Source organism: Bos grunniens, chromosome 24 (assembly GCF_055505025.1).
Source record: "Bos grunniens cultivar Pamir isolate PY7600 chromosome 24, Bosgru_T2T1.0, whole genome shotgun sequence".
Taxonomy (NCBI): Eukaryota; Metazoa; Chordata; class Mammalia; order Artiodactyla; family Bovidae; genus Bos; species Bos grunniens.
The window spans coordinates 29,421,192-29,565,370 of record NC_141188.1 but is presented as its reverse complement, the minus strand read 5'-3'; positions in this window follow the sequence as shown (position 1 = coordinate 29,565,370).

Sequence of the window (144,179 nt, the reverse complement as noted above, 5' to 3'; positions counted from 1 at the left end):
CTCTAGCTCATAAGATTAGCAAATAGATAGTAAAAAGGAGTGGGAACAATCTGCTTAGATATTCAGGTCTACATGTCAGCGCTGAAGGAAGGAGGGCCAAGGAAACATGGTGTATCCTGCTGAAAAGCATGTGGCTTGTCCACTTCTTTAGGAATCTTTGATCATTGTAGACCTGTTAAACACAATTTAAATCTGTATTTACCTTCATTATTACATCCCCAAAGGCCTCAATATTCCACTAAACTTTCACCATCCATTAACAGATCTTCACTTTATTGTGGAGAAGAACCAACATTAGTCTAATATTATTCATGCCCTATGTCTTAATTTTTTCACTTCATGACCCTTGAACATTACATTAAAATGGAGCAAAATAGCACTAATTCCTTAAATTTAAAGCTAGAACTCTTGCCAAGCAAAGTGGCATCTACATCAGTTTATTACAAGACCATTTCTATAAAGTTCAAAGAATCTAGCATAATATATACACCTAACAGGCATTTAATATTTTCATTTGCATTGAATGGTGAATGTGGCAGAATGCCAGAGGCTGTCTAATGTTCATGCTTCCACTCTTTCACTTTAATGACTAAACCACGTTAGCGAAGGCAACTTTGGAAAAAAAAAAAAAAAGCTATATATTTCAGTGTCTTTTGTACTTGGTGTATACAGTACAAGTTTTACCAATTTTATTAATGGTATATGAGAAGTTACGTATGACACTCAAGTTTAATCCTCTAAAAAACAAAAACAAACAAACTGGCCACATACTGCCCTGGTCTCTTTTTCCATTTCTATGGCTGAGATAGAAGAAACTGGAACCGGAGACTGAGACTTCCTGTTGAGGAAGGCAGATCTGTTCTTAGAGCCTTGGATTATGCACCTCTAACTGTTAAACGAGAGAGAAATAAACTACATTAAGTCATTGTATTTTGGGATTTGGGGCTTCACAGGTAGCTCAGACAGTAAAGAATCTGACTACAATGCTGGAGACCCAGGTTTGATACCTGGGTCAGGAAGATCCCATGGAGAAGGGAATGGCTACCCACTCTAGTATTCTTACCTGATAAGTACCATGGACTGAGGAGTCTGGTGGGCTACAGTCCACAGGGTCACAAAAAGTTGGACATGACAGTGACTAACACATGTTCACAGCCTGACATATAGTGAATTGCATGGAAATTATTCAGAAAAGAAGATAGACACGGGTCATTCCTCCAAGTGCAGTATCTGTGATAGCAGGAGGAACAATAAATTATTATTTAAAGCAAGACTTCCAACTATCCTATCATTTTGTGGTTTAAGAAGCGTATAAGTGCTTTAATATTTAGTGTCAAGAAGTACTTCCTATCTGTGTGACTGTGCATTCCATTTAAATATTCGGTGCCTAAATTTCTACAATTTCTTAAATGAGTACAACTTCCGTGCAATGTTACTTTGAGGAATAAATAAATATCTGATAGGTTGCATTAGTTAGACATTAATAGTCCCACTTTACATAGAAGGAAGTTGAGGTTCAGAGTTATTCTGGGATACTTCACGAATAATTAGCATTGCTAGGCTAGAACTCTAGTCTTTTCTAATGTACTGCATTGCCTGTATATGGTAGAGGGTTTGAGTTTCTCTCAATCTAGGGTATCTGGCAACCTGGGGATCCATGGACATATTTTCAGAAACATGTGATTTTAAAAGAGATTTAGTTATTATCAAAAAGTGAAAACATGGTTTATTAAATAAATTTACCAGTTAAGAGATTATGGTTTATCATCACATTTATCATTGTATCTAATGTTATAGTATTTTGTTGTCCCATCGTTAAGTCTCCTCCGACTCTTTGTGACCCCATGGACTGCAGCACACCAGGCTTCCTTGTCCTTCACCATCTCCCAGAGTTTGCTCAAGCTCAAGTCCATTGAGTCCATGATGCAATCCAACCATCTGATCCTCTGTGGTCCGCTTCTCCTTTTGCCTTTTGTTATGGCATGCATATAGTTAAATTAATGCCTTTAATTATATATTGTGTTAAATACATCGTCTTTAAAAACTATGACAACTAGTACATTGAATTATTTTACCCTGTGGGCACTTTATAGTGTTTTTTCAGAAGGGATTTAATTTTTACTTAAAAATATGATTTTAGTGTTACTGTCTCATAGGCAACTAATTGAGGCAAATAGTCTGGATGAATTAGATCAACGAGTTCCATCATCAGTAGTTTTTTTGTTTTTGTTTTTAATTCTGATTTTGTTATTTTATCTTGACATGTGGATAAATCACTCCGTGACTCAAAGATTCTTGAAGTAACTATTCTGTCTGAAGCATATGGAGTTCAGTTTCAAGCTATAGGGCAGAGGATAAAAAGAATACTGTTTTAAAATTTATTGTGATTATATTGAATTTTAATAGTTCATTTAACTCAGGATAATTTGCTTCTTAGATTACTAGATAATGGTTTTGAGTATGAAGCAGTATTTTATTCTTTTCTGCATCCCATCATTTGCATAATGCCTGTAAATGGAAGACTGAGTAAATGAATGAATGGATAAGAGAGTGATACCTCATTAAAATACTCTTGCCTTGGGTTATTAGGTGCTGCTTCAAAAGCAGGCTGTGTATGTAGAGCACACTCCTTTCTTTTTCTTACCCTATGGCTTTTTAGGAATTTTTAGATGGAGAGCCTACTGCTATGTTTCTGACAAAGCAGTCTTAACTATGCTATGACTGTTTGCTATGTTCCAGAGTCAGAGACTGCTATAGATTAAATGTCTGTCCCTGCACCAATTTATATGTTTAAACCTAACCCTCAGAATGATGGTATTTGGAGGGGGCTGCCAACTGCCAAGTCACTTCAGTCGTGTCCGACTCTGTGTGACCCCATAGACGGCAGCCCACCAGGCTCCCCTGTCCCTGGGATTCTCCAGGCAAGAACACTGGAGTAGATTGCCATTTCCTTCTCCAATGCATGAAAGTGAAAAGTGAAAGTGAAGTTGCTCAGTTGTATCCGACTCCTAGCAACCCCATGGACCACAGCCCACCGGGCTCCTCCATCCATGGGATTCTCCGGGCTCCTCCATCCATGGGATTCTCCAGGCAAGAGTACTGGAGTGGGGCGCCAATGCCTTCTCCAGGAGGGGGCTACTGGGAGGTGATTAGATCATGAGGGTAGAGCCCTCATGTATGGGATTAGTGTCCTTACATTAGAGACTAGATTAGAGATCCCAGAGAGCATCTGCACTCGTTCTTCCATGTAAGGTTATGGTAAGAAGACTATTATCCGTGAACCAGGAAGCAAGCCCTCACCTAATGCTACATCCGCTGGAGGCTTTCTTTTGGATTTGCCCATCTCCAGAACTGTGAGAGGTAAACTTCTGCTGTGGGCATCCCTCCTGGCTCAGCAGTAAAGAATCCGCCTGCCAATTCAGAAGACTCAAGTTCAGTCCCTGGGTTAGGAAGATCCCCTGGAGAAGTAAATGGCAACCCAATCCAGGATTATTGCTTGGGAAATCCCATAGACAGAGGAGGCTGGTGACTACAGTTCGTGGGGTCACAAGAGTCACGACTTGGTGACTAAACAACAAACTTCTGACTTCTGTTTATAAAACATCCAGTCTGTGGTATTCTGCTAGAGCAGCCTGAACTAAGACAGAGTCCTACCTCCTCCTACCACTGAGGGGAATATATTCCTTTCCCTCATATGTAACACTTGGGCCCTTCCCTCTCTATAATAATTGGATGTTAATATGAACCTTTGTTCACTAAAAACTGATGAACTATCTGTAGTGAAACAAGAAATCTAACAGTTTTGCTCTACTTTCCTTACTCACAGAGTGACAGGAAAACAAAATAAAAATTTTTCTAAATCAAATATCTAAAACAATTAAAAATAACATAAAGGATATAGAAATGCATGTATACATTAGCCTACACTTTTTATATTAAAATATGGTTTTGCTTTTTTAATATTAGTAGGCAACACCTCAGATAGGTAAGAGAATTCCTGTTTTTCCTGAAAAGTTCTAAAATTTGCTGTTTAAATGCATTTTAATCAAAAGTTTCAAAACCTCTGGAAGCCAAATAAAATATTTCAAGCCTATTTGAGGAAATTAATTAAAATGTACATTTTCACAAACTAATTGGATACAAAAGATAACCATGAAGTCCTCAGGTATTTATCCAGAGATGGTTCTCATTTTCTTTTTCTAAATGAGGTCCCCTCCTTTGAAGCAGAATACTATGCAAGACACTAAGCAATTCAACATTCAGAAAACGAAGATCATGGCATCTGGTCCCATCACTTCATGGGAAATAGATGGGGAAACAGTGGAAACAGTGTCAGACTTTATTTTTCTGGGCTCCAAAATCACTGCAGATGGTGATTGCAGCCATGAAATTAAAAGACGCTTACTCCTTGGAAGGAAAGTTATGACCAACCTAGATAGCATATTGAAAAGCAGAGACATTACTTTGTCAACAAAGGTCCATCTAGTCAAGGCTATGGTTTTTCCAGTGGTCATGTATGGATGTGAGAGTTGGACCGTGAAGAAGGCTGAGCACTGAAGAATTGACGCTTTTGAACTGTGGTGTTGGAGAAGACTCTTGAGAGTCCTTTGGACTGCAAGGAGATCCAACCAGTCCATTCTGAAGGAGATCAGCCCCGGGATTTCTTTGGAAGGAATGATGCCAAAGCTGAAACTCCAGTACTTTGGCCACCTCATGCGAAGAGTTGACTCATTGGAAAAGACTGTGATGCTGGGAGGGATTGGGGGCAGGAGGAGAAGGGGATGACAGAGGATGAGATGGCTGGATGGCATCACTGACTCGATGGACGTGAGTCTGAGTGAGCTCTGGGAGTTGGTGATGGACAGGGAGGCCTGGCGTGCTGTGATTCATGGGGTCACAAAGAGTCAGACACGACTGAGCGACTGAACTGAACTGAAGCAATTTCTCCTACTATAAAGGATGTGCCAGATAAACAAAAGAAGTTGATATGTTCAGAAAACTAACCAGGACCTTATATCTGATAAGCTATCAGGATTCAATGGCTAGATGAACTATTTGAGTTTAAAGATACATTGAAGCTACTGCTTAAGAACTTTTGGCCCAAAGCTATTATAAATCACAGAAGTGCCAAAGTTTACCTAGAAGCTTACATGTTTTCCTCTCAATTTCATGAAAAGTTTTCTACTTAGATCACAGAGAATATAATGATTAGAAAAATCTTTAAAACTCATTGAAATGTAGTCAGAATTGTATGTGTTTGCTCTTAGGTATCTATTGCTTATATTTTTAAAGCCATGCTCTTTTAAAAACAATTTTTTTTCTAGCTTGAGATTCAATTGACAAACAACACTGTGTAGAATGATGATTTAATATGCTTTGTCAAATGTTTAATGTGATAGGTTAGTTAACATAGCCTTCACCTCACAAAATTAACATTTTATTTTTATGGAAAGAACTTTTAATATTTACTCTTTAGAAACTTTCAAGTGTACAATATGGTGTTTTTTAACTATAGTTACCATGATGTATATGAGATCCACAGAATTATTAATTATAATTGGAAGTGTGTACATTTTAAGCATCTAAACCCCTTTTTCCTATTTCACCCCACCCTGTCCCCCCCATTACCAATCTGCTCTGTTAATACAAGTTCAGTTTTGTTAGATTTCACAGATAAGGGGGAAGATAGGGTGTTTGTCTTTCTATGTCTGACTTATTTCAGTCAGCATAAAGCCCTCGAGATTTAACCATGTTGTTGTAAATGTCTCAATTTTGTGGCTGAAGAAAATTCTATTGCGTGTAATATATATTTATATAATTTACTTATTTATTTATTTACTTTTGGCTGTGCTGGGTCTTCGTTGCTGCATAGGTTTTGCTCTGATTGCAGCCAGTGGGAACCACTCTCTAGTTTTAGTGAGCAGGCTTCTCATGGCAGTGGCTTCTCTTCACTCAGGCTTCAGCAGTTGCAGCATGAGAGTCAGTAAACTCGGGCTCCTGGACTCTGGAGCACAGGCTCAGTAGTTGTGGCTTATTTGCTCTTCTACATGTGGGATCTTCCCAGATCAGGGATCGAACTTGTGTCTCCTGCTTTGGCAAACAGATTCTTTACCACTGAGCTGCCAGGGAAGTCCCATATTTTTGTCTGTTTACTTGTTGGTATGACTTAGGTTGTTTTCATGTCCTGCCTGCTGTAAATAACATGACAGTGAAAATGGGGGATCAAATATCTCTTTGAGATCCCGATTTTCTTCCCTTGAATATATACTCAGAAATGTAATTGCTGGATCACATGGTTGCTTTATTTTTAATGTTTTGCAGAATCTCTATTCTGTTTTCCATAATTGCTCTACCAATTTACATTCCCACAACAATGTACAAGGGTTTCTTTTTCTCCACATCCTAGTTAGCATTTGCCTCTTGTCTTTTTGATAACAACCATTTTAGCAGGTATGAGTTTTTATTTCACTGTGGATTTGATTTACATTTCCCTGATGATTAGTGATGATGAATCATTGTTTCAGGTACTTTTCAACCATTTGTATATTTTCTCTGGAAAAAGATGTATTCAGATCCTCTGCTCACTGTTATATCAAATTATTATTATTATTTTTTGCTATTTATTTCTTTGAGTTTCTTATAGTATACATTTTGAATATTAATCTCTAATTGGATATATGGCTTGCAAATATTTTATCCCATTCCATAGGCTGCCTCTTTAGTTTGCTGATTGTTTCTTTTGGTTTGCAAAAGCTTTTAACTTTTATGTAGTCTCATTTCTTTATTTTTGCTTTTGAAGTATGCCCTTCTGGTGTCGTGTGCAAAAAATCATTGGCAAGATCAATATGAAGGAGATTTTCCCCTATGTTTTCTTCTAGTTTTATGGTTTCAGAATGGGGTTGGAGACTATGCCCCCTAGTTTTGCAGGACTACCAATTTGACTTCTCTTCCCAACCATGAACATAGAACTAATAGGAAATTAGATGAGAGCAACAAGAGGCAGCCCCTTCAGCTAACCAACCAACAGCTGCCTAATCCCACTAAGCACTTTACCAGCCCCTATTATACCCCCATCAGTACTCCAAAAATAGTCAGGGGGCCATAAAGACCCCACTGCCCTGACTAGTGGGACTTTCCTTATTCTAGCACATGTGCATACCTCACACTGTCCTGTACTAAAGTAACCATTGGTGGCCACTGGACTCATGAATTATTCATAAAGACTCCATGAATACACAGATCTAATTGTAACAGACTGAATTATGAGAAGGACATTTGGGGTAGAGAATCTTGCTATATAACCTGCAGCTGCCAATCAAGGACCCCTCTGGATTATGCAAATGACTCTGCCTTAAAACATCTGTACCCCAGCCCTCCATGGGCACTTGCCTCCCTTGGCATGGCCCACCTCTCTCTTAAGGTGTTCTCTTTACTCTTTCTTTGTGTGTGCTCAGTTGCTCAGTAGTGTCTGACTCCGTGTGACCTGTTCTTTCTTTCCTTATTGTTTCTATTGTTAATAAACTTTCTCATAATGGATAAGACCTAGATTTTTCCTTGTGTCCTAACCAAGAACCGGGACCCACAGGAGGAAGGGTTTCCAGACTCTCCCCCCGCTAACAGAACAGGCCCCATGGCCAGTATGGTCCATTTACTGGGGGCCCAAATGGCCATTGCAACTCCGTGGCCAGACAAGGCCATGAGCTTTGTTCTGCACAAGGACAGAGACACTGACTTGTATCTCTGCTCAGGCTGACAAAAAGAACTGTGTCTGCCCAGATCTGAGCTCTAGTTGCTGTAAGCCCTACCCTCATATCTGTTTCTATCTGATCCCTGGTTATTAAGTCCCACGGATTCCCCCACTGACCCCAGTGAGGGGAGACCAAAGTGGTGTCTGGCAATTCTGGAAAGCTGGATGTTTACCTTGGGGTCTCTTTTCCCCAGTGGAGAAACCATAGGCCCAGGAAACCCCTCTCAGCATAGGGCCATGCTGGTCTAGGGGAGAAGAAATTCATTCAGAACCAACCTGTACCTCTTAACATTTTAATAATTCCTTCTGGATCTCTGGAGTCCATGGAGGGGTTTCAGCCTCATTCCTGGGGTTCTGGGAGTCTCACAATAATGTCTTGTCTGCGGATAGTTACTAGTTGGTCTTCTTGTGAGGGACAAGGAAGTCAGAAATGACCTATGTTGCCATTTTGATGATATCAGTTCAAGAACTGCAATTTGGAAGGTTTGTATCGATCCTATTAGCTGTGGAGGCTGAAAGTCCAAGATTCAGGTGCCAGTCAGGTTGACTCCCAATGGGGGTCCATCGGGCCCTGATGAGAGTTCACAGAGGAAAGCTTGCTGTGTCCTCACAGAGGAAAGCTTGCTGTGTCCTCACAGAGGAAGAGGACTGACATCTTGGTCTTAATTGTAAAGATTTTTAAAACTATTAAATGATGGCCCTAATCTCTGCTTTTTTGACAGTAAAACTATTTTTATAAAAGACCACATTGTTTAGATTGAGTAATGTATTTATAATGACCTCATTTTGAGCCTTTTTTTGGATGGATGCTAATTTAAAAAATAGATTGTAATTTAGGATTCAAAAGTATGGCTAGAAAAATGAATATTACTTCTCTCTTTTAATTATCTCATTTGAAAAAAACCTAGTAGGATAATCTGGGATGACAACATCATCTCTCACTTTTCCTTTGTAGTGGAAGATATAAAAATTGTAAGTGTTCTTCCCAGAAGGAATTAGAAAGTTTCCCATGGAAAACTGTCCTTATAATTTGACAGCCCAAATAACAAGCAGATGTCACAAGCACTCAACAAATAAAAATCCCCTGAATATTTTGTTTTCCTGCTTGTAATTTAACTTGTCACTGAAAATGTGACAATTATTTATTTATTTTTGTATAAAAATGTGATAATTATGCTTAATAACAGAACAAATGCTTATCAGTGGTAGATAAGAACATTATCAGCGTGGTTTTCAATCATATCTGTAAATGATTCAATGTAATTGGGTCCCAGGGCATGTCTAACAAAGCCTAACATCCAGAGAACACACAGGAGTTGTAAAAAGATTAGATCTTCTATTTTCTCTGTCATTTTAATTTTGTGTTGATACTCCATGACTCTTGGTATACATATGAGAAAATTAATACCAGATATATTTTGTAAGTATGTGTGTGTGTTCTCAGATAAATTGTTTTGATGAACTCTATTGGGTTGCTGTAGTCTTGTTTATGGTTAAGTTTTACAGATCACCTCACCCTATAGCTGGACTAATATAACTTTGATAGCTCCATTGATTTAGTTACTACACAAAGTTTTACAAGATAGGAAAGCACTTTAATATTCTTCAAAAATAGTTACAAAAAAAGCATAAAAAAAAGATCCTCCAACCTAAAAATACAGATCTTATTTAGAAAAAAAGAAAAAGAATCAACTCTCTCTTATCAACCACCAACCATGCACTATAATTTTAAACAACTTTTCAGCAGAGTATTTCTTTTTCTGCCCAGTGACTGGTGTTTAAAGTGTTGCTCAGCCTGTGGACCAAAGACTCTTCATTAGCTAGCCGTGTTGGATGAGTCCTCTTAAAAACACTGTACAGCTGTACCTCAGTGCTTCCATTTTGATGTATCTTGTTAAGAGTTACCCAAAGTCATCTGAAGAGGTTAACAATTAAGGAGGAGGAGAGAAAAAAGGTTTTGCAAGAAGTCAAAAAATGTAACAAAGAAATGGTAGCTTAATGTGGTGGGTCTGATTATTCAACTGGGGATGATGGTGATGACATTGGACAAAATTTACGTAAATTTGGTTGTTATTTTTAATGTACTAAATATCAGTTGTAGTGAATTTAGTGGCTGGATAAGAGATTCTGCTTATATATTTCCTACAGTGAGTTACGGGTGAAATATATATTATTCTATTACATATGTACATCAAGGGCTTTGTAAATACATAGGGACATTAAATCAAGGATTAATCGTACTAAAGAACAACTGTTTGTGAAGCCTCTTTTGATATCCTACTCATTGCACCAAAAGACTGCAGTTTCCACTTTCCAAATGAATATTCATTCCTACCTCAGCTATGCCCAATAAGTTTTTATTCTACAATTTCTAATTTTTCTCATCCTTTTTTTATGTTGAGGGATCACATCACCATTTTCTTCATCTTTAATTATAAAACCTATTTTGATTTTCTTCTGTTATATCCTTTCTCCCGTACTTCTTATCCTCTGTCTATATTCCTTTTCATGTCGTTCCTCTTTCTTCTACTTTTCATATTCATTTTTCTTTTTCTTTCTTCTTTTGTATAAAATTGATTATATAAAAAAGATGACTACTTTTAGGTACTTAGCATGGTTCTTGTGACTGTAATTTTTATTTGAATACTTCATAGATATTTCCAACTGCAAACAAGATAATATGCTTTCATTTGCAATGTAGCTACATTGTTGTTTTTCAGTCATTTACCTAACTCTTTGCAACCCCATGGACTACACAACTTGTCAGGATTCCCTGTCCTTCACCATCTCTCGGATCATGCTCAAACTCAAGTCCATTGAGTGGGTGACGCCCTCAAACCGTCTCATCCTCTGTCACCCCCTTCTCCTGCCTTCTATCTTTCCCAGCATCAGGGTTAATTCCAGTTGAGTTGGCTCTTTGCATCAGGTAGCCAAGGTATTGGAGCTTCAGCTTCAGCATCAGTCCTTCCAATGAATATTCAGAGTTAATTTCCTTTAGGATAAACTGGTTTGATCTCCTTGCAGTACAAGGGACTCTGAAGAGTCTTGTCCAGCACCACAGTTCAAAAGCATCAATTCTTTGGTGTTCAGACTTCATTACAGTCCAACTCCCACATCTACACATGACTACTGGAAAAACTATAGCTTTGAGTATAGGGACCTTTCTCAGCAAAGTAATGTCTTTTTCATACATTGTCTAGGTTTGTTAGAGCTTTTCTTCCAAGGAGCAAGCATCTTTTAATTTCATGGCTGCAGTCACCATCTGCAGTGATTTGGGAGCCCAAGAAAATAAAGTCTCTCATTGTTTCCATTGTTTCCCCATTTATTTGCCATGAAGTGATGGGATCAGATGCCATGATATTTGTTTTTTGAATGTTGAGTTTTAAGCCAGCTTTTTCACTGCTCTTTCACCTTCATCAAGAGGCTCTTTAGTTCCTCTTCGCTCTCGGCTATAAGGGTGGTGTCATCTGCATATCTGAGGTTATTGATATTTCTCCTAGCAATTTTGATTCCAGCTTGTGCTTCTTCCAACACAGCATTTCCCTTGACGTGCTCTGCATATAAATGAAATAAGCCAGATGGCAATATACAGCCTTGACGTACTCCTTTCCCAATATGGAACCAGCCTGTTGTTCCACGTGCAGTTCTAACTATTGCTTCTTGACCTTCATACAGGTTTCTCAAGGTAAGGTGGTCTGGTATTCCCATCACTTTAAGAATTTTCCACAGTTTATTGTGATCTACACAGTCAAAGGATTTAGAGTACTCAGTGAAACAGAAGTAGGTGTTTTTCTGGAATTCTCTTGCTTTTTCCATGATCCAATGGACATTGGCAATTTTATCTCTGATTCCTCTGCCTTTTCTAGATACAGCTTGTATATATGGAAGTTCTTGGTTCACATACTGTTGAAGCCTAACTCAGAGGATTTTGAGCATGACCTTGCTGGCATGTGAAATGAGTGCCATTTTGTGGTAGTTTGAACTGTCTGAGCCACCAGGGAAGCTGTTCTAATTAGTACCTATATTTAATAATGGCAATGGCTCTCCCATATACTCTGATCTGGAACCACATTATTCATTTTCCAGAACATCAAACCAGGTTCTTTCAGGATACCATTCCACTTTTGACATTGGTATTTTCTCCTACCCAATTTTCTTCCTGGGAAACTTCTATTCATTCATAAGACTCAGTTAAAGGGAAAATCATCCTTTCCCACCCAGAAAGAATAACTTCTATCTGAGCCGTGGAAGATGTTCAGTGTGTGGGCTTCCCTGGTGGCTCAGACTGTAAAGCGTCTGCATGCAATTCAGGAGACTTGGATTTGATCCCTGGGTCAGGAAGTTCCCCTGGAGAAGGAAATGGCAACCCACTCTAGCACTCTTACCTGGAAAATTTCCATGGACTGAGGAGCCTGGTGGGCTACAGTCCATGGGGTCGCAAAGAGTTGGACACGACTGAGTGACTTCTCTTCACTTCTTCACTTCATTGGCCTATATTCTAGCAGTTTTTACTGCACAGCTTATATACACAAAACTCTCGGAGGGCATGCACTTGCTTGTTCTTAAGATTTGAATACTACGGTGACTCGCATCTGGAAAGGGGTTATTAAAGTAAATGTGGAGTAACTCAAGTAATAAATATTTTATAATCAGTTCAGTTAGGTTCAGTCACTCAGTCCTGTCCGACTCTTTGTGACCCCATGGACTGCAGCATGCCAGGCCTCCCTCTCCATAACCAATTCCCGGAGCTTACTCAAATTCATGTCCATCAAGTTGGTGATGCCATCCAACCATCACATCCTCTGTCGTCCCCTTCTCCTATACATTTTATAGTAACAAAAATTATATAAAAAAGTTATGACCAACCTAGATAGCATATTGAAAAGCAGAGACATTACTTTGCCAACAAAGCTCCATCTAGTCAAGGCTATGGTTTTTCCAGTGGTCATGTATGGATGTGAGAGTTGGACTGTGAAGAAAGCTGAGCACCAAAGAATTGATGCTTTTGAACTGTGGTGTTGGAGAAGACTCTTGAGAGTCCCTTGGACTGCAAGGAGATCCAACCAGTCCATTCTAAAGGAGATCAGCCCTGGGTGTTCTTTGGAAGTACTGATGCTAAAGTTGAAACTCCAGTACTTTGGCTACCTCATGCGAAGAGTTGACTCATTGGAAAAGACTCTGATACTGGGAGGGATTGAGGGCAGGAGGAAAAGGGAACGACAGAGGATGAGATGGCTGGATGGCATCACTGACTCAATGGACATGAGTTTGAGTGAACTCTGGGAGTTGGTGATAGACAGAGAGGTCTGGCATGCTGCAATTCATGGGGTCGCAGAGTTTGACATGACTGAGTGACTGAACTGAACTGAACTGATATACCAGGATACTAAAAAGCAGAGACATTACTTTGCCAACAAAGGTCTGTCTAGTCAAAGCTTTGGTTTTTCCAGTAGTCATGTATGGATGTAAAAGTTGGACTATAAAGAAAACTGAGAGCTGAAGAATCGATGCTTTTGAACTGAGGTGTTGGAGAACACCCTTAAGAATCCCTTGGACTGCAAAGGAGATCCAACCAGTCCATCTTAAAGGAAATCAGTTCTGAATATTCATTGGAAGGACTGATGCTGAAGCTGAAACTCCAATACTTTGGCCACCTGATGCAAAGAACTGACTCATTTGAAAAGACCCTGATTCTGGGAATCATTGAAGACAGAAGGAGAAGGAGACAACAGAAGATGAGATGGTTGGATGGCATCACCGACTCAGTAGACATGAGTTTGAGTAAGCTTGGGGAGTTCATGATGGACAGGGAAGCCTGGTGTACTGCAGTCCATGGAGTTGCAAAGAATGGGACACGACTGAGCCACTGAACTGAACTGATATACCAGGAGGGCTTCCCTGGTGGCTCAGTTGGTAAAGAATCTGCCTGCAATGTGAGAGACCTGGGTTTGATCCCTGGGTTGGAAAAATCTCCTGTAGAAGGGAATGGTTACCCACTCTAGTATTCATGTCTGGGAAATCCAATGGATAGAAGAGTCTGGTGGGTTACAGTCCATGAGGTCACAAAGAGTCAGACATGACTGAGCAACTAACACTTTCTCTTTTCAGTTTTATTCCTATTATTAGTACAGTGTGATAATGAAATAATTATACAACTCATCATCATGCAGAATCAGATGATCATGCATTACAGTCTCATGAGGAGTGTGCAATCTAGATCCCTCATGTATGCAGTTTATAGTAGGGTTGGTGTTCTTTGGAAGGATTGATGCTAAAGCTGAAACTCCAGTACTTTGGCCACCTTATGCAAAGAGTTGATTCATTGGAAAAGACTCTGATGCTGGGAGGGATTGGGGACAGGAGGAAAATGGGATGACAGAGGATGAGATGGCTGGATGGCATCACCGACTCAATGGACGTGCGTTTGAGTGAACTCCAGGTTTGGTGATGGACAGGGAGGCCTGGCGTGCTGCAATTCATGGGGTCACAAACAGTCGGACATGACTGAGCAACTGATCTGATCTGATCTGACACTCCTATGAGAATCTAATGCTGCCGCTGATGTGACAGAAAGTGGCACTCAGGTGGTAACGTGAACTATGGGGAGCAGCTGTAAATACAGATGGAGGTTAGCTTTCTGGCCCATTGCTCAACTCCTTCTGTGTGGCCCAGTTACTAACAGGCCACAAACTGACCTGTCCATGGCTTGGGGTTTGGAGAGCCCTGTTTTACAAGATGGATTCCACTCCTCTTAGCAGAGCAAAAAATGTCCAGTTTCTTTTATGGTCCTTGCATAGATTTTCAGATATTTATCTTTCAGATCCCCAAAGCTGCTTTCACGTTGAAATACTTGTCATTCTGTCAGCACACACTGTTTCATCAAGCCATGATGTGTATGATCTTTCTCTACAAGAAAGCTGTCCACTCCAACCCCTGTATCCATCTGACTGAAAAAAGCATTGCCACCTTAGGGATAATGCTCAACCATCACTGTTTCCTTGATGACCTTCTAGACAATTCCTCCCTGAGATTTTCATTCCTGAGTGCCAAAGCATATGTAGAAATGTTGGTTCCACAGAGGCAAATTTTAAGAGCTGCAAGTCTTCATTGCTACATGCATAGATGAAAATATTAGACTTTGAATTGGGAGAGACAAAGCTGGTACTGAGATGCAATAAACCAAAAGAACAAAACAGTCTTGTTTTGTGCAAAATTGCAGGTTCCAGTTGATTTCCTTTGTTACTTTTGGGTTAATTTATTGAAAATACAAATTTTTACAATGGGCCTGATATAGTAGCAATAAAGATCAAGATGTCTGCATATGGTTTCCTACCTAGATAGTTTGTGAGATTAATGTTGTTACCTATGGGTTATGCATTGCCAATTCCAGCTCCATAGAAATAAACTGTCATGAGCAGCAATGTTACTTTATTACTTAATTTGTGGTCTATCTTCAGCTGGGACAGAGAATCAATGTCCTTCTATTAGTTTCCATATTTTGTTTTATGCATTCCATTCTCAAACAGTCTGATCACTGATAAGTACTTCAAGTTAAATAGCCAGTCATCTGATGAAGAAAGCTGGACACTAGGGATTAGAAAACTAATGTCACTGACAGGGTAATTAAAGGTTATATCCAGATATTTTGTAGCCCACATAGAGAGGAAAGTAAGACTGGATTCTCATTTTTAAGGGTAGAGAAAAGGCCAAATGAACTACAAATAAAATAAAAAATAAAACAGAAAAGTCAACTTACTTTAACAAGAAGCTACAATTTAAGATCTCACTTGGGAAAACAACCTATATTCAGCCATGTATGTCTCTTCATTTTCAGCTTTTATACAATACGATTCTTTTAGGAATAGAAATTGACAGCTTGAATTATAGTATGTCTAGCTAACTGGAACTCCCCTATCCCTAGATTAGGGGGAAAGAAAGAATGATGCTGGTCATGATGAATGTAAAGAAATTTTCTGGTGCATTTAAGGGTCCTGGCATAAACTGTTTCAATTTCCTTTTAGTCTCTGTGGAATTCAAAGTGGAATTTCCCAAATGGCAAGAGAATGTTATGCCACCGTGGTGTCCTGGATGGCTAATGGCACTCTGCTTTGGAGTATACTTTCTTCTGTAAATGTGGTACATAAGACAGTAGTCAAAAGAGTGTGAATTTTGGAGTCAGACTGTTTCAATTCTGAAACTGTTACTACCTAGTTTTATGAATTTGTAGTCAGTCACTTTGAAGAACAGCTTTCTTACCTATAAAATAGAAATTCACAAAGGGTTGATTTTCTGATTAAACAAAATAAGTAAAAACCTGGCTTATACTATACAAAATATTTCATAAATATTTTACTAATGCAAATTAAAAAGCAGAATCTGTTACTGGTTACTTTAGAAACCAAAGATATTTGATGAAACTTTCTTGCATCATGAGGTCAGCAACCTAAACTATTAGATTAAAAGAAAAAACTAATATTGTTTATAATGCTAATCTAAAATGAACAAATTTACAAAGCACAATTTATTAAGAAAAGAAAAAATGAGTAAATTTTATCCCAAAGTTATTATTCTATGAAGAGTTATGTAGTCAAATATTAATAATTTTTATACAATTAAAGTGAAAAAAATTTTCTTTAAGTACTAATGCTACTCTGTTTTATTATATATCAGCTATTGTAACAGGGAATCAGCTAATTCTATAAATTAGGAGTAAACTAATTATAAAAGTTTTCCCTTCTGCTGTAAATTTGTAATTTGGTGCTTTCCACCCCAACCACCCCCCAACTTTAGATAACCCTGTTTCTTGTTTGATATTTTTTATTTTAACTTTTTTAAATTTAATATTGTTGTAGAATGAGTGTTAGTTGCTCAATCATGTCTGACTCTTTGCAACCCCATGGACTGTAACACACCAGGCTCCTCTGTCCATGGAATTCTCCAGACCAGAATACTGGAGTAGGTTGCTGATCCCTTCTCTAGGGGATCTTCCCAACCCAGGTATAGCGCTTGGGTCTCCTGCATTGCAGGCAGATTCTTTACCATCTGAGCCACCAGAGAAGCCCCTTTAATTTATACCATGAGGCAATGCTGGGCCACAGCGAAGGAGAATTTTGTAGAGACTATTGCTAGTTGAACAAAGGTAAGTCTACCACTTCTGAAAAGGGTTCCAAAGTTCAGGCTCTGGTCTTGTCCTCATTCTTTGATTCTGTAGTGGAAGCATAGAAACTTTGGTTCCCTCTGCTTTTCAAGGTCAAAATTTCCTCTTCTGAGAGTGCTTCAGCTTCATGACTTGTGGTTGTGTTCAGGTATCTCTGACTCAGTATCCTCTTAGAAACAGGATGGGGCCACTTTGGGGTTCTGTGGTTGCTTCTGGGCTATCAGTTCCACTTGGCCTCTCTCTGTGCTCACCATATATGTGTGTTCCATTGCTCAGTCATGTCTGACTCTTAGTGATCCCATGGATTGTAGCCCACCAAGGTTCTCTGTCGTTGATATTTCCCAGGCAAGAATAGTGGAGTGGGTTGCCATTTCCTTCTCTAGGGGATCTTCCAACCCAGAGATTGAAACTGTGTCTCCTGCGTTAGCAGGCGGATTTTTTTTTTTTAAACCACTGAGCTACCTGGGAAGCCACCATAAATATCTTATTTCAAAAACAACACTTTTTTTGTTCTCCTTATATGGCCCATTTTAGAGAAATTAACAGTGAAAGTATATTTACTTAGAATAGAATTCTGCCAAATTAGGAGCAATAAATTAGTTTCCAATTAAAAGCACAAGAGAGAAAAAATGAACCTAGTGTTAGTTTCTTGACTGTCCTGTACTAAAAAATAATAATCAATATATGCAACTGCTAATTAAAAAAAGATATAGACTAATTGTAAATCAATACATGTACATGGATGGTATAATAATTAAAATATTTTAATGAATTATTCACATATAAAGGGAAAGTATGGAAAAGGAAAAAAACACCTTTGAAAGTGATTGTTTTTAAAAGTAATGCCTTTGCATTTATTTTTATACATCAAAAAGGGGAAATTAGTGATTTTAAGTATCCTGTTTTGGGAATTACATTAGTTCAGTGAAACAAGATTTCTTTCTCACAAAAGAATGAAAGAAAAAGTCCAAACATATTTAATTCATAGCCAAAATGCATAACTGGGAAATGGGAAAAAGTGCTTGCAAAGAGCTCATTAAATTATGACATTCTGTTAGATATAAGATGAAGATATATCTGTTAGATATAAATGCTGGGCTCATTGTATTTTTGGAGGTGATGGAATTCCAGTTGAGCTATGAAAGTGCTGCACTCAATATGCCAGCAAATTTGGAAAACTCAGCAGTGGCCACAGGACTGGAAAAGGTCAGTTTTCATTCCAATCCCAAAGAAAGGCAATGCCAAAGAATGCTCAAACTACCGCACAATTGCACTCATCTCACATGCTAGTAAAGTAATGCTCAAAATTCTCCAAGCCAGGCTTCAGCAATACGTGAACCATGAACTTCCAGATGTTCAAGCTGGTTTTAGAAAAGGCAGAGGAAGCAGAGATCAAACTGCCAACATCTGCTGGATCATCAAAAAAGCAAGAGAGTTCCAGAAAAACATCTATTTCTGCTTTATTGACTATGCCAAAGCCTTTGACTGTGTGGATCACAATAAACTGTGGAAAATTCTTCAAGAGATGGGAATACCAGACCACCGGACCTGCCTCTTGAAAAACCTATATGCAGATCAGGAAGCAACAGTTAGAACTGGACATGGAACAACAGACTGGCTCCAAATAGGAAAAGGAGTACGCCAAGGCTGTATATTGTCACCCTGCTTATTTAACTTATATGTGGAGTACATCATGAGAAACGCTGGGCTGGAAGAAGCACAAGCTGGAATCAAGAATGCTGGGAGAAATATCAATAACCTCAGATATGCAGATGACACCACCCTTATGGCAGAAAGTGAAGAGGAACTCAAAAGCCTCTTGATAAAAGTGAAAGAGGAGAGTGAAAAAGTTGGCTTAAAGCTCAACATTCAGAAAACGAAGATCATGGCATCTGGTCCCATCACTTCATGGCAAATAGATGGGGAAACAGTGGAAACAGTGTCAGACTTTAATTTTGGGGGCTCCAAAATCACTGCAGATAGTGATTGCAGCCATAAAATTAAAAGACACTTACTCCTTGGAAGGAAAGTTATGACCAACTTAGCATACTGAAAAGCAGAGGCATTACTTTGCCAGCAAAGGTCCGTCTAGTCAAGGCTATGGTTTTTCCAGTGGTCATGTATAGATGTTAGACTTGGACTGTGAAGAAAGCTGAGCGCCAAAGAATTGATGCTTTTAAACTGTGGTGTTGGAGAAGACTCTTGAGAGTCCCTTGGACTACAAGGAGATCCAACCAATCCATCCTAAAGGAGACCAGCCCTGGGTGTTCATTGGAAGGACTGATGCTGAGGCTGAAACTCCAATACTTTGGCCACCTCATGCGAAGAGTTGACTCATTGGAAAAGACCCTGATACTGGGAGGGATTAGAGGCAGGAGGAGAAGGGGACGACAGAGGGTAAGATGGCTGGATGGCATCACTGACTCGATACACATGAGTTTGGGTGAACCCTGGGAGCTGGTAATGGACAGGGAGGCCTGGCGTGCTGCAGTTCATGGAGTTGCAAAGAGTCAGACACGACTGAGTGAGTAAACTGAACTGAACTGAATCCTCTAATATTTTATTTAAATATTTCTATTGTCAATTTGGGTTCATTTTTCTGTGAAGTTCCTATTTTTCTCTCCATTCCTACTGATTAGTTCTGCATTTTTGCTTATTGATGTGGACATTTAGCCTGGATTCTAATTTTAATTTGCTACATATTATGTGAATGTGTATGTCAAAGAAGTATCTACATGTGAAGATAGAGTGGAAACCATGCAAGAAATTACGAGACCTTGATTTTAAGACAATGAGTAGTCTTGGAAAAGGAAGAAGGCAATGAGTTGAGCATAGGTATGTATCAACTCTTTAATATTTTATTTGTTAAAAATCTGTGTAAAATAGATAGCTAGTCAGAAGCTGATATATAACATAGGGACCCAACCTGGCAATCTACAGGGCTGGGATCAGAGAGGATAGGGAGGCTCACAGGGAGGTGATGTATACACATATATAATTATGGTTGATTCGCATTGCTGTATGTATGGCAGAACCAACACAACACTGTAAAGCAATTATCTGCCAATTAAAAATTTTTTTAAAAATTGAAGTAAATATGGCAAAATGATAAGAATTATGAACACCACCTAAGAATGACACTGTACAAAGGCTCAGATTCCTCAAAGTTGAGGGTCTTAGTGGCCCTGAGGTAAGCTCAGATGGACATAGTTTCTAGTCAAGCATGGGGGAGTCTGGAATGGGATGTACAAGAAGGAGGAAATGAAAACCACTTCCAAACTGGAGACCAGCTACAGTCACACAAGCTATGGCTCATTGCACAGATCTTCCTCTTTTTAGTTTTCCCTGGATAAGAAGCCAATCAAAATTCTGGAGGAGCTGCTCCCAGAAGAGGTGAACTGACTGTGAAACAGATGGATGCAAGCATCACAAGTGGTAGATTGTAGCGGATGTTGTGGTTCATCTTCCAGATTGAAGACCTCCATCCCTTAACTGCTGGGAAGCTTGGCTGCAGAGAGCTCACAGCTGCATGCCACTATGAAACTTGCTCTCTATCCAAGGAGGCTTCCTCACCCATTATGCCCCCTTCCTTCAATAGTTGGCAATCAGTGACCACAGAGTGTAGGGAGACACAAGCCCAGGTCCTCTTGTCTATTTGAGATCTTCAGAAGGGCCTCTCCAGTTTCAGAGCACCTTGTGGGAAAAACTGAAGCCATTATTTCCACTGCAACACAATTTGACCACACCTGTGCTCACTTCTGCTTCTCTTGTTCTCTCAAAATTAGTGTGTATGAGAGAGCAGTCTTCAGTCAACCAAATCTCAGAGCCTCAGATTCTGTTCCTAGGGAGTCCTATCGATGGTAAAGCTCTAAAGTTTTAGAGAGAAGGACAGAAGGAAGGACTTCCTTGATGTTCCAGTGGTTAAGAGCCCTCATGCCAATGCAGGGGACATGGGTCCGATCCTTGATTCCACGTGCTTAGTTGAGGATTCCCCTGGAGATTAAGCCAGTACACTGCAACTACTGAGGCCACCTGCTCTAGAGCCTGTGCTCCACAATGAGAAGCCACCACAATGAGAAGCGCTTGCACCATAACTAGAGTAGCCCCTGCTCACTGCAACTAGAGAAAGTCTGCACATAGCAACCGAGACCCAGCACAACCAAAAGTAAATAAATAATTTTTTTTAAGAGGGCAATTCTTTTTCACGTACATTTCGATAGTCAGTCTAACTCTGTAGGTGAGACAAGAGAGCAGAATTTAGGGTAGAATCTTTTCATCAGTAAGTCATGTTTTGGAACACAGTATGTTGATATTTGTCTGGAAGATAGTGTCTTGATGGTTCTGATGAATCTGGGCAAAATAGGACAAAGAAGGACTCAGAAATCTTGAGACTGATCTCCATTTATGAAATGCATGAAGGAAGATTGGCCTATTTTCATACACTCTGAGATTTAAGCAATATACTAGTCTCTCCCCACCCCCTGCATTTTTTAACTTATTCAACGTCTATTAAACTTTTCTTGTATGACAGTTACTGTGCTAAGTACAGAGCATTCAGATAAGGTCTAGTCCCTGAATGCAAGGAGCTAGTGACAATACAGATAATAAACCAAAAGTTATCAACAATGCAATAGTTGCTATAGTAGCCATTTACACAGGCTATTCTACAAGTAGATGGGAAAAAATAAATGTGATGGGGCAGAGGGCAATTGAAAGCTCCTTGGAACAAATAAAGATAGAGTTCACCTTTGAAGGACAAGAAGAAATTATACAGGAGATCTGAAAAGACGAATGTGAAAGTATTTTATGTGGGAATTATATGTTCTGAGACACTTAAGGGAGTTCAATATAACTAATATAAACATATTGCAAAATAAGCCTAGAGTGGTATGAAGTTGGCATCCTCTTTGTGATTCCTGGTTAAAGGAAATAGGTTTGAATTTAATCCTGCCAGAGAGGGGATGGACACTTTGAAGGAGTTAAAATAGAGAAATCCCCTGATCAGACTTCTATTTTACATAGATTTTTACAAAGATTACTCTGAAGGTAGGACTCTCTACCTTCCTTCCTAATTTAAAGCTCACAAATAAAATCTTTGGGTCCTGGATTTGCATTCAGTGATATTCAGAGTAGTTCTAACCCTTTTCTAAGACTTCATAGCATGATACCAATAACCTAGGTCTGTGTCAGTCAGGATGATGTCTAATGATGTGGGGATGTGTGTACAAACTGACAAGGGATAGTGAGGCATCATGGGCTGAAATAAGGCAGTGTCCATCACCACAGCTGGGATTGAATGGTTGCTGAAATCCAGCTTCTTCCAACTGGAACTGAGACCCTAGACAAAATTAAATTCCAATTCAAATCACATGGTGTGGGGTGGTGAGGGTGTGATTAGAAAAAAAAAGTCTATAAGGCTGAATGGGGAAAGGCAAAGATTATGAAAAATAAAAGTTGATTGATAGGCACAGATTTACCGGAACCTCTAGTGGCTCTGCCTAAAGGGAAAGCCAGAACACCATGGAGCCCAGCTGATGTCAACCGCAGACGTCAACCCAGATTGCAGATGAGTTCGGCTGGTGGCTCCCACAGAGGTCAAGCTCTAGGGCAGAGAGTAGAATGGAGGTTGCAATGGATGAGTCATAAAAATGGAAGTTACACCACAAGAGCCAAACTATAGGAGAGAAGATAATTCTCCCTCTCTGCTTCTGAGTTCTTAGCTTCATGAGAGCTCAGTCACTGAGTCGTGTCAGACTCTTGGTGACTGTAGCCTACCAGGCTCCTCTGTCCACGGGATTCTCCAGGCAAGAATACTGGAGTGGGTTGCCATTTCCTCCTCCAGGGGATCTCTCCAACCCAAGGATTAAACCTGCATCTCCTGCATTGGCAAGTGGGTTCTCTACAGCTGAGCCATCTGGGAAGCCCTGAGTTCTTAGCTGAGACCTTTGTAATAAAAGATAGATTAAAAGAAAGAAAGCAAACAGAATTTTAACATGTATACCTCATGTTCACATGAGAAATATCCAAGCTAAAAGGTGAAACACTTCCCCTAAGTCTCCTTCTGTCTACCCTGTTTGTAGGGCATGGCCCTTCCAGGCTATTTGTCTTCTGAAACTTAAAATTATGCCAGGACACTTAATCTGCTTCTTGAGAGATTTCCAGCTCACCTCTCCAGCATCTTGTCCTTGGTAGCTTCAAAATTTCTGAAGTTTTTTTGTGAGGGTGGCCAAGTACATATGGAAGTACATACTTCCTCCCTTTACTGTGTTTTCTTTCCTCATCCATGAAACACCAGAGGGATTTCACTGTCATTATGGACAGTTCAGCTGAACTCTGTATCGGCACAGTACACAAGAATTCTGCAACCATCCATGTCTTTGAGTTTGTCCAAGTATCACTTCCAGTACTGCCTAGGCTAACACTGACCCTTAGTCCACACAGAGAATTGGCAAATGCCCCCAGAGCTAACACCACCTGTGATCATCAGCTCACTTGGAGTGATTCTTCTTTCTCCATGCTCATTATAATTCACCTAGGCTTCATTGTTTTCATAACTCTGCGTGTGTGTGTGTGCCTGTGTGCTCAGTCGTGTTTGACTTTTTGGGACCCCCATGGACTGTAGCCCATCAGGCTCCTCAGTCTATAGAATTTTCCAGGCAAGAATACTGCAGCAGGTTGTCATTTCCTCCTCTAGGATATCTTCCACACCTAGGGATTGAACATACATCTCTTGCATCTCCTGCATTGGCAAGTGGAATCTTTACGATTGCGCTACTTGGGCTTGTTGTCTTTAGTACTGAATTTTATTTGTAATTTTGTAGCTTTTCTCAAGTCAGTGCAGTAGAAGCATTGGCCTTCCTGGTTTACTTTATTACCATTTTTCTTTGGCTACATGGCTTGTGCATCTTAGTTTCCTGACCAGGGATTGAATCCTCACTCTCAGCAGTGAAACCACAGAGTTTTAACCACTGGACCACCAGGGAATTTCCTAGCAATTTTAAAATAAGAAAAATTCTATAGGGGTAGTAGATTAAGAGGAACGAACTATTAGGTATAAAATAAGCTATAAGGATGTATTTTACAAAATGGGGATTATAACCAATAATTTATAACTATAAATGGAGCTTAGCTTTTAAAACTAGAAAAACCTTCATATTGTACACCTGTAACATATAATGTTATGCAGCAACTATACTTCAATTAAAAATTAAAAATGAATAAATAAAATATTCTAGACAATGTTTCCTCCCAACATGATAGCAATTTTAGTTTCATCATTCATTAATTTTAAAAGTGCATAATTAAGTAAGCTAGCATGCATTTACTAGTACTTTAAATAAACCTGAAATTTACTAATCATAACAGAATTAATAAACACTTTAAAAATATAACTACAAGTAGGTTATAATGTATTATCAGACTATAGACCGAATACTATGGTATGTTAATTCAGAAGACATTGCATGGTCACGAGTTAAAGATTGGCAGCCACAGAATTAGTGTTTTAATGAAACAGTCAAATTCAATAGCCACTGTCAAATAGCAGTGTTAAAAGATAAATTGAGGCATATTAAAGTTTTAAGAGTGTATTTGAGCAAAAATCTATTTGAATCAGGCAGTGCCAAAGTTAAGTGGTTAAGAATACTCGATTGCTGGGAGCCAGGGGAGAAACTTTGATAGAAAAATATGTTAAAACTAAGTAAGGAAATTATTTAGTTGGCTATAACTTAAGCATTTGCCTTACTTGGAAAAGCCTAGCTGTGCTTGGTTGCTTTAGGTTTTGGTTTCTCAACCTTGAGGCATGTATAGGCTTAGGTTTTGATTTGTTACATAGGTTGCTAAGGCATTAGAACTGCCTCATCTAATGGCCTTATTTAATTAATTTAACAGCAGGAATTAATTAAATTCTGCCATTCTAAAGCCAGATCTCAAAACCCTGCAACCTCTTCCAAAAAAGGTGAACTTGTGAGCAAATTAAATTATAGTAAAGGTCTTCTGTGAAAATTTTTACATTTGGGAAATTTTGGTCTAGTAACTGGATCATATAGTATTAACTGCTTGTGGCATTATCATTACTATTAAGAAATCTAAACTTTTTTTTTTTCTGTTAAAGGGAATAATGAAATAGAAATATTCTGGAGATAATAGTGTGTTTATTTCACCTGGATGAGATGATTAGATAGCATCGCCAACTCAGTGGACATGAACATGGGCAAACTCTGGGACACAGTAAGGGCAGGGAGGCCTGGTGTGCTGCAGTCCATGGGGTTACAAAGAGTCTGAGATGACTTAGGGACTGAACAACAACAAGCATATAAATGATGTCATATCCTATTTCAAAACTTATATTTTACAAAGTGAGGTGGCAGTTCCTGAAGAGTTAATATTTTAAAAGAATGGACAGAATGAGAGTAAAGGCAGTTTCTAATAGAATTTTTTTGCAAAAATAAGTCCTATTGTAAAATGTAAGGATTAATGTATTAATCAGAGCTTTGTGAACTCTCATATTAAGCAGCTTTGTTATGCTAATTCACTTGTAAATGAAGAATGGAATGATTCTCACATCATTGAATATCATTTTAAAGGCCTGATTTAGAATAATAAAGATGTCCTTTATGCTTGTAAATGATGCTAAGTTTTAGACCAGAAGTCTATTTTAGTGAAAAGTCACCTTATTTTTTTTCAAGTTACTACATAATCTCAAGTTTATATTTAGCTTTATCCAGCCCATGAAATTTACAAAAGAAATAGCTCCTCGGGAAGGAAATAATGAAAGACAACCTTGGGGATTTATTTCCATATATTCCTCCTCTAGCCCAAGGTGCATGAGCAGAGCCCTGAGTCACTCGGAGGTCGTCGCTGGCCCAGCTCCTAGCCTTGGAGCCCACCGAATTCCATCCCTGGCCTTGGCAGAGAGAGCAAGAGCGATACGCTCCTAATTCTCAGAGCAAGACCCACTCATTTTGCTGCTTTCAAGAATGCGCTTCTCTAAAAAGGAAGAATTTAACTGATCACTAGCGCAGTGCTGGAGCAGCAAGCAGCCAAGAGGAGATACTCTACCTCCAAGGTCAGTAGCAGCGACCCTGAGGAGATACCCCACCTGCAAGGTGAGGAGCAGCGACTGCACTTTGTTGGAGCAGACATGAAGAGTTACTCCATGTCCAAGGTAAGAGAAGTGCCAGTTAGACAGTAGGCACTGAGAGAGGGAATCAGAGGGCAGACAGACTGAAAAAGAGCAGCGACTGCACTTTGTCGGAGCAGACATGAAGAGTTACTCCATGTCCAAGGTAAGAGAAGCGCCAGTTAGACAGTAGGCACTGAGAGAGGGAATCAGAGGGCAGACAGACTGAAATCACAGAAAATAACCAATCTAATCACATGGACCACAGGCTTGTCTAACTCAATGAAACTAAGCCATGCCCTGTAGGACCACCCAAGACGAACAGGAGAGTTCTGACAAAATGTGGTCCACTGGAGAAGAAAATGGCAAACCACTTCAGTATTTTTTCCTTGAGAATGCCATATTTGCCCAAAATGTTACTGGAAATCAGTGGAGAAATAACTCCAGAAAGAAAGAAGAGATGGAGCCAAAGCAAAAACAACACCCAGTTGTGGATGTGACTGGTGATGAAAGCCAGGTCCTCTGCTGTGAAGAGCAATATTGCGTAGGAACCTGGAATATTAGGTCCGTGAATCATGGCAAATTGGAAGTGGGCAAAAGGAGATGGCAAGAGTGAACATTGACATTCTAGGAATCAGTGAACTAAAATGGACTGGAATGGGTGAATTTAACTCAGAAGACCATTATATCTACTATTGTGGGAAAGAATACCTTAGAAGAAATGGAGTAGCCCTCATAGTCAACAAAGAGTCTGAAATGCAGTACTTAGATGCAATCTCAAAAATGACAGAATGATCTCTATTTGTTGATATTGAAACCATTCCATATCATGGTAATCCAAGTCTATGCCCCGACCAGTAATGCTGAAGAAGCTGAAGTTGAATGGTTCTATGAAGACCTACAAGACCTTTTAGAACTAATACCCCAAAAGGATGTCCTTTTCATTATAGGGGACTGGAATGCAAAAGTAGAAAGTCAAGAAACACCTGGAGTAATAGGCAAATTTGGCCTTGGAGTACGGAATGAAGCAGGGCAAAGTCTAATAGAGTTTTGCCAAGAGAACACACTGGTCATAGCAAATACCCTCTTCCAACAACACAAGAGAAGACTCTATGCATGGACATCACCAGATGGCCAATACCAAAATCAGATTGATTATATTCTTTGCAGCCAAAGATGGAGAAGCTCTATACAGTCAGCAAGAACAAGACTGGGAGCTGACTGTGGCTCAGATCATGAACTCATTATTGCCAAATTCAGACTGAAACTGAAGAAAGTAGGGAAAAGCATTAGACCATTTAGGTATGACCTAAATCAAATCCCTTATGATTATACAGTGGAAGTGAGAAATAGATTTAAGGGACTAGATCTGATAGACAGAGTGCCTGAGGAATGATGGACGGAGGTTCATTTCATTGTATAGGAGACAGAGAGCAAGACCATCCCAAAGAAAAAGAAATGCAAAAAAGCAAAATGGCTGTCTGAGGAGGCCTTACAAATAGCTGTGAAAAGAAGAGAAGCAAAAGCAAAGGAGAAAAGGAAAGATATAAGCATCTGAATGCAGAGTTCCAAAGAATAGCAAGGAGAGATAAGAAAGCCTTCCTCAGTGATCAATGCAAAGAAATAGAGGAAAACAATAGAATGGGAAAGACTAGAGATCTCTTCAGGAAAATTAGAGATACCAAGGGAATACTTCCTGCAAAGATGGGCTCAATAATGGACAGAAATGGTATGGACCTAACGGAAGCAGAAGATATTAAGAAGAGCTGGCAAGAATACATAGAAGAACTGTACAAAAAAGATCTTCACAACCCAGATAATCAGGATGATGTGATCACTGACCTAGAGCCAGACATCCTGGAATGTGAAGTCAAGTGGGCCTTAGGAAGCATCACTACAAACAAAGCTAGTGGAGGTGATGGAATTCCAGTTGAGCTATTCCAAATCCTGAAAGATGATGCTGTGAAAGTGCTGCACTCAATATGCCAGCAAATTTGGAAAACTCAGCAGTGGCCACAGGACTGGAAAAGATCAGTTTTCATTCCAATCCCAAAGAAAGGCAATACTAAAGAATGCTAATTCTTTAATTGCACTCATCTCACATGCTAGTAAAGTAATACTCAAAATTCTCCAAGCCAGGCTTCAGCAACACATGAACCGTGAATTTCCAGATGTTCAAGCTGGTCTTAGAAAAGGCAGAGGAACCAGAGATCAAATTGCCAACATTTGTTGGATCATTGAAAAAGCAACAAAATTGCAGAAAAACATCTATTTCTGCTTTGTTGACTATGCCAAAGCCTTTGACTGTGTGGATCACAATAAACTGTGGAAAATTCTGAAAGAGATGGGAATACCAGGTCACCTAACCTGCCTCTTGAGAACTCTGCAAGTAGGAAGCCATAGTCAGAACTGGACATGAAACAACAGACTGGTTTCAAATAGGAAAAGGAGTACGTCACGGCTATATATTGTCACCCTGTTTATTTAACTTCTATGCAGAGTACATCATGAGAAACCCTGGGGTGGATGAAGCACAAGCTGGAATCAAAAATGCTGGGAGAAATATCAATAACCTCAGATATTCAGATGACACCACACTTAAGGCAGAAAGTGAAGAACAACTAAAGAGCCTCTTGATGAAAGAGAAAGAGGAGAATGAGAAAGTTGGCTTAAAGCTCAATATTGAGAAAACCAAGATTGTAGCATCCAGGCCATCACTTCATGGCAAATAGATGGGAAACAGTGGCTGACTTTACTCTTTTGCGGCTCCAAAATCACTGCAGATGGTTACTGCAGCCATGAAATTAAAAGGTGCTTACTCTTTGGAAGGAAAGTTATGACCAGCCTAGACAACATATTAAAAAGTGGAGACATTACTTTGTCAACAAAGGTTCATCTTGTCAAGGCTATTTTTTTTCCAGTAGTCATGTATGGATGTGAGAGTTGGACTTTAAAGAAAGGTGAGTGCTGAAGAATTGATGCTTTTGAACTGTGGGGTTGGAGAAGATTCTTGAGAGTCCCTGGGACTGCAAGGAGATCCAACAAGTTCATCAGAAGGGAGATCAGTCCTGAGCGTTCATTGGAAGGACTAATGTTGAAGCTGAAACTCCAATACTTTGCCCACCTGATGCGAAGAGCTGACTCACTTGAAAAGACCCTGATGCTGGGAAAGATTAAAGGCAGGAGAAGAAGGGGACGACAGAGGATGAGATGGTTGGATGGCATCACCGACTCAATGGAGTTGAGTTTGAGTGGACTCCTGGAGTTGGTGATGGACAGAGAGGCTTGGCGTGCTGCAGTTCATGGGGTTGCAAAGAGTCAGACACGACTGAGTGACTGAACTGAACTTAATCTCCCACTTAAAGGCCAATATAGAGGGGATTCAGCCTGCCACCTCCTCCATCAATGGGATTCTCCAGGCAAGAATACTGGAGTGGGTAGCCATTCCCTTCTCCAGAGGATCTTCCTGACCGAGGAATCAAATCCAGATTTCCTGCATTGCAGCAGATTCTTTACCATCTGAGCCACCATGGAAACCTCTGATGAATGGGGACAAATCTCCATGAATCCACAACAGAAGTCAAAACCACTGATTTGAGGATTATAAGATTCAAAAATGGTGTCTGGTTTTCTCTTTAATGCTTTGCTTTTTTTTTTTATTTTATTTTATGTTTAATTCAAGGACAATTGCTTTACGGTGCTGTATTGGTTTCTGCTTTACGAGAGTGTGATTCAGCTATAAGTATACACACATCCTTTTCTCTTGAGCATCCTTCCTACTCCCGCATCTTACCCATGTAAGTCATCACAGTGATTTGGAAATATTTGAATCATTTTAAAATATTTTTAAATTAAGAGATTATATCCCAAAGTTCTGATTGCTGGATTTTTTGTGGGAAATAAAAAACTATGAAAATGTTAGGACAGCCTTCAGACTTGGAACAATCATCTGGTGCTGAATAGTAAGTACTATTGCTACTAAACCAATACTTTCTGCACTTCATGCCAAATGTTAGGTGCAATGTCTTATCATAACTTGTGCTACTGTTCATATAAGAGAATTACAAAAAAAGTGATATTTTTATAATCTGTCCCTAATAAAGTAGGGAAATAAAAGATAAACTTAGCCATCTATAATATTCAAGAAAAAAACATTTTTCCTAAAGTAAAACTATTATATCTTTTTAAATTAAAAGTTATTCTGCTTTATAAATGCTACAAATACACATAATAGAATCTACCACATTGTCAAGAGTGGCAACCAACATAAGGAAAGAGGACCAACTGATGAAAATCTCAGTGAACTAAAAAAGGAATCAATTGCATTTGTGTTTGTTTCTATATTTTGCTGATTTTTTGAAGGCTTGTTTTTAACTCAAAAGCTGTTATAAATTTAGCTATTTCTAACCTAAAAATAAGGGCTTCTCACTCAGTGGTAAAGAATCCACCTGCCAAAGCAGGAGACTCAGGAGATGGGACTTCAATCCCTGGGACAGGAAGACCTCCTGGAGGAGGAAATGGCAACTCACTTCACCATTCTTGCCTGGGAAATCCCATGGATAGAGGAGTCTGATGGGCTACAGTCCACGGGTTTGCAAAGACTTGGACATGACTGAGCAACTGGGTATGCACACAATCTAAAAATAATGGTAAAATGTTTTATAGATTAAGTTTATAATGGAGAATCTATTGAGTGTAACACAAAATAAAGGTACCAAGCATTTGCACATTTCAATCTGTTTCAAAATTCTATAGCTCAGCTTATTGTAGAGATAGCTGGAGATTGACAGAGAAAAAGATGAGGGAAAAAGTAAAACAATTCTATTGCAGTTAATTAAAAGGAGATATTAAAAATACTTTCATCCATATTTCTTCTATTTTTGTGAGAACATTTTTAGTGTGGAGCTTCTCAGAAGCAAAATATCAAGCAATGAGTAATATTTTGTCTGTTTAGAATTCTGAATTATTAATTGGTTAAGATGAATAAGCAAAAATACAGATGCTTCTCTGATGGTAGCAACAGATTTAAAAATTAAAGTCATTGTGACAATGTTTTTGAGATCATGGTGCTTAAATAAGTCCATCACTTTCAGAAATCCTTATAAATCATTAAAATTAAATATATTAGCCCTTAGCAATTAATAATATAAACTGAATTTTCAACAAAACATTTTTACTTTGCTTAATCAGTTGCCCAACAGGATATTTTTTGAGATGAAATATTTTGAAGAGATGAATTGACATTTTATAAGTAAACTATATATATATAAAATCATTAAAATAAAAAATATACTTTGGCCACATGATGTGAAGAGCTGACTCATTGGAAAAGACTGATGCTGGGAAAGATTGAGGGCAGGAGGCGAAGGGGACAACAGAGGATGAGACGGTTGGATGGCCCCATCGACTCCATGGACATGAGTTTGGGTGTTGGTGATGGACAGGGAGGCCTGGTGTGGTGCAGTTCATGGGGTCACAAAGAGTCATACATGACTGAGTGACTGAACTGAACTTAAACAGGTTAAATATATCGGGCATTGACTTAATAAGTTGGAATAGAACCTTGAAGGATCGTTAAATGTCTGTATCAAAATGGAAGACAGTAATTTATTTGAGCCATATTCTGATAGAGTATTAAAAGGTTATTAATGTGTATTTCCTACTTCTAAAGCTTTAGTGTAAGATTTCTTTTAAATTTGATTTAAATCCCTTTTTCACTAGGTCTTAGAGAAGAGTGTTAGTAGCTCAGTCATATCCTACTCTTTGCAACTCCATGGACTGTATGTAGCCTGGCAGGGTCTTCTGTCCATGTAATTCTCCAAGCAAGAATACTAGAATGGGTAGCCATTCTCTGGGAGATTTTTCCCAACCCAGTGATCAAAACCTGCGTCTCCTGCATTACAGACAGGTTCTTTACCATCTGAGCCACCAGTGAGGCACAGAGAAGGGTACCTGAAGCCAGTTCACATACACATGAAATTGATATATACCATACAATGCTCAGTTTCTGTGCTCATTCAATACCTAAAGTATTGTCACCTTGCTATAGTTATCCTATCCCCAAGTTTGAGTTTTCTGGCAACACTTGTCTTAGCCCAAATACAAACATACATTTCATTGCCCAAGACAAATAATTTTCCAGACTTGCCCACGTGTGTCTCAAAATATTTCTTTTAACCAGCAGCAACTGGTAATGTAAACCTATTTGTATTCTTAATGAACAAATATTTAGAATAGCTATACTAACTTGAACAGATTTTTTAAAATGTCGTATAATTTAAAGTTTAGAGCTGACCAAATATTTGTCTGCAGGATTTTAATTCTGTATAAGGCATTGTTTCAAAGCTGTTGTTCCTGCAAATCTTATTAACAATGGCTTTACATAGACTAACCAAGAAAGTGATGTCATTAAAAGGAATGCTGTTCAGTCCAATCATCACAGAAATTACTTGTTGCATTTTCTTCATTGTAAAAACTCTGTAGAATGTCCTGGAATGTCCTTATTTATGAGTTTAATGGGAAATTAATAAAGAACAGACTCTGGAACAAGCATGCTTTGATTTGAACTCTTATTCTGCCATTTAGAAGATGTATGACCTTAGGCAGATCACTTTACCTCTTCTTGGCTCAGTTTCTTTTTTAAATAGGGGATAACAACAGGGTCTGATTTACATGGTTGCTGTCAGGATGAAATTAACTTATATACATAAAGCTTTTAAGGCTGTTCTCACAACAATAAATACTGCATAAATATTAGCTAGAAATTTCAACGTTTCCTTCCTTTCTCTGTTATACACATGTCCATTAAATTTATAATAACTTTGTACTAATTCTTGGAACCTTAGTGATCGCATCCATGCATTTTTTATGTATCAGGTTACTATAAATTAAATAATAATTCTTCTGCTCAACCACATATTCTTCCATATATTTATTCCTGTAGTAACCAAATATTTATTAAATTACCCTTTTTCCAACATCCTTTCAAAATTCAAATGATACATACAGTCTAGTGAAAGAGTAAAACCATGAAAATGAACAATCATAGTAGATTATAATTACATTTATAGTAACAGTAGTTGGATTTGCCTAAAAAGTTTAGGAAAAGCTCTACAAAATAAATTTTAAGTTGAAACCTGAGGTATGAGTAAAATATATCAGCCTGCTAAGGGAGTGTGGGAGGACATGCATGAAAAGGAGAAGAAAGCCTGGCAAATCAACACTCACTCTAAACATTAAGTAGACAATATCTTAGTGACATTTGAAGACTGTAGAGCACTGAAAGTAACCATAGCAACAATAAACCTCAAATTCAGTCCGACTTCTGTCTAGATTAATTCAAACATCCACATTGATGTCTGGTAGAAAGAAGCATAACAATACTTCACCTCAATAAGTAATGACTTACTTAAGCTGTCTAGCTTTCAACCAATATCTATGAAGCATCAAGGGAAAAAAAAAAAAAACGCAATGTAAAGAAACCAACCAACTAAAAGAGCAAAACTTAACTATAATGTAGATTTTAAACCATCTGAATGTAATATGCCTGTACTTAATATATTAAAGGGCCTAATAGAAAAGATGGACATCATACAAGATCAGATGGGTAATTTCAGCAAAGAAATGGAAGCTATGAAAAAGAATAAATGAAATGTTATACACACACACACACACACACACTCACAGAGTGTTGAAGAGGAAGAATTCTTTTGATAGGCTCATTTGCAGGCTTACCAAAAAGAGAATCAGTGAACTTGATAGACAGATACAAACTTATAATTGGAGACTTAAACACTCCTTTCTCAGCAATTGATAGAAGTAGACAAAAAATCAATGAGGACACAAAAGGCTTGAACAAAACTACCAATTGATTTATCTAATTGATATTTATAGAACTCTTCAGCCATCCAATCCAAACCCACATTATTTTCAAGTTCACATGGAACCTTCTCCATGATGGGCCATACTCTCAATCACAAAGCCAACCTTAAGTTTAAAACAATACAAATCACATAAATAATGTTCTTGAATGATAACAGAATTTAAAAAGAAAAAAATAATAGAAAGATGTCTGCAATGTGCAAATATTTGGGAATTAGCACTATATTTCTGAATAAAATGGGTCAGAATCTCAACAGAAATTAGAAATATTTTAAGCTAAATGAAAATAAAAATACAGCATATTAGATTGTTGGTGATGTGGTTAAACCAATAACTAAAGGAGAATTTATAGCAATGATTATTTGTATTACAAAAGAAGAAAAGTCTCAAATCAGAAGGCTAAGCTTTTATCTTTAAAAAGCAAGCTGAACTTAAAACAAGCAGAAGGAAGAAATTAATAAAATGTAGAGCAGAAATCAATGAAATTGAAAACATGAAAATAGTACAGGAAATCACTGCAACTCAAAGCTGGTTTGTTAAAAAAAAAAAAAAAGTCAGTAAATCCCTAGACAGACTGAATTCTTAGATAAGAGAGAAAATGCAAATTGCTAATAAATGAAAACAGAGGCATTACTACAAGCCCATAGACATTAGAAGGATAATAAAGAAATGCTATGACAATTAAGTGCTCATAATTTGGACAATTTAGATGAAAGAAAGTTATTCCTTCAAAGATAGAATCTACTAAAACTTAAGAACAAAACCATAAATCAAGGGACTTCCCTGGTGGTCCAGTGGTTAAGACTCCATGCTCCCAGTGTAGGGCTCATGGATTTGAACCTTGGTGGGGAACTATGATCCCATAAGCCACATGGCATGACCAAAAAAAAAAAGAAGAAGAAGAAAGAAAATAATAAATCCAGTCACTCTATTTCTAGGGAAATAAGTATTCCTTAGCAGTGGTCATGTATGGATGTGAAAGTTGGACGGTGAAGAAAGCTGAGGGATGAAGAATTGATGCTTTTGAACTGTGGTGTTGGAGAAGACTCTTGAGAGTCCCTTAGACTGCAAGGAGATCCAACCAGTCCATTCTGAAGGAGATCAGCCCTGGGATTTCTTTGGAAGGATTGATGCTAAAGCTGAAACTCCAGTACTTTGGCCACCTCATGCAAACAGTTGACTTATTGGAAAAGACTTTGATGCTGGGAGAGATCAGGGGCAGGAGGAGAAGGGGACGACAGAGGATGAGATGGCTGGATGGCATCACTGACTCGATGGATGTGAGTCTGAGTGAACTCTGGGAGTTGATGATGGACAGGGAGGCCTGGCGTGCTGCAATTCATGGGGTTGCAAAGAGTCGGACACGACTGAGCAACTGAACTGAACTGAGAGGAAAATTAAAGTAAGTCTGTGAAGGTGAAGAGTGAAGGTGTTAGTTGTTCGGAAGTGTTTGACTCTTTGCGACCCCACGGACTGTAAGCCCACCGGGCTCCTCTGTCCATGGAATTGTCCAGGCAGGAATGCTGGAGTGGGTTGCCATTTCCTTCTCCAGGGGATCTTCCCCTGGGTCAAACCTGGGTCTCCCACATTGTAGGCAGACTCTTTACCGACTGAGTCACCAGTTGAGGTCTGTATTTACTGCCTGACTCATTTCCCAGATAATTCTTTGTTCTTATGCTACATGATTGTAAGTTTTATTGAATTATTAAAAGGACACTCTAAATTTGTTTCTGAAGCTTATCACAGCACTCTGTCTTTGGGTGAAGAGCAGATGCCCCATGACATGCAACCAGGAAATTATGCTTACTGGAAAAGGCATCAAAGGACTGTCTCCAACTTAGATGAAAAGATCCTTGTTAGGGACTCCTAACTAGCTCATGCACAGCAAAACTGAAGGGAATTGGCTCTTGAATTAATATTTCCCATTTAAGAAGAGTTTCATCACTGGACTGATCTATGGAAAGGACTACTAACTTCAACTGACACCCACATCCAGACAAGAAGAAGACAAAAACAGTGGTAGACTGCTGACCCAAGAATCCAGACCAGATCTGTAAGACCCATCCTACTAATTCAATTGACCTGTTTACCAAATGTTTGTCTACTGTCAAAATTGATAGTTACTGTTTTACTTCTAACCATACTGTTGTCCCCGATGTTCAGGATAGAAGGAAATTTCTCTAGTGAAATTATCAGAGTATAACTACTCATGACATATATCACTGCTTGCTGTAAGTCTACTGCTAAAAATACATGTACAATGATGGTGTGATAACTTAGTATAATGGATAAAATGCATATCCTATAAAATGTTTCCCCATAATCAGAAAAAAAAATAAATAAAATATTCCAACAAGAATATTTCAAGGCAAGATGATTTTGTTGGTGAATTGTAACACTTCCTATACGTTGGCCACCTGATGCTAAGAACTGAGTTATTTCAAAAGACCCTAATGCTGGGTAAGATTGAAGACAAGAGGAGAAGGGGACAACAGTAGACAGGACGGTTGGATGGCATCACTGGCTCAATGGACATGAGTTTGAGTAAACTCCAGGAGTTGGCAATGGACAGGGAGGCTTGGCCTGCTGCAGTCCATGGGATCACAAAAAGTCAGACATGACGAAGAGACTGATCTTAACAACTGAACAATTACAGAGGAAATATAAATTCCTTAAATTGTGTTAACATTTATGGGAAAGTGTGTGAAAAGTACCCAGGAATCATCTTCTTACGATTACTTTACAATAATTCCAAAATTATTTCAAATCCAAAATAAAAGTAGAGGGAAGGAACAATATATGATCCTCAAAATGTTGAATTTTGTGAAAAGAAACAAACATGTTTTAAGCTGTTGAAGTTTCAGAGAAAAGTCTTTAGTCTTCCTATTTGTATTGTTGTCAGAATTTTCTTCCCGGGGTTATCTTGACTATTCAAAACTTATTGTGAATGTATATTAATTAGAAGAATGAGATATCACCTTTGAGAAAGACATATAGATAAATAAACAGAATAGTGTCCGGAAATAGGGTCCACAATTGATTTTTGACAAAGCTATCAATGTTTTACTTTAGGGGATCCATAAAAAGTGTTGTAGCAATTAGAAATCTGAATGCGTGAGAAAATAAATCTTGATCCTCACTTCTCATTAAATCTTGATCCTCACATTAAATCAAAGTAAAAACTAAAATACATGGTTTTAGAAGAAAACACAGAACACTTTCATCCAGCTCATTGTGACCTCTTCTTTTTCATTTCCTTTTATTTTTTTAAGGTGAAGTGCCCAGCCAGCTTTGGGAGCAGGTTGGCACCCTGGCATGGCATTTCGCCTGTACCAGCTCCCACATTGTCATGTTGACCACCAGCTCTTGCTGAGTGTGGAGTTGCACCTCTTATTCCTTAGTTGTAGAAAATCTGAACTGTTAATTTAAGTTGTTCCCAGAGACAGTTGCTCTACAAGTAAAAAGTTTTGGTGTGTGTGTGTCCCTGAGATGAGTTGAACTTCCTACTCTTGCCGTTTTGATCTGGACCTCACCTGTACTGATTTTTGTAAATATGTGTAACATGTAGGTTATTAACTATGCATTTCATTTTAGGATAGAAATTTGGGTGTTAAAATACTTGTAATAAATAGAAGGTGGTAAGTCTGACAGAATCTAGAATTGCTGATTTAGAAACATATGAAAAGAATAAAGTGATGGTATTAAATGTATATTTTAAAATTATTTTTATTTAATGTAAAAGTGAGAAACTGAGAAGGTTTTGGTTCTACAGAAGAGATAGCAATGGGGAAGAGGTTAAATGAGCAGCTGGACAGTATGAATAGTATGAACTCAAAAAGGATTGAATAGGATAGTTAGAAAAAATATGCCCTAATATACCTAATAACAAGATATAGTTGATAACTCTTCTACCAGTGACCATCCACATCAGAGATTCTTAGTGATTATTTCTGAGTAATTTACTGTTGTTTCTCCTATTACGGGGGTTTCCCACATGGTGCTGGTGGGAAGGCATCTGCCTGCCAAAGCAGGAGACACAAGAGATGCAGCTTCAGTCCTTCAGTTGGGAAGATCCCCTGGAGGACGAAATGGCAACCCACTCCAGTATTCTTGCCTGGAAAATCCTATGGGCAGAGGAGCCTGTCAGACTACAGTCCACGGGTCACAAAAGATTCGGACACAACTTTGTTACTGTTTTTTCCCCTACTTGACTCGAAACTCCTTGAGTAAAGGGACCATGTATTTCAACTATGTACACAGCCAAGCAAATAAATTGACACATTTTCAATGCTCTCAAAGTTTTAATTACCCATTTGGGTATGAAATTTGACACAGATGATAGACGCAGAAGGGACATGGGACAAAGAGGGTTCTAGGGCAGACAGATAAATTTGTTTTCACTAATAATGTATGTATCCTCTACTATCTACTTCTTTTATGTCTGAGTTTCAAATTTCAGAGAATGGATGACAGGGGGATCCCAGCCAAACATAACAGATCACTTGACTTGGACCTTTGAAAAAAGTCAAACTTGGAGTAATAGTATAACTCCTGGGATAAATTACTTTGGCAGGAGGGAGAGTACCCCATGTGCCAGATCAGGTTCACATATTTTGCTATATTGTCCTGCCATGCTTGACTCTGAATACCAAAGCTCTAGAACTATTCTCATTTCAGTTATAACAGTAACAGCAAAAAACTATTCTTAACTCTGTTTTTCAGATGAGGAAACTCAAGCAGATGATTATATGAGTTGGGTAAGATCAGTAAGATCAGTCAAGAAGTCAGCAGGTTGAAAACAAACACCAGATTTCCAGAGGTCAAACCTTGCGTTCCAAAAAACACTTGTGTTACCAAAGCATGCAGAAATATAATAAATGAAAGGTAGTATCTCTGAATTTATTCTTCCAGATTTTGACCACTCAAAGTCAAGTTAAATGAAAAACAGAATCTGTAGAAACTTATATAACTTGAAAAATATCTATTTTATCATATTAAATAACATGTGTAGCACTCAGAAAGCACCTTCTCAGTTATAGGCAAGTTTGGCTTGGCACACTTACTAAAATTAAATCAAAATGAAATCTCTGCAATTTGTAATAAAAGAAGGATCACCATATGATGAGTCAGAAGTTTAATCTCATTTTTAAAAAAAAGACACAAATTCTATTTCTAGATCTAAAGCTAACTCATTTGATGTTGCTTTAGTTATTTTAATTATTTATATTTTAAATCCTCAATCTATACAATAAATAAATATAGAGAGATACAGATATATAATTTTTCAAGCCAGTGCAATTTAAACACATTAATTAGAATGTGTATTTCATAGCATCCACCCAGGAGTAAGTAAGAATCACTTATTATTCATCATGATTTTAAGAACAGAGATCAAAGAGAAGGTAGATAAATAGATGTAAGAAATTAAGCTGCAATCATTTATGATGGAAAAATGATCATTTTACAGAGGCATCTATAATGCCTTAGTGTACCAAATAGTGAAAAATATTATCATTGTTATCCTCTGGCACTCGGTTGCTGCTTTCAAGATATTTTTTTGCTCAGAGCGCTTGACATAATCTGATGTGCATATTTTAGAACTGCAAGCTTTACCAGAGATGAGGGGGCTTCCCTGATAGCTCAGTTGGCAAAAAAATCTGCCTGCAATACAGGAGACCCTGATTCAATTCCTGGGTTGGGACAATCCCCTGGAGAAGGGATAGGCTACCACTCCAATGTTCTTGGGTTTCCCTTGGGGCTCAGCTGAAAGAATCTGCCCGCAATGTGGGAGACCTGGGTTCGATCCCTTGGTTGGAATGATCCCCTGGGAAAGGGAAAGGGTACCCACAGGGTCGAAAAGAGTTGGACATGACTGATCGACTTTCACTTTCACCAGAGATGAGAGTTTACCTTTATTTTCCCCTTTTCATGTCCCTGCACTTAGAAAAGTGACTCACATATAGTAAACACTTTAAAATATTGATTGTATGAGATGAATACAAAAAATTCTAACACAGGTTAATCAAGATTTTCTCTGAGTTCATCTGTTTAAGAGAACTCCATGTTAATTATCTACATGTACAGCTACATATTAATATTTACACAACCTTTAGGAGCCATGTTTACCAAATTAGTCACAAGGAAAGATGTGTTGTGGTCTCTGCCCTGTCCTCAAGGAGCTAAAATTCTGTATACTAAATAAGGAAACAACTAAACCAGTATATGACTGTCAGTATTTGTCACCCGATGTTGGTGACACCATGACAACATTCCCCAGGATATTGTTGGGGAATGAATGGGTATTTTATTGGAGTAAAAGTTAATTTCCATGGAAGAGAAAAAAGAGAAGTGGAAAGAAATAAAGAAAGTATTTTGCCACATATATTTTTGGAGCCAATGTACTTAGAGCTATATACCTTTTTAGTGTTGCTATACAACTGGCTCACAGACAAATGCATTAGTATTTTGACATAATCTTTCCAATAGAGAAAGTAGTATTTAAAATCATTCCAGCCAGCTTTGAATTGATATGGCCATACATTTTTTTTAATGTAAAAACAGCCTATTATGCCATTTTTTTCCGGAAATCCCAGATAAGGTTGTAAGCCCTAGAATTCAATTCAAATACTCTCTTTTATTCTTCAGGAAAGAATTCTTCCTAGAAAGAAGCACAGCATATGATTCCTAGATATAAAGTAAATCTTTCCAGCATAAAAAAATTAGAAAAAGTCAAAGAAAAGAAAAGTTAGAGATTTTCCCCAAATATTATTATATATCAATGCAATTATATTATTATACTCCATTTTTATTGCTAATGTGTCTACATTATCTTAATCCATATGGTTATTATGATTAGAAACATCAATTACACTCAATATGTCACACTAAAAGACAAACTCCACCATTCATCTATTCAGCCAATATTTTCTAAGTAACTGCAGATACATGACATTGCCTATGCCTTCAAAGAAACTTCAGTGGCGAAAACACATTGCAATATAGATTGAGAAGCAAAAAGCAAAAAGTTAGGGAAATAAAGATGCTATGGGCATTCAACCTTTTCTTTGGGAATCAAGGTGTTAGTCAAGATAGATTAGACTTCAGCTACATATAAAACAACCTCTAACTCACAAGGCTTACCATATAAACATGTATCTCTTACTGATGCAAAGTCCATTGTAGGTATCCAGGAAGGCTGTGTTCCCTATGATCATTCAGAGATCTCAGTCTGAGAGATTCTGGACCATCAGGAGCACTGCTGGTCTCCTAAGCCTAAAGGAGAATGAGGCTAGAGAATCACTGTCTGGATATGTCACACATCAAACACCTCATATCTCACTGACCAGAAATGTCCAAAGGTTACTTGTGAAAATAAGATGAAAAACAGAATCAAACTAATCTTCAGCGAGGTAAGACATCAATTCTATAAATAAAAGAAGGATAGAAAAGTATGTGAGATTATTAAATAAATGTTCCAAAATTGAACATATGAGCACTGACAGATGGGATTTCTGTTTCTGTTCAAGACAGAATCACAAAAAATACTTTCACTCTCCTTCTTGAAACAACCTCAGAATGGGACAAAATCCATGAACAATGGATGACAAGACATTAGACATCAGGCCACAAAGGGCAGAGTTCCCCAAATTGAGAAACAAACACAGTGAGCCCTTATTAAATTCAGGCGTTGCTTTGAGAGCGTTTCTAGGCCATGGCATAGGAAGGAGAAGCACAGGTAGAGCTCAGTAGACTCTCTGACTTGGAATAAAGAATTGAGAGTCTGGAGAGAACAATCCAGTTAGAATTCAAAGGCAGAGTACAGAAGAGAAGAGAGAAGCTCAAAGAGAGAATCCTGGAGATCTACAGAGTGTCTCCTCAAGTGCTCGCTTTAGTATTAATTAATGCATATGTGAGAGGAAGTGATATGAAGCCAGAGAAAGTTTATTCTGCAAGGATTAGGTGTAACAGAGCCCCATGCTCACACAGGATTGGGAACAGTGGTGACAAGTGACAAGTGAAAGTCACTCAGTCGTGTCTGACTCTTTGTGACCCCACGGACTGAGTCCATGGAATTCTCCATAATATTAGAGTGGGTACCCTTTCCCTTCTCCAGGGGATCATCCCAACCCAGGGATAGAACCCAGGTCTCCCACATTGCAGGCAGCTTCTTTACCAGTTGAGCCCCAAGGGAAGCCCAAGAATACTGGAGTGGGTAGCCTATCACTTCTCCAGCAGATCTTCCCAACCCAGGAATGGAACTGGGGTCTCCTGCATTGCAGGTGGACTCATTACCAACTGAGCTATCAGAGAAGCCCTGGGAATAGTAGTAGTTTCCACCAATCAGACAGAAAAATCTCAAGGTCTATGGCGAACCGAGGACACAGAGGCTGCTGCCTCAGTGAGGAGGAATCAGCCCTGGATTAATCTTTGCTCTAGTCCCTGTTAGCAAACCTTAAAAACAAGAAGAAAATGGAAAACATTTCTAAGTAACTGCAACATATCTCAGAACCAAGGTTAAGAATGTTTATAATAATACAAATGTATCACCTAAAATGGTAAAATCCACACTGGGAGGCATCCAGTAAAAACAACAGACATGAAAATACCTTGTTGAAAATAAAATCAGACCCATCATATAGAGGAAAAAAATAAATGAAACAGATCCAGAACTGACCTGGATGTTAGAATCTGCAGACAAGGACATTAAAACAGTTATTAAAAACTGTATTCCACATGTTCAGAAAGCTAAGTAGAGACAGGTAAGGTATAAAAAGCCCAAACTTATAAAAATGAAAACTATAATACCTGAGATGAAAAATATATTCAAAGAGGGGGATTTCTCTGGTGGTCCAATAGCTAAGACTCCATGCTCCCAATGCAGCATGCCTGGGTTCCATCTCTGGTCAGGGAACTAGATCCTGCTTGCTGAAACTAAGACCCAGTGCAGACAAATACATAAATAAATGTTTATACTCAATGAAATTAATAGCATATCACACATGGCAGAAGAAAGATCCGTGAACTTGAAAATACAGCAAAAGAAACTTCACAATCAAGCACAGAGAAAGAGAATTAAAAAACAAACAAACAAACAACCAGAGCATTAGCGAGATGTGAGACAAAGTCAGTTGGCCTAATACATTTGTAAGTAGATTTCCTGAAATGAATAGGGGGAAACAGAAAATGTTTGTAAGAACATTGGCTGAAAATTTTCTAATGCTGCTGCTGCTGCTAAGTCGCTTCAGTTGTGTCCGACTCTGTGTGACCCCATAGATGGCAGCCCACCAGGCTCCCCCGTCCCCGGGAATCTCCAGGCAAGAACACTGGAGCGGGTTGCCATTTCTTTCTCCAATGCATGAAATTGAAAGTGAAGTCACTCAGTCGTGTCCGACTCTTCGCGACCCCATGGACTGCAGCCCACCAGGCTCCTTTGTCCATGGGATTTTCCAGGCAAGAGTACTGGAGTGGGTTGCCATTGCCTTCTCCTTCTAAGTCTGGTGAGAACTAAAAAACCAGAGATTCACAAGTCTCAAAAAATCCTAAGCGCCAAATGTCTTTTTTAAAACATAAACAAAAACCAACTAGATCATTTCATTATCATTATCATTATCAAAGTTCTTAAAACCAAGGACACAGAAGAAAATAGCCAGAGTAAAAAGGCATACTATATACAAAGGAACAAGTAGATGGATGGCAGTAGATTTATTTTCAAAAACAATGCAAGCAAGAAGATAGTGGAGGTACATCTTTAAAATACTGAAAGAAAAACAAACAAACAAACCTGTCATCCTAAAAATTTTCAGAGAGAAAAAAGGATTATTCACATAAGATAAATAACATATTAAGAAAGCTATTATATTTCTAACTGTAACATCTGAAGTTAGAAGGCAGTGATATATTGCCCTAATGTTTGGATAGAAATTGATTTCTAACCTTCAATTCTATGCCCAAACTAACAATCACTTTGGGGATGAAAGGAAATATATTTTCATTCAAAATTTTTATCCCCCATGTTCCCATTCTTAGGAACTCACTGGCGATGGATAATTTAAAAAAAAAAAAAGGAACTTGGGCAATAGAGAATTTGATGTAAGGGAAAGAAGAAAATCCCAGGATAATGATAGGAGAAAATCTTAGAGAATAAGTACAGCAGGTCTCAGTTCAGTTCAGTTCAGTCGCTCAGTCATGTCTGACTCTCTGCAACTTCATGGAATGCAGCATGCCAGGGCTCCCTGTCCATTGCCAACTCCCAGAGTTTACCCAAGCTCATGTCCATTGAGTCGGTGATGCCATCCAACCATCTCATCCTCTGTCGTCCCCTTCTCCTCTCACCTTCAATCGTTCCCAGCATCAGGGTCTTTTCTAATGAGTCAGCTCATCACATCAGGTGGCCAAAGTATTGGAGTTTCAGCTTCAACATAGTCCTTCCAATAAACACTCAGGACTGATTTCCTTTAGGATGGACTCATTGGATCTCCTTGCAGTTCAAGGGACTCAAAAGTCTTTTCCAACACCACAGTTCAAAAGCATCAATTCTTTGGCGCTCAGTTTTCATTATAGTCCAACTCTCACATCCGTACATGACCACTGGAAAAACCATAGCCTTGACTAGATGGACCTTTGTCTGCTGCTGTGCTGCTGCTAAGTCGCTTCAGTCGTGTCCGACTCTGTGTGACCCCATAGACGGCAGCCCACCAGGTTCCCCCGTCCCTGGGATTCTCCAAGCAAGAACACTGGAGTGGGTTGCCATTTCCTTCTCCAATGCATGAAAGTGAAAAGTGAAAGTGAAGTTGCTCAGCTGCGTCCGCCTTTGTCTAGAGAACTATAAATCCAGAGATAATTTAAAAATTTTAAATATACTGATAATTATTTTCCAAGTTAAAAAGAAATTCTATTGAGTATTTTGGAGTTGCTGCTGCTGCTTCTAAAGTCGCTTCAGTCGTGTCTGACTCTGTGCGACCCCATAGACGGCAGCCCACCAGGCTCCCCTGTCCCTGGGATTCTCCAGGCAAGAACACTGGAATGGGTTGCCATTTCCTTCTCCAATGGATGAAAGTGAAAAGTGAAAGTGAAAGTGAAGTCACGTCCAACTCCTAGCGACCTCATGGACTGCAGCCTACTAGGCTCCTCCGTCCATGGGATTCTCCAGGCAAGTTAAACTAAGAGAAAACAAAGCAAATAAGTAAGGCAGTTATTAACTCAAGTGAAAGCAGAACATTACAGAAGAAATGACAATGTAACTGCAACATACTACCTGATTCAGCTATAAGTAAGATTTAAAGTCATAATATAAACACTGGTTATTAATTAAACAAAAATATTATATGATTTTACTGGAAAGATGTATTATAATTATATATGTGCAAGAGTGTTAAATCCTTGTGTTTTATAGTAGCTCAGTTAATAATACTGATAAACATGAGTTTATTACACGTTACTTATTTTGTTCTAGTTACTTTGTAGAAAAATGGACAGAAAAAGCCTGTCTTTTCTCCTGTGTTGCACCACTATTTTGTCTTTAACTTCACCTAGAGAAGAGGGGTTTTATTTCAATTGTATAAATGTCTGAGGATTTTCTTAAACAGACTCTTGTCTAAATGCAATGTCATTTTGCTTGTGGGGGGGAAAGGACCAACCAGAGAATTATTCAGCCTTACTGAGTAAATCATTCAGATGCAGATGACTTAACTTTCTGGAGATGATAAATAGCTCTATAGGAAAAGGCAAGCTACATTTCCTTTGGGGCAATGGAGGATGATGAAAATCACCACGGAGCTTTGAAAGAACAGAAAAAAATGCAAATATCCCTAATGCTCCTCAGTGATGTGCCAAAAAAGTATTTAAAATGTCAAACTATTGTTATAATTTGAAAGCATGAAAATTGTATAAGGTGCAAATGGAAAGTGGAAGAGATAACACAGAATCACAAATTTGTGGATTTTTCCTCTTTTAATAACTGACAAAAACTCTTTGATCAAGTGGATTCTGTTGACACTTTTTTTTTTTTTTTGCAGCAAATGGAAGCCCTTATCTTAAAGTTATGAAACAGAAAAACTGTTCATAAAGATTGCTTTGAATGTCAGTTTCCCTGTATTGTGTAAGTTTTGGAATTTGAAACACAAAAATGTGTGAAATAAAAGATACAAGGCATGGATTCTAATACACAGTAATGCATTGACTTGTTAAAAACAATTAAATAGTGCACTCTGGTTGTAAGCATTACTCCCCATTCAGAAGTTACTTTTTCAAATAAAAATTATTTTGTATAATAGGAATTTCTTTTTAAGCAATTCATGTCACCAGTCTAACCTAGTAGTTTTACTCATCATAATTCTTGAAAACCACACACAATTGGTCAATCCCAATAGGCTGGCTGGAAAGAAAAAAAAAAAAAGATTGAAGAAATGAAACATTTTACAGTTTTTCTAAAAAAGAAGACCCAAGGTGAAACTGTTGGTATCTTGTTAAAATTCATGCATGCAGAAAAACTAATTGTATCAGATTTTAGCCATGTTTTCTAAAGGGGATGTTTCTTTTGCATTCATTAACTTAATTGGCACAGTTGAAGTTTTAAGAGGACTTTCACCCTTGGTTATGGGTTATACTTTTAGCAATAGCCTTTCAAAATTAGTGAAATAACTTAATAGAGGTTCCAGATTCCAAAAATTATTTTAGAAAGAAAATACGAAAATTTTGAGTAAAAGGAGTATTTATAATTTGGCAAAGGAAAGCATTTTGGACCAAAAAACCAAATACTTCTGGAAAAGGAAATGGCACCCTGCTCCAGTATTCTTGCCTGAAGAATCCCACGGACAGAGGAGCCTGGCAGGCTATAGTCCATGGGGTCTCAAAGAGTCAGACATAACTTAGCAACTAAACCACCACCACCAAAAATAAAAACTTCACAATCCATGGCTTGAAGGTAGAGAGTCTTACTGGGTATCAGTAAGTGGACAAATTGTGGGGAGTAAATCCTTTAGTGGGATTATTTTTTCTTCCCTGTTATATGAAGCATCAGTCTTGAGACTTCCCTGGTGGTTCAGGGGTTGAGAATATGTCTTGCAATGCAGGGGATGTGGGTTCAATTCCTAGTCACCGAGCTTAGATCCCACTGATTTTGCTGCAACTAAGACTCAACAGGGCCAAATTAATTAATTAATTGATTAATTTTTAAGAAAACATCATTCTTAATGATATCCTGATGGGAAAAAACAATTTGTATAATTAGGAATTATACAAATTGAGACTCCAGTTTTGTACTGAAAGTGTAATATTTACATGTGTATTCAGAAAAAAATGTAATTGGAATGAACATTATTATACTATATGGGTGAAGCTATGTGTGCTAAGTCACTGCAGTTGTGTCCAACTGCATGGACTTAGCATGACCCCATGGACTGAATCCTGCCAGGCTCCTTTGTCCCTGGGATTCTTCAGCAAGAATACTGGAGTGACCCCATGGACTGAATCCTGCCAGGCTCCTCTGTCCATGGGATTCTTCAGGCAAGAATACTGGAGTGACCCCATGGACTGAATCCTGCCAGGCTCCTCTGTCCATGGGATTCTTCAGGCAAGAATACTGGAGTGACCCCATGGACTGAATCCTGCCAGGCTCCTCTGTCCATGGGATTCTTCAGGCAAGAATACTGGAGTGACCCCATGGACTGAATCCTGCCAGGCTCCTCTGTCCATGGGATTCTTCAGGCAAGAATACTGGAGTGACCCCATGGACTGAATCCTGCCAGGCTCCTCTGTCCATGGGATTCTTCAGGCAAGAATACTGGAGTGACCCCATGGACTGAATCCTGCCAGGCTCCTCTGTCCATGGGATTCTTCAGGCAAGAATACTGGAGTGGGTTGCCATTTCCTCCTCCAAGGATCTTCCTAACCCAGGGATAGAACCTGTGTGTCTTGTCTCCTGCATCTGCAGGCAGGTTCTTTACCACTAGTGCCACCTGGGAAACCCACGTGAAGCTATATAGACATGATAATTAACACTTCTGGATTGTTTATAAGGAACTTTGAGTTCTTCAGTTTTTTATTTTTTCAAACTCTAACCTATAAAATCCTCAGAGAAATAAATGAGACTATTCAAAGAAACTTAAGTCCCTAACGTTTTCATGGTTCTTCCAAGGGCGGAGGGGACCCTGGTTTTGTGAGGTCAAAGTGCTTGGCTAAGTGTGTGTTTGTTTTTTATGTGGATGATTCTAGAATGGTTGGGTGTTATCTTGGGATCAGTCATCTCTATTTCCTCTCCTGATCTAGAAGTGGATCTTTCCTTCTGTCACTCAGAAGGCTTTTAGTGATGTGATCAAGTGATGTCTAAAAAATACTACTCTTTAACCAAAATGTTATTGTTTAGTTGCTAAGTGGTGTCCAACTCTTTTGTGACCCCATGGACTGTAGCCTGCCAGGCTCCTGCCCATGAGATTTCTCATGTAAGAATACTGGAGTGGGTTGCCATTTCCTTCTCTAGGGGATCTTCCCAAGGAGGAAAGGATTGAATCCAGGGACTGAACCCACATTTCCTGCATTGGCAAGTGGATTCTTTACCACTGAGCCATCAGGTAAGCCTACCATAGGGGACTATTAATTAGAGGATGGGTTTAATGTGATGAGTGTTTGAATTTAACCAGCTGAAGATGGTGAGTACTAATACCATTCAATCCCTTGGTCACTAGGTCTTTATGAGGGAAAACCTCGGGGAGAGTGAATCAGGCAGGATGCCCTTCTGCACATCCCATTCTCCTCTCCAGCTATGGTTTCATTTCTTTTCTGTAAATCTTGTCTTTAAAGCTTCAATTTCTCTTTAGCTTATGATTAAATCTCTTATTGAAAGCCATTTATTTTACTTTGGATGATAGATGGCTTGTGGAAAGAAATTGGACTGCGTTAATACATCTCTTGTTCTGTGTATTGGAAGAACCTTGTAATCTACAACAAAATGTCACAAATATCAAAGCAACATTATAATATTCAGTGTGAAAACATTTTTATATCTAAGAAAAGACCTTAAAATATCAATATTTTATTTTATTGACAAGCTCAGAAAAATATGAACATATAAGTTAATAGATGTCCTCCTATGTCTGTACAGATGGAGACGTTTCTGTAGTTAAGGTAAGCATAGTCTTTTTTGACTGGTGATAGCCACACGTGATCATTTGGTGGAGTTGTGGTGCCTCTCATTAAGTATCTGTTGATCATATAAGCAATGATATGTAGATTTGTATGGCGGTCTAAGAGATTTTGAGAGAGAAGATTTGCCTTTGCTTTTCACACTATTACTGTTAACTATTAGAGGGCTTTTTTTTTTTTTTTCCTCTCCAATTAATCCAGGAAAGCAACAGCTATCATGACAACCCAAACGTGCCATTTATAACCTCGTGTCTTTTAGAATTGCAAAGTCCTAGAATGTGCCACTGTCATAATAAAAGCTAACCTTAATAGAATGCTTACTACAGGTCAGGTGCTTTCATTATATAAACTCATTTAATATTCACAACACCCAGAAAGTGCTATTACCACCCCCTTTATAGAGTGACACAAATGTTCAGACCAGAGCATTCTTCTTCTTCTTCTTCTTCTTCTTTTTAATCAGGGGTCTTTCCAAGGCAGTATATCTTGCTTTCTAGGATCTGTTCTACTTGATATTCTGGTATTGGGAATGTCTGACAGTTGGAAGGTATAGATATTCAGAGTTTTTCAGATCATATTCTCTATCTCACACACACACAAACACACCAAGTAATACTTTAAAATGTCTTTTGGTAATTTACATGAGAATATGGAGTAAATATTTTTGAAAGACATAGTTAAGAGAAGAGAGGGATCTCATTTATACACAGATTTTCAAAGAAAATTTGAAACAACCATTTTGCAACAATAATATACTGATAAAATCAAGGGATGTTAAAAATTTGTTCAGCAGAACCAAGAACAGTAGTACCTGGTTGGAATCACAACAGTCCAAGATATGATCATCACTTTTCAAGTTCAGAAACTTGGTCTGTCATCTTGCTTAAGGAACACATTTCCAGGACTTTCAAACACACCAGAGACTATTGTATGGATGAAGATATGAATGATGTAAACTTTAATGACAATTATAGTTACCAAATTACCTACATCTTTTGTCTAGTGATCAGAACTTCTTTCCTTGTTGGTCAGTTTATGTTTGAAGCCAAATTATAAACTGAGGGTTGCTTGCTGAACACAAAATAGATCTAAGAAAATTAGGAAGAACCTCCAAAACGGATATGACTTTGTCACACTTTGACTACTATCCAAATGCTTATTCCTGAAAGGCAAGGACTCAGATTATAAAGAGTGATTTTTCTTGCCATCTATACATTGTCTTACATGAGAATAATTTTGTGATTTTGAACCTACTTATTATAAGGCTAAGTTTACTGTTTTTTTTTGCAAAACTAAGTAATGCGTGTGTGCGTGTTAGTCATTCAGTCGTGTCCAACCCTTTGCAACCCCATGGACTGTAGCCTGCCAGGCTCCTCTGTCCATGGAACTCTCCAGGCAAGAATGTTGGAGTGGGCTGCCATGCCCTTCTCCAGGGGATCTTCACTTTCATCAATGTTATGAATATATAAGAATTTATGAATATACATACATGCATAGGTCTGTTTCAGAAATTATTCATATTAGCTGTGCTAAATTTAAGTCCTTCACAGGAGGCATCATGGAAAATCTCTCCAATAGACTGGTGTGGAAACTCTCTCTGTGCATGGCAAATGTTTCCTTGTGTCAGTCGCTAAGTTGTGCCCGACTCCGTGACCCCATGGACTGTAGCCCACCACACTCCTCTGTCCAAGGGATTCTCCAGGCAAGAGTACTGGAGTGGGTTGCCATTTCCTTCTCCAAAGTGTTTTATTACATTATAGTATGGAGGGAGATGATAAAAATGACATGGATCAGAAATAATATCCAAGATTCCTTTCAATTTTCCTATCACTTTCACTTCTGTCTTTCTACCATTCCAGTTTTGTTAAAATTGTCATTCAATGACCATTTGAAAATTATTAGAGGTTTCAAAGCTTTATTGGATTTGGAACTAATGTGATGCCAAAAACATAACTGACAATTACTCTGAGTATTCATTTCTCTCTCAATTCAAAATCAAAGTTGTTCGCACCTTGTGAGACCCAGGCATCACCAGTCACCTTGGTTCATCAAAACAGTCAATCTGCATAATGGGAAAATGTAAAAATCCTGAGGTCAGAAAAGAGCTCTTGCTACTTGAAAGATACAGAATAGTTTATTAACATATCACAATGATTTCAACAGTGCATTCATTAGGTGTTGGTTGGAGAAATATTTGTTGTTCTCTACTCTTCTTCCCAAACGAGATAAAAAATAGACTTTTTGAAGTTAAGCTATCTTTTTTACAAGCTTTCTTGAAAAACAAAACAAATTTGCCACCATCTCACTTTTTAATCTATACCTGGGTAGTTTAAAAAAAAAAATCTATTCCTGGAACATGGAACAGTGAAGAATAAAGTACCATAATTTAATATACTGATTTATTCTATTTCAGTCTCCAACCAGTATAAAAAACAAAATGACAGTCATAGCTCAGTTGGTAAAGAATCTGCTCTGCCTGCAGTATAAGAGACCTGCGTTCGATTCCTGGGTCAGGAAGATCCCCCTAGAGAAGGAAATGGCAACCCACTCCAGTATTCTTGCCTAGAGAATCCCATGGATAGAGGAGCCTAGTGGGCTAGTCCATGGGGTCACAAGAGTCAGACACGACTTAGGGACTAAACCACCAATAGAGAATAAGACTTTCTTAATTTAATGATGTTTACTAATTGGTATCAAGACATAGGATTAGTTGCTTCTTTTTGTAGCAATTTCTAGCAAGTAGCCTAATTTTTAAGGTAAACAAGTTGTTTGAGGTTCTGAAGAGGGAAAAACTGCAGAGGGAAAAGATTTTTAATTGAGTTTCAGATTTAAAGGATGAAAATCATACATCAGCAAAAATAAAGACATCCAATTAAAAACAAAAGATGTTAGTGCACATCATCAGCATTCGTAAGTGCTCTGAAAAAAATTTGTATATACTGATTCATGTATGATCTTTATTAAACAGATAAGGTTTCCATGCTGCCCTCGGTGTTTCGTGTGAAAAGTTTTATGTTTTGAAACTAAATTGGGTGCATTTACAATTTTCACATAATAGCTTATCAGGGTCTTTTGACGTGAAAAATACAAAGTCAGTGAGGTTCATCAACAGAACCAAACCAAGTTGAAAAGTAGTAAAAACTATGTAAGTAAGAAAGTTTCTGTTGGGGGTTATCGTCATGAAAAATGTTTAATAACATTGCTGCCAAGAAGAAAAAAGAAACTGTGGCACAGATCTCTTCATGAGGAGGGTGATTTAGATTTGTCCTATGAAATCTTCAAGAAAAAAAATGGTACCAAAAGTTAATGATACTCTGGTTCTCAACAAGGATGAGGTACAGCTGAAAATGAACTGACAGGTCTCAAAGGATTTCAGTGTCTGTGCAAAATTTTTGAAGAACCTTATAACTAATACCTCTTTTTAAGTAAAATTTAAAGTGAGAAGTTTCTTAAAAGTGGAAGAAATGTGCTGAGTGACTCATCAAACAGCAGAGCACAGATATGCAGTGTCAAGCCAAGCAGAGCTGAGGGCTATGTTCTCAGCTCCCTGACAATGTACTTGTCCCCTCAGAGGTTCTCGGAAAGTGTTCGCTTTATTCTCAGTGGATAGCATCCCCTTTCTCCTTTAGGTTTCCTCTCTTTTTTCTCTGTTCTTTAAAATTAACTATCTGTGACTTTGTATAGTTGATTCCTTCAAATACGGATTGCACGCCAGCTGTGTGCTAGTCACGGATGTTCAAAGATGTAGAAGATACAGGCTGTTATTGATGAACTTAGGCACTGAACGAGTTGCAAGCAAAACTCAGAAACCAAACCCTAAACCTCAACTGCAGACCTATTTCACAGATGACTTGGGACTTCCCTGGTGGCTCAGATGGTAAAGATTCCACCCGGTAAAGCATCCACCTATGACACAGGAGACCTGGGTTCCATCCCTTTGTCAGGAAGATCCTGTGGAGAAGGGAGTAGCAACCCACTCCAGTTTTCTTGCCTGGAGAATTCCGTGGACAGAGAAGGCTGACGGACTGTAGTCCATGGGGTCACAAAGAGTTGGACATGACTGAGAGACTAACGCGTTAAAGCTTTATGATGTCGGTCACTTTTCACGCGCTCATTGGTCACCCGTGTAGCTGCTTTTGTGAAGTGACTGCTCAAGACTTTTGCCACTTTTTAATGTGTCGTTCGCCATGTCATGATTGAATTTTAGCAGTTTTTCTGTATCGTGAATACAAGTCCTGTTGTCAGTGTTTTGCAACACAAATACTTTCTCCCGGCCTATCACTCACCTGTCTGTTTCATTAAAGGTGTCTTTCGACATTTTTGTTTTCATTTTGCTTTTCCTATCTGCCTTTTGTTTGTTCTCTTTCTCCTTTGTCAGGTTAGTTGAAAATATTTTCATATTTCATCTTGTATCTTTATTGCCATTTTAATTGTCTGTTTTTGCTTTTTTTTTTTTAGTGGTTGTTTAATATGCAATTTTAACCTATGTAATTGTCTACTTTCAAAACTGATTCCACTATTCATAAATGATACATGAACTTTACAATGGTATATTTATTTTACTAACTTCTCCTCTCTGTTTTCCTTGTCATATAATATTTTATTCTTGTATTTATATTCTATATTCCACATTACATTGTTATTTTTACTTTAAACTGAATATTTTTTAAAAGAGATTTAAAGATACACATACATATACAAACACTGCTGCTGCTGTTGCTAAGTCGCTTCAGCCATGTCTGACTCTGTTTGACCTCATAGATGGCAGCCCACCAGGCTCCTCTGTCCATGGGATTCTCTAGGCAAGAATACTGGAGTGGGTTGCCATTTCCTTCTTCCATATACAAACACACATACAAACACACACACACATACATATATATATATATATACACACACACATATATATATATATGTATAAAATAACTTTTAGAAGTCCTTATGTTCAACAACATATTTATACTTTCTCATGTTTTCTGATCCATTCTCCAGAATTAAGTTTCTATCCAGTGTCAGATTCCTTTTATATTAAATTTTTAACTTAACTTAGATTGTAGGTTTAATGGAGAGAACAATTTTTCAACTTGTGTCTTGCTGAAAATGTCTTTATTTTATCTTTTTTTTTCTGTAAATGAAGGCATAATTTACATATAATAAATTTCACCCTGATAGTACATGTAATTGGCCAGTCTTCCTCTTCTGCTAGGTTTTGAGTCTGAAGCATGAGTCATTTTTTACAAAAGGTGAGCTGGATTTGGGTTTGATTGTGGTGTTTGTTTTCCTCAGTTTATAGATTATCTACTTCACAGCACCAATTCAAATTTTGTCAATTTCACCCATTATTATCTTTTAGAGGTTTGTTTTCTAGGCCCAAAATTTAATAAAAAATCAAGCATTGACTTGAGTTGTCACTTAAATAAAAAACTCAAGTTATTTAAAAAGACATATTATATTAAAAGAAAGCATGTCAACTACTTCATCAACAAAGTAATATGAGAGAATACAGTCAAATGGCAAATATTATGGGGATTTAAATTTATGATGCACCCCCCAAAAAAAGTTAGGGAGTGAGGGTAAGTTGAATTAAAGTGTTCTAAGCTTTTAGTGTTTTTAGAATTGTAAAAAGAATAATTTATAATAAACTCTCATAAGTCCAAGATCCCAATAGTAATATTTAAGTTCTTTCATAAAGAATAGTAAGAGAGCATATACATAAAACATAGTATAGAATGGAACATAAAAATGATATCAGGAAATCCTTGAATAATAAAGGAAAAGAGAGCAAAAGTAAATAAACTTAGAATAAATGGAAGAATCAATAATAAGTTAGAATTAAGTTCAAATAAATGAAGTTTGAAGTGTTACTCTCTCAATCATGTCTGACTCTTTGCGACCCCATGAACGGTAGGTAGTCTGCCAGGCTTCTCTGTCCGGGGATTCTCCAGGCAAGAATACTAGAGTGGGTAGCCATTTCCTTCTCCAGGGCATCTTCCTGACCCAGGGATCAAACCAGGGTCTCCTGCATTGCAGTCAGATTCTTTACCTTCTGAGCCACCAGGAAAGATCAAGTTCAAATAAAACAGTAATAAAATTTATATGTAAACTAAATACGACAATTGGGTTCCCAGGTGGCGCTAGTGGTAAAGAATTTGCCTGCCAACACAGGAGACACAAGAGACAGAGACGTGGGTTCAATACCTGGGCCAGGAAGATCCCCTGGAGGAATAAATGAAAATCCACACTAACATTCTTGCCTAGGAAATCTCATGGACAGAGGAACCTGGTAGGCTACAGTCCATGGGATCACAAGAGTTGGACACAACTGAGTGACTGAGCACATACACAAATACTACAGTTTGAAGGTAAATATTATCTAACTAGAATAAAAATAAATATAAGAAATATCAATATATTCTGATTATCAGATATGCACATCAAATAAAAAAATAGATTATAGTAAAAAGGAAAATTATGATATAAAAACACTTGGTAAAAGAAGTTGACATATTTAAACTAATACTAGTCATTATAAAATAAACGTGAAGACAAATGTTGTATAGAGCTAAGTGGAATATTTTTATAATAGTAAAATCATCAAATACAGCACTAAAGTTTAGTGAGTCTATGTTTGTATGCAAATAAAAACATCACTTAAAATATAGAAGGCACAAATTGAAAGAATTAAAGGATAAACCAATAAATTAAAAAAATATGAGACTTCAGTAAATTCTCTCATTCACTGACATGAGAATTAGATAAAACATTGGTATATAAGTGATGCAATCAAAGACTTTCATAAAATGTTTACACAGGAATTTCACATCAACAATGGCAAAATACATATTACATTTAAGTGCAAATGAAATTTTTATCAGTTGGTAATATGCTTCATTAAGCAACTCACTGGTGTCAAAGGATTAAAACCAGATTTTTCTTTGATTAGAGTGGACTAAGCTTGTAGTCACTATGTAAAATAATTAAAGGTTCCAAGATGCTTAGAAAGTAATCAGTACATTCCTATGTCAGATATGGGATAAGAAAGAAATCAAGATGAATTTAGAAATATTTTAAAGGGAATGGTAACAGAAAGCATGACATATCTGTAGGAGTGAGATATAGCAAAAGCATCATTTGCAAGGAATGTATAACCATGAATTCATGTTTTGATGAGTCCTAATAAAAGATGAGTACTGATACTTGAAATAGAAAATATATATAAAAAAGAGAGCAGCAAAGCCAATGCTTGTTCATTTACACAGCTAATAAAATTGAAAAACTCCCTGAAACCTGATAAAAATGAGAAGTAGACCAAATATTACCAAATAGAAAATTACAAAGGAAAGATCACTACAATTCTTAAAGACATAATATAATATATATACACATATATCTATGTACAAATACAATACATTATCTTTGGCTGTAAATTTGACGATTTAGACAAAATGACAAATCCCTAGAAGAGCAAAACTTTCCCAAACTAACTCACAGAGAAATAAAAGATACATCTTTTTTAACTACTGAAGAAATTGAATCTGTAATTGAAATAAATGTCCCACAATAAAATCTCTATCTGCAGCCAGATAATGGCTGCAGAGAGTAATTTTCGCAACATTTATGAAATGCATAAAACAACATTATACAAACTCATCCAGAGAATTTAAAAAGGAGAAAATACTACTCACCATATTTTACAAGCTTGTGCCAATTTTAACAGCAAATGAAAAATTTAGGCTAATTACTCTCATGGATATTAAGGAAAATCCTATGTAAATTAGAATATTTAATTCTTAAGTAGAATTCAGAAATATATGGAAAGATCATAGAATAAGTTGAGATTATATTAAAAATGCAAGATTTTTTTAAGCTTTATTTTTTATCAAAGTATAAACTAAGAGAGAAAAAAGCTCAAATTGCTCCACGCATTTTCACAACGTCAACTCACCTCTGCAGTCAACCCCCAAATTATGAAACAGAACAGCACCAACATCTGTGTGCTTCTTACCTGCAACAAGTCTAAGGATAAGCACAACACTTGTTTCTTTTTTCTCATCCTAGCTTTATTGAGATATTATTGACATATAACATATGTAACTTTAAGATGTTCAAGGTGTTCATTTCTTAATAATTGAAAAATCAAGCAATTCAATTCACCACATATATAGAATAAAGAGAAAAATCATATGAAAATATCCATACATGTAGACCAAAGTTTAATAACAGTTGAACATTCATTTATAGTTTAAAACTCCCTACACTTAATAATAGGTGGCTTTTTATTCTTATAAAGTATATCTAGAAAAAGCCAGCATGATATTTAACGATGCAATATTAAAAGCTTTCTACCAACACAAGGTGCTTACTAGCACTACTTCTGGCTGTTTGAGGCCATAGTCAATAAAATAAGACAAAAAAAAAAAGAAAAGAAAGAAAATGAATTGAAAAGTTAGAAGTAAACTTTCATTAGTGTCCATTGTGACCTCCTCCTCAAGAGCAAGGTATGAAAAGGGGAAAGTAAGAATAACTTTATAAGAAAGAAAAGGGACAAATCAGCCTTAGCCAGTGATCAAGGTCAACATCAACAGTCATAAATCATATAGTGTGTACCCTTGATATGATGTGATGAAAAACAGCATGTTTACCTCTGTGACTTTCCTTCTCAAAACTCATAACCCTACTGTGGTCACAAGGAAGCTGTCAGACAAATTCAAACAAATTCAGACATCCCACAAAATACCTGACCAGCATTCCTCAAAGTTGTGAGATCATTAAAAGCAACAGAAGTCTGAAGAAACTGTCAGTCTAGATTAATCTAAAGAGTCATAATTTCTAAATGTAGTATGGTATCTGGGACTGGATCCCATAACAGTAAAAACCATAGAAATTGTAAAAAATCTAGGGACTTATGTTAATAATGATGTATCAATATTGGTGGGTTAGCTGGTCCTAATCACAGTTGGTTCGACTCCAAGGGGAATCACAGGGCATTATCAAAGAAACCTCATTCACAACTGTAAAAATAAAAGAAAAAAAAATGACACATCAATATTGGCTCACTCATTGTATAAAATGTATCATACTAAACTAAGACAGTAACAATAGGAGAAATGTTATGGGGCATACAAGACCTCTGTACTATTTTAATTTTTTTCTGTAAATTTACAAAGGTTCTAAAATAAAAACTTTATTTAAATAACAGATATACAGATTTTGGGCTTCCCTGGTGGCTCAGAGGTTAAAGCATCTGCCTGGAATGCAGGAGACCGGGGTTCGATCCCTGGGTCGGGAAGATCCCCTGGAGAAGGAAATGGCAACCCACTCCAGTACTCTTGCCTGGAGAATCCCATGGAGGGAGGAGCCTGGTAGGCTACAGTCTATGGGGTCGCAAAGAGTCAGACACGACTGAGCGACTTCACTTTCACAGATTTTACATTAAAAAAGACATGTGTGTAGAAAAGTTTCTTTCAAAAGGTAAAGGACTTTTCTTCCGGTATAGGTGTTATAAATCTCTCTGCTCAAGGTGTAAGCATACAGTGTAAAGAAAAGCTAAAGACTCATGAAATTATTCACACCACAAGGCCGGCAGGTGTGAGTTAAACTCGGACAATACATGCAACACATCATTTTTTTAAAAGTCCGTGTTTCTCAGGAAAACTTAAAATTAATTTTCTAGCACAATTTGGATTATTTTAAATAAAACGGCAATGTCTGGAAGCAAAAACATTTGTGGCATGCTTGTTGTAGGAGATAGCTTTTAAAAATGGGTTGCATCAGTGGATTTCATTGTTCATCTTTTGGGAGTCTATTTATAATATTACTTATATGTCAACATGATGGTGTTCTTTCACTGTGAGGTCTACTTAATTTAGAGTTAATTGGGTCATAAAACAAAATACAAACCAAAGGGAAAAGCTTATTATATTTAAGGGTGGAGTTATTTCTAGCAGGTGTCAGGAGAAAAAATTGTTGGCTAGTTCAAGCACAAATTGAAACAGACCTTTTTGTGACATTTATAAAGCATAAATGTTACATAGATGGCAATGAAAATTTAATGAAGACATGTAGAATTTCTTCAAAGATTAACAAATTTACATTAATTTGAATAATAAAAACATTACTTTTGATCCTTACCCAATGTGGTAAGTGTTGCTATATATTCTTAGTTTTTTTTTTTGTTCCTTATAACTTTAAATCTAAAGACAATACGTGTATACTGTTATCTATCATTAATATATAACTGCTCCAAAACAGTTTACATTACTACTTAAAAACACAGAACATCCTCACTATTGACATCTTATGACAAAACATAGTTATTGGATGTGTTAGGAAAGATAACTTCATGGCTTCTTAGCATGTTTCAGAAGTTTCCATTCTCCTCTCTACAAGTGAGGAATTTTGGAAGGGACATTTTGGGGCTTGGGGGTTCTGCTCACAGGAGAAATGAGCTACTGGTAGTGCAAAAAAGTCCTTGACTATTTCAGTTCTGACCTTTAGATGGGAGAGTTCATTCAGGGTAATGACGGGCTATTTCTGGCTTAGCCAATCAGCATATTTCCACTCTCCTCATCAGGATATCAGTAAACTTCAAATCCATCCTCCTGACTATTTGTGTGACTTGGAATGAACTGTAAAACAACTTTTTCTCCAGATGTAAGTTACATATTACTTCAAACATAGGAAGAGGTAGGGCCAGGATTAAATGTGTTTGAATTGCCAAAGAACATTGGCAAGTGCCAAGAATATTGATTGGCACTCAAGAAGTGCTATTTTGATTTCGTTTCCTTACACAGCACTTCTAAATGTTCTTCAGTACTTTAACTGTCAAAGCCTCATACTATTCAAAATACTTTGGTGAATGCATATAGCCTACACAATGAAGCCCAGACTCTATAGATTTATATTCATGATTTCCTACCATGAAGAAAGACTCCATTACAACTTTATTTCCACCACAAACCCACCTTACTACTATGATGTCCAGATCATACCATGCACTACATGCCTTGTACATTAAGAGATGTTCCTAAATGTGCCTGGAATTTTGTTCTTCTCTTCTTGTTAAAAATGTACTTTTCCTTCACAATTTACCTTGCATTTCCTCTTCTTCAAAATTTCCCTTAATCTCTAGATGAAAGTTATATCCTGTCTCCACAAAACTTGTATTTTTTTTGTTCATTTTGATTCTGTTTAAGTCTCCACTCCTAGAATGTATCTCTTTCTTTTTCAAAGTATCTAATAATTTCTTAATTAACATTTATTCATTCTTTGTTATAAAAAACGTGCTTCAAAGAATGTGAAATTATCTAAATAATATTCAACAGTTATACACATGATAAGGCTAAGAAACTAAGAAATACACCCCTGGAAGACAAAACAAATCAACTAAGATTTCACATTAAAGAGTAATTTTCATTTCTGAGTTGTGTAGAAGGAATAATTTATGATATGTTGATCATATTGCATATACAAATAACTGGAATTTGTGTATTTGATTATTTTGTAAATGTTTTGAGAATTTTGGGAAGCTCTTTGTGCATTTGTAGATCAGTGAGGGCACAATGTCCGGGAAGCTAGTTCAGAATCATCAAGAAGGATGGAGAAGCCACACTTACCTGACTGATTGTATCAGCCCTTTCGAGATTTATTGTTTAGCCACATGGAAAGGGTCTAGTTATTCGTTAAAATTGTGACTATAAAAGCACTTTAAAATTCTATGCTATTCTTACTTTAAAGATAAAACTCTATGCTGATACATGTTTCTACCTAGTAGATGCAGTGTAGGAAGTTAAATGGCTGGTGTGTATGAATTTATTGTCTTTATGAGGGGTGAGGAGATGTCTCTGGGGAAAGGAAAGAAAGTGACCCAGCTAATTTCCTTGTTAGACCTTCAATTAAATGGCTAATGATATATTCTCAGAGGAAGAGACCTGATCTATTCAATGCCTTTAGCAGAATATCTCTGGATAAAGGATTAATTAGATCCAGAATCTATAGAATGTGGGGCCCTGGAGAAAATGAAAACTATACACTCTCTGGAGTATATAGTGCAGATATTTTGTAACTTAAATGGCTTCTTCTGTGTAAGGTAATCATATTCAAATTACTTAGAAACCTTATTTATTATTCTAGGCTAGAGGTGCATGTTAATGCAAGAATATTTTCTCCACCATTTTAAACTTTCTTTATTTGGAGGAAGAGGAATGTTATCACATTTAGACTGCTGTATTATTGGAAATAAAAATGATATTTTTTTAATTCAAAAAAGACTAGTACCTAATGTCACTGACAACTCAGAAATAAAAATATGAGCTGATTTGTGAGTTGCATATCCAGAAGTAAAGGTTGCCATTTTTAAGCAGCTTATTAATAATGACAGATTATAGGAATAAAGGGCTTTCCCAATGGCTCAGAGGGTAAAGAATCCACCTGCAACGTAGGAGACACAGGTTTGATCGCTGGGTCAAGAAGATCCCCTGGAGGAGGAAATGACAACCTGCTCCAGTATTCTTGCCTAAAAAATCCCATGGACAGAGGAGCCTGGTGGTCTATAGTCCAAAGGGTTGCACAGAATTGGACATGACTGAAAGACTAAGCACGAAAGCATGAAAAGGAATAAAACATTGGTTTGGGTTTCTGAACTGGCCTGAAAAATCACATATAGGATTGTTTCCGTAAGTTTTTATTTTGTATTTCACATTTATCTATTTTTTTTTTCCAGAGCATTCAAGAATTTCATATTTTGTTCACAAGGACTCTCTGAGCCTTTCTGTGTTTTGTTGTGTACTTTAGAAAAAGGCTCTCCTGGTTTCTTTTAAAAGAAACATATTGTTTAGCTTTTTTTTCTTTATTTAACAGGTACAACTTCTCCAGGATTTATATTACTTGGAAATATATTTTATTAATAATGAAATATAATTTTTTACTCAAAAGTTATGCATGTTAAGTGAATTATGCAAATAACATATATAGGACTTAGTAAAAACTAAAATTCACAGTATCTGTAAAGGAATCACCTTTTTTCTTTATACTACTCACTATACTGTTGACACCAGATTGAGAGATTTCTAGCCCCAAACAATTCAATTCTTGATGGACACAGGCCTGGTACCCTAAAATTGAACTCAATTCTTTCACTATGTACCAGAAACAGTGCAGATCACTCAGATTGAGGGCTCAGTCTTGTTAAGATTCCTCCCCACATCAGTTTGTGTGCTTTGTTGCTCAGTTGGGTCCGACTCTTTTGCAACCCCATGGACTATAACCCGCCAGGGTCCTCTGTCCATAGGATTTTTCAGGCAAGAATACTGGAATAGGTTGCCATTTTCTTCTCCAGGGATCTTCCCGTGGATGTAGGGGTTGAACCTGCGTCTCCTGCATCTCCTGCATTGGCAGATGGACTTTTTACCATTGCACCAGAAGCTAATCATAATTCCCAAGTTGTCTCCTCTTTTCTGATAGAAGAGCCATAAGTCAAAGTACACATGGCTTCTTTCTCAGGTTCAATAATTTGTTAGAATGTATAACGTAGAATAAGGTTAAATATTGAATATCAGTCATGATTTCTGATATTTTACCTCTAGGACTTCTAATGCATTTATAAGAACTTTGCTCACAATAATTTGCATTTAATTTTATACCTCCTTTCTAACGTATCCCAAGATAATGATTTCATAATTAAGTGAATAAATAAAACTGATATGAAATTGTATTTATTCAAAATAGGTTAATATTAATTCTGAAGTATTCCATTTCTTTATTAGCATAATAAAAACATTTTAATACTATTTGGAATTACCCTATTTTTCCCCTCAGAGCATTTCCTTGAAAGCTCAGTAAATTCTGAGCACCATCTTTAGGTTTCTCTGTTGTCTTAAGATGATAGGAAGAATATTAAAACAATACAATATAAACATAAAATATTATATATGAATTTCATGGTTACTTTTTGATACATACTATTAGATATTAGAAGTTAAATTTTTAAAAAGTTAACTGAATTTTAGAAGTGCAAATATTTTTCATTATGAATAAAAATGTACATTTTGTAATGTATTTTATATTTTATATATAACATATATATTTTAATGTAATGCATTTTTACATATATAATACATTACAAAATATATATTTTTTTCAAAATAAAAACAACTTGCTTTTCTAAAACTTACTTAACTTTTAAAAATTTAAATTGTAATGCATATATTATGGGCTTCCCAGGTGGCGTGAGTGGTAAAGAACCTGCTTGCCAATGCTGAAGACTTAAGAGACCTAGGTTCAATCCTGGGTCAGAAAGATCCCCTGGAGGAGGGCATGGCAACCCACTCCAGTATTCTTGTCTGGAGGATCCCATGGACAGAGGAGCCTGGCAGGCTACAATCTATGGGGTTGCACAGAGTTGGACATGACTGGAGAGATTTCGAACACAGGCTTGCACATATATTCAGCTCAGTTCAGATCAGTTACTCAGTCATGTCTGACTCTTTGCGACCCCACAGACTGTAGCACGCCAGGCTTCCCTGTCCATCACCAACTCCTGGAGTTTACTCAAACTCATGTCCACTGAGACAATGATGCCATCCATCCATCTCATCCTCTGTCACCCCCTTCTCCTCCTGCCTTCAATCTTTCCCAGCATGAGGGTCTTTTCAAATGAGTCAGTTCTTCACATCAGGTGGCCAAAGTATTGGAGTTTCAGCTTCAGCATCAGTCCTTCCAATGCATATTCAGGACTGATTTCCTTTAGGGTGGATTGATTAGATCTTCTTGCAGTCCAAGAGATTCTCAAGAGTCTTCTCCAACACCACAGTTCAAAAGCACCAATTTTCGGCACTCAACTTTCTTTATGGTCCAACTCTCACATCCATACATGACTACTGGAAAAACCATAGCTTTGACTAGATGGACCTTTATTGACAAAGTAATGTCTCTGCTTTTTAATATGCTGTCTAAGTTGGTGATAGCTTTCTTTCAAGGAGCAAGCATCTTTTAATTTCATGTCTATAATCACCAGCTGCAGTGATTTTGGAGCTCAAAAAAATAAAGTCTGCCACTCTTTCCACTCTTTCTCCATCTATTTGCCATGAAGTGATGGAACCAGATGCCATGATCTTAGTTTTCTGAATGTTGAGCTTTAAGCCAATTTTTTCACTCTCCTCTTTCACTTTAGTCAAGAGGCTCTTTAGTTCTGCATATATGTTATACACATAAAATACAAAAACCAATTAATTATGTTATTTACCCTTATGGTAGTATAAAAGCTTATAGGGATATGTCCTTATGCATGTAATATAAGCATCTTTCCACTCACTCTGATATTTAAAAAATATATTGAACATGAAAAGCAAAATATGTGCAAATTCTTTTGTGCAAATTCACTTTCAAATATATTTAAATCAATTCACATTTCAATATGAGATTCAAGATGGAAGTCTTCATGTTTTGCCATAATTTCTGAAAGACAATGGTGTAGAAAGCAAGAAAAATAGTGATTGTCACATGGTATCGATAGAGTCATTTGTGTTGTTCTTTGCAGAATAAAAGCACTTACTCCTATAGCTATAACTGTCTATGCTGACAAGAACACGTGTCTGCTGGTAACACACAGATTTGGCTTTGTTCTTCAATTATAGCTATAACTTCATTTCTGATACGTATCCTTCTATGATTATAAGAAAGAAGATATATGAGAAGCCATTTGTCTACATCATGACTCTGATAATATCTTTGCCTGTTGCCACAGAAACCCAGATCATGGTCATATGTTAACTGTGAAAATAGGAAATATGTGTATATTAAGACTTGCAGCTTCATTCTTTAATTCTTATTTTATTTTGACACAAAATCAGATCTCTACTTGATCTGACTGTCTTACTTACATCACCTGTTATCTGATGGCTCACTTTCATTCATGTTTTGCTCTACACGAGGGATGTTTTGGGAATTTGCACATGAGCAAAGGGAGATGAGCACATATTGTGTTGAATTTTCTTCTACAAATATATGTTAGACAGATTCTGATAATTCTAATGGATATAGAGTTATAATGCAAAAATTATAATAACACTATCAATGATATATTAACTCTGTAGAAGTATTCAAAGCAATCAACTTTTAAACATAATTCATTGATTATACCTGCAAATGTATGAAACTCGTAACTTTTTCTGATTCTTTTTCTTGTGCTCCAAAGACCTAAAAATGTGGGGAAAAAAAGAAAGAAGCCCATGTTTTTCTTGGCTTCATATTTTAGAGCAGTTTATATCTGTCCAAAAGGTTTTTTACTGTCTATTGTTTAAAGGCTAAAACATAAATCTTTCAGCAGAAGTAAAAGTTTTTTACACAAGTGCATCCATTTTCTTTGTTTTTGGTAATATAAACCACTGAAAATTTGCAATTAAGAAAGGCTACATAACAGTAAGCATAAAGCACAAACACTAAAATAAAACTAAATCTTTCTGTCAGAATTTTTCAGTAAAACACATAAACAGAATTTATACATGTGGTTTTCTTTCTTACCACCTTATCTAGCTAACTTGATCTAAACTAGTCAGGTCACCTCAGATATATAGATTCTTCTGGTAGTCAGAATAAATAAAACGTACACATATTGAAGGTACAGTTTCATGGGCTTTTGACAAACATATTCAGTCATTTAACCAATATTTAATCAAACTATTGAACTCAATTACCACACTAAAAAGTTTCCTTTGCATCTTTCCAGTTAATTCTCATCAAAACTCTCTTCTCCAGTGTTCTCATTTCTCTCTTAAAATATTAATTTTGCCTTGTCTATAATTTAATATAAACACTATCCCATTCTTGGGGTTTCCATCCTCACAACTTCATCTAATCTTAATTACCTCCTAAACTCTTCACCTTCAAACACTTTCTGCTAAAAAAGAGACAATAGGCATGATATAGTTGTATACCTGTTGTGAGAGGTGGGAGAGATTCTTGTGAGACTGAGCCCTTCACCTGTGGCATGTGACACTATCTCCAGAGAGATGGTGTCAGAATTGAGCTAAATCATGGGACAGGGGGTGTCCCAGAGCCTGGCCTCCATATCTTTGGTGACCATGAGTGCGGTAAGTGAAGTGCCCTGTGAGTGTGGTGGTGGAGCGAGAGTAAAGGAGACGCACAGGAAATAGACTGACGTTTTCTTACACAAGAAGCCCCTTGTGGGGACTTTCCAGTGGTCAAGACTTTACCTTCTAATACAGGGCACACAGGTTCGATTCCTGGTCAAGGAACTAAGATCTCACATGCTAGGTGGCAGCTGAGCCTTCATGTTGTAACTAGAGAACCCTACACTCTGCAATGAAGACTCCTTGTAGCCAAAAACAAGAAATACAGCAATTTTTTAAATTAAATAATTAAACAAATAAAAAATTAAAATAAAAAAATACAGTTAAAAAAAAGACTCTTTATGTACCCATGAAGGTGGACAATGTAATTAGCTCAACCATGTGTAATTAAGTTAGAAAAAGCCAATAGAATAGTGCACCTCTGAAGACAAACTGTGAACGAATTGGTCAGTGAAAAGAGAGGCAACAGACCAAATGGAAAATTAGTCAGACCAGATGGTGAGAAGTTTTGCTTTCCTGAGGTAAATGGGATTCAGTAGACCTTTCCTGAAGGGGGAGTAAGGTGAACAGGCTTGCGTTTTTCATAAAAATCACTCTTTTGTGAGCTGAAGAAAGATTTGTGAAATGTAAGAAGAAGACCTAGGGCAAACTCAAGGAACAGCAACTTTAAAAGGCCAGAGGGAGGTAAAAGAGGTTTTCAGGCAACAAAGACAAGTGAGTTTAAAGGTCCAAGCCAGTGAGTAGGAGGAGCTGGAGAAGGTGGAGATCAGTGGGCTGAGATGGGCAGTGCAGGCCAGAGGATGATCAGAAAGTGATCATCCTGATGCCCCAGAAACTTAAGGGCTGTTTTAACATCTTGGGTTTGGCAATTAAGAGGAGATGGGTGAATTTTCCCACTGCAGTTTTACTGGCATGTTTGATGTGGAAGCTATATTTTGAGATTTGGGTGTAAATGGGATTGGAAGAAATAGCTGCAGTAAATAGTGTGAACTTACTCTTATCAGAAGGCAAGAGACAGAGGGAGAGGGGACTCTAGGTTAAAGCAAGTTGAAGGTAAGGACTTGTTGGCTTTTTTTTTTTTTTTTTTTTTTAAGATAGAATTTCCTACCTCATATTCCCAGAGCCCATTTTTTGAGTCTTCTGCTGAAGCATTTATTGTGTTTGCCTTGTTAATGATAAATTTAAGCACGTATCTATGACTGTAATCTCAACTAGTTGATGAGCTCTTGGCAGACAGGGATTATATTTTATTCATTATCTTAATCCCCACAGCATGTAATTTCTAGATGCATAAGAAATGAGAATTTAATAAAATTTAATTCATCAGTATGTAGTATTTCATCTTTCAAATGATTCTCAAGTATTTTATCTTGAATAACAAATCTTGTCAGTAGTAAAATGTAAAATACCCATGTATATCTTTCTAATGAGGAACAGCACAGTATCAAGCAGTGATCCAAAGTCTAGCCCTTAGACCAGCAGCATCAGCATCCCCTAGGAACTTGTAAGAACTGCAAATTCTTGGGCTGTACCCAGAGTTACTAAATAGAAACTTTGGGGCTTCCCTGGTGGCTCAGTGGTAAACAATCCATCTGCCAATGCAGGAGACTCGTGTTCAATCTCTGGGTTGGGAAGATCCCCTGGAGAGGAAATGGCAAACTACTCCAGGATTCTTGCCTGGGAAATCCCATGGACAGAGGAACCTGGCAGGATACAAGAGAGTCAGACAACTTAGCAACTAAACAACAACAAAAAGAGAGAAGTCCCCACAATCTGTGCTCTTCATTTCAGTTCAGATCAGTTGCTCAGATGTGTCGAACTCTTGGCGACCCCATGGACTGCAGCAGGCCAGGCCTCCCTGTCCATCACCAACTCCCAGAGTTTACTCAAACTTATGTCTACTGAGTTAGTGATGCCATCCAACCATCACATCCTCTGTTGTCCCCTTCTCCTGCCCTCAATCTTTCCCAGCATCAAGGTCTTTACAAATGAATCGGCTTTTCGCATCAGGTGGCCAAAGTATTGGAGTTTCAGCTTCAATATCAGTCCTTCCAATGAATATTCAGGACTGATTTCCTTTAGGATGGACTGCTTGAGAACTCCTTGCAGTCCAAGGGACTCTCAAGAGTCTTCTCCAACACCATAGTTCAAAAGCATCAATTCTTCAGTGCTCAGCTTTCTTTATAGTCCAACTCTCACATCCATACATGACTACTGGAAAAACCACAGCTTTGACTTTACAGGCCTTAATTGGCAAAGTAATGTCTCTGCTTTTTAATATGCTGTCTAGGTTGGTCATAACTTTAATATGCTGTCTAGGTTGGTCATAACTTTTCTAAAAAGGAGCAAGCATCTTTTAATTTCATGGCTGCAGTCACCATCTGCACTGATTTTGGAGCCCCAAAAATAAAAGTCAGCCACTGTTTCCATTGTTTCCCCATTTATTTGCCATGACATGATGGGATCAGATGCCATGATCTTAGTTTTCTGAATGTTGAGCTTTAAGCCAACTTTTTCACTCTCCTCTTTCACTTTCATCAAGAGGCTCTTTAGTTCTTCTTCATTTTCTGCCATAAGGGTGGTGTCATCTGCATATTTAAGGTGATTCATATTTTTCTGGGCAATCATGATTTCAGCTGGTGCTTCATCCAGCCTGGCATTTCACATGATGTACTTTTCGTATAAGTTAAAAAAGCAGCATGAGAATATACAGCCTTGACGTACTCCTTTCCCAATTTGGAACCAGTCTGTTGTTCCATGTCCAGCTCTAACTGTTGCTTCCTGACCTGCATACAGATTTTTCATGAGGCAGGTCAGGTAGTCTGGTATTGTCTTCTGTTAAAGAAGTTTTCAGAGTTTGTTGTGGTCCACACAGTGAAAGGCTTTGGCATAGTCGATAAACCAGATGTAGATGTTTCTCTGGAAGTCTTTTGCTTTTTTTGATGATCCAACAGATGTTGGCAATTTGATGTCTGGTTCCTCTGCCTTTTCTAAATCCAACTTGAACATCTGGAAGTTCACGTTTCAAGTACTGTTGAAGCCCAGCTTGGAGAATTTTGAGCATTACTTTACTAGTGTGTGAGATGAGTGCAGTTGTGCAGTAGTTTGAGCATTTTGGGCATTGCCTTTCTTTGTGACTGGAGTGTAAACTGATCTTTTCCAGCACTGTGGGCCTTGCTGAGTTTTCCAAATTTGCTGACATATTGAGTGCAGCACTTTCACAGCATCTTCTTTTAGCATTTGAAAAGCTGGAATTCCATCACCTCCACTAGCTTTGTTCATAGTAATGCTTCCTAAGGCCCACTTTGACTTCACATCCCAGGATGTCTGACTCTAGGTGGGTGATCACACCATCGTGATTAACTGGGTTGTGAAGATCTTTTTTGTGTAGTTCTTCTGTGTATTCTTGCCGTCTCTTCTTAATATCTTCTGCTTCTATTAGGTCCATACCATTTCTGTCCTTTTTCGAGCCCATCTTTGCATGAAATGTTCCCTTGGTATCTCTAATTTTCTTCTCTAGTCTTTTCCATTGTATTGTTTTCCTCTATTTCTTTGCACTGATCAGTGAAGAAGGCTTTCTTATCTCTCCTTGCTATTCTTTGGAACTCTGCATTCAGATGCTTATATCTTTCCTTTTCTCATTTTCCTTTCACCTCTCTTTTATTCACAGCTATTTGTAAGTCCTCCTCAGACAGCCATTTTGCCTTTTTGCATTTCTTTTTCTTGGGGATGGTCTTGATCACTGCCTCCTGTACAATGTCACAAACCTCCATCCATAGGTCCATAGTTCTACAGGCATCTGCCTATCAGATCTAATCCCTTGAATCTATTTGTCTTTTTCACTATATAATCATAAGGGATTTGATTTAGGTCATACCTGAATGGTCTAGTGGTTTTCCCCATTTTCTTCAGTTGAAGTCTGAATTTGGCAATAAGGAGGTCATGATCTGACTGCAGTCAGCTCCTGGTCTTGTTTTTGCTGACTGTATAGAGCTTCTCTATCTTTGGCTGCAAAGAATATAATCAATCTGATTTTGCTGTTGGCCATCTGATGGTGTCCCTGTGTAGAGTCTTCTCTTGTGCTGTTGGAAGAGGTGTTTGCTATGACCAGTGCATTCTCTTGGCAAAACTCTATTAGCCTTTGTCCTGCTTCATTCTGTACTGCAAGGCCAAATTTGCCTGTTACTCCAGGTATTTCTTGACTTCCTACTTTTGCATTCCAGTTCCCTGGAATGAAAATGAAAAGGACATCTTTTTTGGGTGTTAGTTCTAAAAGGTCTTCTAGGTCTTCATAGAGCCATTTAACTTCAGCTTCTTCAGCATTACTGGTTGGGGCATAGGCTTGGATTACCATGATATTGAATGGTTTGCCTTGGAAAAGAACAGACATCTTTCTGCTGTTTTTGAGATTGCATCCAAGAACTGCATTTCAGAATCTTTTGTTGACTACAAAGGCTACTCTATTTTGTCAAAGGGATTCTTGCTCACAGTAGTAGACATAATGGTCATCAGAGTTAAATTCACCCGTTCCAATTCATTTTAGTTTGCTCAATCCTAGAATGTCGACATTCACTCTTGCCATCTCTTGTTTAACCACTTCCAATTTGCCTTGCTTCATGGACCTAACATTCCAGGTTCCTATGCAATATTGCTCTTTACAGCATTGGACTTGACTTCCATCACCTGTCATATCCACAACTGGGTATTGTTTTTGCTTTGGCTCCATCCCTTCATTCTTTCTGGAATTATTTCTCCACTGATCTCCAGTAGCATATTGGGTACCTACTGACCTGGGGAATTAGTTCATCTTTCACTGTCCTATATTTTTGCTTTTCATACTCATACTGTTCATGGGTTTCTCAAGGCAAGAATACTGAAGTGGTTTGCCATTCCCTTCTCCAGTGGACCACATTTTGTCAGAACTCTCCACCATATTCTGTCCGCCTTGGGTGGCCCTACATGGCATGGCTCATAGTTCCATTGAGTTAGACTAGGCTGTGGTCCATATGATCAGATTGGTTATTTTTCTGTGATTGTGGTTTTCAGTCTGTCTGCCCTCTGATGGAGAAAGATAAGAGGTTTATGGAAGCTTCCTGATGGGAGAGACTGATTGAGGGGGAAGCTGGGTCTTGTTCTGATGGTTTTAACACCCTCCAGTTGATGCTGATTGCACTAACATTTGAGAACCATTGATAAAAAGAAACAAGAGCCTTTGATTTGACCAAATCTGTTTTCAGATCTTACTTTTGTCATTTCTAAGCCACATGCAGTCAGAATGTTTTTGGGAAGAGGGCAGGGCACAACGTTTAAAAGAATGACATATTTGGTATTAGGGTGATGGTGGCCTCATAGAATGAGTTTGGAAGTTTACATTCCTCTGCAATTTTCTGGAAGAGTTTGAGCAGGATAGGTGTTAGCTCTTCTCTAAATTTTTGGTAGAATTCAGCTGTGAAGCCGTCTGGACCTGGGCTTTTGTTGGCTGGAAGATTTTTGATTACAGTTTCAATGTCCGTGCTTGTGATGGGTCTGTTAAGATTTTCTATTTCTTCCTGGTCCAGTTTTGGAAAGTTGTACTTTTCTAAGAATTTGTCCATTTCTTCCACGTTGTCCATTTTATTGGCATATAATTGTCGATAGTAGTCTCTTATGATCCTTTGTATTTCTGCGTTGTCTGTTGTGATCTCTCCAGTTTCATTTCTAATTTTATTGATTTGATTTTTCTCCCTTTGTTTCTTGATGAGTCTGGCTAATGGTTTGTCAATTTTATTTATCCTTTCAAAGAACCAGCTTTTGGCTTTGTTGATTTTTGCTATGGGCTCTTTTGTTTCTGTTGCATTTATTTCTGCCCTAATTTTTAAGATTTCTTTCCTTCTACTAACCCTGGGGTTCTTCATTTCTTCCTTTTCTAGTTGCTTTAGGTGTAGGGTTAGGTTATTTATTTGACTTTTTTCTTGTTTCTTGAGGTATGCCTGTATTGCTATGAACTTTCCCCTTAGGACTGCTTTTACAGTGTTCCACAGGTTTTGGGTTGTTGTGTTTTCATTTTCATTCGTTTCTATGCAAATTTTGATTTCTTTTTTGATTTCTTCTGTGATTTGTTGGTTATTCAGCAGCATGTTGTTCAGCCTCCATATGTTGGAATTTTTAATAGTTTTTCTCCTGTAATTGAGATCTAATCTTACGGCATTGTGGTCAGAAAAGATGCTTGAAATGATTTCTATTTTTTTGAATTTACCAAGGCTAGATTTATGGCCCAGGATGTGATCTATCCTGGAGAAGGTTCCATGTGCGCTTGAGAAAAAGGTGAAATTCATTGTTTTGGGATGAAATGTCCTACAGATATCAATTAGGTCTAACTGGTCTATTGTATCATTTAATGTTTGTGTTTCCTTGTTAATTTTCTGTTTAGTTGATCTATCCATAGGTGTGAGTGGGGTATTAAAGTCTCCCACTATTATTGTGTTGTTGTTAATTTCTCCTTTCATACTTGTTAGCAAAACCTGACAAAGATCCCACAAAAAAAGAAAACTACAGGCCAATATCACTGGTGAACATAGATGCAAAAATCCTTAACAAAATTCTAGCAATCAGAATCCAACAACACATTAAAAACACATACACCATGACCAAGTGGGCTTTATCCCAGGGATGCAAGGATTCTTCAATATCCACAAATCAATCAATGTAATACACCACATTAACACTGAAAAATAAAAACCATATGATTATCTCAATAGATGCAGAGAAAGCCTTTGACAAAATTCAACATCCATTTATGATAAGAACTCTCCAGAAAGCAGGAATAGAAGGAACATACCTCAACATAATAAAAGCTATATATGACAAACCCACAGCAAACATTATCCTCAATGGTGAAAAACTGAAAGCATTTCCCCTAAAGTCAGGAACAAGACAAGGGTGCCCACTTTCACCATTACTATTCAACATAATCTTGGAAGTTCTGGCCACAGCAATCAGAGCAGAAAAAGAAATAAAAGGAATCCAAATTGGAAAAGAAGAAGTAAAACTCTCACTATTTGCAGATGACATGATCCTCTACATAGAAAACCCTAAAGACTCCACCAGAAAATTACTAGAACTAATCAATGATTATAGTAAAGTTGCAGAATATAAAATCAACACACAGAAATCCCTTGCATTCCTATACACTAATAATGAGAAAACAGAAAAAGAAATTAAGGAAACAATTCCATTCACCATTGCAGCGGAAAGAATAAAATACTTAGGAATATATCTACCTAAAGAAACTAAAGACCTATATATAGAAAACGATAAAACACTGGTGAAAGAAATCAAAGAGGACACTAATAGATGGAGAAATATACCATGTTCATGGATTGGAAGAATCAATATAGTGAAAATGAGTATACTACCCAAAGCAATTTATAGATTCAATGCAATCCCTATCAAGCTACCAACAGTATTCTTCACAGAGCTAGAACAAATAATTTGACAATTTGTATGGAAATACAAAAAACCTCGAATAGCCAAAGCTATCTTGAGAAAGAAGAATGGAACTGGAGGAATCAACCTACCTGACTTCAGGCTCTACTACAAAGCCACATTCATCAAGACAGTATGGTACTGGCACAAAGACAGAAATATAGATCAATGGAACAAAATAGAAAGCCCAGAGATAAATCCATGCACATATGGACACCTTATCTTTGACAAAGGAGGCAAGAATATACAATGGATTAAAGACAATCTCTTTAACAAGTGGTGCTGGGAAAACTTGTCAACCACTTGTAAAATAATGAAACTAGAACACTTTCTAACACCATACACAAAAATAAACTCAAAATGGATTAAAGATCTAAACGTAAGACCAGAAACTATAAAACTCCTAGAGGAGAACATAGGCAAAACACTCTCCGACATACATCACAGCAGGATCCTCTATGACCCACCTCCCAGAATATTGGAAATAAAAGCAAAAATAAACAAATGGGACCTAATTAAACTTAAAAGCTTCTGCACAACAAAGGAAATTATTAGCAAGGTGAAAAGGCAGCCTTCAGAATGGGAGAAAATAATAGCAAATGAAGCAACTGACAAACAACTAATCTCAAAAATATACAAGCAACTCCTACAGCTCAACTCCAGAAAAATAAATGACCCAATGAAAAAAATGGGCCAAAGAACTAAATAGACATTTCTCCAAAGAAGACATACAGATGGCTAACAAACACATGAAAAAATGCTCAACATCACTCATTATCAGAGAAATGCAAATCAAAACCACTATGAGGTACCATTTCACGCCAGTCAGAATGGCTGAAATCCAAAAGTCTACAAGCAATAAATGCTGGAGAGGGTGTGGAGAAAAGGGAACTCTCTTACACTGTTGGTGGGAATGCAAACTAGTACAGCCACTATGGAGAACAGTGTGGAGATTCCTTAAAAAACTGGAAATAGAACTGGTTTATGATCCAGCAATCCCACTGCTGGGCATACACACTGAGGAAACCAGAAGGGAAAGAGACACGTGTACCCCAATGTTCATCACAGCACTGTTTATAATAGCCAGGACATGGAAGCAACCTAGATGTCCATCAGCAGATGAATGGATAAGAAAGCTGTGGTACATATACACAATGGAGTATTACTCGGCCATTAAAAAGAATACATTTGAATCAGTTCTAATGAGATGGATGAAACTGGAACCTATTATACAGAGTGAAGTAAGCCAGAAAGAAAAACACCAATACAGTATACTAACGCATATATATGGAATTTAGAAAGATGGTAACAATAACCCTGTGTACGAGACAGCAAAAGAGACTCTGATGAATAGATCAGTCTTATGGACTCTGTGGGAGAGGGAGAGGGTGGGGAGATTTGGGAGAATGGCATCGAAACATGTATAATATCATGTATGAAACGAGTCGCCAGTCCAGGTTCGATGCACGATACTGGATGCTTGGGGCAGGTGCACTGGGACGACCCAGAGGGAGGGTATGGTGAGGGAGGAGGGAGGAGGGTTCAGGATGGGGAACACAGGTATACCTGTGGCGGATTCATTTTGATATTTGGCAAAACTAATACAATATTGTAAAGTTTAAAAAAAAATAAAATTAAAAAAAAAAAAAAAAGAATGACATAGACCCAGGATATGACATAAACTGATAAGAATCAAATAAGTCCAAGAGACAAACAAATCAACTTCCACTAGACCTTGAACCTCAGTATATGTTGATTGTAACACATCAGCAAGCTAAATGAAACACTCACATGGCAGTTCCAAGACCAAACATAAAGGTTAAAATGTGGGCAATGACTCAATTTATGGAAATTCCCACGCTTTTCCCCAAATAACTGGAATATTTCACCTACTCCTTAGCCTATAAGATTACCCACCACCATAAAAACTGACAACCCCATACACTGGTATCATTCTCACCTTCTGAGATGGTCCACATTCTGTCTGTGGAGTGTGTTTCTCTCTAAATAAGTCTACTTCTTGCCTATCACTTGTCTCTCACTGAATTCTTTCTGGGATAAGACATTAGGGAACTTCCAGTTCAATTCATTTCAGTTCAGTTGCTCAGTCGTGTCTGACTCTTTGCGACCCCATGAATCACAGTACGCCAGGCCTCCCTGTCCATCCAACTCCCGGAGTTCACTCAGACCCACATCCATCGAGTCAGTGATGCCATCCAGCCATCTCATCCTCTGTTGTCCCCTTTTCCTCCTGCCCTCAATCCCTCCCAGCATCAGAGTCTTTTCCAATGAGTCAACTCTTCGCATGAGGTGGCCAAAGTACTGGAGTTTCAGCTTTGGCATCATTCCTTCCAAAGAAATCCCAGGGCTGATCTCCTTCAGAATGGACTGATTGGATCTCCTTGCAGTCCAAGGGACTCTCAAGAGTCTTCTCCAACACCACAGTTCAAAACCATCAATTCTTCAGCGCTCAGCTTTCTTCACAGTCCAACTCTCACATCCATACATGACTACTGGAAAAACCATAGCCTTGACTAGAAGGACCTTTGTTGGCAAAGTAATGTCTCTGCTTTTCAGTATGCTATCTAGGTTGGTCATAACTTTTCTTCCAAGGAGTAAGTGTCTTTTAAATTCATGACTGCAGTCACCATCTGCAGTGATTTTAGAGCCCCCCAAAATAAAGTCTGACACTTTTCCCACTGTTTCCCCAGCTATTTGCCATGAAGTGATGGGACCGGATGCCATGATCTTCGTTTTCTGAATGTTGAGCTTTAAGCCAACTTTTTCACTCTCCACTTTCACTTTCATCAAGAGGCTTTTGAGTTCCTCTTCACTTTCTGCCATAAGGGTGGTGTCATCTGCATATCTGAGGTTATTGATATTTCTCCAGGCAATCTTGATTCCAGCTTGTGCTTCTTCCAGCCCAGCGTTTCTCATGATGTACTCTGCATATAAGTTAAATAAGCAGGGAGACAATATACAGCCTTGACATACTCCTTTTTCTATTTGGAACCAGTCTGTTGTTCCATGTCCAGTTCTAACTGTTGCTTCCTGACCTGTATATAGGTTTCTCAAGAGGCAGATCAGGTGGTCTGGTATTCCCATCTCTTTCAGAATTTTTGCACAGTTAATTGTGATCCACACAGTCAAAGGCTTTGACATTGACTATAAAGCAGAAATACATGTTTTTCTGGAACTCTCTTGCTTTTTTGATGATCCAGCGAATGTTGGCAATTTGATCTCTGGTTCCTCTGCCTTTTCTAAAACCAGCTTGAACATCCTTAAGTTCACGGTTCATGTATTGCTGAACCTGGCTTGGAGAATTTTGAGCATTACTTTACTAGCGTGTGAGATGAGTGCAGTTGTGCGGTAGTTTGAGCATTCTTTGGCATTGCCTTTCTTTGGGATTGGAATGAAAACTGACTTATTTCCAGTCCTGTGGCCACTGCTGAGTTTTCCAAATTTGCTGGCATATTGAGTGCAGTACTTTCACAGCATCATCTTTCAGGATTTGAAATAGCTCAACTGGAATTCCGTCACCTCTATTAGCTTTGTTCATAGTGATGCTTTCTAAGGCCCACTTGACTTCACATTCCAGGATGTCTGCCTCTAGGTGAGTGATCACATCATCATGATTATCTTTGTCTTGAAGATCTTTTTTTGTACAGTTCTTCTGTGTATTCTTGCCACCTCTTCTTAATATCTTCTGCTTCTATTAGGTCCATACCATTTCTGTCCTTTATCAAGCCCATCTTTGCATGAAATGTTCCCTTGATATCTCTGATTTTCTTGAAGAGATCTTTGGTCTTTCCCATTCTGTTGTTGTCCTCTATTTCTTTGCATTGATCGCTGAAGAAGGCTTTCTTATCTCTCCTTGCTATTCTTTGGAACTCTGCATTCAGATGCTTATATCTTTCCTTTTCTCCTTTGCTTTTCACTTCTCTTCTTTTCACAGCAATTTGTAAGGCCTCCCCAATCAGCCATTTTGCTTTTTTGCATTTATTTTCCATGGGGATGGTCTTGATCCCTGTCTCCTATACAATGTCACGAACCTCATTCCATAGTTCATCAGGCACTCTATCTATCAGATCTAGTCCCTGAAATATGTTTCTCACTTCCACTGTATAATCATAAAGGATTTTATTTAGGTCATACCTCAATGGTCTAGTGGTTTTCCCTACTTTCTTCAATTTAAGTCCGAATTTGGCAATAAGAAGTTCATGATCTGAGCCACAGTCAGCACCTGGTCTTATTTTTGTTGACTGTATAGAGCTTCTCCATCTTTGGCTGCAAAAAATATAATCAATCTGATTTCGGTGTTGACCATCTGGTGATGTCCATGTGTAGAGTCTTCTCTTTTAAAGGGCTTTATTAAAACCTGAGACAAGGTTTTGGTCTCAGTTAAAAGTCCATTGACAGAGGAACAAGAACTGGTACACATACACAATGGAATATTACTTGACCATGAAAAAGAATGAAATAATGCCATTTGCAGCAACATGGATGAACCTAGATTGTCATACTAAGTGAAGTAAGTTAGAGAAGTAGAAATATTATATGACATCCCTTATATCAGGGATCTAAAATTTTTTGAACATGATACATATGAACTTACAAAACAGAGACTCACTTGCCGGGAGGAGAGATGGAGAAAGTGGTAGTTAGGGAGTTTGAAATGGATATGCACACACTGTTGTATTTAAAATAATAAGCAACAAGAAAGTATTATATAGCACATGGAACTTTGCTCAATGCCGTGTGGCAGCATGGATGGGAGAAAGTTTGGGGGAGAATGGATACATGTATAAATGGCTGAATCCCTTCACTGTTCACCTGAAACCATCACCACATTGTTAATTTGTTATTTCCCCATGCAAAATAAAATAAAATGAAAAATACTGGACTGGATGAATCACAGGCTGGATTAAAGATTGCTGGGAGAAATATTAACAATCTCAGATATGCAGATGATACCACTTTAATCGCAGAAAGTTAAGGGGAACTAAAGAGCACCTTGATAGGGTGAAAGAAGAGAGTGAAAAAACTGGCTTAAAAATCAACACTCAGAAAGCAAAGGTTATGGCATCTGGCCGCATCACTTCATATCAAATAGAAGGGGGAAAAGTAGAAGCAATAACAGATTTTATTTTCTTTGGCTCTGAAATCACTACAGACAGTGATTGCAGCCGTGAGACTGAAAGATGCTTCCTCCTTGGACGGAAAGCTATGACAGACTTAGACAGCATATTAAAAAGCAGAGACATCTCTGGTGGCTCAGACCATGAAGAATGCCTGCAATGCAGGAGACCTGGGTTCAGTCCCTGGGTTGGGAAGATCCCCTAGAGAAAGGAATGGCAACCCACTCAAGTAATCTTGTCTGGAGAATTCCGTGGACAGAGAAGTTTGGTGGGCTACACTCTATGGGGGTCTCAGAGAGTCAGAAACAACTGAGCAAGAAAAACTTTCACTTCGACTTTGCCAACAAATGTCCATATAGTCAAAGCTATGGTTTTTCCAGTAGTCATGTATGAATGTGAGAGTTAGACCATAAGGAAGGCTTAGTGCTGAAGAATCGATGCTTTGAAATTGTGGTGCTGGAGAAGACTTTTGAGAGTCCTTGGACTGTAAGGATATCAACCCAGTCAATCCTAAAGGAAACCAACCTGAATATTCATTAGAAGGACTGATGCTGAAGCTGAAGTTCCAATACTTTGGCCACCTGATGGGAGGAGCCCACTCATTGGAAAAGACTGATGCTGGGAGAGACTTAGGGGAGGAGAAGGGAGCAGCAGAGGGTGAGATGGTTGGATGACATTTCTGACTCAATGGACATAAATTTGCACAAACTGTGGGAGATACTGAAGCACAGGGAAGCCTGGTATGCTGCAGTCCATGGGGTCACAAAGAGTTGAACACAACTTAGTGACTGAACAACAACAAATACAAAATAAAAAGTCTTTTTATTTTTTAAAAGACTATGGGTTCAAGCCTCAATCTGGGTTTTGGCTGGGTTAGTGTTCCTCTCTGTGAGTTAAAATCCCAATCTGAGTTAAACAGTTTGATTTCCAGAATATAGTTTTCTTATGCAAGGTCATGGGAGCTATCTCAAAGGATAATGTCACACGAGTGTAGGTTCCTTGGTTCTTTGTCTCATCACAACAAAGATTTGGAGCAACGGACATTAAAGCCCTCGGCGTGTCACAGCTCTTGGGTCTTGGACAAACCATGCTACAACTCTTAGGCAAATCAGTGTTACAGGTCTATTTTATTTAGAAGATAGCAGGAGAGTGAGAGAGAGAGAGAAAGAGAGAGAGAGAGAAAAAAAAAACAGCACCGCACGCGGGAGAGAGAGTTTGAGAGAAAGTACTTTGGCTCCTTTTATATGTTTTTTCCTCCACCTGGGCCTGCCCTATGCAAACTGGGCTTAGCCAGGAGTGCTGTTTGTTCTGTTTGTTCTGCCTGAAGTCTTCACTCTGGTCCTCAGACCTTCCTTGTCTTTTAGCCACCGCCATTTTGGACTCCTTTTCCCTATTCTACCTACCTAACAATAATATGATAGGTGAAAGTAATTATTCCATTGTCTGATACAATGTGGATATTAAATAAATGTGAAATTTCCTATTTTATAGATATTGTGTTGCTATTATGAAATTAAATTTTTAGAAAAACTTAGAAATAATGTAGTTGAAATGTGTGTGGGGGAGAGGGGTGAAGGGAATTGAATTATGCTGAGCTCTTACATTTGGCCATTGTCCTGAGTGTTTTTTCAATAATGTCATCTAGATTTGAAACAAAGCTTCACTTCAAAATCTATTCTATTTTTAACATCACTCCAGGTAGCTTTGTGCCAAGAAAGAGTTCATTAACTGCAAAAAGCAAAGCAAAAAAAAAAAAAAAGTTTTATCGTATAAGGAATTTCAGCATTTTAACCTCAAAATTTCAAATCTTTTTTTTTTTAACTTGTAAGTGTGTGTGTGTGTGTGTGTGTGTGTGTGTGTGTGTGTGTGTGTTGGTGGGGGAGGGGTGTTGTAGCAAATGCTTCAATAGCAAAATTCTAAATAAGGAACATTTCTCATATTTGGGGAAAATAAAAGCACTCATGCTTGTTTGCCCTGTAAAATGCATTTTATCACCTGGGCAGGAATGGAAAGATAAAAGATCAATCACAGGAAAAGGCACGAATTTTTCAGAGCTTTGTCTCTTTCTATTGTTCAGCTTTACCAAGGGTATTAAAAGAGCTTCCCATAAACAGTACTTATTCATACTGCTCACACTTTCCTATAGCTTCCCTCCCCCCCACCACCCCCATCCTCTATCTTTAAATGCAAGGTCAGCTGTATGCTGTTATGAAGAAAACTGTTTCAAAATCACACCTCCCCCTTTCTCTCATGCTTCAACTATATCTCTGAGCCCTGTTCTTGAATTGACATACATTTAAAGACAATTCAATCGCGGATTGATCAGCTGATCCAGTGGCATACAGACTACAGCTTGCTCTTGCCATGGTTTCTTTGTTGTTAGTGGGCCTTTGTTTGAATCCTGCAGCATCAGCCCTGACTGTAATAATTGATAGACTGAGCTATGCTACAGGGCACAAAATAACAAAGGAAGAAAAATATGAACAGTTAGTGAAAGAAGCCCTGGGAAAAGACATAAATAAATGTCTGTACCCGAATACTGCAGTGTTGGTGGAACCCTATCCAAGGCAAGATAAACCAGGTGACTCTCTTTAGTTTAAGTTTAGGAGGTGAATTCAAGGAGAGGTATTGTGTTCCAAGAGGCATGTGAAGCTAATGGGACAAACAAACCAACACAGAGATAAATTCCTAACCTAAATGGCCTTCACAGTTGGAGCTCCTTAGATAATATGGTAATGAATATTTTAGAAAAGTCTAAATAGATAATAGTCATCAAGTCAATAAATACAGGCTGACTAGTCTCTGGTAACATTAGCATATAAATCTATTTGAGTGAACCATTCAGAACTCAGCATTTAGCCTTCCCCAAGAATTTGAATAGGACCTAATAAACTCCCTAAACTTTCTGTGAGGTTTGTATATACAGGAGGAAATCACAGCCTTTTCAAATATCAGGATTGGAAAGGACCTTAAAGTTCAGATCAACCAGTTACCTTGTAATGAGTTGTTTGGAAAGCAAAGTTATCAGGTTGTGTCTATTGTAAACTCACATACCATTTGTAAGAGCTTCTGGAGCTCTTTAACTGATGACAATTCATGAGCCAAGAAGGGCTTCTCAGGTCATTTAGTGGGTAAAGAATCTACCTGCTATGTGGGAGATGCAGGAGATGCAGGTTGGATCCCTGGGTGGGGAAGATCCCTGGAGGAGGGCATGGCAACCCACTCCAGTATTCTTTCTTGCCTGGAGATCCCCATGAACAGAGGAGCTTGGGGGGCTATGGTCTATAGAGTCTCAAAGAGCTGGATGTGACTGAGCACACATACATGATGCCAGAATTTCATATGACATTCTTTACTCAATGAAAAAGATCATTTTGAGCTAGGTAACTTTTGCATGAGTGTGCAGCATTTATATTATGTTAAAGAGATTTCCTCTAAATGTTCTTGTTTATGCCTAAGTAGCCTGGCTTCTTAAGATTTCCTTTTCTTCCCTCCTGTTCTTCTTTCTCTCTCTCTCTCTCTTTTTTTTTTTTTTTCATTTCTCCTTTGTTTCTCCTCCCTCTCTCTCCTACTTCCCTTCTTCCCTCTCTGCAAAATAAAAGCTAGTTAAAAGCTAATGACAGAATACATCTCAGGAATGTTTCAGAAAGAGACCTAAGAAAGCTATTTACTCAAGAATATGAGGCTATGGAGAGATGGTTGGTGGGGGCTAGATTGCTCTTGGAGTGTTGCTGTTGTTCAGTCACTAAGTCATGTTGAACTCTTTGTGACTCTCTGGACTGCAGCACGCCAGGCTCCTGTCCTCAACTATCTCAAGGAGTTTGTTCAAATTCATGCCCATTAAATTAACAATGCTATCTAACCATCTCATTGAAGAACTAATTCATTGGAAAAGACCCTGATGCTAGGAAAGATTGAAGGTAAAAGGAGAAGAGGGTGGCAGAGGATGAGATGATTAGATTGCTCTGCTTAAAAATGTAACAGCATTTTTGTGTGGGGAGATAGGGGATGGAACCTGAGCACTTCCTTTGAAATATCTACTTGAGGGATTCCCAGAGGCTCTGATATTTACAACAGTTTATGAGCACTGATACTTTAATTTTTAAAAAGGAAATATTTACTGGGTAACACTATTGTATAATGCCTTTCTCTTTATGCCTGGAGACTTTATGATAAAGTATGCTCATATAAAATTATCTTATGTTAAGTGGGGTTAAATAAAGATAAAATAAACTAAAACCTGTACTTTAGGATGAATTAAGATACTGCAGAGAGAAAAGACACAGGTTGGGCTTCCCTAGTAGCTCAGTGGGTAAAGAATCTGCCTGCAGTGCAGGAGACCAAACTCAGGGTTTGATCCCTGAGTCCAGAAGATTTCCTGGAGAAGGAATTGACTACCCACTCCAGTATTCTTGCCTGGAAAATCTCATAGATAGAGGAGCCTAGTGGGCTGCAGTCCATGGGGTCACAAAGAGTTGGGCACGACTGAATGACTAACACACAATGAAAAATTACTAAATTAAGATTTCAGCAGAAACAAATTAACAACTAATATTTACTGAGGACAAATTCCATGGAATCCCAATATTTGTCCCTTTTCCTTTATGGAGAGGAATGAGGATCCATAGGTTTTCTCCTATGCTCTACAAAAAGCTACAAAGAGAAATAATTATTTTTTTCTCATATTCTGCATTGAGAAAATAAACACACAAAGAAATCCAGTCACATCCATAAAGGATCCAGAAAGGCCCCTGGCTAGTAAGTAATGTGAATGAGTTTCCAACCCAGGGAGTCTGGCATCAAACAGAGAAAACAGAAAAATAGATAGATACTCAGATAGATATGATAGGCAGTTAGGGAGAAAAGGAGCAAAATGGCAGTTAGAGAAGCTGCGGCTAAAGGATCACATACATGAAGGGCTGGAAGAAGAAGAAGAAAAGAAGCAGATCTGAGTAAAGACTTCCAGAGGGACCATGCGGCCAACATGCCACATTTCCTGATATGTCTTGGGCATAATTCCCTATTTGCATAGGACATAACCAAACAAGCCCCAGGGACTGCTCAGGGGAGAGAGCAAGGAATATAAAAGAGTGAAGTCTGATCAGGAAGAATACACAGAAGAACTATGAAAAAAAAATCTTCATGATCAGATAACCACTATGATGTGATCACTCACCTAGAGACTGACATCCTGGAATGTGAAGTCAAGTGGCCCTTAGGAAGCATCACTACAAACAAAGCTAGTGGATGTGATGAAATTCTAGTTGAGCTATTTTAAATCCTAAAAGATGATGCTGTTAAAGGGCTGCACTCAACATGCCAGCACATTTGGAAAGCTCAGCAGTGGCCATAGGATTGGAAAAAGTCTTTCTTTCATTCCAATCGCCCAAAAAGGCAGTGCCAAAGAAGGTTCAAACTACCACGCAATTGTACTCATCTCACACACTAGCAAAGTAATGCTCAAAATTCTCCAAGCCAGGCTTCAACAGTACTTGTACTGTGAACTTCCAGATGTTCAAGCTGGATTTAGAGAAGGCAGACGGATCAGAGATCAAATTGCCAACATCTGCTGGATCATTGAAAAAGCAAAAGAGTTCCAGAAAAACATCTATTTCTGTTTTATTGACTATGCCAAAGCCTTTGACTATGTGGATCACAACAAACTGGAAATTTCTTAAAGAGATGGGAATACCAGACCACCTGACCTGCCTCCTGAGGAATCTGTATGCAGGTCAAGAAGCAACAGTCAGAACTGGACATGGAACAACAGACTGGTTCCAGATTGGGAAAGGAGTGCGTCAAGATTGCATATTGTCACCCTGCATATTTAACTCATGTGCAGAGTACATCATGAGAAATGATGGGCTGGATGAAGCACAAGCTGGAATCAAGATTGCTAGTAGAAATATCAGTAACTGCAGATACACAGATGACACCACCCTTATGACAGAAAGCAAAGAAGAACTAAAGAGCCTCTTGATTAAAGTGAAAGAGGGGAGTGAAAGAGTTGGCTTAAAACTTAACTTTCAGAAAATTAAGATCATGGCTTCTGGTCCCATCACTTCATGGCAAATAGATGGGAAAGCAATGGGAACAGTGAGAGACTTTACATTTTTGGACTCCTAATCACTGCAGATGGTGACTGAAGCCGTGAAATTAAAAGAGGCTTGTTCCTTGGAAGAAAAGCTATGACCAACCTAGACAGTATATTAAAAAGCAGAGACATTACTTTGCTGACAAAGGTCTGTTTAATCAAAGCTATGTTTTAACCAGTAGTCATGTATGGGATGTGAGAGTTGGACTATAAAGAAACCTGAGCACTGAAGAATTGATGCTTTTGAACTGTAGTGTTGGAGAAGACTCTTGAGAGTCCCTTGGACGGCAAGGAGATCCAACCAGTCCATCCTAAAGGAAATAAGTCCTGAATATTCACTGGAAGGACTGATGTTGAAGCTGAAACTCCAATACTGTGTCCAACTGATGGGAAGAACTGACTCATTTGAAAAGACCCTGATGCTGGGAAAGATAGAGCGTGGGAGGAGAAGGGGACGACAGAGGATAAGATGGTTGGATAGCATCACTAACTCAATGGACATGAGTTTGAGAAAGCTCCAGGAGTTGGTTATGGACATGGAAACCTGGCTTACTGCAGTCCATAGGGTCGCAAATAGTCAGACAGGACTGAGCGACTTTTCTGAACTGAACTGAATCAGGACAGGGCCACTCCTGTGGTTGGTCTCCTCTCATGCCTCCCAAGTGTACTTCTTACTGGTTGCCCAATAAGTCTTGCCTGCTTGAGCTGTACTGGTCTCTCATTTCAATTTTTGCTATGATGAGTCAAGAACTGAGAAAGAACAACTGACCTGACCAATGATAGATACAAACATACAAAGGTAGACAGATAGATGGATGGATGATAGATAAATGATAGAGCTGTGGATCTGACAGAGACAAAGTAGATAATTAAATAGTTGGTCCTACTGAGGGATCATAAGTAAAGAAAATAGTATGGGAGACCCCTGTAACTTAACTATCACTCAGAAAGCAGGCTTGCCTAACAACAAAACCAAGCAGGCTTCAGTTCAGTTTAGTTCAGTCGCTCAGTCCTGTCCAACTCTTTATGACCCCATGAATTGCAGCACGCCAGGCCTCCCTGTCCATCACCAACTCCCAGAGTTCACTCAGACTCATGTCCATTGAGTCAGTGATGCCATCCAGCCATCTCATTCTCTGTCGTCCCCTTCTCCTCTTGCCCCCAATCCCTCCCAGCATCAGAGTCTTTTCCAATGAGTCAACTCTTCGCTTGAGGTGGCCAAAGTACTGGAGTTTCAGCTTTAGCATCGTTCCTTCCAAATAAATCCCAGGGCTGATCTCCTTCAGAATGGATTGGTTGGATCTCCTTTGCAGTTCAAGGGACTCTCAAGAGTCTTCTCCAACACCACAGTTCAAAAGCGTCAATTCTTCAGCACTCAGCTTTCTTCACAGTCCAACTCTCACATCCATACATGGCCACTGGGAAAACCATAGCCTTGACTAGATGGACCTTTGTTGGCAAAGTAATGTCTCTGCTTTTGAATATGCTATCTAGGTTGATCATAACTTTTCTTCCAAGGAGTAAGTGTCTTTTAATTTCATGGCTGCAGTCACCATCTGCAGTGATTTTGGAGCCCCCCAAAAAAGTCTGACACTGTTTCCCCGTCTATTTCCCATGAACTGATGGGACCAGATGCCATGATCTTCGTTATCTGAATGTTGAGCTTTAAACCAACGTTTTCACTCTCCACTTTCATTTTCATCAAGAGGCTTACTTAGCACCTAAACCATGCAACGAAAGCATGAGACATGCCCCTAAACAATAAAATAATAGTGGAATAAGACCCACATTCTGTCTGGCGAGGTCAGTAAATGAATGATTCCTAGGACAAACTCCTCTGCATGCACTTTAAAAACATTAGAAAAAGGTGGCACTATAAAACCTGAGATACCACTTTTAGCATATGTTACTACTCTTCTGCTAATTTAAATAGTGCCATGATAATCCCACCTTGACCATTTAGGGACAAGAAAACTCCTTTACCTGATCTGTAGGAGGAATGCATGATGGAAGTTTGCCATCTACTCAAAAATGAGGAAGAAGGCGGTTGACTCCTCCTTCCCACTTTTCCTTTGATTATAAAACTGTAGCCCAGTAAGTTCTCAGCATGGCCCCTCTTGCCTACCTGATTGTAAACCTCATAAACATCCTATTCGTATAAACTATTTCTTATCTGTCACTTTGCCTCTCACTGAATTCCTTTTCTGTTGACTCATAAAGAACTGGAGCTCCTCAGAGTCCTCCAAGGCATATTTCTGCAGTTTCAGATTGACTAGTTGTATGTCTTCAAAGTTCATATGTAATTCATAATCACATACCCCTCAAAGTGAATGATTAAACAACAAAAATTCAACTAAGTAAATTTAAGGATCAACTTGGCTTTATTAAATGATTCCTGGCAATTAGAGAAAAGTTCCTCTGAGATGAAGAGTGCTTAGTCCATACCCATGAATTTCTATGGTTTTTTGCCTTTGAGATCCCCATTAGAATTAGTTTTTATCTACAAAAAATGCAACAAGCATATGCACCTTAACTTACCAACAGTAATGGAAAGACTGAGTCCTGGCCAAGAGAAAGCCTTGGCTGTACCACCACCAATTCCCATGGAACCTTGGATTAGAGAATGGGTTGGACAGGGAGGCCTGGCGTGCTGCAATTCATGGGGTTGCAAAGAGTCGGACATGACTAAGTGACTGAACTGAACTGAACTGAACCAGCAGACCTCAAGTGGGGAGGAGCTACAAGTGAATGAACTGAATACGGTTCTCATTTGAATCTTGAGACAGAATCAAGGTTTTCCACTTCAAAACCTGAGAATTGCAGTCTGAAATTCTGGGGGCTTCACTTCAGGCAGAATCACTTACCAGCTCAATTGGGCACCAGGCCAAACAGTCTGCTAGCTCAAGCTCACCTGTCTTGTACTGAAGAGCCAGTTAGATGAGGAACTCAATGTAAAGAGAGTGGAGCTCAGAACTAACAGGACCTTACCCTCAGTCCTGGGAAACAGCAAGAAAGGTCGTGAACTCAAAAAGGGGTTCACAGGTACCACATCCGAGTTTCTCATTGTCCTTAAGTACCATCTGAAGTCTACTTTGGGTTCCAACACTGTCACCAAATTTATTAAACAGTAAAAATTCAACTTAGTAAATGTAAGGATCAAATTTGTGTTTATTATTTTTTTTTTGGCGTTTATTATTTTAAAAGATTTTTTTTTATCTGGACCATTTTTAAAGTCTTTATTGAATTTGTTACAACATTGTTTCTGTTTTACGTTTTGGTTTGTTGGCTATGAGGCGTGAGAGATCTTGACCTGGGATCAAACCCATACCCCCTGAATTGGAAGGCAAAATCATAGCAGTTGGATAGCAAGATCAGATCAGTCGCTCAGTCGTGTCGGACTCTTTGCAACCCCATGAATCACAGCACGCCAGGCCTCCCTGTCCATCACCAACTCTCGGAGTTCACCCAGACTCACGTCCATCGAGTCAGTGATGCCATCCAGCCATCTCATCCTCTGTCGTCTCCTTCTCCTCCTGCCCCCAATCCCTCCCAGCATCAGAGTCTTTTCCAATGAATCAACTCTTCGCATGAGGTGGCCAAAGTACTGGAGTTTCAGCTTTAGCATCATTCCTTCCAAAGAAATCCCAGGGCTGATCTCCTTCAGAATGGAGATCATTCTGGTTGGATCTCCTTGCAGTCCAAGGGACTCTCAAGAGTCTTCTCCAACACCACAGTTCACAAGCATCAATTCTTCGGCGCTCAGCCTTCTTCACAGTCCAACTCTCACATCCATACATGACCACAGGAAAAACCATAGCCTTGACTAGACGGACCTTTGTTGGCAAAGTAATGTCTCTGCTTTTGAATATGCTATCTAGGTTGGTCATAACTTTCCTTCCAAGGAGTAAGCGTCTTTTAATTTCATGGCTGCAGTAGGAAGTCCCAAATTGGTGTTGAGAATATTAGCTGGCCTGAAGTAAGTCAGTCCTCCAATTCTAGACTTTATTTTTCGTCAAAATTGGTTCCTTTATGCATCTGTATTTATTTTAAAATATATATAATAAAATTTTTGAAGAATTTTTTATCTTCACCTCTTTGTCCATCAGGGTCCACTAGGTCAAGAGTGGTCTTCATTATCTGTCTCCCCAAATTAATATGGTAATTTTATGAGTGTAGCTAATAGTCTGAAGAATGTATCTTTTACATTATATACCAGTAGTACATTTCTATTCATTGTGATTCTATTTACTACCATTCTACTTATAGAAATCTCAAATTGCAAACTCCTTTTGGCATAAATTAAACTGATCTTAGAACCCCTCAAGGTAGCTAATAAGTATCTAACCACAGTTTGCTTTTATTTCATGAAGATAAACCACATCTACTCACTATGGAATTAGAAAAGGAAAATTAATCCAGAAAAATTAACCCATCCTTGTTCAAAATATTGCTTTATTATTTTTATTCCTAATTTATTATAGTACTTTTCACTGTCTAGTTTCAATATTAGAAGAGGATAATCTATAAATAACACAAATCTTTATTTGTAATACATAATCAGGGAGCAAGAAAATAAATACAGTTTCAAGTCACTACTTGCAAATTTAAATGTTTATGTTTCTAGGATAAATGGTCTATAAAGAATCATAATGAGCATCTTATCTAAAGAAATAAATATACTTGTCTTATTCACTGTCTCTCACTTTCTCTCCAAGAGAGGGCGAACACACAGACAAACTTGATATATATTTTTGTATATAAACACATATAGACATACTTATGTACATTTTGTACAGTGTCATTTTTGGAGAAGGCAAGGTCATTTTTACATTGCACTGGAGAACAAATGTGAATACATTAGTGTTTATATACATGCATAAATTTGTTTATACATATGTGTGTTTATACATCCATGTTTTGTTTATGATCAACTAAACAATAATAAAAGTTTTACTTCATTATCTGCCAGCATACAATCCATATGTGAGTATTCTTTAACGACATGGAAACTCCAAATATTGGAATTGGCTGGGAGGGATGAAAAAGGCAAGCGTGAATTGATATATGTGGACTCGGTCAATGTCAATTTTGCAAGCTGTACATAAATTTCGTAGACCTAATGATTTTCGAAAACCATTTCCAAGGCTGTTTATGTCTCATTGGAAATCTAAATGGGAATCTTACTGGAACTGGATTAAAAAAATTTAGCTCTTGTCAAATATTGCTGGTCTCTGCTTTTTAATTTTTCTTCTTCTCTTGCCTTTAATACATGCTTAGCCTTAGTGGGCCAAAAGTAGGACTCTTTAGCTAATATGTTTTTCTTCTTATTGTGCAAAAGACTTCATCTTTAATGCTTACATGGTTATTTGAGTTTTGTTGTAGAATGCTGTGCACAGCACTTTTGCTTTGAAATGAATGATCTTTTTTTGTTTGTTTCAAGGTAAACAATTTTCTGCAGTGTTTTTGTTGCACATTGTTAGAAGTCATCCTATTGCTTAGAAGTAGAAGGGGATTTTTTTTTTCTAAATCACTGCTGTGAACAACTAGCTGTTTGATCAGCAATGCTTCCTTTTTTTTTTTTTCTTCCTTCTTTTGTATTGGACTCAGTCCCTGTCTGTTCTCTATGACACATCAGGATATGACTAGCTGGTACCACTCACAGTGGAAGCAATTTAATCTTTGTTACAAAAGTACCCTGTTTCTCAGAAGTCACATAAACATTTTAGGAAGAATGGTTGATTAAATTGTTTTTGCCAGCAGTTGTACTTATCTGAGCAGTTGTACTTATGTGACCACATACTTTCTTTATGCAGGATTTGAAATTTTTTTCCCCCTTTCACTTGGGGGACTATAATCAGGCTCAATTTCTCCTGTATATGCATGCTTTGTTCTTGGAACATTGTCCATAGAAAAAGTGAATTTCAGTTCTTCTGGACTTATCTTTCAGTAGGAAAACTTAGTTATCGTTCAGCATTTTAAGAAGCAGAGATAATACTTTAATTTTATACTTCTAATTGGAGCTTTTTCTTTCAGCCAGTGGGAGGAGGGGAAATGATTGTATTTCATAAATGGCATTTCACCTCCTTGTAGAGAGTGTTTCTTTCGTCAAATAGAGTCTTATACAAATTAAAGCTAGGTGAAGGATCTGGTAAGAGACTGGTGTGAACTAGCTGGAAAATGATATATTCTCCTGCTGAAAGTTTAGTCTTATTTAATTTACTTTTCCTGTTACTTGAGAGAAAACTGATACGGGATGTTTTTGTTGCCGTTTAGTCGCTAAGTCTGTCCCAACTCTTTTGTGACCCCATGGACTGCATACCCACCAAACAGTCCTGTCCTTGAGATTTTTCAGGCAAGATTTCTGGACTGGGTTGCCCTTTCCTTCTTGAGGGGATCTTCCCCACCCAGGGATCCAACCTGGGTCTCTTGTATTGGACTGCCTGCCTGCTAAGTCACTTCGGTCCTGTCCATCTCTTACTGAACCCATGGACTGTAGCCTGTCAGGTTCCTCTCTCCATGGGATTCTCTAGGCAAGAATACTAGAGTGGGTTTCCATTTCCTTCTCCAGGAGATCTTCCTGAGCTAGGGATTGAACCCAAGTATCCTATGTCTCCTGAATTGACAGGCAAGTTCTTTACATTAGTGCCACCTGGGAAGCTCTGATGTTCTTCAGGGCTGGGTTTTAAGATGATTAAGGAGACTGAAGTGATAAGGGTGTTCTACAAATACAAGTCAGGGATAGAACATGAGGCAAGCAAAATATTTCATTTTCAGGGATAATGAAAAGTTAAAGTAGGGAAAATATAAAAGAACTTTACATTATTATGAAAATTTGTGATAATAGTTGTCTTTTAGGAGATCCATGTGATTGGATAACTTTGAAAAATTATCATTCACTGATAAAACATTCAATCCTTATATGTATTTTTAGCTATTTTAATACAAATTCATAGAACTCATAAATTATATTATGTACATATGCTTAGAGATTGTTCAGCAAAATATAATGGTATTTAAAAAATACGTGTGCAAAAGCTTGAATGTTGACGGTCAGATGCTGCCTTACTTAAAAAACAAAAGCTAATAAAACCTGAAAAATATATTATTTGAAAATGGAGGACATTTCAAATATATTTATTTATGTAAATTACCCTAAAAAAGGGAATAAAATTTTGTATAAAAATTAGAAAATAATGCATCACTATGAAGAATTTCTGAGTTTTCTCGTTGGTTGATCTCACAAAAAATATTTTTCAAAAGCACATGATAAAATTGGAATAGAGATAATAAAAATGTGTCTTTGAAGGAAACATTTGATTTACAACTGATATGCTGACTATTTAAAGTAATTTAAATATTTATGAAGATATTTACAAATGATGCTACTGGCAAAGAATTAATTTCCAAGATATACAAACAATTTTACAGCTCAAAAAAAAAAAATCTAATCAAAAAATTGGGTGGAACACCTAAATAGACATTGCTTCAAAGAAGATATTTAGATGGCCAACAGGTACATGAAAAGGTACTTCACATCACTCATTATTAGAGGAATGCAAATCAAAACTACAATGAAGTATCACCTCACACCAGTTAGAATGAAAGTGAAAGTGATAGTTGCTCAGTCGTGTCCAACTCTTTGTGACCCCATGGGATGTACAGTTCAGTTCAGTTTAGTTGCTCAGTCATGTCCAACTCCTTGTGACACCATGGACCACAGCATACCTGGCCTCCCTGTCCATCACCAACTCCTGGAGCTTACCCAAACTCATGTCCAGTGAGTCGGTGATGCCATCCAACCATCTCATCCTCTGTCATCCCCTTCTCCTGCCCTCAATCTTTCTCAGCATCAGGGTCTTTTCCAGTGAGTCAGCTCTTTGCATCAGGTGGCCAAAGTACTGGAGATTCAGCTTCAACATCAGTCCCTCCAAGCAACACCCAGGACTGATTTCCTTTAGGATGGACTGGTTGGATCTCCTTGCAGTCCCAGGGACTCTCAAGAGTCTTCTCCAACATCACGGCTCAAAAGCATCAATTCTTTGGCACTCAGCTTTCTTTACAGTACAGCTCTCACATCCATACGTGACTACTGGAAAAACCATAGCCTTGACTAGACAGACCTTTGTTGACAAAGTAATGTCTCTGCTTTTGAATATGCTATCTAGGTTGGTCATAACTTTCCTTCCAAGGAGCAAGCATCTTTTAATTTGATGGCTGCAATCACCATCTGCAGTGATTCTGGAGCCCCCAAAAATAAAGTCAGCCACTGTTTCCATTGTTTCTCCATCTATTTGCCATGAACTGATGGGACCGGATGCTATGATCTTAGTTTTCTGAATGTTGAGATTTAAGCCAACTTTTTCACTCTCCTTTTTCACTTTCATCAAGAGGCTCTTTAGTTCTTTTTCACTTTCTGCCTTAAGGATGGTGTCATCTGCATATCTGAAGTTAATGATATCTCTTTTTGCAATCTTGATTCCAGTTTGTGCATCATCCAGCCCATCATTTCTCATGATGTGCTCTGCATATAAGTTAAATAAGCAGGGTGACAATATGCAGCCTTGATGTACTCCTTTTCCTATTTGGAACCAGTCTATTGTCCATGTCCAGTTCTAACTGTTGCTTCCTGACCTGCATACAGATTTCTCAAGAGGCAGCTCAGGTGGTCTGGTATTCCCACCTTTTTCAGAATTTTCCACAGTTTATTGTGATCCACACAGTCAAAGGCTTTGGCATAGTCAATAAAGCAGAAATAGATGTTTTTCTGGAACTCTCTTGCTTTTTCGACCATCCGCTGGATGATCAAAGACAATCTGATCTCTGGTTCATCTGCCTTTTCTAAAACCATCTTGAACATCTGGAATTTCACGGTTCACATATTGCTGAAGCCTGACTTGGAGAATTTTGAGCATTACTTTACTAGCGTGTGAGATGAGCAATTGTGCAGTAGTTTGAACAGTCTTTGGCATTGCCTTTCTTTGGGATTGGAATGAAAACTGACCTTTTCTAGTCCTGTGGCCACTGCTGAGTTTTCCAAATTTGCTGGCATAGAGTGCAGCACTTCCACAGCATCATCTTTTAGTATTTAAAATAGCTCAACTGGAATTCCATCACCTCCACTAGCTTTGTTCATAGTGATGCTTCCTAAGACCCACTTGACTTCACATTCCAGGATGTCTGGCTCTAGGTGAGAGATCACACCATTGTGATTATCTGGTTCATGAAGATCTTTTTTGTACAGTTCTTCTGTGAATTCTAGCCACCTCTTTCTAATATCTTCTGCTTCTGTTAGGTCCATACCATTTCTGTCCTTTATCGAGCCCATCTTTGCATGAAATGTTCCCTTAGTATCTCTAATTTTCTTGAAGAGATCTCCAGTCTTTCCCATTCTATTATTTTCCTCTATTTCTTTGTTCTGATCACTGAGGAAGGCTTTCTTATCTCTGCTTTCTATTCCTTGAACTCTGCATTGAAATGGGTATACCTTTCCTTTTCTCCTTTGCTTTTGGCTTCTCTTCTTTTCACAACTCTTTGTAAGGCCTCTTCAGACAGCCATTTTGCATTCTTGCATTTCTTTTTCTTGGGGATCCCTGCCTCCTGTATAATGTTACAAAATCCACCCATATTTCATCAGGCACTCTGTCTATCAGATCTATTCACTTAAATCTATTTCTCACTTCCATTGTATAATTATAAGGGACTGAATTTAGGTCATACCTGAATGGTCTAGCGGTTTTCCCCATTTTCTTCAATTTAAATCTGAAATTGACAATAAGGAGTTCATGATCTGAGCCACAGTCAGCTCCCGGTCATGTTTTTGCTGACTGTATAGAGCTTCTCCATCTGTGGCTGCAAAGAATATAATCAATCTGTTTTCGGTGTTGACTATCTGGTGATGTCCATGTGTAGAGTCTTCTCTTGTGTTGTTAGAAGAGGGTGTTTGCTATGACCAGTGCATTCTCTTGGCAAAACTCTATTAGCCTTTGCCCTGCTTCTTTCCGTATTCCAAGGCCAAATTTGCCTGTTACTCCAGGTGTTTCTTGACTTCCTACTTTTGCATTCCCATCCCCTATAATGAAAAGGACATCTTTTTTGGGTGTTAGTTCTAAAAGGTCTTGTAGGGCTTCATTAGAACCGTTCATCTTCAGCTTCTTCAGTGTTACTAGTCAGGGCATAGACTTGGATTAGTGTGCTACTGAATGATTTGCCTTGGAAATGAACAGAGATCATTCTGTTGTTTTTGAGATTGCATCCAAGTACTGCATTTTGGACTCTTTTGTTGACTACTATGGCTACTCCATTTCTTCTAAGGTTTTCCTGCCCACAGCAGTAGATATAATGGTCATCGGAGTTAAATTCACCCATTCCAGTCCATTTTAGTTTACTGGTTCCTAGAATGTCGATGATCACTCTTGGCATCTCCTTTTGACCACTCCCAGTTTACTGTGATTCACGGACCTAACATTCCAGGTTCCTATGCAATATTGCTCTTTACCACATCGGACCTTGCTTCTATTTCCAGTCACATCCACAACTAGGTGTTGTTGCTTTGGTTCCGTCTCTTCCTTCTTTCTGGAGTTAGTTCTCTACTGATCTCCAATAGTATATTGGGCACCTACCAACCTGGGGAGTTCATCTTTCAGTTCCTATCTTTTTGTCTTTTCATACTCATACTGTTCATGGGGTTCTCAAGGCAAGAATATTGAAGTGGTTTGCCATTCCCTTCTCCAGTGGACCACATTTTGTCAGATCTCTTTACCATGACCCATCCATCTTGGGTGGTGCTGGAGCAACGAGCAGCAGCTGCGTGGCCCTGGTGAGACTGAAAAGAGCTACCCCACATCCAAGGTCAGGAGCAGTGGCTGCACTTTGCTGGAACAGCCGTGAAGAGATACCCTGCATCCAAGAAACCCCAGTAAGACAGTAGGCTCTGAGAGAGGGCATCAGAGGGCAGATAGGCTGAAATCACAATCACAGAAAACTAGCCAATCTGATCACATGGGCCACAGCCTCGTCTAACTCAATGAAAATGGACTATACAGTTCATGGAAATCTCCAGGCCAGAATACTGGAATGAGTAGCTGTTTCCTTCTCCAGGGGATCTTTGCAACCCAGAGATCGCACACAGGTTTCCTGCATTGCAGGTAGATTATTTATTGTCTGAGCCACCAGGGCCATCATTAAAATAAGTCTGCAAATAATAAATGCTGGAGAACATATGAAGAAAAAAGAATCCTCCTACACTGTGGGAATGTAAATTGGTGCAGCCAGTATGAACAGGATGGAGGCTCCTAAAAAACCTAAAAATAGGTTTACTATTTTACATGAACTATTAGATAAAAATAGTTCATGTATGATCCAGTAATCCCAGTCCTGGACAAACATCCAGAGAAAAACATGGTTGGAAAGGATTCATGTATCTTGATGTTGACTGTGTCACTGTTTACAATGGCTAAGGCAAGGAAGCAACTTAAATGTCCACTGACAGATGAATGGATAAAGATGTGGTACATACGAGCAATGGAGTATTACTCAGTCACAAAAAAGAATAAAATAGAGCCACTAGTAGCACCATGGATGCACTTAGAGATTATCACTTTAGGTGAAGCAAGACAAAGACAAATATCAGATATCACTTACATGTGGAATAAAAAGAATGATACAAATGAACTTATTTATAAAACGGAAATAGACTCACAGACATAGAAAACAAATTTATGGTTACCAAGGGATTGGAGAAGGAAATGGCAACCCACTCCAGTGTTCTTGCCTGTGAACTCCCACGATCAGAGGACCTGATGGGCTACAGTCCATGGGGTTGCAAAGAGTGGACCTGATTGAGTGACTAACACACACACAAGGGGAATAGCAGGGTTGAGGAGGAGATAAATTAGGAGTTTTGGATTAACAGATGCACACTACTATGCATACTGTGTAAGCAACAAGGACCTACTGCATAGCACAGGGAACTATATTCAGTGTTCTGTAATAACCTATAATGGAAAAGAATCTGAAAAGAATATACATGTACATACACACACACACACATACATGAATCACTTTACTGAAACTAACACAATGTTGTAAATTAACTCTGCCTCAAAAAAAAAAAAAAGGTTAAATTGTACAAAAATCATTTAAATATGTAGAATAGGAAGTGTGTGTGAACATATTATACTATTCTCTATCCTTAATGTTCGATATGCTTAATGTTCTCTGTTCAATAGAAACAGAAAATTACTCAGCATTTTCATATATGGAACATCTATTTTTAAATACACACTTGATTCAGTGTTATCATAATGATTTTTTTGTGTGTGTGAAACACTGTTTTTCATGATTAAAAAAAACCAAATTCTAGTTATAGAGGAATCATTTTTTTTCTTTGCTTTGTGCTGATGTCTATGATGATCCTTTAGATAAATGCTTTCTGTTAAAATGGCAGTTTTGTGTTCCCATTGTCCAAACCGCTTTGAAACAGAAATGAATTCAATTTTACTGCTTTAAAACATGTGAGAGGATTATTTTTGTACTTCTCCCCCTTGATATTCTCCACTAGTTCTTTTTTTTTTGATGTCTTAACTATGTTTTTGCACAATTTAGTGTTTAGACATAATTCTTTATAAAGCGAGTTCTCTCTCCTACCTCTCCATTACTGGGTTAGTATTTGTTTTAATCGTGTACATTCATGGAGCACCAGCCATTTTCAATAAACAAGTTGTAGGTAATGTACTTTCAAAGACTAAAAAGAATAGGATTTTATTAACCATAACTGAAAATTAATTATAATTTATTAATTTTATGAGCTATAGCTCATGTAGCTAATTGATAAAAAGTCTCATGAGACAGCAATATTATTTTTTATTTGTAATACTCTTAGACGAAACCACTTTTTCCATAATAGTAGATGAAATAGAACTGATATCTTGCTTGCTGTAATAAACAAGAAAATTAAAAGGAGTTCTCAATCCTATAGGAGAAAGAGAAGAATCAAGCATTTTAACACTTGCAACCTTACGCTTTTTCTCTCCCAAATACCAATTTGCTGATTTGGGTTCTGTCACTTTGCTTTTGATAACTACGGAACCATCAGACACAAAGCTAGGAGGGATAATAAAAAATACTGGAACAATGATTCTCTTCTCTTTAACTATGTATAGTATATATTACCAGTTATACATTTACAAGGATGGGTCCCTGAAAGAGTGTGTAGTAAAGAGTTTTTCATTGTAACAAAATTATTAATAGCAAAGTCAATTATGAGGGTCTAGTTGACTCTTTGGAAAAGACCCTGATGCTGGGAGGGATTGGGGGCAGGAGAAGAAGGGGATGACAGAGGATGAGATGGCTGGATGGCATCACCAACTCAATGCACATGAGTTTGAGTAAACTCCAGGGGTGATGGACAGGGAGGCCTGGCGTGCTGCGATTCATGGGGTCACAAAGAGTCGGACACGATTGAGTGACTGAACTGAACTGAACTGATGATACCAATTTAGCTTATAATAAACTGTTTCTAGTAACACTCATTAGATGGGGGATTTTTAGACAGTATATGAAATTGTATTATCACTAACCTGATTTAAATGATAAATACTTTTTATCTGGTAATTTAGCTGGTAAAGAATCTGCCTGCAATGGGGGATACCTGGTTTTGATCCCTGGGTTGGGAAAATCCCTTGGAGAATAGAAAGGCTACCCACTTCAGTATTCTGGCCTAGAGAATTCCATGGACTACAGTCCATGGGGTCACAAAGAGTTAGAAGTGACTTTAATTTTCACTTTTTATCTAATATTGTTTATCGAGAGGTAATTATCATTTTAATTCATATTATTTAAAGGCCATCCCTTTTTGTTAAATTAGCTTTTTATTTTGAGGTAATTACAGATTCACAATCAACTGTTGAAATAAGCCAGAGATTTCATGTATTCTTTATCAAGTTGCTTTCAAGGGTAATTCCTAACATAACTTCAGTACAGGAACTTCCCTGGTGGTCCAGTGGTTAACACCTCACCGTCCAATGCAGGTTCAACCCCTGGTTAGGGAGCTAAGATTTCACATGACTTGAAACCAAAAAACCAAAACATAAAACAGAAGCAATATTGTAACAAATTCAATAAAGACTTTAAAAATGGTCCACATCAAAAATCTTTATGGCTCAGTGGAGGGGGACCCTGGAGGGTGGAGAGGTCCTTAAGATGGTGGTGGGCTTGGCCTGGAAGGAGGAAGGGACCCTCGAGGGAGGAGAGGGCCCTGGAGGGCAGAAGGGCTCAGCCATAAAAAGGAATGCACTTGAGTCAGTTCTAGTGAGGTGGATGATTCTCAGCCTGTTATACAGAGTGAAGTCAGAAAGAGGAAAACAAATATTATATATTTATTAATGTACATATATGGAATCTAGAACAATGATACTGATAAACCTATTTTACAGGGCAGTATAGAGATGCAGATGTAGAGAAGAGACTTTGGACACAGCTAGGGAAGAAGAGGGTGGGATGAGCTGAGAGAGTAGCATTGAAACATATACATTACCATATGTAAAATAGGCTATTGAGAAGTTGCTGTGCCACACAGGGAGTTCAGCTTGGTGCTCTGTGACAGCCTGGAGGGGTGAGATGGGGTGGGTGGTGGAGGTGAGGTTCAAGAGGGAAGGGACATGTGTATACTTATGGCTCATTCACATTGTTGTATGGCAGAAGCCAGCACAATATTGTAAAGCAATTTTCCTCCAATTAAAAATAAATTTAAAAAAATCTTTTTAAGAAAAGAAAAAAAAAACACTTTAGCATTAATACAATATCACAAGCAGATACTGACACTGGTACAATCAAGATACACAACATTTCCATCGCTACCAAGATTCCTTTTCTTACCCTCTCATAACTACAATCACCCTCTAGTCTTAACCATTGGCAATCACTAATCAACTCTCCCTCTCTCTAAATCTGTCATTTCCAAAATGTTAATGGAATCTTACATTGTGAGATACTTTTGGGAATGGCTTTTTTCACTCAGCATAATTTGTTACAGATTTATCAAGGTTGTTGCGTTAACATAAGTTTTCATTTTTCTGGGATAAATGCCCAGCATTGTAATTGCTGGCTTATATGATAGTTGCATGCTTATTAATTGTTAGGCCATTGCCAAAGTGTTTTTTTAGAGTGACTGTACCATTTTATATCATCACCAGTAATGTATGAGCGTTACACTTTCTCTGCATTCTCATCAGTGTTTGCTGTTGCCACACTCATTTTTTTTTTAAGTAACTTGAATAGGTGTGCAGTCATATCTTGTTGTGGTTTTAATTTGCATTTCTCTAATGGCTAGGGCCGAATAATTGATGCTTTTGAACTGTGGTGCTGGAGAAGACTCTTGAGAGTCCCTTGGACTGTAAGGAGATCCAACAAGTCCATCTTAAAGGAGATCAGTCCTAGGTGTACATTGGAAGGACTGATGCTGAAGCTGAAACTCCAATACTTTGGCCACCTTATGCAAAGAGTTGACTCATTGGAAAAGACCCTGATGATGGGAGGGATTGGAGGCAGGAGGAGAAGGGGACAACAGAGGATGAGATGGCTCGATATCATCACCGACTCGAAGCACATGAGTGTGAGTGAACTCTGGGAGTTGGTGATGGACAGGGAGACCTGGGGTGCTGCGATTCATGGGGTCACAAAGAGTCGGACATGACTGAGCAACTGAACTGAACTGAATGGCTAGTGATGTTAAACATCTTTTCATACGCTTACTTGCCAAATATATATTCTCTTTAGTGAAATATCTCTAATGTTTTTTGTCCTGTATCTAATTTGATTATTTTTTAATGTCAATTTTTCAGCATTCCATATATATTCTAGATACTAGTCCTATGTTGGATATGTGTTTTTCACAGATAATATCTTCTCCCCCTCTGTAGCTTGTTCTTCCATTCTCTTTACAGGATGTTTTATGGAACAAAAGTTTTTAATTTTTATGAAATCCTATTTATCATTTTTAACTTTCATGGGTCATGCTTTGTTGTCAAGATTGAGATTTTTTTGCCTACCCCTAGAGCTAAATTATTTCCCACTATGTTCTCTCTACAAATTTTATAGACTTATGAGGTACATCTTAATTTTTGTTCGTTTTCATTTTTATTTTTTGCTTAAGAAATTTCAATATCTCAATACCATTTATCCTTTCTCCATTGAGTAAATTTTGCACTTTTGTTAAAAATAAATTGAGCATATTTCTGTCTTAAATTTGAGTTGTATTTTCTGCTCTGTGGATTTGCATCTATCCCTAAGGCTTCCCAGATGGTTCAGCAGTAAAGAATCTGCCTGCCAAGCAGGAGACATAGAAGATGAGGGTTCAATCCCTGGGTTGGGAAGCTCTTCTGGAGTGGAAATGGCAACCCCGCCGATACTCTTGGTTGGGAAATCCTATGGACAGAAGAGCCTGGTGGACTTCAATCCATTGGGTGGCAAGGAGTCAGACATGACTGAACAATTGAATATGCACCAATACCCTACATAGTCTTGAATATTGTAGTTCCATAATAAATTTTGAAAGTAGGTAAGTTTCTTTTTATATTGTTATTTTTCAAAATTGTTTTAGCTTTTCTAGTTCATGTACCTTTCACATAAATTTTAAAAAATCTTGTCTATATCTATAAACAGTATTGCTTGGATTTTTATAGTTTTGTGAAAATATCCATTTGTGGAGAACTGGCATATTTACTGAATTAGTAACCAATCCTTGAAAACACAATGTCTCCATTTATTTAGTTAATCTTTAATTTACTTCAATATTTTGTAATTTTTAGCATATATCCTATATGTGATTTGTTGGATCAACATTTATTCATCTGTTTTTAAAAGAAATTATAAATGGTGTTATATTTTAATTTTAGTGTTCCTTTATTACTGGTATATAAATAGCAAAATGAGTTTTATGTTGACCTTGTATCCTGCAACATTTCTGAACATAGTTATTATTTCTAAGAATTTTTTTCCTTAGGCGTCTTAGAAATTCTTACATAGACAATAATACATGAAATCAGGACTTTTCCTGATCTGTACTTCTTTTATTTACTTTTTTTGCCTTCGTAAGAAAAGGCAAGAATATACTATATTGAATAACATGACTATATTGAATAACATTAGTGAGAGTAGACATTCTTGCATTATTCCTGTTCTTAGAGGAAAAGGAGGCAGTATTTCTTCCTTAAACATTTGGTAGTCTTCTCCATTGAAACCATCTGGGCTGGGTTGTTCACTGCCCCCCTCCCCGGAGGTTTTAATTTATGAATTCTATCTTCTTTATAGTTACTGATCTATTCAAATCACCTATTTTATATTGGGTGGGTGTCAGTTGTTTGTGTCTTCAAGAAATTAATCTAGTTTGTCTATGTGGCCTGAAGTATATGTGTAGAATTGTTCATAATATTGTCTTATTTGCTTTTTGATATCTGTAGAAGCTAGAGATGATATGCCTTGTTTCCCAGTATTGGTAATTGTTTGATATCTTCTTTTAAGATCCTTTTGGTTCTTGGAATGACAAGTGACTTTCTATTAAAGTCTGAATATTTGATAAAATATCTATTCCATTAAAGTCTATTAAAGTCCATATTTGATCAAATATCTATTCTATTAAAGTCTGAATATTTGATAAAATAAAAGAATTAAATAAAATCAATTCTAATTACATATTACTGCAAATATTCATTAATATCAATTAGAATTGCTTTATTTAAATATTTTATTTTATCTAGCTTTCTGTTACTTCATTCTTTCAGAGGAAGGCTTGTGGGGAGGTTTCCACCTCATGGCATTTGGATTAGAGTACAAATGCAGAATCCCTAATTGGTCTTTATCAACATCAAAGACAGGGAATTCTCCCTATTAGTAGTAGATGGAGGTTGGAGTTCTGGTTTCCCACCGACTCACCATGGTCCAAACCCCAGACTGAGAAGGGTTAGAGTCCTTGTCACTACTCCCCACACAGTTTCCATGCACACCATTGGGGATGTAGCCTCTTTACCATTGGCCAGTGGAGAATGTCTGACTCTCCACTATAGAGGACATCATGTGTAAGGTAAAAATGAAATGATAATGGAACATGACAATCATCTAGCAGAGAAGACTGTATTAAAATAACAATCCAATTTCCAAAATAATCTTTTTTAGTGGAGGATTCAACTGCATACTACATTAAACTTATTAGATTTAAAAATATACTTAAGAAAATTTAGAAGAAAGAGGAAATAGATAATTAAAAAAAAAAAGTGAGCAACAAGAAAATGAACAAACAGATCCAAGAGGAAAAATGGAAAATGGGTTATTCATTTAATATAATTTCCATAGAGGAAGGGGATATTAAGGTATATGGGAAAGAATCAATAACCAACAAATAATAATCATCACAATTTAAAAGTATAAAGATTTAAAGAAAAGTTTGAAATTTTGTACTTTAGATTTCACAAAGAACTAAACAAAAATAATTATAAAAATTGGTAAAAGTTCTGCACTTTAAAATTGTAAAAAAAATATGTTAAGAAAAGAAAAATAAAGGGTTGGAAAGAAAAGAAGGGAATTAAGTTACAATTAATTATAGACAGTATGATTTTTATTTAGAGACTTCAAGAGAATTAACTAAAAATACTTCAGATAATGATGACCAGGAAAAAGGCCAATCTCAAAATACATTAAGAATTATATATTATTCATATAATAATGATAAAAAGTTGTTTAGCTCTTACTGTGTCCAGGACTTTTTAAAATACTCTGCATGAACAGCTCACAGCAGCGCTATGAGGTAGTTATTATTTTCATTTTACAGATGAGGAAAGTGAGGCATAGAGAAAATAAGTTAACCTTTCCAAAAGTTATATACCTGATAAGTGGTATACAAATAGTCCATAAATTTTTTTTCTCCTAGAAACAAGATGAAAATCCACAAGGATTCTGACTGTTATTAACATAAAATATGTTTTATTGAAAAGATGGTATCAATCAAGAAATTATGAATTGAGAGGAAGCACAAAACCTCACTCATCAGGACACAAGGGACTCAGCTCCCTAGGAAAGGTCTTCAGATTCTTCCAGTTTCACCCCATGAGTGTCATTCACAAGGTCTGTAAGGTCTGTAAGGGAGAGGGGTTGGGGCTACCTTGGGTCACATGCTCTTGGGCTCATGGATGGGAGGGGTAAGCAAGATACAAGTCTATCAATTAAAAAACTCACTGCAAACACATGGAGTTGAAGGAGCAGGGTTCTGGAAGGGAAAGGGTGAAAGGACACATAGTAGATGTACATTTGAGACCTGGACTCTAGGGACGATAGCTACGGGAGTTAGGCGGCAGCAGGAGTGTAAATTCACTGCCGCAATAACGAAGGCATTGATTTCTTGCTGGAACCTGAACATATTATCTGCTTTAAAGATTACTTGAGGGCACACTGAAGTAGTCTTATGTTGGTAACTTTCTATCTAGGATTCATTTTAAGTGGCTTTTACACTTTCTAACTTGAACCAAATCAAAGAGATGACCCTGAATAGATGTGTACTCCAGAGAGTTTGAGGGATCCAAATATTGTTTCTCATTCAGTCAAACAAGGGACTTTCGAGGGTATACTTCTTAAAGTCCCATCAGTCATGGCATAGGAGTTTAAAGGTCTTGAAAGGGCTGAATGCTTAATTAAATTGTTGTTAGATTAGTGTCACCTGTTTTAATAGTGTCGGCATGCCTTTTATTTGAATTACTTGGGTATTTATAATGCCTTAAGAAAGACCTGAATTTAAAAATAAGCCTCCAAATAAATGTTTTGTGGAAACCAGGATTTCTCAACCATCACACTATTGACATTTTGGGATAGATAATTCGTTGCTCGGTGTGCAGAGTCTGTCCTCTGTGTTGGGAGGTGTATACTAAAATCCCTGGCCTCTACTCATTAAACGCTAGTAGTATCCTACCAACTGTGACCAAAAAAAAAAAAATCTGTAGATGTTGTTAAATATCCCCACTGTGTTGGGGAAGCAGGGGAAGGAACTGCACAAAAAATCCTTGGTTGAGAACATCTATTATAGACAAAAGGGGGAATTCTGGACACCAGGGTTACCAGAACGTAAAATATACACTCAGAATATCACCTGCTGCTGCTGCTGCTAAGTCGCTTCAGTCGTGTCCGACTCTGTGCGATCCCAGAGACGGCAGCCCACCAGGCTCCCCTGTCCTGGGATTCTCCAGGCAAGAACACTGGAGTGGGTTGCATTTCCTTCTCCAATGCATGAAAGTGAAAAGTGAAAGTGAAGTCACTCAGTCGTGTCATACTCCTAGCGACCCCATGGACTGCAGCCTACCAGGCTCCTCCATCCATGGGGTTTGCCAGGCAAGAGTACTGGAGTGGGGTACCATTGCCTTCTCCCCAGAATATCACCAGATAATGTTAAAAGGGAAGTTCTACTCATCTACAAAGTGTTAACCTCACTGTTCTATAAGAACTTGACATGTACACAGTTTTTGTTTTGAAATTTTTATTGGCATATAACTGCTTTACAATGTTGTTTTATTTTCAACATTGTGTAATAGTTGTGTAATTTTTACATTATAGCAAAGCGAGTCAACAATCCATATACACATATCCCTTCTTTCTTTTTAAATTTCCTTCCCATTTAGGTCACCACAGGGCACCGAGTAGAGTACCTTGTGCTATATGGTATCTTCTCATTAGTTTTCTTATACATAGTAATGTATGTATGTCAATCCCAATCCCTCAGTTCATCCCTCCACTCCCTCCCCTCTTGGCAAACCATCCTAGGAAGGGAATCTCAACTGTGGATGCACAATTAGAATCATCAGTGTGATTTTTTTTTTAATTACTGATGCTTAAATCGCAATCTAGAAATCTAAAAAACTATATCAGAAATTTTGTTGATGGATCCAGACGTTTTTACTTTTGAGATAGTCTCAAAAGGATTCTAAATAGATAATAATCTAATATGTACTAATATAAAGTAATTGTCCTTAAAAGCCCACCAGAATCAAGCCACGGAAGATGTGCAGGGGCTTACCATACCTGGACTCCAGTCTGATTATTCACATGGCCACAGAAATTGTATGCTGAACCAAAGGTGCAGGGACAAAGTGCTTCAGGGCACTTCTCCAAGTGTTAATGGCACCTGGAATCTGTATCCCAACTAAATGATTAGTCAAAAAAACTGAATAAAGGAAACTTACAGATGAAGGTATTTTATGATAAACTGGGAGTCAAAATACCAATATAATTCTATATGGGTCCAGGCATTGCACTAATTTATTAGAAATCTAGATAAGCCACTTTTAGCACCAGAGAAGAAATCCCTGGGCAATTTTCAGTTAATTGTTGGTATACAGTGCTACACTAACTGTCCTGGATTGATCAGCAGGCCTGATTCATTGTACATCTGTTCCTAGCTTACAGATCTAACTCCATGAGATGCTTTGAATCCATTCTTATCATCAGATCAGATCAGATCAGTCACTCAGTCGTGTCTGACTCTTTGTGACCCCATGAATCGCAGCACACCAGGCCTCCCTGTCCATCACCAACTTCCGGAGTTCACCCAGACTCACGTCCATCGAGTCAGTGATGCCATCCAGCCATCTCATCCTCTGTCGTCCCCTTCTCCTCTTGCCCCCAATCCTTCCCAGCATCAGAGTCTTTTCCAATGAGTCAACTCTTCGCATGAGGTGGCCAAAGTATTGGAGTTTCAGCTTTAGCATCATTCCCTCCAAAGAAATCCCAGGGCTGATTTCCTTTAGAATGGACTGGTTGGATCTCCTTGCAGTCCAAGGGACTCTCAAGAGTCTTCTCCAACACCACACTTCAAAAGCATCAATTCTTCGGCGCTCAGCCTTCTTCACAGTCCAACTCTCACATCCATACATGACCACAGGAAAAACCATAGCCTTGACTAGACAGACCTTTGTTGGCAAAGTAATGTCTCTGCTTTTGAATATGCTATCTAGGTTGGTCATAACTTTTCTTCCAAGGAGTAAGTGTCTTTTAATTTCATGGCTGCAGTCACCATCTGCAGTGATTTTGGAGCCCCCAAAAATAGTCTGACACTGTTTCCACTGTTTCCACTCTTTCCCCATCTATTTCCCATGAAGTGATGGGACCAGATGCCATGATCTTAGTTTTCTGAATGTTGAGCTTTAAGCCAACTTTTTCACTCTCCACTTCACTTTCATCAATAGGCTTTCTAGTTCCTCTTCACTTTCTGCCATAAGGGTGGTGTCATCTGCATATCTGAGGTTATTGATATTTCTCCCGTCAATCTTGATTCCAGCTTGTGTTTCTTCCAGTCCAGCATTTCTCATGACGTACTCTGCATAGAAGTTAAATAAGCAGGGTGACAATATACAGCCTTGACATACTCCTTTTCCTATTTGGAACCAGTCTGTTGTCCTATGTCCAGTTCTAACTGTTGCTTCCTGACCTGCATACAAATTTCTCAAGAGGCAGATCAGGTGGTCTGGTATTCCCATCTCTTGAAGAATTTTCCACAGTTTATTGTGATCCACACAGTCAAAGGCTTTGGCATAGTCAATAAAGCAGAAATAGATGTTTTTCTGGAATTCTCTTGCTTTTTCCATGATCCAGCAGATGTTGGCAATTTGATCTCTGGTTCCTCTTCCTTTTCTAAAACCAGCTTGAACATTAGGAAGTTCATGGTTCACATACTGCTGAAGCCTGGCTTGGAGAATTTTGAGCATTACTTTACAAGCATTACTTTACTACTATTCTTATCATAGTAGAACTTAAACAATCAAGAGAACACAATAACTTTCTCCAAAGACATACAGATGGTCAACAAACACATGAAAAGAGGCTTAACATCACTAATTCATGCTGCTGCTACTGCTGCTAAGTCGCTTCAATCGTGTCTGACTCTGTGCGATCCCATAGACGGCAGCCCACCAGGCTCCCCCATCCCTGGGATTCTCCAGGCAAGAACACTGGAGTGGGTTGCCATTTCCTTCTCCAGTGCATTAAAGTGAAAAGGGAAAGTGAAGTCCCTCAGTCGTGTCTGACTCTTAGCGACCGTATGGACCGCAGCCTACCAGGCTCCTCCATCCATGGGATTTTCCAGGCAAAAGTACTGGAGTGGGGTGCCATCACCTGAGAAATGCAAATCAAAAACCACAATTAAGTAGTACATCTTACCAGAGAGAATGGCCATCATCAAAAAAAAAAACCTACAAACAATAAATGCCAGGTGATGGTGTGAAGAAAAGGGAAAGCTCATGCACTATTGGTGGGAGTATAAATTAATACAACCACTAATGGCAAACAGTATGGAGTTTCCTTAAAAAACTAAATATAGAACTACTGCATCTGGACCCATCACTTCTTGGCAAATAGATGGGGGGAAAAATGGAAACAATGGCAGACTTTATTTTCTTGGGCTGGAAAATTACTACAGATGGTGATTGTAGCCATGAAATTAAAAGACACTTACTTCTTGGGAGAAAATTTATCATAGCACATTAAAAGGCAGAGACATCACTTTACCAACAAAGGTCTATCAAAGCTATAGTTTTTCCAGTAGCCATGTGACAGTTGGGCCATAAAGAAGGCTGAGTGCTGAAGAATTGATGCTTTTGAGCTGTGGTGCTGGAGAATACTATTGAGAGTCCCTTGGACTCAAAGGAGATCAAACCAGTCAATCCTAAAGGAAATCAACCCTGAATGTTCATTGGAAGGACTGATGATGAAGTTGAAGCTCCAATACTTTGACCACTTGATGCAAAGAGCCAACTCATTTGAAAAGACCCTGATGGTGGAAAAGATTGAGGGCAGGAGGAGAAGAGGGCGGCAGAGGATGAGCTGGCTGGATGGCATCATCGACTCAGTGGACATGCATGAGTGTGTGCTAAGTCGCTTCAGTCGTGTTCATCTTTTTGCAACCCCATGGACTATAGCCCACCAGGCTCCTCTGCCCTTGGGGTTCTCCACACAAGAACACTGGAGTGGGTTGCCATGCCCTTCTCCAAGGAATCTTCCCATTCCAGGGATTGAACCTGTGTCTCTTACATCTCCTGCATTGGCAGGTGGGCTCTTTACCACTAGTGCTACCTGGGAAACTTTCAATAGATAGAAGTTTGAACAAACTCCAGGAGATAGTTAAGGACAGGTAAGCCTGGTGTGCTGCAGTTCATGTGGTCACAAAGAGTCAGACACAACTGAGAGACTGAACAATAACAACAATGACTCAGCAATCCCACTCTTGCACACATACTCAGAGAAAACCATAATTCAAAAGGATAAATGGGCCCTGATATTCATATCAGCACTTTTTACAATATCCAGGACAAGGAACCACCTAAGTGGCCATCAACAGAGGAATGGATAAAGATATGCTACCTATATACAATGAAATATTTTTCAGTCATAAAAAAAGAATGAAACTGGGTATGTGTTCTGCATCAGGTTCCTGAAAAGTAGAGTTTTCCATGTGATTCTTGTTGCAGTGATTTATTTATTAGGGGCTACTCTCAGGAGAGGGGTTGAGAAAGGCATGATATAGCAGAGGGAAAAAACAAAAAAAAACAAACAGCAAGCAAGAATGGAGTCTCAGCAGGAGTCTAGCTTTAGTCTTATCCTATAAGGGACACTTTAGAAACCAAATTGTAAGGCAGAGATAGACCCACCTTGAAGCAAGGATGCCCAACTTTTGAACTTGCAGGAGAGGGAAAGGCCCCTGAGATTCTGTTTGTCTGAGTGCAGTGCTCCGGAGAAGTGTCTGATAGACTGAGCCAACATGCTTAGCAGCTAGAGGAGAAGTGCAGCCTCTGGGAAGGGAGATCTTGCATTCACCAACAGCATCCAATGGGCTCCCCTGGTAGCTCAGATGGTAAAGAAACTACCTACAACACAGGAAACCCCAGTTCGATCTCTGTCAGAAAGACCCCCTGAAGGGAATGGCTACCCACTGCAGTATTCTTGCCTGGAGAATCCCAAGGATAGAAGAGCCTGATGGACTACAGTCCATGGGTTGGCAAAGAGTCAGACGGGACTGAGCGACTAACACTTTCACTTTTCACTTTGAGGGTTATGGACACTGGTGAAGATGGCAATGAATAAATGTGGTTTTAGATCAGACGCCAGGGAAGGCTCTCTGATAAATTGACAGCTAAGTTTCCTGGGCTAAAATTGTTTAAAAGCATATAACACAAAATAATAAATTTCATGGTGGTTTTCCATCAACAAAGCTTAAGACATGGACAACTATTTTAGTAAACATAGGGTCACAGCATCAGTAGCCAGCTGTCACCATCAGTCACCAATGACAAGTGGTCTCTGAGTTGCACCAGAGGAGTGAGGACACCGACACAGATCTGATGTTCGATTTGGAAAGCATGTTTATGAATCTATTGCAAGAAACCAACAACAGTATGTGGTAGGGAATTAACATCTTAGTACATGCTTAATAAAATTGTTGTTGTTTTAGTCACTAAGTTGTGTCCAGCTCTTTTGCGATCCCATGGACTGTAGCCCACCAGGCTCCTCTGTCCATGGGATTTCCCAGGCAAGAATACTGGAGTGGGTTACCATTTCCTTCTCTAGGGGATCTTCCCCACCTAGGGATTGAACCCACATCTCCTGCCACTGCAGGCAAATTCTTTACCCTTGAGTCATCTTTTCACTGTAACGTTGTAGGTTTAATTTTATTATAATTTAATGTTTATAAACCTTAACTTTTTCTAAAAAAATTTAGAAGCATAAAAGGGGCTATTGATTCTATTCAGCTCACTTAGAAGAACATTACAGATTTGACCTTAAGAAAATAGAAAACAACATAACTACACTTTATGATTACCAAAGGAATGAAGGATGAAGTCAAATAAAACTGTTCATAGTATCTCATAAAATGAGTAACATTTTGAATTAAATTGTGAGTAGTGAGCTGAATATCAATGCAATTTATTACCTATGTAGGAGCTAAAATTTTAACAATTACAGTACTTTTCCACTTGTTGCCTTATTGACTGTTAAAGCTCTTAAAGAATCCTACTGGGGGGAAAAAAAAGAAAGGTTTGGACATCTATTTATACTCATCTTCAATATGAATAGCCTCAAGTAGTTAGAGCACCTTTCAAAAAATTCAGTCACCTCTTAGGGAAAACTAGATTTTTGTGTAAAATTTTAAATGATTTTTGTCTCTTTAATCATATTATACACGCTAAAAAGTGTTAGTCACTCAGTTGTGTCTGACTCTTTGCAATCTCATGGTGGACTGTAGTCTGTCAGACTCCTCTGTCCATGGAATTCTTCTTGTAAGAATGCTGAAGTAGGTATGGATTCCCTTCTTCAGGGCATCTTCCTGACCCAGGGATTGAAACCGGGTCTCCTGCTTTGCAGGCTGATTCTTTACCATTTGAGCCACAGGTATAAAAATATTCCACATGCAAAAAGATAAGTTACATATGGCAAGATTGAAGAATTGTTGGAAACTTCGGCTATTTACCAAACAACATAGTTTTGTTTTATTTCGAGAGTTATATTAGAATAGCCTAATTATTATGAAAGCTTAATTTAGTCCCACTACAATTTCCTTTGTTAAAATTTGAGATTCTTTTTATCCTTACTAATTTATTACTGAGTGAAATAACATCCTTGGGAATAAATGGAAATCTTTATTTTTCTAATAATATCATTTTTGTGAGTCAATTATTTAGAATGTTATGAACAGATGGTTTAATGAGAGAACTGAAGCAAATAGATTCCTGCTAGTCCTATATCACTGACAATATATCACTTCACAGATCTAAAGAGACTCCTTGAATTTTGACTTAAGAAATAGAAATCACAGGCTGCTGAAATAGTTATCTTATATTTGAAAATGCCCAGATTGCATATGCTACTGCTGTTACGTGTCCTCTCTTCAGGTTTTACTCTAGTCATATCTGAGTTAAAATAGGACAAAGAGAAATGTAATCTTTTATACATGAATTACTGTCAGAATCTATAATATTCCTCTGTCTGTGTGTGCTCCGCTGTGTCCTACTCTTTGTGACCCCCTAAACTGTAACCCACCAGGCTCTTCTATACATGGAAATTTCCAGGCAAGAATACTGGAGTGGGTGGCCGTGACCTACTCCAGGGGATCTTCCTGACCCGGGGATCGAACCCACATTTTTGTGTCTCCTGCATTGATAGGCAGATTCTTTACCACTGAGCCACATGGGAAGCCCACAATATTCCTCTGTGCTGTGCTTAGTCACTCAGTCATGCCTGACTCTTTGCAACCCTATGGACTATAGACCACTAGGCTCCTCTGTCCAAGGGGATTCTGCAGGTAGGAATATTGGCATGGGTACCCATGCCCTCCTCCAGGGGATCTTCCAAACCCAGAGACTGAACCCAGGTCTCCCACACTACAGGCAGATTCTTTACCATCTGAGCCACCAGGGAAGCCCAAGAATACTGGAATGTGTAGCCTATTCCTTCTCCAGGGGATCTTCCCAACCCAGGAATCGAACCAAGGTCTCCTGCATTGCACGTGGATTCTTTGTGAGCTGAGCTACCAGGGAAGCTCCAAAATATTCCTCTAGACGTAAGTAAAACTTACTTATTCAAAAGTATTTTAAACTAATTGTTCCAGAATAGATATTTCCACATTAATGTTAATTATACCTGTTATAAGTGACATTTTAAAATTATCAGAATAAATAACTTTAGGACCTTGGTAATAAGTCTCATCTCATGTTCATGTCCTCAAGTCAAATAACTATTTGACTTGAATAGAAGAGTTGCTTTGCTAGTCTTCAAGCAGTTCTCAGAGAAGGTTTTTCTTCATTGTTGTAGTTTGGGGGTGTTGGTGGGATTAAGTGAGCTCGGAATCTTCCTGTTCTACCATCTTGATCCTGTCTCCCTTACTTATTGTTTGAAATGTGCAAAGCCATGAAGTCATTTGTGCAGAGAATGATCACAATATTCAATTTATTTGAGAAAATTGAGGTTCAAAATTTTTAAATATGGTAAATTGTGCTGCTTGGTGGGTTGATAGATAATTCTCCAGAAGTATCATCAGGAAAACCTGCTGATACATAAAAGCTTATTTGGTTAGACTTACGAGTGAAGGTTTCCTTAATAGGGTCTTTATAGTGTTTCAGAAGTGAGAACTCTGAAGAGGGTATTTACCATGATTATGAACTTGGCTGGATATTCTTATGAGACTTAGGACCTGGACTGGGTGATTTGCCAGATGGAATACTGGTTGGGACCGGCAGAATTTGTGACATAGAAGCTTCGGATTGATAGGCAGAAAGAGACAAGTGTCTTCAACAGTCTACTAATGCATAAGCTATGTTAGTACTTCACTGTCATAGCTTCGAAAGTAAGTATTTCTTGGAGAAAGTAGACAGATAATTTTTTACCAGATTTCTGTGTTGCTTCGATTGTTTAGCACAAAATCAGGAGTGTATGCTTTGTGCCAGAATTGATCAGCATTGGAAGAGTTGTGTATGGGGGTTTCAGTTTTTAGCTGAACCTCGATCTTTTTTCTTTCTAAAAAATCACCTTCCAGGGAAGTTGGAAGTTACTTAGCTACTTATTATTTAGTTCATTTAATAAACAAGGAAACAACAACCTAAGCCTCTTGCCATTTATATGAAAATAGAATGCCTAGGCAATCAATTTATGTAATTAATTTTCTATTTCTGTGAGCTACACTGATATTTCATATTTCTACAAACTGATTTTTTAAACAATTTTTCTCTTTTTCGTTAAGTGTCTTGACTTCCAGAAAACCAATGTGTGAAGGAATAACAAATTCAATAATAAACAGCAAAGTCTTGAGAACTCTGGGATTTGTCAATTGACTTTGGTTTTCTGCCTTTGACTGGGTATGATCTTGCCCGAAGAATGATTTCCTGTAAATAAGGGAAATAAATATTTCAAGTTTCTTTGCCTTGGATTCTTAGCTTTAGAAAAATTACTCAGAGGCTGCCCTGAAGCTGAAATTCATGGCCCACAAACATCTTTTCTCTTCCTTTATTTAACTCTAAAATAAATCAGCCCTAGGTTTGCAAAACCATAAGAGAACTAGATCAACTCTAGCTGCTTTCTAACCCTTGTGGAATACTTGTGCTATGCTAGGTGAGGAATTGTGGATATTGGGCTAGAGAGAGCAAGAACTTTAAAAACAAGCATTTACTGTCTCGTACACCGGGTTATTGTTGTATAGAACAGTCTTATGGACTCTGTGGGAGAGGGAGAGGGTGGGAAGATTTGGGAGAATGACATTGAAACATGTAAAATATCATGTAAGAAACGAGTTGCCAGTCCAGGTTCGATGCACGATACTGGATGCTTGGGGCTAGTGCACTGGGACGACCCAGAGGGATGGTATGGGGAGGGAGGAGGGAGGAGGGTTCAGGATGGGGAACACACATATACCTGTGGCGGATTCATTTCGATATTTGGCAAAACTAATACAATTATGTAAAGTTTAAAAATAAAATTAAATTAAAAAAAAAACAAGCATTTAGGAAATAGAAGTTGATATTAATCTGGTCGTTGTCGCTCAGTCATATCCAACTCTTTGCTCACTATGGATTGTATTCCACTAGGTTCCTTTGTTCAAAGGATTTTCCAGGTAAGAATAATGGAGTAGGTTGTCATTTCCTACTCCAGGGGATCTTCCCAACTCAGAGATTGTACCCACAACTTTTGCCTTTCAGGTGGATTCTTAACCACTGAGCTATCCGGGAAGCCCATGAATCTGGTAAGAGTGCTAAAACATTTTACATGATATTATCTTGTCACTACTTTTCAAGGCCTGCAACATTTAGATGTTTTTTTTTTTTTCTTTCTTGCATATTTTCTGTAGTGTTGCTGATTTTAAGGTTTTGCTCTATCTAAATCCATTAGCCACAGGTAACTTTTTGGTAGCTTTGTTGTCGTTCAATCTCTCAGTTGTATCTGACTCTTTGAGACCCCATGGACTGCAGCACGCCAGATCTCCCTGTCCTTCACCATCTCCTGGATCTTGCTCAAACTCATGTCCATTGAATCAGTGATGCCACCCAACATTCGCATCTTCTGTCATCCCCTTCTCCTCCTGCCTTCAATTTTTCCCAGCATCAGGATCTTTTCTAATGAGTTGGCTCTTCACATCAGGTAGCCAAAGTCTTGGAGCTTCAGTTTCAGCATCAGTCCTTCCAATGAATATTCAGGATTGATTTCCTTGAGGATGGACTGGTTTGATCTCCTAGAAGTCCAAGGGACTCTCATGAGTCTTATTCAACACCACAGCTCAAAAGCATCAATTCTTTGGCATTCAGCCTTCTTTATGGTCCAACTCTCACATATATATGTTTCTATATCATCACATTTCCTAATCATTAACTCTTGAGTCAGCATTTTACTTCAGAAGACAAAGACACTGGGGTTTCATATGGTTTCAGGTTGAGGCAGAAGAGGGAAAGGTCTGCTTTTGGTGTTGTTATAAGGAAGCAAGGTAATAATGATAGTTTATGCCCTGTTTATTCTAGTTTTAATCTGTCCTAATGGAACTAAAAAGCCTCTTGATGAAAGTGAAAGAGGAGAGTGAAAAAGCTGGCTTAAAGTTCAACATTCAGAAAACAAAGATCATGGCACCTGGTCCCATCACTTCATGGCAAATAGATGGGGAAACAGTGGAAACAGGGTCAGACTTTATTTTTTGGGGGGCTCCAAAATCACTGCAGATGGTGATTGCAGCCATGAAATTAAAAGACGCTTGCTCCTTGGAAGGAGATTTATGACCAACCTAGATAGCATATTAAAAAACAGAGACATTACTTTGCCAACAAAGGTCCATTTAGTCAAGGCTATGGTTTTTCCAGTGGTCATGTATGGATGTGACAGTTGGACTATGAAGAAAGCTGAGTGCCGAAGAACTGATGCTTTTGAACTGTGGTGCTGGAGAAGACTCTTGAGAGTCCCTTGGACTGCAAGGAGATCCAACCCAGTCCATTCTGAAGGAGATCAGTCCTGGGTGTTCATTGGAAGGAATGATGCTAAAGCTGAAACTCCAATACTTTGGCCACTTCATGTGAAGAGTTGACTCATTGGAAAAGACTCTGATGCTGGGAGGGATTGGGGGCAAGAGGAGAAGGGGACAACAGAGGATGAGATGGCTGGATGGCATCACGGACTCAATGGACATGAGTTTGGGTAAACTCCAGGAGTTGGTGATGGACAGGGAACCCTGGTGTGCTGTGATTCATGGGGTCACAAAGAGTTGGACACGACTGAGCGACTGAAATGAACTGAACTGAACTGAATTTTTAGAAGAGACAATTGCCTTCCATTTTTAAAATGTGACTACAAGTATACTGTAATGCAACAGAGTTACAGTAAGAGTCAGTTAATCTGAGTTCTTATCTTGGTTCTTAAAGCATCTAATTGTATAAATATACAAAAGTCCTCTGGGCCTAAAGTTTTTATTTGAACAAAGAAAATTATTCGTCTATTTTATTGATAAAATTTTCCCATGTCTCTGAAGGCATAATTTAGTTTTAATTATAAAATATCTGTAGTAAATTCGATTGCATGTGGAAAGGGATGTTAAGAAAATAAACAGGTTCAAAATGACATTTTTAGTTAACTATAGCATGTGGAATGGATTTATATATAGAATATGAGAGTGAAATCAAAATACAAATAAAATTAAATTTAAAAAGCAAATTAAAGAATTAATAGATATCTAAATATATACAAAAACATTTTGAGATTATCTCAGAGCAAATTTAACAAAGAGTAAAAAAGTTATGTTCTTAATAGAATTCTGTTTTTTTTTTTCTTTTGTTTTGTCCTGTGGACAGGTTGAAATCCAGCTCCCTGAATGATATAGCTAGAGGCCTGACACACTAAGCTGTTTTTTACAGGAAGCAGGAAGCAGACAACCTCCAGATAAAAACTGCTGACCGTAAGAACTTGGACCCTAGGCTACTTGAAACAAGTAGGTTGACTTTCAAACTTCACCTTGATGCCAACCAATTTGAGAATTATCTGTAAGCTGATCAGACACTACTCCTTGAACACTCTAAAATCCCTCACTACCTACTGCAGGGTGATTCACACAGTCTTGAGGGCATTAGCCTGCTGTGGCCCCATTGTCTGGCCAATAAAATCAATAAAAGCTACACTGCTTTTCTACTTTTTCCAAAAATCTGTATCCATGTTTCTATTTGGCACTGGTGAACAGAGGCCAGTTTCAGAAACAAACTTATCGACAAAGCCAGGATTGACACCCTGACTTCTCATTCTTTGTCTCGTTAATGGTTAGCAGAGGTTAGAAGTGTTTGTCGTGTTTGTCCCTCTTGAAACTAGCTAGACAAGGGGATAAATATTTCCTTTGTGTCTAACTGGCAGGGATTTCCCCAATTGTGTAATGACTGCGCCTGTATATCACCTCATTTTTTAATTTATCTTTTCTCCCTGGGAAAGTCTAAGGCAAAATCAGATACTGATGTTGGATCTCCCTTTTGTGATGTGTGTGCTAAGTTGCTTCAGTTGTGTCCGACTCTAGGCAACCCCATGGACTGTAGCCCACCAGTCTCCTCTGTAATCATGGGATTACTCCAGGCAAGAATATTGGAGTGGGTTGCCATGCTCTTCTCCAGGGGATCTTCCCCACCCAGGGATTGAACCCACGTCTCTTACAGCTCCTGCATTGGCAGGCAGGTTCTTTATCACTGGTGCCAACTGGGACGCCCTGTTGCAATAGTCTGAATCAAAGCAACATTCTCACTTGCTTGGTTTTTGCTTTTGACCCTGCCTTCCCTTTCTCTTCCCCTTTTCTCTTCTTCACTTTAATTTTTACAGGATTGGCAGGGTTTCTCAGATATTATCAAGGTGAGGCTTGAAACACTGAGACAACACTTCCCTTGCTTTGCTAAGTAGTAAGAATGATGAGTAGCAGATGGGCATGTGTCTACCAAAATGAGAAAAGAAAAGATTAATTGCACACTAAAAAGATAATGCTTCTGAGCTGAATAGCATTTTAAGGACCACACAGCACTCGGTGATGATAGAAGAGTTTAATTTGGCTTCATCATTAGGAAAGCTTGGATTAGAAGATTTTTGATTATAAGTGCTTCAGATTGAGATTCAAAGTTGTCAACGTAAATAAAAATACACATGCAAATGTGTGTGTCTGTGTGTGTGTTTGATACACATTTATTTCTGACTATGTGTGAAAGTGTGAAAATGTTAGTCATTCCATCATGTCCAACACTTTGTGACCCCACAGGCTGTAGTCCACCAGGCTCCTCTGTCTATGGAATTCTCCAGGCAAGAATACTGGAGTGGATAGCCATTCTCTTCTCCAGGAGATCTTCCTGACTCAGGTTTTGAACCTGGGTCTCCTGCATTACAAGCAGATTCTTTACTATCTGAGCTACCAGATAGCCCCATTTCTGACTATAATGTCCCTCAGATAAAGGAGGCTGAAATAGTGCAACTTAATTAAAAGCTGTGTTTGTATGTATATGCTTGTGTGTATGAATTTTTATTTCCATCGAATCTGAAATATGTTTGTCTACCGCCATACCACCCTGAACGCGCCCGACCTCGTCTGAAATATGTAATTGCTTTTCTCTTTCACTGTGTGTGTGTGTAGAATGTACACAGTCATATATAAAGTATATTACTCCTTCATCAAATTGAGGGGCAAATCAATATATTAAAATTTTTAAGATGGTTTCAAAGACGTTTCTTTTATATTACTTTAATCTTTAAAAGAATCCATTGAAAAAGAAATGCTGATTCAAATAGTTACAAGAATTCTTATTCTTTTTTTTTTTAAATAGATGTATCCACATGCTGCTGCTGCTACTGCTGCTAAGTCGCTTCAGTCGTGTCTGACTCTGTGCGACCCCATAGACGGCAGCCCACCAGGCTCCCTCGTCCCTGGGATTCTCCAGGCAAGAACACTGGAGTGGGTTGCCATTTACTTCTCCAGTGCATGAAAGTGAAAAATGAAAGTGAAGTAGCTCAGTCGTGTCTGACTCTTAGTGACCCCATGGACTGCAGCCTACCAGGCTCCTCCATCCATGGGATTTTCCAGGCAAGAGTACTAGAGTGGGATGCCATTGCCTTCTCTGATCCACATGCTAGAGTGCTACTATATCTTTATGTCTAAAAGATTTACATGTAGGCAAGGGGCTTTCTTGGTGGATTAGTGGTAAACAATCTGCCTGCCAATGCAGGAGACACGGGTTGGGTTCTTGGGTTGGCAAGATCCCCTGGAGAAGGAAATGGCAACCCACTCCAATATTCTTGCCTGGGAAATCCCATGGACAGAGGAGCCTGGAGGGCTACAGTGCATGGGGTCACAAAGAGTTAACCATGATTGATCAACTGAACAACAACAAATCTCAGAATCATTCATTTGGAAAGGCAGCAGATATAAGCATTTCTATATTTCTCATATTATAGAGGGATCTCAGTCCTCCTTCTGCAGGTACGTTAAGTGATGAGGTTCACAGCACCCTTTCTTGGATCAACACCAGAGCTTCAATCCCAACATGTCTCAGAGTGTATTTTTGATGAATAAATTACCAAACTAATGAGACACACTAAGAGGTTAAGGATTGATCAAGTACTTAATCTTCTTAATGAAGGGCACAGCATGAGACACATTCCTCCAAATAGATACAATAAACAATCTTCTAAAACCTAATTAGAATAAAAATACAAAGAAAGGTGTAAAGCCTTAGAAATTGTTTATCAGATAATAACAGCATTTTCTGCAACATTGAAAAAGTTTTGTCATGTCATCAACCTTTTTTACATTTGAATCAGGTGAGTCCCAGAAGTTTAGCAAGATGAAATAATGGCATTTTAATGTAGAATTTTAATCTGTCTCGATGTTGTCTGGGTCCATAAAAAATGCCTCAAAATATGGCTTTGGATTTTTTACAGAACTTGCCATACCTTGAGAAGATTCAGCTTTTTATTTTTTTTGAAAACTTATAACAATGCACTATGTGCATCGATGAGTCATTTTTGACCTGGGTTTAACCTTTTGGGTGTCAACTTTCTGGTTAATTTAGGATTTAATCAAGTTTTGAGTTCTTATTTACTTTAGTTTGGATATTAAAAATAGCTTATATAACTTCAGTGAGAGATTTAGTGAAAACTGCCAGTAACAAGTCAAAATATTTTCATGACAAATTGTTATTTTTAAAAATGATACAAATGATCTTATTTACAAAACACAAACAGACTCAGAGACTTAGAGAATCAACTTACGGTTTCCAGGGGCAAAGAATGAGAGGAAGAGATAGGCAGTTTGGGATAAACATATACAAACTGCTATATTTAAAAAGGATAATCAACAAGGTCCTACTGTATGGCACGAGGGACTCTTCTCAGTGTTATGTGACAGTCTGGATGGAGGGGAGTTTGGGGGAGAATGGATACATGTCTATGTATGGCTGAGACCCTATGCTGTCCACCTGAAACTATCACATTGTCAATCTGCTATACTCCAATCTAAAACAAAACATTTTTAAAAATGATAAGAACAAAGAGGGATCAGGTGGCATGTTGATTCAACAAACCATCTGGATTTAAAAATTGAGCAAAAAAGAGGTGACTAAATCTAAATAAGACTCAGTCTAAATAAGAACCTAGCCCTTGACTTGGCGATATACATGTTTATAGAATGCTCCCCTTTTCAAGTGAAATGTAACAGATTAATTATTATTTATGATTATTGCTGATTGATAATATAATAATACTGTCATACAGTATGCATTTGAGTAATATGCTTTTCATTCTCTAAATCTCACACCATCTGCTTGAGTTGATTATTTAGAGTGTATTGCTATCCACATCTACTCCAGATACTGCCATGGTATTTGACAAATCACAATTGTGCAATTCAATTCTCCCTCCAAAGATTCTGGAACCTAATAATATCTGTTAACAAATGGCTGGGTCTTGACTGTGATATCAGTAAGCAAGGTTTTACTTCTTACTGAGCTGACTGTGGCTCAGACCATGAACTCCTTATTGCCAAATTCAGACTTAAACTGAAGAAAGTAGGGAAAACCACTAGACCATTCAGGTATGACCTAAATCAAATCCCTTATGATTATACAGTGGAAGTGAGAAATAGATTTAAGGGCCTAGATCTGATAGATAGAGTGCCTGATGAACTATGGAATGAGGTTCATGACATTGTACAGGAGACAGGGATCAAGACCATTCCCATAGAAAAGAAATGCAAAAAAGCAAAATGGCTGTCTGGGGAGGCCTTACAAATAGCTGTGAAAAGAAGAGAAGTGAAAAGCAAAGGAGAAAAGGAAAGATATAAACATCTGAATGCAGAGTTCCAAAGAATAGCAAGAAGAGATAAGAAAGCCTTCTTCAGCAATCAATGCAAAGAAATAGAGGAAAACAACAGAACGGGAAAGACTAGGGATCTCTTCAAGAAAATCAGAGATACCAAAGGAACATTTCATGCAAAGATGACCTCAGTAAAGGACAGAAATGGTATGGACCTAACAGAAGCAGAAGATATTAAGAAGAGGTGGCAAGAATACACAGAAGAACTGTACAAAAAAGATCTTCACGACCCAGATAATTGCGATGGTGTGATCACTGACCTAGAGCCAGACATCCTGGAATGTGAAGTCAAGTGGGCCTTAGAAAGCATCACTATGAACAAAGCTAGTGGAGGTGATGGAATTCCAGTTGAGCTATTTCAAATCCTGAAAGATGATGCTATGAAAGTGCTGCACTCAATATGCCAGCAAATTTGGAAAACTCAGCAGTGGCCACATGACTGGAAAAGGTCAGTTTTCATTCCAATCCCAAATAAAGGCAATGCCAAAGAATGCTCAAACTACTGCACAATTGCACTCATCTCACATGCTACTAAAGTAATGCTCAAAATTCTCCAAGCCAGGCTTTAGCAATATGTGAACCGTGAACTTCCTGGTGTTCAAGCTGGTTTTAGAAAAGGCAGAGGAACCAGAGATCAAATTGCCAACATCCGCTGGATCATGGAAAAAGCAAGAGAGTTCCAGAAAAACATCTATTTCTGCTTTATTGACTATGCCAAAGCCTTTGACTGTGTGGATCACAATAAACTGTGGAAAATTCTTCAAGAGATGGGAATACCAGACCACCTGATCTGCCTCTTGAGAAATCTGTATGCAGGTCAGGAAGCAACAGTTAGACCTGGACATGGAACAACAGACTGGTTCCAAATAGGAAAAGGAGTTCGTCAAGGCTGTATATTGTCACCCTGCTTGTTTAACTTATATGCAGAGTACATCATGAGAAACGCTGGACTGGAAGAAACACAAGCTGGAATCAAGATTGCCAGGAGAAATATCAATAACCTCAGATATGCTATGACACCACCCTTATGGCAGAAAGTGAAGAGGAACTCAAAAGCCTCTTGATGAAAGTGAAAGAGGAGAGTGAAAAAGTTGGCTTAAAGCTCAACATTCAGAAAACGAAGATCATGGCATCCAGTCCCACCACTTCATGGGAAATAGATGGGGAAACAGTGGAAACAGTGTCAGACTTTATTTTTCGGGGCTCCAAAAATCACTGCAGATGGTGACTGCAGCCATGAAATCAAAAGACGCTTACTCCTTGGAAGGAAAGTTATGACCAACCTCGATAGCATATTCAAAAGCAGAGACATTACTTTGCCAACAAGGGTTCATCTAGTCAAGGCTATGGTTTTTCCTGTGGTCATGTATGGATGTGAGAGTTGGACTGTGAAGAAAGCTGAGCACTGAAGAATTGATGCTTTTGAAGTGTGGTGTTGGAGAAGACTCTTGAGAGTCCCTTGGACTGCAAGGAGATCCAACCAGCCCATTCTGAAGGAGATTAGCCCTGGGATTTCTTTGGAAGGAATGATGCTAAAGCTGAAACTCCAGTATTTTGGCCACCTCATGCGAAGAGTTGACTCACTGGAAAAGACCCTGATGCTGGGAGGGATTGGGGGCAGGAGGAGAAGGGGATGACAGAGGATGAGATGGCTGGATGGCATCACGGACTCGATGGACATGAGTCTGGGTGAACTCCGAGAGTTGGTGTTGGACAGGGAGGCCTGGCGTGCTGGGATTCATGGCATCACAAAGAGTTGGACACGACTGAGTGACTGATCTGATCTGATCTGTTCTGATAAAGAACGTGTGAGATATACTATCCTGAAGGTGATGAAAACAGAGAAATTAAACTCAGTTGCACATATCCAAAGTGGTATTAATCTCAAACACAACTTTTAAATGAGCTCCTTAATAAAAAAAAAATCATATCTCTATCTGGTAACACTTAACTCATTGATTAACATGGAATTTTAGTGATCTGATTCCAGGAAAAGAAAGTACAATTTCCAAAAGAGATAACTGCACTGTGTCCTTGCTATGATATCTGTTCTACCAGGAGGCCATTACTGCTGCTACTGCTGCTGGTAAGTTGCTTCAGTCGTGTCCAACTCTGTGCGACCTCATAGACGGCAGCCCACCAGGCTTCCCTGTCCCTGGGATTCTCCAGGCAAAAACACTGGAGTGGGTTGCCATTTCCTTCTCCAATGCATGCAAGTGAAAAGTGAAAGTGAAGTCACTCAGTGGTGTCTGACTCTTAGCGACCCCATGGACTGTAGCCCACCATGATGCTCCATTCATGGGCTTTTCCAGGCAAGAGTACTGGAGTGGGGTGCCATTGCCTTCTCCGAGGAGGCCATTAGGTACTTAGAAAGCATAGGATCTGCTCTTAGGAGAAAGACAGACATCTTTAATACAGTTAAAAATATAATCAGTATTTCCAGTTGTCTTGAAACAACCAACATTTTCTGCCCATGGACAAGCATTCGAGTCTCATGTAAAAAAATTTGTTTCCATGGAGACAGATTCATACTCTTGGACACCAAATCCTGTTTAGTGAATCACTTTCTTGTTTTCGACTCTGTGCTTTAGAAGAGTTCCGTTATAACTGTGAATCAGGTTATTTCCTTAGAATACTAGAATGCCAGCAATAACTTTTAGAATGAATTTGTTTTCAAGCTGTGCGCTAAAAAGTTCTAGTGATTCAGAGAGAACCATAAGGGGCTGCCTAACACGGTTGGATGAACAGCTATCCCATGCCAGTCCACACTGGGCTGCCAAATAGGACTTTGTGTAAACTAAAAAACCAAAAACCAAACCCCCAAACCTTTAAACTTCCTCAGTTAGAACATAAATAGAGGAGAAGTCATCAGTTCAGTTCAGTTCAGTCGCTCAGTCGTGTCCGACTCTTTGCGACCCCATGAATCGCAGCACGCCAGGCCTCCCTGTCCATCACCAGCTCCCGGAGTTCACTCAAACTCACGTCCATCTAGTCAGTGATGCCATCCAGCCGTCTCATCCTCTGTCGTCCCCTTCTCCTCCTGCCCCCAATCACTCCCAGCATCAGAGTCTTTTCCAATGAGTCAATTCTTCGCATGAGGTGGCCAAAGTACTGGAGTTTCAGCTTCAGCGTCAGTCCTTCCAATGAACACCCAGGACTGATCTCCTTCAGAATGAACTGGTTGGATCTCCTTGCAGTCCAAGGGACTCTCAAGAGTCTTCTCCAACACCACAGTTCAAAAGCATCAATTCTTCGGCGCTCAGCTTTCTTCACAGTCCAACTCTCACATCCATACATGACCACTGGAAAAACCTTAGCCTTGACTAGATGGACCTTTGTTGGCAAAGTAATGTCTCTGAGAAGTCCTAATAGAACATAAATTCATTTCAGTATCTCAAAACATTTCTCTTTGGGAGCATATGAGTTTATTGGACAAGTTATTAGGAGATCTGAGTTAAACATGTGATTTTGTATTTACCTGATGTGTGAACTTTCAGGTTGAGGCTCTACAGCTGTGGAAGAAAAAAAAAAAAAGTTGGGTCACTCAATCCCTTCTAGCTTTGAAATAAACACTTCTAATAAAATTAACACCAGTGATCACAAACAAGTAGCATTTGTTCTTTTTCCTTTAGTATTTTTCCTATAATATTAATAGGAATTTCCTATTTTCTATAATATTTTCCTATAATATTAATACTTACCTCACCTGACACATTATTAGTCAACATGAGATCAAATATATATATGCAAAATTAAACTTTCAGTCATTCAGACAGAACGTCATTTGTGTATTTGTAACCAGGATCCTTTTATTCTAACCCAAGAGGTTTTCAGGCTCAGTGGTAACTTAAGCAATTAGTTTCCTTAGAAACCTGAAATATTTAGAGAATTCGTAAACCTTTTGAGAGTATTCAATTATCCTTCCCATAGTATTCTACAAATTAAAAAACAAATTTGATTCTGTATAATTTACAATTTCGGTACTTACCAAACTTTCAGTAGTCTCTGGAAAAGTTCATTGCACACATTCCATGGGAAACATGGAGTGTGTTTTCTTTTCTCAAAATACATGACTCTCCATATTTTTGCTTTGTGGATTTTTATGAGTACAAGCCTGGGCAATTTTTATTTCCTATTTTGCCTTTTAGGATTTTAGGTAATAAAACTTGGTCATAAGTGTGTTAAATTATTAAAACTGTAAATTTAGTATGATTTCCTTTTAAAGACTTGCAATATTAATTTAGCAAAAACTTTTAGAATATTTGGCTTTTGCTTTTATCTCTCCTTTTCCTGAAAATGGCACACATTGTAAATACACAGTTCTATGAATCTTCACAAAGTGAATGCACTCTTACAATCATATCAGAAAATAGGTTATTACCAGGACCCTAGAAATCCTTGTTAGGGTCCCTTCTTGTCACAGTCCCCGTCCAAGGGTGAGCCCTATCATAATAACTAATACCAGAAAAGTCTTCCTGGTTTTAAACTATAAAAATAGAATAATAGAGCATGCTCTTTGTTGTGTCTGGCTTCTCCAGGTCAACATTTTATTTTTTAACTCGTCCATGAATTTGTAAATACAAGTTAATGATATTTTTCAATAGTCAACAGTCAAAAAAATAGTACTTGAACTGTTTAGGGAAAAATGTTCTTACAAGTGTTGTACAAATGTCTGTTCTTCATTTTTATATATTATTCCATCTCATACAGGTCTTCTGTCCTAAATATAAGGACAACCAAGGCTAATCAAAAGTAAATGATGTATAATCAGAGAATAATTTAACCTTAACCAAATATAACAAGGTTTTTCTTTCCCCAGCTTTTAGTTCTTTTAGTTTTAGGGTGCAAAATGTATCTTAGAGACTCCACAGAACAGAGTTGCTCTCTTAAAGTGAATAATAAGACTTACTGCCTATGTGGGGCAGAAAATTAAAAAACAATTCATATATATGGCTTTTGAGTTATAGAAGAAAGTTAGACTATATGTTATGCTAAGTCCAGATTAGTATTTAAGAATTCTCTCCTATTTCTAACTTACATTTTGAATGGAGAGCAGTTTTATTTCTATTGCTTAACTGTGTCTGGATACTTTAATGGGAGACATCTGTATCTGATTTATTGCTGTAAGTCTCAAACTTAGAGTAACCTTGTAAACCAGAGTAGGTACTTGTTAAGTGTTGTCTCAATTATAAAAAGCCACCCTTTCTATTTTTCCAAATCAAACAATAGTATATAATCAGAATCTCTATTTTTTCATGAAAGTAAAAGTCACTCAGTGTGTCTGACTCTTTGCAGCACCATGGACCATACAGTCCATGGAATTCTCCAGGCCTGAATACTAGAGTGGGTGGCTGTTCTCTCCTCCAGGAGATCTTCCCAACCCAGGGATCCAACCCAGGTCTGCCGCATTGCAGGTGGATTATTTACCAGCTGAGCCACCAGGGAAGCCCAAGAACACTGGAGTGGGTAGCCTATCCCTTCTCCAGCGGATCTTCCCTACTCAGGAACCAAACCAGGGTCTCCTGCATTGCAGGCAGATTCTTCACCAGCTGAGCTACCCACATATATTCTGTAAAATGATGCCATTAATATTGATTTTTGTCTTGATTGAATTAAGTCTATCATTTCTGAGTATAGGAATATTTTTTATTCTATATAATAAAAAATACTTGTGCTATTCTCCTTGGGGTAAATAAATATTTTCAAAATATTCTTGAATTTTTCAAACAATAAGTAAAGCTAAAGTACTTTTCCAAAGCCCATGAACTTTCTTTTGCAAATAGGAAAAATTCTAAGAGAAAGTGGTGATTCTACTTTAATCTCTAAATCAATACATAATCATAGGCCTAAATTACTGAATTCCAATGGATTGATAGATATTACTCTTGAATGCATCAATGGCTACCAAACTTTGCCATAAAACAACAAGGGAACAGGCCAGTGGGTTAGAAAAATGTATTAAAAAGAGAAAAATAAGATAATCAGTCAGCTAAGTAATTCCACTTCATGAGAGAAAATGATAAGATATATTAAATTCAATCTTCAGGCATCACATTGCTAACCCTCAGAAAGTCAATATAACAAAGTAAGCATATTTTCTAGTTTTTTTTTTTTTTTTTTTTTTGGTGTAGTACAAAAAAGAAAAAAAGTTGGATAAGAAAATAAAAAGAGTTATTTTTCTAACTATTTCTTCTACCTCATTGTTGGTTTGAAACTATTCTAACAAGGCCGGCAGATATTTCATCAGTAGAACTGGAATCTAAGAGATTCAGTAGTTTTTGTTTCACAAGAAGTATCTTCATCTCAATTCTCTGCCTGGTGTTTTTCTGTGAGTATCAACTTGTTTAGATATATTTAACATCTTCCAAGCATTAATGACTCAGGAAAGGATACCATGTGCAAAACTTCCCCTTTCAGCCTGGGAAGTTATTAGTTAAAATAATCCAGGAAATGTGGTAGAGAGTAGTCTCCTGGTCTGATCTCCCTTCTAAATGGCAGCCATCCTTAAGCTGTGCAGCAGAGCAGAGGGAGAAACAGAGAAATCAGAGAAGCCAGCAAGCAGATGGCTGAACTGTGAAGTCCATCTTATCCATCACTGGGCCATGTGTTATTTTGGCAGTGCAGGAAATGTTATTTCTAGGAACAGCATGAACGGTGGCTAAAGCCAGCAAATGCATTCCTGCTGCTGCTGTTGCTAAGTCACTTCAGTCATGTCCGACCCTGTGCGACCCCATAGACAGCAGCCCACCAGGCTCCCCCGTCCCTGGGATTCTCCAGGCAAGAACACTGGAGTGGGTTGCCATTTCCTTCTCCAATGGATGAAAGTGAAAAGTGAAAGTGAAGTCGCTCAGTCGTGTCCGACTCTTAGCGACCCCATGGACTGCAGCCTACCAGGCTCCTTCATCCATGGGATTTTCCAGGCAAGAGTACTGGAGTGGGGTGCCATTGCCTTCTCCGAATGCACTCCTATGGTAGTGCAATTGGCCAGCAGAATTAAAAGCCATGGCCTGGGATAATAAGAACTTTATATCACAGGCATGTAGAGATATGGATGCCTTTCTTTCTTACTCTGTCCTAAAAAAAAAAGAAAATAGAGGCAAGGTAATCCTCATGTGCCTTGGAAACCAACTTCAAAATATAAGATACACTTATGGGTTTGTTAATTATTAACTATAACATTTACAAACATGCTAAATTCTTTTTATTTTCAACTTGAGGGCTTTTAGTTATGTCCGTTTTTCCAGGATGATGAAAACTCATAAGAGAGAACTGTATTTTGTCATAATCTGATAACATAAAAATATTTATGGTACAGACCAATCCATACAAAACAATGGGTAATAATCTGGTTGAAATGAAATCTCCATTTCTGTCAATAATTGGATTGATAATGAGTAATAATAAACCAGTGTATTAAAAAGAAAAATATATATCACACGAAGGATTCATATTTAAAAGGCTTTTAATGTTGCAGCTAACATAATAGAAAAGAGAGGACGGAAAAAGGAGGGAGCGGATATATTAAGGACACTAGTTTTATGTTCAGCTTTGCAAAGTAGTTAATAAAAACACATTTGTAAAAAAAAGTAAGGACTACACACATAATTACTACTTACATATATTCAAACATGATTAATGCAAGAGGTGATCATTTTATTGGCAGGAAGGAAGAAAATATAAAGTCTGTATTTTGTGTAAGCTGATATATAATCTGTTGTGTCTTTTAACTTGGCAAACATCATTATTTGCTTTCCTTGAAATAACAAGAACTTTGAGTCTAGTTGTTCAGATGGTCATCATGCAAAGAAAGACAATTATAATTAAAAATACAAGTAATATACAGTAAATAGTTTTGAATTTGTAATTTCTTTTGAAAAAATTCTCCAGATTTTTATTTAGGAAATATTGTCATACCTGAAATCTATTTATATATGATTTAAATATTTTAACCTATATTTGTAGTTTTACCCACATCTCTTACCTCTCCTGCATTGGCAGGTGGATTCTTTACCACTAGCGCCACCTGGGAAGCCCTTTTAAAAAGTAGCACTTAAGAAAAACGGCTTTTGCAGATATAGTCTCTTTTTATTCCCATAAAACAGTAAGTCAGTCCCAAAATTATGAACCAGGTATTGAGGGAGAACAAGGACTTAATTAATTTCAGGTTCCACACGGAAACTTGGAGGTGGGGGGAGTGTGCCAGGAGATGTCATTAGCAATTGTCAACTGTCTGTTAGGCATCTTTATGTAATTAAACCCAAGGTCCCTAAGTTCTCTGGTTAATGGGGTCTAACTTTCCTTTGCTCTTCGAATAGGTATCAGGGATCACACCTAGCAGAGCCTGGTCTTCTGTTAGCCCTCCCAGAAGCAGTCCCCGAGGCAAGGATTCAGTTGCAAGTGATTTGCTAAGTCTCCCCCGGAGAAAGCAGGAGAAGCCAAGAGGGAAGAAGCAAACAGTTGTGGGATTTCAGTGGAAACCAAAACTCGGCCCTAAATTCTTAAGGAGCTCTGTAATGTAATAACACCCTGGGATTGTCCAAACTAGAGGCAGAAGAGGCAAGCTTCTGAGTTTGTGATGCTAGTCAGTGATTGTTAACGGGTCCTGGCTGGGCTCCAGGCGGAAATTCCCGGAGCTTGGGGCACTTCCTGTTCCGCACAGGCGCAAGAGCTCCGCGTCTAAGACGGGCGGATAGGAGCAGTCAACTGCAAAGTGCATGAAGCTGGGAGGTGGTTGCAGGCGTTGTCCACCAGTCCCAGGGGACTCAGAGGGCACCAACGGTGTCAGCTACAGCTCCATCTCTCATGAGCACAGGTCCAACTCCCCCTTGGTTATTTCTGAAGAGTTCTGACAAGGCTCTATCGTTTCCTTGCTGTGGCATATTTCCTGTCCCTTCACTAGACTCCTTTGATTTTGTCAGCCGACTCCCCCTGAGGATCTGGGAACTGCTCCTCTCAGATGTAATCCTGTTGCCGTGGTCAGCTCCGTCCTGAAGGTCAGGTCTTTCTCTTCAGTCGCAATAAGGCAAGGCTGTGCAGCAAACAGACTTAGGTAAATCTTTAAGATAACAAAATGGAATGAATTATAAAGCGTAAAAGGAAAACTTAACTGGCTCCTAAGGGCTCTGGTGTGCCATTTTTAGAGTGACCCCCTCAGCTTTCTCCCTGTTCCGCAAATCTGAGATACCCCTTGGCTTCAAATAAGATGAAAATCTACCTCTTACTTGGCACATTCAACAAAACCTTTATAAGGCACTAGCAGAAGTTAACAAGAAAGATATCATAATTATTTTTCCAAAGTAAAAGATCATCATACATTTTATTCAATAGAATTCTTTTTTAAAGTGTTATTATCTCATCCACTTTTATAAACAGTTAACCACACATACATACAGTGTATAATTGGATGGGTTTTGACTTATGTATGGACTTGCCAGGTGGTGCTAATGGTAAAGAACCTGCCTGCCAATGCAGGAGACAAACGAGATGCAGGTTCAATCCCTGGGTTGGGAAGATCCCCTGAAGAAGGAAATGGTAACCCACTCTGGTATTCTTGCCTGGGGAATCCCACGGACAGAGGAGCCTGGCAGGCTGCAGTCCAAGGGCTCACAGAGTCAGACTTGACTGATGCAACTTAGAACTTAGCACATGACTTATGTATATACCTATGAAAACAACAACACATCAAATAATGAACATATTCATCACTTTCCAAACTTCCTCATATTCCTTAATGATTCTTCTCTCCTACCCCTTAAATAGAATTCTTCCAATCCAATCTTACACACATGGATCACTCTATATTCATGTTTTATAAAAGAAACATTAGCTAAGTCCTGGCCTTATCACTGCATCTCTAAATATTCATATAAAAAGCTTATGCAGTCCAAATTTTAGCTTAAGTCCTAGAATGTAGAAACTGTTGCCTTTTAAAAATCAGCACTCTTTTCCCCCTGCTCTATCTAGGTATGACATCTAGTCCACATGTCATCACTAAATTATTTTACAAAAGAGGGAGTTAAGTCTTAAAACTTCAAGCGACTTTTAAAAATCAGTTTCTACATGGCAGAACTAGGATCTCATCTTGGATCATGTGACTCCAAATATACATTTTTTAAATACTATTTCAGGCTACCCTGGTGGTTCAGCAGTAAAAGAATCTTCTTGCAATGCAGGAGACGCGCAGGTGACCCGGGTTAGATTCCTGGGTCAGGAAGATTCCTTGGAGAAGGAAATGGCAACTCACTCCAGTATGCCTGCCTGGAAAATCCCATGGACAGAGGAGCCCGGTGGGCGACAGTCCATAGCGTCTCAAAGAATCGGGCATGGCTTAGCAACTAAACAATAACAACAACAGTTTTCCATAGTTTGCTGTATTCTCTACTATTTCACTCCTTTATGAAAAAAGTTATTAAGAGTGTCAAATTTTGTCTTATGTTTGTATGCTGGATTTGGAGGGTTTAGAGACTATTTGCCATATATAGTGTGGGCTCTTAGAATATTCTAATAAACCTATCCTCTGTTTGGAGAGTGTCCCTCATTTTGAATCCGTGCTAAGACAGAGTATAAACTGCCTCTATCAGTAATTTGAACACAAGAATACAATCCAGAAACTGAAAGCTCACTTATGAGGCTTTGCTGCAGAAAGGAGCAATGTAAAGAAGCAGGCAGGGCCCCACAGAACCCATCTATAAGAGAACATGGGGCTAAGATGGCTGGCTCTTTTGGGCAGCATTGGTGAAGATTCTGGCATTCAGTTCTAAGCATGAATGCTGTAAGCAATAGACTCATTTCCAAATGACTAACTTGGAGATAAAATTCATACTTTCTCTGTGAGTGGTTAAAAGGATTAAATGAGATACTGCATGTTCAGTGCTTAAAAGTCTGTATGGTACAGTATAAGTCCTCAATATAAATTAACCTTTGGGACTTCCCTGGTGGTCTAGAGGTTAAGACTCCACGCTTCCCCTCCTAGGGGTGTGGGTTTGATCCCTGGTCAGGGAACTAAGATCTTGCATGCTGTGTGGTGTAGCCAAAAAAAAAAAAAAAAAGATGGTTGTAAATTAATTTTTATGGATATGATGATGATGGGGTCGTTCTTCTGAAATACCTCAATGAATTCCCAGATTTTTTAAGATAGAGGTCAAATTCTGTGGCTTATGCCACAAAGGCCTGAATTAACAGTTTTGTTTCTTTTCCTTCCAAAACTTTCTTTCCTCCACACCAGGTAAAGGGATTTTTGCATGAGTTGAATCCACATACTTCTGGTTTCTGAATATACAATGTATTTAGAAGTCTCAGAAGTCTGATGCATACTATTCTTCTCCCAGAATTTCCCTGTTCTTGGCTATACATTTATATGTGCAATATATTGCTTATACATCTAGGCTATACATTTGTATTTTGGCTAGACAAATATATCTTGGCTATACATTTATATATGCAATGCAGGAGATCTGGGTTCAATCCCTGGGTTGGAAAGATCCCCTGGAGAAGGGAACAAATACCCACTCCAGTATTCTGACCTGGATAATTCCATGGACTATATATTCCATGGGGTTGCAAAGAGTCAGATACGACTGAGTGACTTTCATTTCTTTGGTTGTACATTTATGTGTCTTTCAAACAGAAATATCTCTGGGAAAGTCTTTCTGACCCAGTTTGAATTGATGCTCCCACCTCTCTGATTTCATGGTTTGATATCTATTTCTCTAACTCACTATTTAATAAGTCATTTGGACTTAAGGATATTTATCCCACTACTCTTCTTGAAAATATGAATCTGTCTTACTGGAATGATCCTTCCCCACTCACTCCTTTAATCTAAGAAACCACTATTAAAAAGTTCAATCAAAGATTTTTGGTAAAATAAATAGGGAGGCCCTCAATCAAATGGATGAGAGCAGCATGCGCTTGCTTCCAAAACCATAAGAGAAAAATCTATTATTTGTTTTTAAACCTGTGTAAATCTTCCCTTGTAGACCCAACCACAAAATAAAGTCATCTACTCATCCCCACATCGCCTGGCTCTCTTCCTCCCTTGCCCACGTGCTGTCTATATACACTAGGTCTGCTTCTTTGTCTTCCTTTACTCTTCAGAACATTTCAGTCTGGATTCACTATCACTCCCATCATATCACCAGATAGTTCTCAACAAGGTCACTGATCATCTCTAGGTCATTAAATCTAATGAGCGTTTTCTATTTTTCTACTTGCTACACTTTTCATTTACATTAAAAATCTGTTGAAACATTCTCTTCCCTTTGTGTCTATGCCTTCAAACTCTCCTGGTGTTCCTCTCACCTATTTGTACCCTTTTTCCAAGCTCAGCCTCTTTTTTGCCTTTAAATCTTAGACTTCTTCATTGTATGATCTAAGGTCTATGTCTCGTGTTTGATAGCTAAAAAAAATTATTCTAAGAATATGGCTTTAATGTTTTATATATTAGTGAACACCCAGATTCTAGAATAGAGTCTGACACTCAGTAAATAGGCAAATTCTATCCGTTAATATAGGGTTGGCCAAAAAGGTCGTTTGAGTGTCTTCATACTGTCTTATGGATGTTGCTGATTAAGTGAGCAAAGCATCAGAAACCAAGATTGAGTTCTATTTTTGTGGTGTACCAGACTTTAACATAAACAGGAAAAAGCCCAACAAGATTTGCTACAAAAGTGGGAGACCATGGCAGACCATGCTATATGACTAGAGTCCCTGATGTGAGATAGACTTCGTGTCTCTGAAAAATATTTTTCTATAGGAGGTGTGTTATTTATTGACTTATGCAATCAGGAAGCTCTTGCTCATAGTTTGAAGCCCCATGTTCCCCTTACAACTTAAATGTCTGGGCAGAATTGACCATACACAACTCTTCTATTGAATTTCTGAATTAAACTTCAGGCCTAAGGTTCAGGAAAGGAACAAGAGGAGAGACTTCCTATTGTTGGTAGGTGGTTGACCTTCCCCCGGAAAGCTGTAGGGCTTGTGGAACATAAAGGCTCATAGACGGATATGGGATTTTGTCTGGAATATGATCAATGTTCACACATGGGAAGGAAGGATCAGGAGCAGAAGGAATAAGGACACATTGTTATAATGTCTGTTGTTTACTTTGACACATAGACTTGTGTCTATTTGGGCTAGGTAGCTCACACTTTAAGGCAGTTAATTGTCGTAAATGAGAAAGTACACTTTAGGGGTTTTCACTAGCTAACTATCAGAAAGACTACACTTCAGAAGTATACTGTGTGTAAGTACTATATCAATATTTTATATATGGTGTGCAACATCATATAATAGAGACCAGGCACATGCAGGAGATCAAATCTTATTTCCCTAGAAATATCAGAATCTATCAGTTTTTAAGGAGACAGACATAGGTATGGAAATAACTAGGTTATATGACCTGAACATTTAAAACCCATCTAAAACCTAGAACACAGCCTGAAGGCTAGTAAATACTGGACCAGTGCTTTCAGATGAGGAAATGAATACATTCAGCCTTTGGTTTTTAGTTTTTAAAGGTCAGTATTATTTCTTTTGTGAATTACAACATAGAGGGGAGACTTCGTCTGTAGTTGATTGAATCCTCAGGGCCTGGTATTCTCATAAGTACTTAAATATATTCACTGGGTGAATGAATGAATGTTTGCTGGGGGGAAAAAAAGTCAATGAATGAATAAATAAAAATAGCCCCTGATTCTAACTATTAAAGTGCATCATGAAGGGACAAGGAAATTGCACTCTATATGAACATAAGAGACATATATTCTTTAAGAAACACTCTTTGTTTTCTATTGCTAGAGAAGTAGGACAAAATAATCCCTCTCAAAACTTCCATATATGTACTATCACAGTACTAATGTAAAAGGTAAGAGAAAAAAGGAATGGTTACCTCTTTAAATGGTTCTTTTTATTATTAGCATGGAGATCCACACAAAAGTATTTTCACAGTGTTGTTTTTGATCTTGTGCTGTTCAGGGCTGTTTTGTTTTTTTTTTTAACCCAATGAAGCCTTCAACAGTTTCTTAAACAATAGAAGAGGTAGTGCATTAAGAAGTGGAGTTAGTAATGATGTTATCTAGAGATACTAAGCAAATATTAAAAATCATTCCAGAGTCTTATACTCCTGGGGTCATCAAATGGAGGTGATATACTAGACTAGAAATCTATTAAGGTTGGTGCAAAAGAAATTGTGGTTTCAGACAGTGAATTTTAAATCATTATAACTAGGCTCAAACACATCTTTATTAATCAAAATAAGAACGCTTACAATCAACACATTTTTGCCAACTAAAAATCAGATTTTTATTCCTGTCATGTAAAAATCCATGCTTCAAGATTCAGCAAACTCTTGGAAAGCATTTTTTTCCTCCTACTCTTTGTGGAGCATTTTTCTTATAAAAAGGAGTCAAAATGCTCAAAGAAGTGGTAGTCAGTTGGTGAGAGGTCAGGAATATGTTGATGAGGCAAAATTTAATAGCCTGACTCATTCATCTTTTGAAACACTAGTTGTGTGACATGAGATCTGGTGTTGTCATGGAGAAGAATTGGGCCCTTTCTGTTGACCAGTGCCGGCTGCAGGCATTGCAGTTTTTGGTGCATCTCATTGATTTGCTGAGCAAACTTCTCAGGTGCAATGGTTTCACTGAAATTCAGAAAGTTGTAGTGGATCAGATGGGCAGCAGCCCATCAAACAGTGACCATGACTTTTCTTTGAGCAAGTTTGGATTTGGGAAGTGCTCTGGAGCCTCTTTTCTGTCCAGCCACTGAGCGGGTCTTCGCTGGTTGTCATATAAAATCCACTTTTTGCCACACATAACAATCAGATAGAGGAATGGTTCATTGTTGCATAGAATAAAAGAAGACAATACTTCAAAACAACCATTTTTTAAAAATTTGTGATCAGTTCAGGAGGCACCCACTTACCAAGATTTTTCACCTTTCCAATTTGCTTAAATGGTGAATGACCATAGAATGGTTGACACTGAATTCTTTGGCAGCTTCTCATGTAGTTGTAAGAGAATCAACTTCAATGATGGCTCTCAGTTGGTAGTTGTCAATTTCCAATGGCCAGCCACTGTGCTCCTCATCTTCAAGGCTCTCGTCTCCTTTGCAAAACTTCTTGAACCACCACTGCACTGTACATCCATTAGCAGTTTCTGGGCCAAATGTGTTGTTGATGTTTTGAGTTGCTCCAATGCTTTATGACCCGTTTTGAACTTGAATAAGAAAATCGCTCAAATTTACTTTTGTCTAACACTATTTCCCTAGTCTAAAGTAAATATAAAATAAACACCAAGTAATAAGTCATTAGAAAAAAACATAAAGCTATAAATGCACATTAAAATAATGTACAACATAACCACACTTATTTAAGAATGTATCCCAATATCAGACCACAAAGTTCAACAATGCAAAACTGCAATTACTTTTGCACCAACATAAATAAAACATGATTAAACAGCTGTTGAAAGTTGCTAATGTAATGGAATTAACACAAACTAATCTCACAGGCGACTCGTGTATAAAATAATACCAAAGAATAGTTTACATTACATTACTACACAGATTTGCCAAGTATGAAATAATTTAGAAAACTTGAATTTGTAACCATGGAGTTACTTGATGTTTATGAAATCAGAACAAAAGAAGTAGAACTTTTAGATAATTTTTTTTTCTATCTAGAATGAATTACCCACTGCCAAAACACAGCATGTATCTCCAGTGACTATAACGTTCTTGTCTGCCAGTGTGGCAGGAAGGAGTAGAAGAATTATTAATGAATAGTGATATGTATGTATTTTCAGTTTTTGTAGAACATTGAAAAGGGAATGAGCTTGTTACATGTGTTGTTTATATCATTGTAACTGGGTAAGTGGTCATACTCTAATTGGCTTAAGCTCCTATCTAGAAATTTAGGAAACATATACTAAGCTGAGAGTTTATAAAGGTGTCTCTTATCTTGAAAAATGCAGGCAGTGCTATATAATTTTATTCTCACTCTAATATGAAGACTTTTTCTTAGACTTACATATTGCTTGCCCCTTTGCCTCTGACATGGTTATAATCAGCTTAGGCTATAATTCCAATTACTCTTCTCTACAGAGGTAATTTACCTGAAAACACTGTCCCTAAATGCATCCATTGAGTTGATCCATACATACAAGTACACTGATTCCCTAACTTTAGTGAATATAAAAATCCTGCAGAATGTGTAGTCGTTTCCAGTTCCTCAAAGAAAGTCCATACTTTCTCATTCTACAGATCTATCTGAAACTTGAAAATCTGCACTTGTAACAAGTACCTCAAATGGCTTTAGGCGAGTAGTCCAGAAACCAGGATTTGTGAAAAACCCTCCAGTGGTGGTTTTATCGTCTGCAGCGTCCATCTGTCCCACTTTCCCTCGATGCTGGCTGTACTGGTGTCTGTTCCTGTTCAGAGGACTGAGTGGGTTATCCTGGAGCTAATGATCTGGCCTGAAGGTCAGTTGGTGCCCACTGGTAGAGTCACATGTATCAACAGGCAAGACATCTGTATTAATCAGTGCAGCACTATGTAACAAGTACTTAGCATGTTCCTATTACCTCTGCCAAGGGCAGCTCTTGGTCCCTTTAGTCCCTGAAGGAGAATTTTTTCCAACTCATTTCTGAAATAAACTTGCTTTTTTCTTTCTCTGGGGAAATATTTCTACTCAGATTTCCCACAAAGCAAGGATGATTTTTTTCCAAGTCAATAACAAGATACAGTCTTGTTGTGATATATTTTTAGGTAGGGTTGACCTATCTACACATCTGTGGCAATCAAATAACCCAATTTATTTCAAAGGTGTCATGGTTGTTTTTGGGCCAGGATGCAATTCTTGAAGGAAAAAAAAAAAAAACCTACAATTAACATGGAATGCATGCAGAATATGTGTGTGTGTGTGTGTGTCCATGTGTGCATGTGTGCATGCTCAGTAGTGTGTGGTCTTGTCACCCCATGAACTGTAGTAGCCCACCAGGCTCCTCTGTCTATAGGATTTTCCAGGCAAGAATACTGGAGTGAGTTGCCATTTCCTTCTCCAGGGGATCTTCCCAACCTAGGAATTGAACCCAAGTCTCTTGCATCTCCTGCCTTAGCAGGCAGGTTCTTTGCCGCTAATGCCACTTGGGAATATATATGTATATGTATAAATATGGAGGAGGCAATGGCACCCCACTCCAGTACTCTTGCCTGGAAAATCCCATGGACGAAGGAGCCTAGTGGGCTGCAGTCCATGGGGTCGCTAAGAGTCAGACATGACTGAGCGACTTCACTTTCACTTTTCACTTTCATGCATTGGAGAAGGAAATGGAACCCACTCTAGTGTTCTTGCCTGGAGAATCCCAGGGACAGCAGAGCCTGGTGGGCTGCCGTCTATGGGGTCGCACAGAGTCGGACACGACTGAAGTGACTTAGCAGCAGCATGTATAAATATGTATTGCAAACACCTGTTTGTAATCCATGTTAATTGTAGAGAATTTTTTTTTTCTCAAGAATTGCATACTGGACAAAAAATAACCATGAAACCTTTGAAAGAAATCAGGCTGGTAAAGAACCCACCTGCCAGTGCAGGAGACACAAGAGACAAGGGTTCAGTCCCTGGGTCAGGAAGATCCCCTGGAGAAGGAAATGGCAACCATGCCAGTATTATTGCCTGGCAAATGCCATGTACAGAGGAGCCTGGTGGGCTACAATCCATGGAGTTGAAAAGAGTTGGACACGACTGAGCACTCACACATGCACGCACGCACACGCGCGCACACACACACACACACACATATAAAATCTAGAATATATTAAGAATTTTCCTACATGTGAGATGTCAAAAGCCAGTGAATAGTACCACAAGAGCAAGAGATGACTTTGCTTTCTTATGTCTTGTGTTACAGATTTTAGAAATCATTTACCCCTCTGGCATGGTGACAATGCAGCTGGTCATAGTGAGGCATAGTAGGCATACATGGATTTTTTAGACCCCATCCAGCTCAGTGAATCTGTTTGTCTCTTCATTTTCTGAGCTCACATGTGGCAGTGATGGATGCTATGCCTGCACACTGCAATGCCTGCAGCTGGCACTGGGACCACATTTTTTATGAGCGAGGTGTAGCTCTTTATTTTTCACATCTTGGCTGATGATCTATTTAAAATAGACTTTGATAGCTCAGTTGGTAAATAATCCACCTGCAATGCAGGAGACCCCACTTGATTTCTGGGTTAGGAAGATTCCCTTGGAGAAAAGTTAGGCTACCCACTACAGTATTCTTGGGCTTCCCTGGTGGCTCAGCTGGTAAAGTATCTGCCTGCAATGCGGGAGACGTGGGTTTGATCCCTGGGTTGGGAAGATCCTCTGGAGAAGGGAAATGTTACCCACTCCAGTATTCTGACCTGGAGAATTCCATGAACTATATAGTCCTTGGGGTAGCAAGGACTTGGAAATGACTGAACAGCTTTCACTTTCACTTTGAAAGAAGCACATGTAGCTAATAAGTGTTTGATCATTTTTTATGAATATGGTTTTAGAAAACTGTGCTTAGAAAAAGTTTGATTTATATGATAAATTATGTGTATTTAACTCAATTTCAACAGTCCATTGTGTTTATAATATCTGTTTCTTAAGACATAGTGCTCTCTACCTCTTCCCTTGCCTTGTAGACTTTTAGCCTTTCATTTAAATTATTACTTTAACTTGCTTTATCTGCTAACTTGAAGTAATTAATTTTATGTTATACTGGAAATTAGTTGCCTATTCAAACACTAATGTGACATATTTATCTCTATATTTTGCTGTTTTAAAGTCTATCTCATTAACAAAGGGCAGAATATAGGACTATAGCCTGAGCACTCACACATTTGTGTACTTTTTTCCTGGAGGTGTATAACATTTTGAAACGAGAGACCTGTTTAAAAGGGTGAAAAACAAAACCAAGAAACCTACAACATTTTTGTGCACTTAAAAAAAAAAAAATCAAACAACTAAAAGTGCAAAATATATAAACATAAGGATATAAGATATAAAACTAAACATAAGATATAAAACTAAACAATATTTTCAAGAAAATAGCTGTGGACATTTTTTCCCCCCAGAAGCTTCTTCCTTCTTTTATCTGCAATCATGAAAATCCCTTGGAGCACTGCTGTGCTGCTCATTGTCTCTGCTCATTGGTTTGGTGCTGAAAGCAACATTTTGAACTCTTTCTTCAGTGTGCTATATACTTTCCTTTCTCATATATTCATCATCATGATTTTGAAGTCTAGATGTTGAAATTGTTTGAGGGCATAACTGGATAGATCTCTTAAAATTTCCCTGAAGGCTATGTTGCTCTGATGGTGAACCTGTACTCGTTGATACAATGATATCTGTGCTGGGCAGTAAATGATGAATTTTTTCAAGATTCTAAATGTTCTTCAGATCAAATTGCTTTCCAGAGTTCTCTGACTTTATAGAGTCAGAGAGGGTGTTTCTGTTTCTCTTTTGTCATTTCATTCTCTTAGATGCTGATTTAAGTTTCAAAGCTATAAAAGTGAGGAAGACAGAAATCTTGCTATGTACCCAGTGATCATTTTTTGCTTCGCATTCTGAAGCACACAGAGGTTGGTAACAATAGAAATAAAGGAAAGAAATGTGCCCTATTTTTTTCCTTTTCATGATCATTTCCTTTGAACACACAGGAGGGATATTGTACAAAAGGCAAGTTATGTTGCTCATCACGTGAAAACTTAGCTAAACAAATGTGTTGGTTGCTTGAATGCTGTCATCTTAAAAAGTTATGCTCTCATTTCAAAGCCCTGAATAGCTTTGATCTAAAATTTTAAAGCAGTTTTTAGAACCAGAAGCAGATTTATTTTTATGCCCATTAATTTTTTTCCCTCCTGTTTTTTCTGCCTTCCCTCCTGCCATCCTTTCCTCCTCTTCTTTCCCTGCCTACCATACCTTTCCTCCTCCTGTTTTCTTCCTGCCAGGACTCCCGGATGCAACTTGCAAAAATAGAGGTCTCCCCTAAGACTGGGACCCCTTGGAGTTTTTAACTCAGTCTTGTCCACACTGTGTATTAGGCGCTCAGTCACATCCCACTCTTTGCAACCTATGTAGCCCGTCAGGCTCCTTTGTCCATGGGATGCTCTGGGTAAGAACCCTAGAGTGGGTTGGCATGCCCTTCTCCGGGGGATCTTCTGGACCCAGGGAAGCCTCTAGCAATTTGTCAATTATAGTTGAAGTTTTCCTCCCCGAGCATTGGTTTCAGTGGAAGTTTTGCTCTGTAAATTGTGAATCTCTCGGTCACCTGTTTCTCCAATTTGGGGGTGGGGAGTATGGGCAACGGTTTGTCCTGTGACAGTTCTCTGATAAACCCCAGAAGAGGATAGTTGATTTCTAGTTGAGCTTTTTTCTTGTGGTGGAGATTGGAGTAAACATGTCCCAGCTCCTTGTAAGCCAGACTAGAGACTGGGAGTCTCCAAAGCCTACCTTGTTTTGTTTTGACCATGCCTCGGCTTGGTCAAAAGTTCCCTGACCAGGGATCAAGCCTGTGTCCTCTGCTATGAAAGGGCTAAGACCTAACCACTGGACTGCCAGGGAATTTCCTCTAAAGCTTACTTTTAATGTGCAGGTTTAGAGCTTTGCAGAGTTTTGCACATGTTATGTTTTCTAGAACTTTTAGCTTTCAATATTAGTAAATTTAATACACCACATCTTTTGATTTTAGGTTTCTTTCTTTCTTTCTTTCTCTCTCTCTCTCTTTTTTTTTTTTTTTTTTTTTTTGCAGAGAGGGTTTAAGAGCCCTGAAGTCACGATTTGGTGTCTTATGGTAGGTTTGCATATGATTCCTGCTGCTTCTACTCTGCCTTCATCACAGGAGAAGCCCAGTGGTTGTAAGGGTCAGATTTTAGCCCTTCTGCACTGCAAACCTCTCTGGCCTAGGGCCATATATATGTGGTCCTTTTTTTATCAACCTCTCTATGTCAAGCAGGCGCCTTAATCTTCTTCAGTTCAGTCACTCAGTCGTGTCTGACTCTTTGTGACCCCATGGACTGTAGCAAACCAGGCTTCCCTGTCACCAACTCCTGGAGCTTGCTCAAATTCATGTCCATCAAGTCACTGATGCCATCAAACCATTTCATCCACTGTTGTCCCCTTCTCCTCCTGCCTTCAGTCTTTCCCAGCATCAAGGTCTTTCCCAAAGAGTCAGTTCTTCACATCAGGTGGCCAAAGTATTGGAGCTTCAGCTTCAGCATCAGTCCTTCCAATGAATATTTAGGGCTGATTTCCTTTAGGAAGGACTGGTTTGATCTCCTTGCACTCCAAGGGACTCTCAGGAGTCTTCTCCAACACCACAGTTCAAATGCATCAGTTCTTCAGCACTCAGCTTTTTTTATACCCCAACTCTCACGTCCATACATAACTATTGGAAAAACCATAGCTTTGACTAGATGGGCCTTTGTCGGCAAAGTAATGTGGCTGTTTTTTTAATATGCTATCTAGGTTGGTCAATGCTTTTCTCCCAAGAAGCAAGCGTCTTTTAATTTCATGGCTGCAGTCACCATCTGCAGTGATTTCGGAGCCCTAGAAATGATGGGACCGAATGCCATGATCTTTGTTTTTTGAATTTTGAGTTTTAAGTCAGCTTTTTTACTCTCCTCTTAGCCTTCTTAGAATGACTTTTACACCAAATAGCACACTGCAAGGCAACTCCAACTTCTCTGAGCCACAACCTAGTTTTGGTATCTATTGTCTATGACTCCACTTCCATCCATAACTCTGTGTTCTGTCTCTCTGTCCTCTCTATACCTTTTTTCTGTCCTATTTTCTCAAGTTGAATAGAGGATAGGGAACCTTTCTAGGGCAGAGAATCTTTGAAAGAGCTTTTTGAATAAATGCAAAATAAAACCAATCAACTGACTGATACTAAAACATTTTATCATAATTTAATTGCCAGAATTATAGTCGCTAAAGCCATGTTTGACTCTTTTGAGACCCCATGAACTGTAGTCTGCCAGGCTCCTCTGTCCATGGTATTTCCCAGGCAAGAATACTGAAGTGGGTTGCCATTTCCTTCTCAAGGGCATCTTTCCAGTTCAGGGATTGAACCTGCATCTCCTATATTGGCAAGAGGATTCTTTACCACTGAGCCACCAGGGAAGTCCAACTTCCTTCTTAGTGGTACCTAAAATGATGTTATGCAATTGACAGCAACTTGTATTTAATTAAACCATCCATGATGTGTTGAAATCAGCTCCTCCTGGCTGGTGAAGTAGAATGTGAACATCTCTACCCAACTCCATGCCCACCCATGTCAAGTTGGTGGCTTGAAGTTAGATATGGTAGGAGTTTTAACCCCTTATAAATCAGCAAATATCAAAAATTAGCACCCCCTCCCTGAGAGCTAATTGTTAAATTGTACCCAGTACACTGCTGATCTTATCTCTGAGTTACAAGTTTTACTCTGGAAAAGCATTGTCTATATGTGATTGGTCATATAAGTTAAAAACTTATAAAATTTCAGAAATTTATACAAATCATCCTTTATTGGCATGAATCAGTCACTGATAAGTCAGAAAGGCCTAGTACAGATTCTTTTTTTTTTTTTCTAATTTTATTTTATTTTTAAACTTTACATATTTGTATTAGTTTTGCCAAATATCAAAATGAATCCGCCACAGGTATACATGTGTTCCCCATCCTGAACCCTCCTCCCTCCTCCCTCCCCATACCATCCCTCTGGGTCGTCCCAGTGCACTAGCCCCAAGCATCCAGTATCGTGCATCGAACCTGGACTGGCAACTCGTTTCTTACATGATATTTTACGTGTTTCAATGTCATTCTCCCAAATCTTCCCACCCTCTCCCTCTCCCACAGAGTCCATAAGACTGTTCTATACATCAGTGTCTCTTTTGCTGTCTCGTACACCGGGTTATTGTTACCATCTTTCTAAATTCCATATATATGCGTTAGTATACTGTATTTATGTTTTT